The 116,785-nt window shown below is 56.0% G+C and overlaps 9 protein-coding genes across 11 annotated transcripts in view; 2 read left to right on the top strand and 7 right to left on the bottom strand.

Moving 5' to 3' along the window:
• Nucleotides 1-289: 289 nt before the first annotated feature.
• Nucleotides 290-4,428, bottom strand: EEF1AKMT4 (EEF1A lysine methyltransferase 4; the record flags this gene model as incomplete). The annotated part of the gene is made up of 3 exons (XM_084267636.1): nucleotides 290-586; nucleotides 3,030-3,313; nucleotides 4,257-4,428. 3 exons carry the CDS (start codon nucleotides 4,426-4,428, stop codon nucleotides 290-292), a joined length of 753 nt encoding a protein of 250 aa, XP_084123762.1.
• A 140-nt stretch (nucleotides 4,429-4,568) lies between these two features.
• On the top strand, nucleotides 4,569-7,716 carry ALG3 (ALG3 alpha-1,3- mannosyltransferase; the record flags this gene model as incomplete). The annotated part of the gene is made up of 9 exons (XM_084267740.1): nucleotides 4,569-4,719; nucleotides 5,133-5,232; nucleotides 5,335-5,482; nucleotides 5,666-5,826; nucleotides 5,964-6,084; nucleotides 6,399-6,604; nucleotides 6,788-6,865; nucleotides 7,073-7,216; nucleotides 7,334-7,716. 9 exons carry the CDS (start codon nucleotides 4,569-4,571, stop codon nucleotides 7,515-7,517), a joined length of 1,293 nt encoding a protein of 430 aa, XP_084123866.1. The 3' UTR covers nucleotides 7,518-7,716.
• Nucleotides 7,717-8,090: 374 nt separating this feature from the next.
• On the bottom strand, nucleotides 8,091-16,841 carry VWA5B2 (von Willebrand factor A domain containing 5B2; the record flags this gene model as incomplete). The annotated part of the gene is made up of 21 exons (XM_084267519.1): nucleotides 8,091-8,711; nucleotides 9,017-9,125; nucleotides 9,374-9,443; nucleotides 9,641-9,718; nucleotides 9,952-10,071; nucleotides 10,151-10,288; nucleotides 10,378-10,737; nucleotides 10,826-11,051; nucleotides 12,173-12,462; nucleotides 12,537-12,696; nucleotides 12,802-12,987; nucleotides 13,061-13,175; nucleotides 13,447-13,649; nucleotides 13,780-13,890; nucleotides 13,977-14,153; nucleotides 14,273-14,397; nucleotides 14,512-14,643; nucleotides 15,120-15,274; nucleotides 15,383-15,608; nucleotides 15,911-16,072; nucleotides 16,703-16,841. The coding sequence occupies 21 exons, from the start codon at nucleotides 16,839-16,841 to the stop codon at nucleotides 8,091-8,093; spliced, it is 3,903 nt and encodes a 1,300-aa protein (XP_084123645.1).
• Nucleotides 16,842-23,345: 6,504 nt separating this feature from the next.
• Nucleotides 23,346-26,228, top strand: LOC311194372 (uncharacterized protein). Its single transcript, XM_084267462.1, has 2 exons — nucleotides 23,346-23,400; nucleotides 24,438-26,228. Exon 2 carries the CDS (start codon nucleotides 24,459-24,461, stop codon nucleotides 25,590-25,592), a length of 1,134 nt encoding a protein of 377 aa, XP_084123588.1. The 5' UTR covers nucleotides 23,346-23,400; nucleotides 24,438-24,458; the 3' UTR covers nucleotides 25,593-26,228.
• Nucleotides 26,229-27,987: 1,759 nt separating this feature from the next.
• LOC311194368 (PHD finger protein 13-like) lies at nucleotides 27,988-31,589 on the bottom strand (the record flags this gene model as incomplete). Its single annotated transcript, XM_084267458.1, has 5 exons — nucleotides 27,988-28,425; nucleotides 28,538-28,576; nucleotides 28,838-29,468; nucleotides 29,646-29,738; nucleotides 31,458-31,589. 5 exons carry the CDS (start codon nucleotides 31,587-31,589, stop codon nucleotides 28,199-28,201), a joined length of 1,122 nt encoding a protein of 373 aa, XP_084123584.1. The 3' UTR covers nucleotides 27,988-28,198.
• A 667-nt stretch (nucleotides 31,590-32,256) lies between these two features.
• On the bottom strand, nucleotides 32,257-42,962 carry ABCF3 (ATP binding cassette subfamily F member 3). Of its 2 annotated transcripts, none has more exons than XM_084267507.1 (21): nucleotides 42,847-42,962; nucleotides 42,473-42,620; nucleotides 42,299-42,378; nucleotides 41,942-41,997; nucleotides 40,173-40,270; nucleotides 39,950-40,072; nucleotides 39,420-39,686; nucleotides 39,146-39,226; nucleotides 38,580-38,639; nucleotides 38,383-38,439; nucleotides 38,126-38,148; nucleotides 37,434-37,489; nucleotides 37,092-37,292; nucleotides 36,774-36,850; nucleotides 36,516-36,560; nucleotides 36,048-36,180; nucleotides 35,305-35,393; nucleotides 35,000-35,091; nucleotides 34,323-34,455; nucleotides 33,915-34,002; nucleotides 32,257-33,151 (listed from the first exon to the last, which is right to left on the bottom strand). In XM_084267507.1, the coding sequence occupies exons 1-21, from the start codon at nucleotides 42,917-42,919 to the stop codon at nucleotides 32,993-32,995; spliced, it is 2,139 nt and encodes a 712-aa protein (XP_084123633.1). In that variant the 5' UTR covers nucleotides 42,920-42,962; the 3' UTR covers nucleotides 32,257-32,992. The 2 variants fall into 2 exon arrangements, with proteins under 2 accessions (XP_084123633.1, XP_084123634.1); XM_084267508.1 differs by having other exon boundaries at nucleotides 41,942-41,994.
• Nucleotides 42,963-43,512: 550 nt separating this feature from the next.
• On the bottom strand, nucleotides 43,513-71,757 carry AP2M1 (adaptor related protein complex 2 subunit mu 1). 2 transcript variants are annotated; one of them, XM_084267312.1, is made up of 11 exons: nucleotides 71,708-71,757; nucleotides 60,126-60,238; nucleotides 54,561-54,826; nucleotides 53,082-53,164; nucleotides 49,231-49,366; nucleotides 48,992-49,133; nucleotides 46,560-46,679; nucleotides 45,931-46,066; nucleotides 45,157-45,254; nucleotides 44,906-45,017; nucleotides 43,513-44,619 (listed from the first exon to the last, which is right to left on the bottom strand). In XM_084267312.1, the coding sequence occupies exons 2-11, from the start codon at nucleotides 60,197-60,199 to the stop codon at nucleotides 44,485-44,487; spliced, it is 1,302 nt and encodes a 433-aa protein (XP_084123438.1). In that variant the 5' UTR covers nucleotides 60,200-60,238; nucleotides 71,708-71,757; the 3' UTR covers nucleotides 43,513-44,484. The 2 variants fall into 2 exon arrangements, with proteins under 2 accessions (XP_084123438.1, XP_084123439.1); XM_084267313.1 differs by lacking the exon at nucleotides 71,708-71,757 and having other exon boundaries at nucleotides 60,120-60,241.
• Nucleotides 71,758-74,084: 2,327 nt separating this feature from the next.
• On the bottom strand, nucleotides 74,085-105,616 carry DVL3 (dishevelled segment polarity protein 3). The gene is made up of 16 exons (XM_084267645.1): nucleotides 105,436-105,616; nucleotides 84,958-85,027; nucleotides 81,084-81,205; nucleotides 80,585-80,691; nucleotides 79,892-80,027; nucleotides 79,521-79,614; nucleotides 79,058-79,127; nucleotides 78,647-78,786; nucleotides 78,374-78,450; nucleotides 77,879-77,946; nucleotides 77,469-77,519; nucleotides 77,198-77,347; nucleotides 76,248-76,379; nucleotides 75,833-76,000; nucleotides 75,020-75,232; nucleotides 74,085-74,710 (listed from the first exon to the last, which is right to left on the bottom strand). Exons 1-16 carry the CDS (start codon nucleotides 105,600-105,602, stop codon nucleotides 74,286-74,288), a joined length of 2,190 nt encoding a protein of 729 aa, XP_084123771.1. The 5' UTR covers nucleotides 105,603-105,616; the 3' UTR covers nucleotides 74,085-74,285.
• A 5,033-nt stretch (nucleotides 105,617-110,649) lies between these two features.
• Nucleotides 110,650-116,785, bottom strand: part of EIF2B5 (eukaryotic translation initiation factor 2B subunit epsilon) — an 18,624-nt gene continuing 12,488 nt past the window's right edge. The window contains exons 14-16 of the mRNA XM_084267625.1: nucleotides 113,716-113,841; nucleotides 112,136-112,246; nucleotides 110,650-111,060 (exon numbers count right to left, since the gene is read on the bottom strand). Coding sequence (XP_084123751.1) covers nucleotides 110,995-111,060; nucleotides 112,136-112,246; nucleotides 113,716-113,841 — 303 coding nt within the window. The 3' untranslated portion in view covers nucleotides 110,650-110,994. The remainder of the gene's footprint in view (nucleotides 111,061-112,135; nucleotides 112,247-113,715; nucleotides 113,842-116,785) is intronic.

The raw sequence follows: 116,785 nt of genomic DNA, 5'->3' as shown, positions 1-116,785 counted from the left end.
AAACCCGATTTGGTTTCATTACTGGCTGCAAAGCCCGGAGCTCTGGCTGCTCTCCAGCCGTGCGAGGAAAGGACGGTGGGGGGTGTGGGGGGGGCAGCATCTCCTGCTCCCCAGAGCATCCCATTGCCCCTGGGAGGAGCCCAAGCCCCACCCCCATATTCCTCGCATCACTGGGCAGCCTCAGAGTGGAGGGAACATGCTGGTTCCCTGTCCCCCACCCACAAAGGTGGAGCAGCTTAAGGCTTTATGGGGTGGGAGACCAGGGAAACCCCCTCCCTCCCCCCCCACATCACAGCTCGATGGCAAGGAGATAGTCCTCGTCATTGTCCAGGGGTAGAGGGGGCGGTGGGGGGGCAGGGGGTGGGGGAGGCTGGTGCAGTCGGTGCCCCAGGGCCAGGTCAGAGGGGTCCAGGGGCTGCCCCTTACGCATGATGTAGAGGAAGTAGTGGAAGGCGCCGGCATCCCCGCAGGCAGCGTGGCGCAGGGACCAACCAAAGTCCTCCTGGGCGTAGTGGGGCTTCCGGAAGTGGGGCTGGGCGAAGGTGATGGAGATGAAGCAGCCCCCTGGGCGCAGCACCCGGCTCACCTGCGGCAGAACCCCCAGGACGGGGAGGGGGGACACACAATGAGGTTCTTCCTCCTCCGGCAATGATGGCCCCATCCCAAGGAACCCCCATCCCCATCTGCCAAAGATCAACCCCCCCCCAGCCTTTCCCACTGCACTCCCAAATCTCCTGTCCTAACCTTGCCACCACCCACCCAGTTCTCACATGTCCCCAGGCCACCCACAAACCCAGTGGCAATGGGGAACTGGGCTCCCCACGTACTGCCTCTCTCTGTGCTCCAAAACTCTGTGTCCCCACCTGCAGCTTCACACCCCCCCCAAACAGAGCAGCATGGGACCCCAATCCCACCCCCTTCCCCAGGGCACTCAGTGCTACCCGCCACAAACACCCAGCATCTGAGGTGCAGGGTGGGGGGTCAGATGGGAAAGGACTGACCCTTTTAATCACCATTTTCTCCCCGCTGGAACTAAGCCCCCGCTAACAGGATGGAAAAGAACATCAATTTTCTTGCTTGGCTTTATCCAATGTCAAAAGGCTTTTACGGCCAGCGCTCGCGTGCTCGGCATGCAAAGGCAGCGCCCAGGGCGGGCGGGCAGCCAGCCAGGCCCCCCCTCCCTGGCCAGCATCCTGCCCTGGGCAGGGACACCCCAGATTCCCTGCTCCCCCCCCCATCCCACCCCCCCTGCAAGGGTGGAGAGCCACTGCGGCAGGGGAGAGGGCTGGGGGCCAAGCAGGGGGTTTCCTGAGTTCTGGATTAATCCTGCTGGGAAGCTCCCTGGCTCAGCCCTGAGGTCAGGGATGGAGAGAGGAGCAAGCTGCCTGTATGTGTGTGTGTCCAGCCTGTGTGTGCCACCCCCCCTCCCTGCATCAGTGGGGGCTTTTCAATTAAACCTTAGTGGTTTTGGCCAAGAAAAGGGGAAGGTAGATCCCTCTACCCACCCAGCTCAGCACCCCTCCTGCATAGCGCCAGATGCATCTGTCCTGAAAAGACCCCACAGCTTCCCAATCGACAGGCACGGGGGTCCCCGGGGCTGGGGGCAGGCAGGGATCTCCAGCTGGAGCCGAGCGAGAGGCATCCCGCATCCCATCCCTCATTAACAGAGCACTGACGGCCGTTGCTTAGAGACGGGTGCAGGAAACCTTTCCATCCGCTGGCCGGCGCGGGGGGGTCAAGGGCGGCTGCTCCCCACTCTGGCACTGACCCACTGTCCCCCCCCCCCTCTGCCTCTATCATCCCTGGATCACCAGGACAGGGCTGTCCCTGGGGCATCCCCGCAGACAGGGTGGATTTTCAGGTCCCTACTTGCCCTTCCCCAAGAGGAGCAGGACAAAGGCTGCAAAAACATTGCTCCCCACACACACCACGAGGAGGGGGATAGGGATGAGAAGGGGGGTGCCAGCCACAGACAGACCCCTCTGGAAGGATTGGGAAGCGCTTGGGAATGCCCTGCGAAACCTCCTGGGGATGAGGAGAGAGGGGACCAGCCACAGGCTGGTGCCCAGGGATGCTGGGGGAGGGCAGGGATTGAGAGGGGATTAAAAAGGGAAAAGAGGAGAAAAAAAAAGGGAAAAAAAAAAAGCTAAATCCTCGCTGTTTGGCCAAATGACAAGGACAGGCAGCAGTGCTGGCAGGGCAAGGACAGCCCTGGGGTCCCGCTCCCTCCAGGGTGCAGGGAGGCAAAGCTCAGGGGGGTGAGAAAGGATGGGGGTGGGGGCAGTAGCCGTGAGCACCCTCCCGGCACCCCAACTGCGACAGCCCCCGAGTGCCGGGCAGGTGCAGTGGGTAATTATCCTTGCACTGGTTCCCCGGGGGCTGGGGGAGGCTGCCAGGACCCCCACCCCTGCGCCCGGGAAGGTTCAATCTGGTCCCTGCCTCCGCCAATTAATTGGGGCCCGGAGGCATCGCCTGTCCCCGTGGCAACGCCACGGCCCTGTCGATGCTGACGGGGGTTGTCATGGCAACCCCGGACCTGATGATGGGGACCCCGGCTAACGAGATCGAAGCTGGAGCGGGTGTGTGTGTGTGGGGGGGTGAGAGCCTGTCACAGCCCTGTGTTTGTCACCTTGCCCCAGGCGGGCAGGGCCACCTCGGTGTGTCCCCCCAGGGCCCCTCCGGGCACCCTTGCGTGCCCCTACAGCCACAAACACCAGGGTGGGACCCACTTTGCCTGCTACCCCTTCATACTCAGAATATGAATAAAGAGGGGGTACAGCCAGTGCCCCAGTGTCCCCAGGGATGCACCCTGCGCCATCCACCCCCCTGGAGAGCAGACAATGGGTCTGGAGAGCTGCCGGCAACCCCCCCCAAATACCCCTCTGCAGCATCTTGGGGAGCAAAGGGCACCATTTGGGGCACCCCCAAGGGAAACAGGGCAGCGAGGGGACATCCTGCATCCTCCCCCACCCCACCTGGGGATAGGGGCCTACCCTCCGCCACCCCACCCGGCTCTCCCCACCCCGTACCTCCGCCAGCACCCGGTGCATCGCCGCGGTCGCCTGGGGTGAGACGTCCCACGGGTCGGTCTCCTCCACCATCAGCACGTCGAGGGTGCCCTTCTCCAGCACCACGTCGAAGGAGGCGTCGGGGAAGGCGAGGGCGCGGATGTCCATGACGGCCCAGCGCAGGCCGGGGCAGTGGGCGTAGCGGGCGCGCATGGCGGCGATGCAGGCCGGGGAGAAGTCGATGCTGGTGACGTCGGTGTAGCCCAGCTCGTGCAGGTCGTGGCTCAGGGCGCTGTTGCCGCAGCCTGCGGGGGTCACAGTTCAGACAGGGCTTGGGGTGCACCTTGGGTAGGGGCTGCCTGCACCCTAACCCCACGACCCTGGGAAGGGCACGGATGGGTTGGGGCAGCTGGAGAGGGAGCGGGTCACCCCCCTGCTGCTAATTAGGGAGCGCTGGGCTGGTTCTTAATTACCCCCATCCTGCAAGGTGGGTGCTTTGGGCTCCCCAAAGAGAGCAGCCCCTGTATGCCCGGCCCCCACCCTGGGGTGGGGTGCACAGGTGGCCATGGAGGTGCTGGAGGCAGTGAGGGGGTGTGGGGACTCCTGCCCCTGGCTGTGCCCCCCAAGAGCCTGCAGCAGGGCAGGGGCCAGCACCAAATCAGGGCAGCGGGTGCAGCACCTGGGGGTATGGAACCGGGACGGATGGAGGGGTGGACAGAGAGAGGGACAGACGGAGGGATGGATGGTTATCCCAGGGGTCCAGAGCCCTACCCAGCCCAGCGAGACACGATCCCCCCCCGGTACCACAGCCACCCTCCCTTCCCCCCCTCCCCACCGGGGCTCAGCAGCTCCCCGGGAGGCAGGGGGATGCCGGGGATGGGGGGTGGGGGGGCGGATTTGGGGGCTATTAAGCGCAGCTGGCGGCGGCTGATCCGCTAACAGGATCGGTGATTACACCGCCCTAATCCCGCCTGCCCGGTGCGGGCGGGGGGCGGCGCGGGCGAACCTGCCGGGCCGGCGGCGGCTCCTCCCGCAGGCGGGGCTGAGGGGCGGTTATACCCACCCCGGGCAGCGGGACAGCCCCGCCAGGCGCGGCTCCCGGTACCGACTCGGTGCCGCCCCCATACCGCCCCCTCGCGGCCGGTACCGGCGCATCCACCGGCGGGACCCCGAGCTCCGCCCACCCTCCCGTTCTCGCCCCCCCTCCCTCCCTCCCTCCCTTCCCCCCGGTGCGCACCGGGCACGTACCGAGGACGAGGATGCGGTCACCGGGGCGCAGCTCGGCCTCCAGCTGCGGGAGGAACCGGGAGAGCCCCCCCAGCCACTCCCGGGGCTCGGCGCCCTCCCGCCCGTACAGCGCGTCCCAGAAGCGGCGCCGCCCGTAACGGCGGCTGGCGGCGGGCGCGCGCCGCCGCTCCATGCCGGGCGGGGCGGGGGGAGCAGCACCGGGCGCCACGTGCCGCCCGCGCCCCCACGTGCAGCTTCCGCTCTCGCCGGTTGCGCCTCCCTAAGCGCTCCGGCCGGAAACGCGGCGCGGAACGGGGGTGGCGCGGCACGGCCATGGCGGCGGGGCGGGGGGCGGCGGCGCTGCGGCGGGCCTGGCGGGAGCGGCGGGCGGCGCTGCTGGAGCCCAGCTACACCCCGCTGGTGGCCGCCTGCCTCTGCCTGGCCGAGGGCGGCGTCAACCTCTGGGTCATCCGCAGGGTCCCCTGTGAGTGCGGGGCCGGCCAGGCCCGGCGGGGGCGGGGGGCGATCCCTGCCCGGGGGTGGCGGGGGCGGCCCGGGACAGTGCGGGGCAGGGGAGGGGGTTGGGGATGGGGCCGTGCTCCGTCTGTGACAGCTCGTCCCCGGGCCGGGGAGCGCTGGGGCGGAGGAGTGGGGGGGGGGGGGAGTGTGATACCGCGACAGGGCTGCCCCCAGCCCGTGGGGTGACAGCATCCCCGCCCGGCCAGGGGGAGTGGGTGGGCTGGAGGTCGCGGGGGGCGCAGGGCCTCGGCTGCCAGCGGGGTTTGGAGTGTGCAGGGCAGCGCCGTGGGGGCTGGAGGTGGGGGAGCCCCCCCTGCAGCAGTGCCCTCCCCCCCCCCCCCCCCGCAGGCCCCCCTGACCCCCCGGCCATCCCCACAGACACCGAGATCGACTGGAAGGCCTACATGGATGAGGTGGAAGGGTTTGCCAATGGCACCCTCGACTACACCCAGCTGAAGGGCGACACTGGGCCCCTCGTGTGAGTGTCACTTGTGGCTGAGCGCCTCACGACCGGGGGACTCCCGGGGGAGGGTCCCTTAGGGGCAGCAGTGCCTGGCCTCTCACTCTTGTCTCTCCCCAGCTACCCCGCTGGCTTTGTCTACATCTTCCTGGGGCTGTACTACGCCACGGGCCGTGGCACTGACATCCGCCTGGCACAGTACCTCTTCGCCGGCCTCTACCTCCTTAACCTCCTCCTCGTCTTCCGCATCTACTGCCGAACCAACAAGGTATCCTGGAGCCGGGGGCCTTGCTGGCCGCCTCAGGGCCTCTCCCGCTCTGCTGAGTCCTCACCTGGGTTAAACAGGCTGGGTGGGGTGTCAGGGTTGGGGTCTGAGCTTTTGAGGGACCCTCTTGCAGCGGGAGGTCCGGGCCCGGCTGCTGATTGCCCTTGTGTCTCTGTCCTCTGCAAGGTCCCGCCCTATGTTTTCTTCTTCATGTGCTGTGCCTCCTACCGCATCCACTCCATCTTTGTCTTGCGGCTCTTTAACGACCCAGTCGCCATGGCCATCCTCTTCCTCGCCATCAACCTCTTCCTGGAGGAGCATTGGTCCTGGGGCTGCTTCTTCTTCAGGTGAGGGTCTGGAAGCAGGGTGGGGGCTGCTCCCCGTGGCGCTCAGTATGTGTGAGCCAGGAGAGGGCTGTGCTCAGCCCCGGGGTTCCTGGGCAGCGGTGCAGGGTGCCGCCGTGGTAATGCAGCTTCCCCCTCAGCCTGGCTGTGTCCGTGAAGATGAACATCCTCCTCTTCGCTCCTGGGCTTCTCTTCCTTCTCCTCCACCGGTTTGGGCTCCTGGGCTGTATCCCCAAGCTCTGCATCTGTGCCGTGCTCCAGGTGGGTCCCTGTTCACATCGGCTCCTGGAGCAGCCCTGTCAGTGGGGGTGAGCAGGCTGCCTCACCTGCATCGCAGCATCCTGCCTGGCTGTCCTGGAGGCTGGAGCCCTTTGGGATGATACACAGTGGCACCAGCATCTGGGTTGGCCCCACAAAGCAAGCTGGAAGGTGATAAATGATCTAATTTACGGGGTTTCCATCTTTGGCTGACTGCCCCTGTCACCCCCTGTGGTGCTGGGGTTCTTGAGGCATCGTGAGGGTGGCGGAGTCCTGGCTTAACGGCTGCTGCCAGGGTGCTGGTGTGTCTTCCACAGGTGATTCTGGGGCTGCCCTTCCTGCTGGTGAACCCTGTGGGGTACCTGACCCGTTCCTTTGACCTGGGACGCCAGTTCCAGTTCAAGTGGACGGTGAACTGGCGCTTCCTCCCAGAAGACGTTTTCCAGAATCGAGCTTTCCACGCCACACTGCTCCTGGCTCACCTGGCTGGCCTGGGGTTCTTTGCACTGCACCGGTGGCACAGGTGAGACCTGGGGTGCCCCACTGGTGCTGATTCCCATCAGCCAAGCCCCAGCAGCCCCCATGCTGTGGGATACAGTTCTGCAACCCCCCTGCCTCTGAAATGCTCCAATTCTGGGCTGCATGGGACACAGGGGAAGGTCAGGGAGTCACTAATTGAGATTGATGGTTTGTGTTTCCCCTGCAGGTCCAAAGAGAGCATCCTGGCTCTGCTGAAGGATCCAGCGGAAAGGAAACACCCATCCCCTCCCCTGACTGTCAACAATATCCTTTGGCAGGGTGGGCAGCAAGGAGTGGGGGAGAAGGCAGGGGTCAGTAAGGGTGGGGAGGAGAAGCCAGGGCCAGGCACACCTTGGGCTCTGCCTTTGCAAACTCCGTCCCTGCAGCGCTCAGGACCAGCCTGTGAGGCACAGCTGGGGAAGCTGTGGTGGGATCACAGACTCCTGTGTTTGTTCCCTTACCCCAGTGCACAGATTGTCTTTGTCCTCTTCTCCTCCAACTTCCTGGGTGTCTGCTGCAGCCGCTCGCTGCACTACCAGTTCTACGTCTGGTATTTCCACACGCTGCCCTACTTACTCTGGTGCACCCCTACTGCCAAGCTGGCCCACATGCCCAAGTACGTGCTGCCAGGGCAGGGGGCATCCTCTCCCCATCTTTTGGGGGGTCTGGGAGCAACGGGGGTGGTGGTGTGTGCCCCCTTCCCCATGCTGACCTCCGGCTTTCCTCCCTGCAGGGTGCTGTTGCTGGGTGTGATCGAGCTGTGCTGGAACACCTACCCCTCCACGGTCTACAGCTCCCTCTCCCTCCACATCTGCCACGGACTGGTCCTGCTCCAGCTCTGGTACGGCACGGCCCCGCCGCCACACACCCCCCCACCGAGCAGAAGACCCGCAGCCATCTCCAAGAAAGCCCAGTGAGAGGGTGGCTGGGCGAATGGTGTGAACTGGCCTCCAGGACTGTCTCTGCTGCCACCTCTCTCCTGACCTGGCTCCCAGGCTGCCCTCAGCCATCCCAGGAGGGCTGTGAGCCCTGGAACTGTGTGAAGTGAGCAGCATGGGGACCCCCAACTGGCAGGACTTCTTCAATAAAGGGGGGCTTTGTGTGCCCTTCCCCGGCCGCAGCGTCCTTGTGCTGTGACGGTGTCGGGATGGCCGTGGTGGCCTGGAAGGGAGGCAGAGCAGCTGCTGGGCCGTGGCAGCTCCTTGTGCTCCCCAGCACTGGGGAACATACTCGGGGGGTGAGGTTAAGATAGAGGAGCTGCAAAATGGCTTTGCTTCAAGGTTTGAGCCACCTTGATCTGGCCCGGGGATCCCTCTGGCACGGCTTTTCCCAGTCCCTGTCTACTCCCTCCCACAGGACATGTCTGGGAAGGTGGTAAACCCTCCCCAAAGGCCCTGGTGAGGGGTCAAGAACTGCTCCCTGCCCGTAACAGAGACGCCCGTGCAGGCAGCAGGGAGCCAGCCGTCTTTTATTGGCCCCTCGGGCGGCCGTCAGACGTTGTTGGGGTTGTAGCACAGCATGTTGAGCGTGATGTTCTCGTCCCAGTGACGCAGCAGCAGGAACAAGTGCCTGGCTGCCCCTTTGAGGCAGCCCACGTCCACCCCCTCGGGCAGCCGCTGCGCCTGCAGCCAGGCGTCCGCCTTGGCCGCCACCAGCTCCCACTCCTCAAAGAAGCCGGCGCAGCGATGCTCCAGCCACGCCAAGGCCACGGCTGTGGCCCAGCTGGCGCTCTCCAGGTCCTCCAGCCCCACATCTTGCCAGCTCCCACCTGCCTCAGAGGGGGCGGCTGAGTGGGGGCCGGTGTCGGACTCGGAGCCGTGCCCGCTGTCCGCCTGTGCCCACACGGCCGCGCTGGGCACCTCAGAGCAAGTGCTGCGGGACGGGGGCGAGCCCGGCTCGGGGGCTGCGGTGGGCTCCTTGCCCTCCTCCTCGCCCTCCTCACCGCCATGCCCTGCCTCGGGGCTGCTCCTGGCCCCTGGGGATGTGGGGCTGAGGCTGGCTCGGTGGGAGGCGTAGGGGGAGGCCCTGCGCAGGCGGTCCAGGGGGATCTGCACCACTTCGGAGAAGCTCTCGGTGAGCTGGAACGGGCCCCGGGCTTGCTGCAGCTGCACCTGCAAAAAGGGGCCAGTGACTTGGGGAGGGGGGGGCGGTGAGCAGGGGTGCAGACCCACCGTGGCCCCTACGACTGGGTGAGGGGCTGCAGGAGCGTCTCTAGAGGCACAGGGACTGTTCAACACCCTCTCTGCTCTCCAAAAGCCAGCAAAGCTCCCCCCGGGCTGTTCCGAGGTACCTCAGGGCACCCACCGTGTTTCATCCTCGGCTGGTGCCGTGGGCAGTGCCTGGGACATTGGGTGGGTGCCACCCAGCAGGGCAGGGGCCCGATTCCCACCCCCACGGGCCGGAGCCGGGGCCTTACCAGCGGGAGGTAGTCGTGGCTGGCAGGGTTGCTGGAGCACTCGCTCTCGGGGCTGAGGCACTGCGGGCGCAGCGCCAGGCTGGGCCCCCTGCGCCGGCTCAGGCTGAACCTGTGGGGGTACAGGTGAGTTACTGGGGGACACAGCAGACACAGGATTCCTTCAGGGCAGCTGCACCCCAGCTGGCTGCAGGGAAGGGGCTCCAGCACCAAACCCCCCTTTCACCGCAGGAGCCAGCAGGGCACATCCAACCCTCAGCACCCAAGGAGTGGCACTGTCCCCCTCTCCCTCCAAGGGGACACCTTTTGGGCTGTTGCACACCCCCCCCCCCCACACACATACACTCCCTGCAGCCTCACCTGGAGCCACCAATGCTCTCCACGGATTTCTGGGAGCCCACAGAGGTGGCAGAGGGGCTGGTTGGAAGCCCTGCAAGGGGAAGAGCTGAGCATGGTGGGGGCCACAATGCACCCACCGCTGCATCCCATGTCCCAGCCAGAGTGGTTCACAGCCCTTGTGCCCTGAGCAGGTGTGGGCACAGCTGTCACTCCAGCACTCAGCAACAGGGGGTGGGGGTGGGGGGGCATCTCCCCAGCCCCCATCCCCCTCCTCTGCCTTGGACGTACCATTTGAGCAGTTCTGCTTTTCCCAGCCGTAGGTAGGGGAGGAGACGCTGGCTGGAGACCCGGGGGTCTCATCTCGCTCTGCAAAAGAGCAAAGCACTGAGGGTCCCTCCTCCCAGCCCAGGGGCTGCCACACTGTCCCCTATGCCCCCCCACCCCAGCGTGGGGGAGATACCAGCATCTCTTCCCAGGCATCCACAGCACTCCAGCTGGGACCAGCCCCGTGCAGCCGCAAGCTGGGTGATCCCCAGGGACCCCAATGCTCAGGCAGATCCCTGGGGAGCATAAGCAGATGTCAGGGCCTGGAGCAGTACCTGCAGCAATGGGGACCTCATCCTGCTCCTCTGCATCCCGCTGCTGGCTCAGCCCCACCGAGGAGCTCCTGTGATGACGGCTCCCTGCTGCGGCGGCTGGTGGCCGGCTGGCCGAGCCGGCTGCAAGGGACAGTACCACCTCAGCCCCCCGTTCCCTCCTGACACCCTCCCCAGCATGCCACGTCCCCCCCAGCCATACCTGTGCCCCACACCTCAGGGGCTGCGGGCAGGGCAGCCTGTGTGGCACTGTCCACAGGCGCCAGGCGGGTGTAGAGTGAAGGCACATTACAGGCTTTGCTGGTCTGCACGGCTCTCAGGCGGAACCGCCGGGCGAAACCTGCCCAGGGCGAGGCGGTTAGAGGTGTGGGGGGGGTGTGCTGGGGTTGCATTGGGATGGGACACACGCACCCCCATCCCAGCACCCACCCTGCTCCAGCTCGGCTTCCCGCTGCGCCGCGTTCTCGTTGTCCCGGATGACGGAGCGCGCTGCCAGGCGGTGTAGCGGCTTGTCCCAGGCCTTGCTCGCCCGTCGCGGGGGGTCCTCTCTGCCCGGCCCCTCCCGGGGCTGCAGCAGTGACTCCAGCGAGACTGTCACTTCCCAGGACACCGGCTTGCCGGCTCGCAGAGCGTGGATCACCACCTGGCAGCGCAGCGGCAGGCTGGCATCACCGGGCCCGGCATCACCCAGGCTGGGTGCTCCTGGCTCGGGCGCCGGCGAGGTGCTGAAGAGGTAGGAAGGCTCCACCAGCATGTCCCAGTCCAGGTGGGTGGGCGAGAGGAGGTTATCTGGGCAGTGGGAAAATGTGGGCTCAGTGAAGCGGGGTGCACCCGGCTCCATCCCTGGTGCCCCGTTCCCCCAGGAGGCAGCACGCACTCGACTCCACCGCGCTGGGCTGCCGTCGCCGTGCCCGAGGTCCCAGCTCATCCAGCCGCCCTTCCAGAGACTGGTTCCTCTTCTGTGACACTTTCTCCAGCGCCCGGCACAGCCGGTGGGCATCCAGCTCCCCGTGCGGCGAGGAGAAGCTGCGGCCGGCCAGGGCAGCGCGTGCCAGCGCCTTCTTCCGCCGCGCCAGCTCCTCCGTGCTCAGGGCCACCGTCACCTGCAGCCGGAGGGGAGGCTGGCAGCGAGACCGGCCCAGGCACCGGCGCAGAGCCCAGGCTGCGCCGAGCTGCACCAGGGCACCTGCGTCCCCAGCCGGTTGTTGGCCGGAGCCGCTGGCTGAGGCCCAGCCCCACCACGCTGCAGACTGGCACCCGGCGGCCTCCCGAGCAGCGGGAGATGTTTGCCAGGCTCCTCGTACACGTGGGAAGGATGGGCAGACAGACAGCACCAAGATGGGAGTGTGCAAACATCCCCCGGGGCTGAGTCAGGCTGATGTGGGGCAGAGGGGCTTAGCTCAGCTGCTCAGCCTGGATGCTGCAAGGGTGGGATGTGGTCCCCAGCACAGGGTGATGTCCCCACGCTGAGATGCTGCGTCTAAAAGCTACGGTAGGGCAGCAGCACCCAATGCCACCTTGTGCTGGTGGCAGAGAGCCCGGGGAGGATCCTTTACACTGCAGGGACATCACTTAACGCTTGACATTTCAGCAGCAAAGGCCACCAGCTGTGCTGCTGTGCAGCAGGAGCTCTTACCTCACCCATGCCACGGGGAAGGAGCGTGTCCTGGAGCTGGGTGACAGCTGGCCTCGAGTCACCTCGGGGCCACCGTCACCCTGGGAGCTGCCTCTCCCCATCCCAGCAACCTGGCTGGGTTTTTCAGCCCAGGGAAGAAGCAGCAGGGACGTGGCTCATCGCTAATGGACCATCAGGCGATGTTGGCCGAGGGCTGAAGGAGACGGGCAGGAGCTCAGCCAGCCCAACCCTTCCTCTCCAGCTTGGCAGGTTCAGTACCTGATGCTGGCCCAGCTATTTCCACTTGATTTCTGCAGTGTCAGCGAGGATCTGAGCTGGCTGGGGGGTTTTGTTAGCCACCTAGCTGACTACTGGCCTGGGAAGCTGGGGGCTCAGCTGCTTGGTTCCCAGATGTCCCATTCATTCCAGTATGGCAAAACCACCCAAGGACTCTCCTCATGGTGGCTAATCCTTGCTTAAAATCCAGGCTACAGCGTTCCAGTTTCCAGCTCAGTGAATGTGTGTGTGGGTACAAGGGGGCAGCAAGACGGCAGCAAAGCCAGGAGCACCCCCCATGTGCGAGCCCTGGCACCCCATTGGCATCCTTACCTTGGTACCAGCCACGGCAGATGGCAGCGGGGCAGATTTGGTGGAGGACTCACAGAGGGACAGGCTTTTCTGGCCCTGCTGGGAGGTGACATCCGCCCCTGGGGCTGAGGAGCCGCCCTCGGGGGCCACGTCACGGGAGCCGGTGGACTCGCTGCTGGTGGAGCTGCAGGAGAGCAGCCCCCGGCTGCGGTCAGTGCTGACAGAGCAGTGTGTCAGGACGTACTGCTCCTGGATGTAGGAGGGCTGGTAAATCCGCTTCCAGATGTCTCCCCCCAAAATGGGATCCACACCTGCGCAGAGAGCGCACACCCTGTCAGCCCACAGCTCCCACACCTGCCCCCGCCCCAGCCTCAGCCCCACTCACTCCGCTCCGATGCCTCCGTGCCCCCTGCAAAGAGCTCCAGGGAAACATCCCCAGATCCTGATGCACTCCGGGGTGGCTGGTGGCTCTCCCCAGGACTGGGCACCTCCTCCTGGGAGGGGAAGGCTGAGCCTCGGGAGCCCTGGCGAGCCCCTTCCCGGCCCTGGCAGAGAGGAGACACTGCCATCAGCCCCCCCTGGCATGGGGAGAAGCCATTGGCACAGGGGACGTGTCATTGTCCCCGTGCCAGGGCAGTGCTGGGTCATACCGGCGGGCGCCTGTTGCGGAAGCGGGCGATGCTGTAGAGGACGCAGTAGCTGACGAGGCGGTCGCCGGGGTAGAGGGCTGGGAGCTCGGTGGGTGAGAGCAGAGCCTCCATGCTGTCAGGGACGTACCAGTCGATGGTGATGTCGCTGACAGCCGGCTCGATCGCCTTCTTCAGGGACTTGATCAACTGGGGTGGGGAGAGGAGCCGGCGTCAGACACTGCAGCGGTCCCCCTGCCCCCTGTCCCCAGCCGGGCATTACCTTGGGCTGCAGCCTCTCAGCCGGGCTCAGGAACTCGGCACGGCCCCGGCTCACCTTGGCCATGCCCTTCAGCAGCCGCCGGCACGCCCGCGGGCCCATGCCAAAGCTGAAGCACCTGCAGGAGAGAGAGCCAGGCGACGAAAAGCCATGGCTGGGCCGGTGCCAGGGGCTGGGCGAGCCGGTGGCAAGCCCTGCAGCAGGGATGCTGCCCCGACTGCATACCGGGCTGCAGCATCCCTGGGGAAACTGAGGCTGTGGGGCTGGGGGAAGTGATGGGTGAAGGACACCCCTGGGGTTGGCAGAGGAGCTGCAGAAGGAGAAACTGGTGGAGACAGCCCAGGGCACACTGACAGCACCACGACCCTGTTGCGATGCCAGTGCCGTACCTGATGGTGCTGGCCTGCCTGCGCACCAGCCGGAGGATCCTGCTGGCGTTGCCCACTGCCGCGTCGGTGAAGAGGAAGAGCTGCCGGGGGTAGCCATGGTGGAGGGGCTGTGCCAGTGCCCAGCCCAGGGCTGCCAGCAGGTTGGTGCCACCCATGTCCGCCCGCAGCCCGACGAGATGCTCGCAGGCCTGCCGCAGCGTCTCCTGCCCGCACGGAGAGCCGGTCTCACAGCGGTCCCCCTAGCTTGCCAGCCCTGATCCCACAGCAGGGAGCTGGAGAGGGGGACAGAGAGCTGAGGATGGGGGGCAGGTGGCTTTGCCTTGTGGCACTCACGTTGCTGCAGAGGCGGCTGGACAGGAAGAACGGCTTGACGTCGGTGCCGAAGCTGGCCACGTTGAGCAGTGTCCCTGATGGGAGGCTCTTCAGGGCCACCAGCAAAGCCTCCTGGGTGACAGCAGGGATCAGGGGGGGCTGCTAAGGACACCCACGGAGCATCCTCAGTCCCACAGTGCCCTATGGCCATGCCTCACCTTGACCTTGTCGAGGTTGGGGCTGCTCATGGTGCGGCTGCAGTCGACAAGGAAAAGGACCTCACGGGTGACGCTCTGCAGGTCCCCAGGGATGGTCTCTGCCGCCGGGCAGAAGTTGAGCATCAGCACGGGGTTGGGGAAGATGTCTTTGTGGAAACGCTTCTGCACGAAAACCACCTGCGAGCCAAGCAGGCAAGGGGCTCTCTCACACCTCCGGGCCCATGCTGAGGTCTTCCTTGATCCCCCCCTCCCACCACCTCCTTCTCGCTGGGCTGGTGGTGGCTGTGCCCCATCACCTGTCTCTCCCCACTGCCATCCTTCCTGGCAATCCGCACGTAATCCCGGCGGCTCCGAATGTGTGCCTCGTACTCAGGGTATGTCATGGTGCCATCCTCTATCACCAGGTGGGGGTGGTGAGGCTCTGGGGGGCACAGGGGGGTTCAGAGCCACCCCCTGCCGCAGCAGGCTGGGGGATGCTCTTGGAGTGATGCCCCATCTCCCCCCAATCCCCGCCAAGGTCACTGTCTCCCCTCACCGCAGGGGTAGAGGATGATCTCCAGGACTCTGTCATAGCAGTGGGGCTCGGCCAGGGTGACACGGGTGGTGGTGGCAGAGCTGGCCCAGGGGTCAGCATCGGCTCGTAAGGCGTGGGATGGGCTCTCCAGCCCTGCAGAGGAGGAGGAGGAGGAAGAGGAGGTGGTAGAGCATGCCCTTGCACCCCCCACCTCAGCCTCATGCCTGACGGGCTCCATGCGTGTGCCAGACCTGGTGCCATGACAGTGGCATGTCCCTGCCCTCTCTGATGGGATTCACTGAGCTGGCAGCCAGGAGAGTGTCCCCACCGCCCCGCATCCCCTCCTTGCTCAGCCTCTCCTCCATCCATTGTTTCTCCCTGAGGGAAGCAGGCTGCCGACCCAGAGCTGCCCAAAGCCACGTGTGGGGACACTGGGGAGGTCCCAGCCCCGGAGTGGGATGGTGAAAGGGCTCCTTCACAGGTAGGCAGTGCGAGAGGCTGCCTGGGAAAAGGGGCTTGTGTCTCCCTATAAACACGGAGGGACCAAGGGGACACCACCCAGGGGGACATCACCCACATTCCAGGAGGTTTTGCCCAACCAGCTGACAGCACCCAAACTGCCCCCGTACCTGCCAGCAAGCAGGGGCCCTTCACCAGCAGCTCAAAGGCAAACTCGTAAGGAAAGGGGTTGCAGGGCTGTCCCCGGAAGACATCCATGCTCTCCACAGGTGCCGTGTGGGATGGCTGGCTCCGGGTGCCCGGTCCCCCGAAACAGCTGGTGGGGCTGTGAGGGGAGAGGCAGTGATGGCTCCTGCCCCTCTCCCCGCTCACCCAGCGTCAGCATCCCACCCCTCTCCCTAGGACAGCGGACTGAGGAAGCCATGAAAATCACCATAGGGCCAACCTGTCGTCACACAAGCTTGCCGGCTCACTCTCGGGGACGGCGGGGACGCGGGGCATGAGGACGGGGGGCATGAGGAGGCGCAGGGCCCCGTCCGGCAGCGTGGCCAGCTCCTGTGCCGTGCTCAGGGTGATGGCCAGGCTCTCCGCCGGGCACAGCGCCCCCGTGACGATGATGAAGGTGGAGCGCTCCGTGTCTTCATCCAGGACGAGGTGGCCTGAGCAGGGAGGGATGGCAGAGGGGTCAGCGGGGTGTGAGGTTGAGGAGGTGTGTGTGTGTGGGGAATTAATTGCACTAATTACTCTCAAAAGGAACAAGAGAGCACAGGTGTAATAGGGGTCATGCAGAGGGGTGGATAAAGCCCTGGGAGATCTCCAGCCCCAGAGACCCCCCATGAGGCACCAGGGTGACCTGTGAGGGGCTCTCAGCGTGTTGTATCCCCATCACACTTCTTCCTTGCTTGCTCCGAGACTCCCAGCTGGGACACCCCATCAGGACAGCCCATGCCACGACACTTACCGCCGGCACAGCGGCGCGGCCGGCTGGGGCTGGGGCCGCACTGGAGGCAGCAGTCCTGCACCCGGTGCCGGTTCTGCACCTGGAACGTCACCCGCCGGCTGCCCACCGCTGCCTCGAAGCTGGCCACCACCTCCGACTCCTCCAGCGGGTAGATGAAGATGCCTGCGGGTTAGAGAGAGCCCCAAGGCAGATGCCAGCAGGGATGCCACCATCACACGGTGTCACAGAATCACAGAACCACAAGGTTGGAAGAGACCTTTGAAGATCATCAAGTCCAACCATTCCCATCCTAAACTAAACATATCCCTGAGTACCTCATCAACCCTTTTTTTGAACACATCCAGGGATGGTGACTCAACCCCCTCCCTGGGCAGCCTGTTCCAGGCCCTGACAACTCTTTCAGTAAAAAATCTTCTTCTAATGTCCACTCTAAACCTGCCCTGGCCCAGCTTCATGCCATTTCCCCTTGTCCTATCTCCTGTCACCAGGATATGGTGGGTATGGCCCACAGCAGCACCGCTTAAGGGCCTGTCTGACCCCCAGAGTGATTTAGATGCACGAGAGTGGGGCAACAGCAAGGACTCAGAGTCTCTCTAGCCTGAAGGAGGGCAGGGAGGATGAAATCCCCTCCTTCTTCAGTCCTCCATCACCGCTGCCTCTGCTTCCCAGCCTGAGCAAGGGGCTGGTGCTGGGACAGGGGTGGGCTGGAGGCAGGGTGCTCTCCAGCATGGGTGTTTTTAGGGAGCTGTGCAGGCAGCTGGGGTCCCTGCCAGCCCCAGGAGTTCCCCTTACCTTCCACAGGGTCCTCGTGGGGGTTGGTGTACACAAGGTGGGCGGTGATGCTCAGGGAGTAGCCATTGGCACAAGCCTTCACCTTGGAGCTCTTCAGGGGCAGGGCCTCCCAGGTGAAGAGTGCATACAAGCCTGGCATGGTCCCTCAGTGGACAGCTGTGGGCAGAAAGGAGGCAGGTTCTGGGTGCTCCAGGATGGGGTATGGCAGGAAAGGGCTCGTGTATGCAAGCTGCTCTCATCTGCCCAGCAGCATTGGCAATGTTCATGGAGCTGGGACCCAGGTCTCTGCTCAGACCCCAGCCCTCCTGCAAACCAGGTCTGGAGCCACAGAAGCCCCCTCTTGAAGGGGATGGGAGGTGGGGGTGTCTTCCACCCCACAGGTAAATAAACTTCCTGGCAGACAAAGAGGGACTCCTAGACAGGGCAGATAATGGCCAGCCCATCTCTCTGCTCCCCCAAAGCAGCCTGGTGGCTCCAGAGCCTCCCCAGACCATCTCCCACACTGGCTGGGAGAGAAGCATCTGCTGCTCCCATGTCCATCCACCCACAGAGGTTACCAGGGTAATTTAAAAAAAAAAAAAAGAAGAGAAAAGAAGAAAGGGTGAGAAGCCCACGGCGTAACTAGGACAGAACAGTGAGCAGTGTTTGCTGGGGGTTTAATAATTAACAACAAGGTCAGTGCTGCACTGAAGAGCAGCACAGAGGGGAAAGCACTGCAGTGGGGGAGCCTGGCTCAGGGCAGGATGCTCTCCACCTCCAGGCAAGTAACACTCTGCCCGGAGACAGGCGCATCCAGCATCCCACCCTTCGGCAGTGGCCATGGAAAAAGGTGACTGGGGATGCCTTCCAGCCAGGACACCAACCCAACTCCTCTCTTCCCCTCAGGAAAACAGCCTGGGAGCAGCATCACAAATGACTGCTCATAAAATATTGGGGGTCAGCCTTAGCCTTGCTTCTCCATGGAGAGAGTGGATAGATCCTGCTCCAGGTGTGGGACCTGAACCTCCACACCGTATCCCCTGCCTGCCCCAAGCGCCTGCTACCCGATGGCAGCGAGCTCCTCACGCCACAGCGTGTGCCAGCACTGCAGCGTGCACTGTGCCCGGGGCGAGGACAAGGCCAGGTACAAACCAACCACCTGGTCCCCCTGCTCCGGTGGCCTTCGCCTCGGAAGGGCTCGTACGAGCATCAGTAATGGGAAGCTCAGTGTACCACCTCCCAGAGCGTTCTTGAAAGCAGGCAGGGGAGGGCTGCGTCCTCAGAGGCAGTGCCAGGACGGAGCCCATGGCTGGTGCAAGGCAGAGAGCCCCCAAGAAGCACAGAAGTGCATTAGCAACGTGGCTGCATCCCAGGAAAGTCAGCCTGTTGTGCCAGAGGGGAGCTGTTTATCTGCTCGATTGGCATCGCCCAGTTATGCCGGCAGGTCCTGGCCACCCAACCACCTCCTGCCATCACCAGCCCTTCACCCTGCGTACAGGATGCTGCACACACCACTGAGCCCCCCCAAACTGCTCTCCCAGCACACAAGGCAGCACAGTGTCTCTGCACAGCCTGGTTTTCCTCCACACCAGCCATGCCATCACCAGGGACATCATCAGATGGGTCCTGCCCTGACTGCAGCACCCAGCCAGGCTCCAGGGACCAGGACTCCTGCAGCCGAGCCCTGCTGAACCATTAAAGACAGATTTCACCCCAAAGCCCTTCAATCTGTTCCCAAGGCACCCAGCTTAGTGCTCAGCAACGCACCTGCTCTTTGCGGTGCTGCCCGTTGGCCGGGGCACTGCCGCCTTGTTTACCAGGGGCTTACTGGAGAAGCTGTCCCGGCTGCTTTTTATCACTTCTCTTTACATTTACCCTCGCAGAGTAAACAGGGCCCATCTGGCCCTGCCGTGCAGTGAGCTGGCTGCTCTAAGCCCTGTGGTCATGAATAAAACCAGACCAGACCGTCCTCGCCCCAGCCTCTTTGTCCTCCTCCCCCGAGGCAGCAACTTGTCCTCAGGTGCCAGCGTGGCATCACCAACACGTCCCCACCCCCCCACCCCCCTCCCCGGTCCTCTTCCCATCCCCAGCATGGTCACCAGTACCTTCACAGCCCCCTCCTCTTCCTCCCTTTCCACCTGGTGCCTGCAGGAGCTGTTTTAACCAGCAGCATCCCTGACAGGGAGGGGGCTGTGGCAGGAGCAGGGCTGGAGGTGGCTCGCTGTGCCGACAGGCAGCAAAAAGCCCTCGGTGAAGGCAAGAAGCAGCTAACTCCTCTCTAGGTCAGAATAACTTAACGTTTCTCTCCTCACCCGTGGGCAGGCGGAGTTTCCCAGCGAGGCTGCTGCAGCAAGCCAGGTGCCTGAGCCCAGCAGACCCCATTTAGCTGCCTGGGAAGTTGTCAGAGTTTCATCTGCCACAGCGAGAGCCACCTGTGCTGGGGTGCAGCGTGGTCCTGGGGAAGGATGAGGCTGACTCCAGCACAGGCAAACCCAGCGGAAATTTCCACTGGTGACAGAAGCACAGGCCAGTAGGAGAGAAGGATGGAAGGAGAGGAGCCCAAGCTTCTGTGGCAGTGCCCAGGGCGAGGAGGCACCGCTGCCCATCCTGCTCGCCCATGGGACATCCCCACGTTGCTCTGCTGGGATGGGACACAAGGGCAGGAGGAAAAGATCTGTCCCAACTCCTGGAGCAGGGAGGAGGCCACGGGGGCAGGAGGTGACCTGCCCAGCACCCATGGGACGGAGCGGAGGGTGAAGGGATTTCCCCAACAGCTGCAAACAAAAGGGATGGGGCGAAGGGCTGTCCCTGGCCCAAAACCTCCAGCTGTGGTGCTGTCCCCAGGCTGGCACTGCTGCTTTCTTCTGCTGGGAAGTTGAAAGAGAGAGAAGAGTCTGCTGTGTGCACACACGCACGCACACACACACACACATATGCACACACACACACACACGCCCCATCACACACGCTGCACCCAGGAGCATCACATCCAGGACCCGTGCTGCTGCTCTTGCCACCCCAGAGCCAGCAAGACCCCCAGGAAAACCCCAGTGCCATACCAAAGGAGCAGGAGTTACTTGCCCAGGGTGCGCCCTAACACAGGCACACCCCAGAAAACATCACCCCAGCTCCACAGATTTCCCTCAGCACGGGCGCATCCCGGCAGGACAGCCTGGCAGGACAGTCCCACCGCTCCTCCAGCCTCGGGAGGGTGGTTGGTGGGACCCGTCCCTGCCACCCTGGGGCAGGTCCCCAGCAGCAAGTAGAGCCAGCGCTGCGGGGGCCCCGCCGGATGGGGATTTGGGCACTTTTGTGGCCCTGCTGCCTCATCTCGCTCCTCTCCTGCCACCCGGCACTGCCCCGACGGCCGGTGTGCGACCCTGGGGCACCCGAGAGGGCAGGATACCCGCGGGGTCCCGAGCCACCGCGGGCCCAGATCCCCCCACCCTGGCCCTTACCTGGAGGAGGAGGAGGATGAGGAGGAGGATGACACAGGGGCTGCAGGCTCGGCTCAGTTCCCGCTGGGTCCCTGCCCTCCACGGAGCCCTCTGCCCTTGGGGAAGGGGGGGTTTCCCTGCCCCTCCGGCTGGAGGGCTGCGGTACCCGAGGGGGATGAGCGGTCCTTCCCCGCCTCTCCCTGCTGCAGGCTCCCTCTCTGGCACTGGCTCCTTCACCGCCCTCGCTCCATCCCTCGCTCCCTGTGCCAGCAGCAGAGCTGCTCCAAGCCCAGCCTCATTAAAGAGACACACTCCCCGGTACCGCCGCCCCGGGAGCGGCTGGGGGATGCTCTCAGGGGTGACTCTGGGGATTTCGGGGGACAGCCAGCACCCCCCCAGAGGGTGACAGGTGCTGGCCAAGAGCAGAGCCCACCACTGTGGGCTGCTCTGCACCTGCAGCGTGGCAATATGCAGCCAAAGTTGGGTGCTGGTGAGACCCCAGGGTGATGCTGTGCACCCACAAACACACGGTTTGCCTGCCCAGGACATGTAGCTGCCCCCCACACGTCCCCCCCCGCCCCTCCCAACCGTGTCCCCCAAAACAAAGCATAGGACAAAACACAACCCCCCATCAGTCAGCTGAACTCTCTGGTACAAATACTGCAGGCCACAAGTGTCACAAACAGCTTTTCTAGGAAAGGTCTCAGCTGCCCCAGGACCACCATGAGAGGTCTGGGCACAGGAGGATGCTGAGTGTGTGTGTGTGTGTGTGTGTGTGTGTCCCCGAGACCCAGCTGCCCTGGGCTCCCACTGGGGTCACCCTTGTCAACCTCTGTATGCTGCAGTGAAGTCCCAGCCCTGAAGAGCAGGGAAGCGTGTGTGTGGGGAAGTGTGTGTGTGGGGGGGTGTTGGGGAGAGCTCTGCCTCTGGGTAGCAGGTGTGACACCAAGCCCCCTTTGGGGAGGGTGCATATGATTGGGAAATCCCAGCAAAGCCAGGACAGGGAGATCTCGCAGCCTGGGGCACACTGGGGATCCCTCAGCCACCACTTCTGGCCCAGTATTCCCAAAAGGGACTGGAGAAAACCGTCAGATTTGGGCTAATGCCTGCCCTGCCTCTCCCAGGCAGCTCCCTGCCTGTGCTATAGATAGAGCTGTGCTGCCGTGGCTCTTTTTATAGAGCACACAGAGGGGGGGTCCCCACGTGCTGCAAACCCCACATCACAGCCAAACCGATCCCAGAGCCCAGCCCAGCTGCACGGGCAGCGACTGGGACAGGCAGCAGCCATGGGGTGAGGGGTCCTGGTCTTCAGCAGGTGATTTTTGAGTGGCACTAGAGCAAGGATGCCTGGCAGAACAGCCTCTCCTCACTGGATCTCACCTCTCAGCTGACCCAGCTACGGTTTGGGCTCCTTGGCATGGATTTTAGCTGTGATGGCAGGAGCAAAGCGGGGGGAAATCATCTCAGGGGAAGACACCCTTCACTGCACGTGGTACCATGGGACATGCTCCTTCCTCCCAACCTCCTATCCTGCGCTTCAGCCAGCACAATTATCTGGCAGAGAGGCACTCTGTGTGTCCCCGGGGTGCTCACAAGAGCGTGCTGAGCCATCCCCTCTCCCAGTGCTGGATGCCCCACCGCATGGTGCTTCCCCTCCCTGTGCTGCATGGGGAGAGAGGAGAGCTAAAGCCTGCAGCCGCTGTCCTTCCCTGTCGCTTATGGCCGCACGAGGAGGACAACCCATATATTATCCCCCCCCCCCCACCACGACAGACACCAGATCAGTGAGCGGCTGGGGGCACAACCCGCGCTGCAGCACATCCGCCCAACCCACAGCGTGCACAGGGCTCCCACTCCCATCGTCACAGCGAGCACCACGGCTGCTCCAGCCCCAGAACCCACCCCCCCCCCCAACAACCTGCAAGCTTTGATTTTTCACTGAGATATTGTTTCTGGGCCAAGCTGAGGCGAAGAGAAGCTTCCAAATGCAAGTGCTGGGTCGGTGCCACCAGCCAAAGTGACAGGGCTCAGCCAGCCCACAGCGTCAGACGCTGTCTACGGCCCCGGCGTCACAGCAGGCAAATAACCACAGTGTGTGCAGCACCAGGGACACAGCCGAGCCTCCCCCAGCCCGCCTGGGATGCACAGCAGCCCTGGGGAGATGCAGATGGGCTGCACATGATGCTCAGCAGCATCAGACAGCAGGGATGCACGTCCCCGCTTGGCGCTGTCACAGCTTCCCTAGAGCAGCTCATCGCTGCCACAAATAAATCTGTGGAGAGCTCAGCGCTGCTTTTTGGCAGAGGAGGCATATGCTACACCCTGCAAACGCAGGCCTTGCCCATCCAACAGCTCCGTTAAGTGCCCTTAGACCCCCAACAACCCCAGGCAGCCCTCACCAGAGGCTGCCATACCACCTGAGGGACCAGTCACCATCTCGCTATTTATCCTCAAATCACCTGCACCTTGTCCTGGTTTTATTGAGCTGAATTATCACCCAGAGATAGGGCTGGCCAGAGGGAGGACAGGCCACAAAGTGCTTACAGATGGTCCCAGGTGCCCTGAGTCACCGATAAGCTCCTGTGAATTTAGTGTTGTGGGAGGAAATAGCCTGAAGCCCGAGGAGATACCAGCCGGTGTCAGGCTGGGAGCAACTGTGCTCGCTGCAGCCCCAGCTCCTCAGACCCAGCCCCGGCCAATATCTGCAGGGAGTGGGGCAGGGGTGCCCTGTCTGCTGCTCGTTAATCAGGGCAAATTAAACGAGATCCTGAAGACACTTAGCCACGGAGGAGGAGGGGAATGTCTGGTCAAAGTCAGGCACGCTTTGGGTTAACCTGTCCAGTGGAGAGTTATGGAGGGAGGGAAGGAGGGAGGGAGGGAGCATCAGGAAATGAAACATCAGCAGAGCTAGGGATGTCTCACGGAGGGAGGTGGCTCATCGGGGACCCCGGGGGAAGGGAGCCGGGAAAGCTGCCAGCGCTCATCCTGCCCAGGCTGAACCAAAGCCCTTCCAGGGTGCCGGCGTGGGCAAAGCCAGGCCGCAGCTGCCGCCGAAAATAGCAGGTGGGGGGGCCCACAACCCCCGGGTCCTCGCAGCACCCGCCCCGGGACAGCGAAGCTTTGCGGGCAGCTGGTAACGAAACCCCGGGGTTTTTCAGGAACCCGAAACTCCCCCGCCCCTGACGCCTGTCCTGCCGCGCAGGGTCTGTCGGTCGGTCCGGGGGGCATCGCCGAGGTCCGCATCGGGCAGCGCAGCGCCGGCAGCGATCGGGGCTCTGCCAGGTCAGCCCGTCCCTTCCGTGGGCGCATCTGGGGCGCTGGGTACGAGCGGGGTGGGGGGGGGAACAAGCGGCTGGGCCGGGCAGGGTCGCTCTTATATCGGGCTCGGAGCCCTGCCTGCGGGTGGGGATGGCTTCCCGGGGCCCGGCAGCCTCCTGGGAGGGGTGAGAAGGGACAGGGAGAAGAGGACCAGGAAGAGAAACCATCCCGAAAGGCCCGGGGCGGAGCGGGGGGGGAGAGGTGCAGGGGCTTGTCCCCAGCCCAGAGCAAAGCGTCGGTCGCGGGGTGGGCGCAGTGTCGGACCCGAGAAGGAATCGGGGGGCAGAAGGGAGGGGCGGCGGTGAAGGGCCCGGGCAGGTCCAGACACATCCCGCTGGCGCGTTTGACCGAGCCGCTGCTTCCCTCTAGCGGGGAGCAGCGGGGAGCGGCGGGCGGGGCAGGGCGGGGGGGGGGGGCCCGGGTGCACCCAGCCCCGCGCCCCGCTTCCCCACCGCGTCCCGGAGCCGCCCCCGGGGGCACGTGGTGCGGGCGGGGCGCGTTTCCGGCGCGGCGGCGGAGCGGTGAGAGCGGGCGGGGAGCCGGGGGAGCGCCGGACCCCCGCGCCCCAACCCCAGAGCGCGCGTGGGGCGCCGTGGGGGGGCCGGGCCGGGCGGTGGGGCTTCGGGGCGGCCGCTGGCACCGGTCTCCGGGGACGATCCCTCCTCCCCGCAGAGGTGGCTCCGGAGGGACCCCACAGTCCCCCCACCCTCTCCTCCGGGGTGGCTGAACGCCGCGGGGCAGGAGCACAGGCTGCCGTGGGCAGACCCGGCCCCACGCAGGACTAGTTTTAGCGGGGGGGGGGGGTTGCACAAGCACCCTGGCGCAGCTGAGCCAGGCGGCACAGCCGTGCGGTACCCTGGGGAAGGTGCGGGGACAGATGCGCTCTCAGCCTGTGCGGGCTGGGCAGTGCCAGCGCCCCGGGACAGGCGCTGGGAGGGGTAAAGAAAGGGAAGTTTGTGTTTTGCGGATGTGTGATCAGCTTTATTCCCTACCCCCAGCAGGAGACCTTCTGACACGCAGCTATGGGGAGACCCAGGAAGGAGCCCACAGGCACATCATCCCCGCGGCCAGCCACTGTTGCCTCCAAAACTGACCCTGCTGCGCCGCCACCTTCCACTTCAGCCACCAGGGCCAAGGCCACGGCTGCAGGCAGCCGGTCCAGGAGCACTCCGGCTGCTGGGGCTGCGGGCAGCAGCCGGGGGCGGGGGGCAAAGCCAGACTCCTCTCAGCCGAGACCTGCAGCACCCCGTGGAGCCCGAGGAGATGCTGGGGACCAGCACAGAGCATCTGCTGGGAGTTGCTCCGCAACCCAGAAGAAGTCATCTGTTGCTAAAGGAGGCGCTGGCCTGGCCAGATCTGACCCGCGTCCGCAGAAGCAGCAGGCTGAGGCTGACCCACATGGGGCCTGGGATCAGTTCCTGCCACCCCTGGAAAACAAGGACATCCCATTGGTGGAGAAGGAGACGCGGGGCCAGCGAAGCAACCCCAAGTGGTACGAGTGGCGGGAGAACCGCATCACTGCCTCCATGGCCTCCAGGATCGCCAACAGCAAGTTTGCCAACGGCAAGACGGACAAAGTGCCCCAGTCCTACCTGAAAGCCGTGGTGAGCTCCAGCCCCTCCGTGCAGACGCCGGCCATGTCCTGGGGAGTCCGCAACGAGAAGGCGGCCGTGCGGGCCTACGAGCAGCTCAAGTCGCAAGCGATGGGCAGGCCGGTGCAGGTGGAGGACTGCGGCCTCTTCATTCACGGGGAGAAGAAGTGGATTGCTGCCAGCCCGGATGGCATCATCACTGAGTCAGACACGGGGAAAGCCCTGGGGCTGCTGGAGGTGAAGTGTCCCTACAAGCACAGGAACAGGACCGTGCGCGAGGCCTGCAAGGACAAGGACTTCTGCCTGGAGGTGGATGGGGATTCCTATGCCCTGAAGAAGGATCACGCCTACTTCACCCAGGTCCAGTGCCAGCTGGCAGCTACTGGCTTCCAGCAAGCCGACTTTGTGGTACACACCACCAAGGAGACAGCTGTGGTCCCCGTGGAGTTCGATGCCAAATTCTGGGGGCAGACGGTGCCTAAACTGGAGAAGTTTTACACGCAGGCAGTGATTCCCCACCTGGAGGAGAAGGCAGGCAGCTCTGCCTGGGCCAACGAGGAGTAGATGCTCACCTCACTTACCTGGATGCTTGCTTGGCCACTCAAATGCAGCTTTGGCCTCTAGCATAGAAATTGCACCTGGCTTTGCTGCTGTTCTTAGACCAGTTGCTGCCCCAATGCAACCGCAGAGACTGAAAAGTTGTACCAGCAGGACTCAGCTTTGGTAAAGGTCCCCAAAACCAGTGCCTTCTTGTCCTGTCCCTCTCACTGCGTCCCCTGATGGAAGCTGGCACAGCTCCAGCTCTCCAGAGGAAGCTAGTGATGCCTCCATGCTGGAATAAGAGACTGACTTTATGGAGAAAACTGGATTCTTTGGCACCTCAAGTGCTGTCAGGGCTAAACTGTAACTCCACTCTGGAACAGAGCCAGAGCCAGGGAAGGCTTGTCAGAGCCCAAGTAAAACACAGTGCTGGGGCTGGATCGTGATGTGCCTTAGGAGTCACAGCAAGGGCACATGGATGTCCAGCTCCACCAGACCCGCTGCTGCCAGAACCCACGATGCTGCTGCCAAGGTGATTTCAGCCTGGAGAAGATGGTGCCAGTGAAAGAGGTTGTCCCCCAGCCTACAGCCTGTGGAGGACCTGCCCAGGGAGCATATCCGGGCACTGCAGCGGGATGGGGTGGTTGTGGCTCTATTAAACACAAGATGTGCTGGCCTGCTTGGTCCCTGTTGTTTGTCCAGCGCGGTGTTTACCTGGGGGGGGGTGGGGAGGCAAGAGGGGTAGCAGGGCCAAGTGTGTTCCCCACTTTGAGACCCTCAGAAGGGGGGGCCAGAAGGACACAAAGGAAGGTGCCAAAGCCACCACCATTATGGCAAAAGTACTTTATTTTATACATCAGACTCCAGCCACACTCCACAGGGCAAGGACCAGAATTTGCTATTTTACATCTCAATACAAAGTAACTATAAAAACATAAAGCACTTCAGGGGCCCAGGCTTTCCACAGGAGGAGAGAGGCACGGGGACGAGCCTGGGGACTGCTGGGTGAGGGGGCTGCCCTGCACCTTTCCCCAGCTGTGGTCCCACAGTAACCAGATGTGCAAGTAGGAAAGAACCCAGTTCAGAAATGTAGTCATGGGGACTGGGGTAAGCGGGGGCTGTCCCCGCTCCCTGCTGTGGAGCCGAGTGTCACCAGGACAGGAGTGGGGTCTGTGTCCCCCAGGGAAAGTGCAGAAGGCACGTGGGCCAGGCTCTTTGGAGGATATGTGAGGAGAAGGAGGTGGTGGTGGGATCCAACAGTTAGTGCACGTGGGGCCCCGGGAGATCACACACACCCTCACACCGCACACAGGGGACATGGGGAGGGGGGGGAAAAGCCTTCCACTTCCAAACTTAACCGGGTGCCTGGAGAGGGCACGTGCCGTGTCTCCGGAGCAGTAGTTGCATAGCAGAAGGGGCTCAGGGCCCACTCTTGACAAGTCATTAGGTTTCACTTTGTATGTCCAGGAAAAAAAAAAAAAAAACCCAAAACCAAACCACCCAACAAATTCTGTGATGGAGGGAGTGCTGGGAGGGATGGACACCCTCCCCCCCCAGCTCCTGGCTCCATCCGAGCTCAGGTCTCAGCATCCAGCTGGTGTTGAAGCAGATGCTCCACCAGACAGCCCAGCAGGCAGGAGCTGGCCCCAGGTTAGGGCCTTCAGTTGTTTTAAGCTAGAAGTGGAAAACATGGACAGCTAACCTGAGCACCCTCCTGTTCCACTTCCAAAGGGCTCCTGGAGCCGCCACTGTCGGCCCCGAGCTGAACTTCAGTCTCCTACCAGGAATCCCACCCCCCCTTCACACAGGAGACCTCAGTGCAACTGTAGAACATGAACCAAGGAGGGCTGCTCAGCAAGAACAGCCTTTGTAATCATCTACTAGAGGGTGGCTTTGCTGCTCCTGACCCAGCAGGACTATCCTGGGGCCACAGGCACAGCAAATGAAACCAGGAGCGCCAGGGGAAGGACCTCCCCTGTGCAGCCTGCAGAGCTGATGAGCTTGAGATGGACAGCTCCAGGAACACCCCCAAGATGCGGAGCCCCAGTGTGCTTCAGGTGTCAGCAGGACAACATCCCTTCCCTGCCCTCCCGCCCTGGAGAGCGGCACACTACATGGAGGGAGCTTGCCTGGGCTGCACCTACTTGTTGGAGGAAAACTGGAGTCACTGGGGCTTTGCCATTGCAACCCTCCCCAAGGTCCGAGGCAAGGAAACAGGAACAGTGACGAAGGAGGAGGATGGGGAGTCACATCTTGGGATAAGTGTAAGCTTCCACCACACCACAGAAAAACTACTAGGACTAGGTTCTCCTCAGCTGCCCCGGGGGGCGGGGAAAGGCACTGAGCCAGCTTTGTGCTAGGACAGAGATGTTTCAGGAGCGACCTAGCATGTGGCTGGACCACCCTCCTCTCCCCCCCACCTCTGGGGTAACTGAGCTCCGTGGCCAACGCGCTCCCCAAGGGAGGACGACGTGCGTGGCAGCTTCCAGGAGTCAGAAGTGCAGGGGGGACAGTCCAGCCCCACAGCCCGGCCCTCCCCTGCCAGTACTGTGCATTGATTGTCTAACCAAACCGAGCTACAGTCTTCGGTTTCCAAAGGGGACCCCCGGCCTCCCTGATCTGGAGGAGCTTCAGTCACAGAAGCGCTTGCGGGGCACCGTCCGAGCTCGGTTGGAGCGGCGAATCTCCTGCTTGGCATCGCGGCACCGCTGGCAGATGAAAACCTCAGGCACGTTGGATTTGCGGATCTTGGCACAAGAGAGGTGGATCCAGGTAGCACACTCGTTACATTCGATCATGGGCCTCCCTGCGAAGGGCTTCAGGCAGAAGCAGGTGATCAGATCCCAGGCGTCGTCGTCTGGTCAGGGAGAGACAGACACTGCTCAGAAACCACCTGACCAGCTGCTGGTCCGGCTGCAGCCAGACCAGCCAGTTCCACCAGCGTCAAACGGGAGAGTCCCCCCACTCACCTTCTGCTTTGGTGTTGGGAGCTGCTGCAAATTCGACTGCTAAAGTTGCGGGGAGAAGAAAAAATAAAACCAGGTGAGTAAGGTGACCCTACACCCCACTTCAGACACCTTTCAGGTCTCTGCAGGCCAGCTCCCTGCCCTCTGCTCTTCCATCCTCCCAGGTCCCAAAGGTACTCACTCCCCTTTGCTGGGAGAGGCTCAGGCCATTGACAAGCCCACCCTGCAGCCAGCTGAGAGGGGGACAGTATTTGTCACTGGCTGCAGCACTACAGGGCCCTCTGCACTCTCCCAGACACTCACCACTGAGCTGGGTGCTCCCTCTGCTCACATCTTCCCCTTCGCTTTGGTCCAAGGTACTGCAAGAACTGGGGCTCTTCCTCCCTCCAGAGCAGGGTTCGTGCTCCTGTAGCTGAGGATCATCTCCTGGTGGCTTCTCGGTCCCCTGCGCTCCATCTACCCAGTCCTTCTCCTCCTTCATCAGCTCCTCCAGGAGCGAGTTGGGCTGGGGGTTGGGCTGGGGGTCCCCGGCTGGGCTGAGGGAAGGCTCCAAGAGCTGCTCTTTCATGGGAGGTGCCTGTGCCTCCTGTGCAGCCAGCTCCTTCACCCCGTCCTGCTCTGCCCCGAAGCCTTTCCCAGAGCTCAGGGGCACACACTTCTCTGCCTCCTGCTCCAAAACCAGTTTCTTGGCTGGTGGTTTCTTCCGTTTGGTTTGCTGGGGCCGGACATCATAGAAGCCGGTGGGGAAGGCAGTAGGGCAGCTCAGGAGCAGGCTGTTGTCCCCAGCCCCCCTGGCCACAGCATTCCTGCTCCTCCCATCATCCATCAGGGCATGGCAGTCAGAGGAGTGGGATGAGGCCCAGCTATCGCTGTCCTGAGTGCTCCCTGTGCTGTTCTGGGGACTCATGCTGCCTCCATGGGTCCAGGGCTCATTCTGCAAGAGGGGAAGAGGCAGGACTAGTATGGGACACCACAGCACAGACCTTCAGAGTAAGGACAAAGGGGCTGGGGATGGAGAACGACTCCAGAAGTAGGAGCTGGGTCTGCGTGTGGCAGTGGGGGGCAGAGGAGCCAGCCTTTTTGTAGAGGAACACCTTACAAGCCCACTTACCTCCTCAGGATAGGGGATGTATCCTGCGTAAGCCAACACGAAGGTGCAGAACTGGTTGAAGTCCTCCACGGTTCTCTGTCGTTTCTGCAACGGCTGCAACAAACCCCCCGTGTTGGTTAAACTCCCCAGGATCGCAGGGTGTCACAGCTGACCCTGGCAGGCAGCCCCGGACCACTGGGCAATTATACCAGCACATAATATTTAGGTCACCCAAACATCCATCCATCCATCCATCCATCCATCCATCCATCCATCCATCCATCCATCCATCCCATAACCCATCCACATCATCTGCCTCGAGAGATGCAGCCCTTCCCTTTAAAACCCAGGATGGGGGTGGGGAGAAGGACAACGACAGCACACACACGGGACAGGGGACACAAAATGACGGCAGGATGGGACACCCGGGAGCCGAGCGGCCGCCGGCAGAGCGTGAGTCAGAGGCTCGGGAGCCCCGGTGCCGGGGATGCCCGCCCACAGCGGCTGACTCAGGGCCGGAGGGAGAAGGTGCCGGGGTGGAAGGGTGCTCGGCGATTTGGGCTTCCCCGGCCGATCCCGGCTCAGCCGGAGAGCCCAGCGCCGTTCGGGTTTAAGGTACCGCGGACGGAGCCCCGGGGAAGCGCCGGGAGACGGCGCCGGTGCCCCCTGCGCCAGGGGCGGAGGAGCAGACCCACCCCTCACCCCCCACTCCCCACCCCGGCTCCGGGGAAGCGAGAGCAGTCCCCGGGGCCGGGCTGCACGGCATCCCCCCGCGGGAAGGGCCCCACCGGGGAGGGGGCGGCCCCGCCGGACCTCCCCCGCCGCCGCCCGGCCCCGCGCCGGGCACCTGATGGCTCCCAAGATGGCGCCGCGCTCCCGGTCCTGCCCCGACCGGCCGCCGGGGGAGGGGGGATGGGGGGGGGGGCGGCAACCCCACCCCCGCACACCGACACCCCCTGCGCGAGCAACACCCGCACACACGCCGCCACGGGACTCCCCCCCAGCAACAGCCCCACAACAGCCGGTTCCCGCACATCCCCCCCCCCCCCGCCCCCCCCGCCGTTCCCGCACACGCCTGCACCCCCGCAGCCCCCGGCCCTCCCCGGCGCGCACACGCCGCAGCACAACCCGGCCACGCAGCTCCCCGGCCGCGCCGCCGCACCCCCCCGGACCCTGCGTGGCGCCGCCGCACCCCCCCCCCCCCCCCCAAACCCCGCACACACACGCGCGCGCTCTGGGTACCATCCCCCGCCCGCACCCACAGCCGCCCCCAAGGGCTCCTCGCACACACAGAGCACCCCCCCCCCCCCCTTCCGAGCGCACACACACACAGACACACACAGAGGGACACCCCCACCCCTCCGAGCCAGCTCCCCCCCCCCTCCCCGTGCAGCCCCCCCCCGGCAAGCGCCCTCCCCAGACCACAATCTCCTCCCTCAGGCACAAACGCCCCCGCACACAGCGCCCTCCCGCAACCCCCACTGGGCACACCGCCCCCCGCCCCACCGCACACACGGCTTCCGCGGCGGAAAACGCACCCGACCCTCTCCCCGTGCGCACACACTCGCGCCCGCACACACACACACACACACACACACACAGACGGGGGGGGATTGGGGGGGGGGGGGCTGGGGGGGAGAAGGGGATGAAGGGAGGGCGACCCCCCCCCCCCCTCGCACGCACACACAGAGAAGAGCCACCCCCCCACCCCGCGCACACACACACACACACACGGCCCCCACCCCGGGGTACATGCACAGCGAACCCCCTGGACACCCATACGCAGTCTCCACGCGCCCCCCCCTCCCCGTCCCCCTCCCCTTCCCCACTCACCTCCTCGGGCACGGGGGATCCGGGGCTGGGCACGGGGCTGCTCCCCGCCGAGCGCGGCCCGCCGCGGGGGAACGCGCCTCCGGGGACCGCGGCCCCTCGCCCCTCACCTGCCACCTCCCCGCCGGCGCTCATGCCGCCCGCCCGCCGGTCCCGCCCTGCCCTGCCCGGTGTGGTGGGTACCCGCCGCCGGTCGGACCCAGACTCGAACGCCGCCCCGGCCGCAGGGGCGGGACCACCTGGTGGCGGGGAAGGCGGGGGCGGGGCCTGACGCCGGCCGCCCCGGTGGGAGGGGAGGGGTGGGGAGGGGTCCAGCCTTTTACCGGCGTGGGGCGGGGACCGCGGAGAGGGCCCGCCCCGCGTCCTGTCCCGCACAGACCCGGGACACCACCGCGCAGCCGGTGCCGCCCCCCGCGGGGCACACCGATCCCCAACCCCCCACCTCCCCCCATGGGTCCCCGCCTCCCTCCTCCGGGCTGCCGGCCCCCCCTCCCTGTCCTACCCGCTCCTCCCGCCCACCCTCAGCCCCTGTGTCTCGCAGCCCCCAAACCACAAACGGATCCCGCCAGAGCTGACATCCCCCCACCTCACCCCTGCTCCATGCCTCCCCCCCCGCCCCGGAGCCACCGGCACCTCCCACCCGCTCCAAGAGGAGCCATTAAATTTGGCGAGACCCATGGGGAAAGCATCTCCGCCCCCCCCCCCCCCCCCCCCGCCATCCGCCGCAAGCAGCCTTGGGCTCAGGGCAGGAAAACTCCGCCCCCTCCCCGACATTCAAACCCCCAAGGAAAGGAGCGCTGCACCCACTGCATCCTGGGTTTATTTACACCGCACCCCCTGCGCGGCGGGGCGGGAGGGGTGCTGAGCAGCCCGCCCCGGGCCGGTTCGGAAGGAAAGGCAGGCAGCGAGGGGGGACCGGCGGCAGCGCGGGGAAAGGAGACGGGCTCTGGCCCCCTCGGCACTAGGAGCCCGTGGGCAGGGCAGGGCAGGGCAGGGTAAGCAGCCCCAGCTCCCCTGGGCTGGGGGAAGAGGCAAGGGGCACTTTTTAGCAGCAAAGGCTTCGTTTCCCTCCAGGGTGGTGGAGGGGATGGGGTGCAGGATGGAGCTGGACTAGTGTTCAGCCACTTAAAACCAGAACCAAAAAAAAACACAAAGAAAGAAAAAGGCAAAAGGGGAAGTGAAGAACCACGGGGAACAGCTCCTCCTGCCCTCCAGAGCACGGAGTGAAACCGGGGGGGGACAAGGGGCCACGACCCCCCTTCCCTCCTCTCAGCAGAGCAGCAGCTCTGGGCGCAGCCCACCCGGGGGCAGAGCCCGGGCCTGGGCCTGGGCGCACATGGCACTGAGCTCCGGCTCCCTCGCTGTCCTTCCGCCCGGCCCCGGGAGGGGAGAGCAGTTCAGGTGGCAGTTCGATGGCATGGCTGGCGGTCCAGGCGGGCAGCAGCGTCCTCGACGCTCTGCCAGGCACAGTTGGGATGGATGCCAAGGCGGCTGAGCTTCGCGCTCCAGCCCCCGACGCAGTCCGGCTCCCACCTCCCTTATAGGAAACCCTCCTTCCGGAACTGCTCCTTCAGGATGTCTCTGTACTGGTCGAAGCCGCCCTCGATGCGGGTCACGGTGGCGTTCTCGCACACCCACAGCTCCTGGCACACCAGGCGGATGAAGCGCTCGTCGTGGGACACCAGAATCACACCACCCTGCCGACACACAACGGGGGGAGAGGAATGGGAACATCAGTGGAGCACAGCCCAGTGACACGGAGCTCCTGCCCCCCAGGACTTTGGGTTTCCATCTGCTCCAGGGAAAGCCAATGATAGGTCACCCCAGGGACCTACTCCCAGCCTTTCCTTCCTTCACAGCCACACACAGGCCCCGTGTGGAGGAGAAACGGGTGGCAGTAACGTATTCACCCCTCTCAAAGGCAAGCATGGGGCTGGCAATGGCTCTCCAGGTCTCTGACAGCTTCAAGGATGGAGATTCCAGGCACAGCCAGACAGGCAGAAGGTGGCTGGGCAAAGGCCCGAGCAACCCCAGGTAAGTTTTTCCTTCACAGGAAAGCTGCCCCACCCTGAGCAACTGTGAATCAGCGAGAACCAGGTCGATCACAGCGATCTCCCGAGGCTGAGTCTTTGGAGATCATCGGCCACAAAACATGCCCAAGTGGCCCAAAGGTACCTCATGAGATGTCACAGGGTGTGGGTGACTGGTCAAGATGGGGGACAAGGTGCTCTCTGGTCTGCTGTTGCCCACCCCACCCCGCCCCAGCCAAAGCCAGCAAAAAACCCCAATCACCAGTAAAAGTGGCTAAGGCAGAGATGTGACCGACTTCCCAAATTCTGTCCTGCACTTGAAGCCACCACTGGTCTTAGACCATCCACCTCTGTCTGAGACACCAAGTAACTTAAGATGGAGGCTGCAGGAGTGTTAGAAGAACGGGAGATCTTGCTGAGGGAACCTTACCCGGAACTTATTCAGTGCCTTTGCCAGTGCCTCAATGGTCTCCATGTCCAGGTGATTTGTCGGCTCATCCAGGATGTAGAAGTTTGGACTGGAAGAGAAGACAGCTCTGAGCACGCACTGGAACAGGCCCAGGCTGGGTCTGCAGCTGCTTTGGCCACTTAGAGCCATTAGCATGTGCCTGGCCCCAAGACTGGTGTTGCCCAGCTCCCTGTGAGCCCGAAGCAGTAGGAGAAAGCCACCTGCCTCCTCCTACACTGTCCATCCCAGAGTAACAACCTCCCCCTGCCCAGAAGTTACAAGGATGAGGCTTCAGCAGGGCAGCGGGGAGTCCCCAGATGCCCACCTTCCCCAGGGGAAGCAGGCTCCAGGAATGGGGCCATGCAAAAAGGAACATCTCCAGAAGATTACCAGGACATGGTCATCTGGGCAAAGGCCACACGGCTCTTCTGACCTCCGGACAGGCTGGCCACGGGACGCACGGCCAGCTCCCCCGAGACGCCGTAGCTCCCCAGCTGATGCCGGTACTCCTCCTCTGTCTTCCCTGCAGGAGGGCATCAGGACACAGCTATGGCACACCTGGCATGGCACAGGGCCCCCAGTGCCATGAGCTTGGTGGGTGCCACAGCTGGGCAGCCTGAGCAGCGCAGCCAGGGAGGAACACAGCAGCTGCTTCCAGGGAATCCTCTCCCAAGCAGGGAGACCGACACAATGGGACAGGGGCTGCAGGGGTGGTGACTGACACCGGGTGATGCTGCTCCCAATTCCCTGTCACCACCTGGACATAGCATTAGGTGGAGAAGGGAGACAAGAGGTTTTGGCAGCTGGGAAATGGGAAGCTGGGGCTCGTCCTGTGCCCATCCGCCCCCAAAACCCGGCCATGGGTCTGCAGGCTGCCCCCACACAGCCAGCTCAGCTTCTCATGGCTGGCATCCTGAGCTTGTGCCAGACATGGGGAGTTAACCCGGAGCACGCGGTGTCCCTTGAGCACTAACATGTGCCACAGCCTGCTGCCCAAACCAGTGCTGCTCTGTGTGTGGCGAAGGAGACCTCAATGGCTCACATCTTCCAGGAGCTCCACAACCCACCTGGGAACTTTCTTGCCAGCAGCTCTACAGCGCTGATGTTCAAGTCCAGCTGATCCACGTGGTGCTGGCTGAAATAACCGATCTTTAGGTTCCTGCAGGATGAGAGGGGAGGTGGGGAGCTGGCACCAGGCCCTGCAACCAGAGCTCTTGCAGCTGCAGTCACAGGCAGGGGTTGGGGGGACAGGACATGTGTGGGTGTGCAGGACCCATCCCCATCACTCAGGCAGCTGGCACTCTGGAGCGTGGCCCAGAAGCCCTCCAACTGCACCATTCCTCTCAGTCCCGCAGCCCTTCCTGCCAGGTACCTGTGAGCATGTCTGATCCCTCTGACTGGTGTCAGCTCCCCCATTAAGATCTTCAGCATGGTCGACTTGCCAGCACCGTTTTCCCCAACCTAGAGAAGCAGCAGGAAGCAGCATGAAACCCATGAAGGAACTTAAGGTAGGGGGAGAGGGACGCAGTGATCAGGGAATTTCAGCTTGCTTGGATGATCATGCAGTGGAGGGGTCAGGATAAGAGCCTGACCAGAGGCTCCAGCTACCTGGAAGCTGAGTGTCTATCCCTGAGGAGCAGCAGAGGCAGCAGGAGATGTTCCCTTCCCAACCCCCAAGGATTATCTGGGCTCATTTGCAAGTAAATCACATCTCTCTGCTGCCCCAAACAGCATAGACTGAGCCAGCCCCCCCCTCCTCCCCCCAAAGCCCCCACTACTGGCTGCTGTGTCAGCTGCCCAGCAGGAAGTTATGAGAGGGGAGAGAAGGGGGGGGGGGGGCGGGAAATGACCCAATCTCTTCCCAGAAATGAAAGGATGAAAGGCACAAATCTCAAATCCTGACTCATATTAGGAAACACGCTCCTCGAAATCTGCAGCGGGACCCAGAGGGAATGGGAGAAATATCCCTCCCTGGAGGCAAAAATCAAAGAAGAGCAATTCCCACATTCCACTGGAGAAGTCTCTGAGTGACCTGCCCTAACACCAAAGCCAGCCCTGCTCTGAGCAGGGACCCCAGGCCCCTCGTAGCCAGCGCTGCTGCGGGACCACACGTACCATGCAGATGCGCGACTCCAGGTCGGCGGAGACGCAGAGGGAGCGGAAGATGTAGTGACTCGGCTCGTAGTAGAAGTCCACTTCATCCAGCTGCAGGATAGGGGGGGAGAACTTCTCAAAGCCATCAGGGAACCTGGGAAGGCAGGAAGCAGTGAGATGGACAGTGACTTCAGAGACCCTGTTCCCAGCCTCCCAGCATAACTGCTGTGACCCTCCGGGTGGCAAGGGGGGGGCCTCCTACTATGCAGGGCCTCTGGGAAGGATGGTCACAAAATGGGGACACAGGTCTGCAGCCTCAGCCCCAAAAAGGAACCCAACCTAAACATGGGGCCATGTCTGGGCTCCCTGTCGGGGTATGGCTGTCCCACAGGGAGGGGTGGCTGTCCCAGCCAAGACAGGGCATGGCATAAGCTCACGTCAGGAAGAGAGCCAGGCACCCTCCAAAGCAAGGGCTCAGGAGACACTTACTTCATGACCACCTCAGACTCCTTGTCCACAGGTTTCAGCTCTGGCCTGCAAGAAGAGGAGACAAGTAAGTGAGATGCCTTGCCCTGGGGGTCTGTTCCCAAACCAGAAGCCCACAGAGAATCTTCAGCCAAAGCCTCTGTACTGGAGACAGCAGCCAGAGCCCAAACCACCCTTGTATCACCCAGGTGCCCTGTGACCCTGCTTCATCCCATGAGTGCTGCCCTCTCCCCACCTCCAGAGAGTAGGACAGGCACTCACAGCTTCTCCAACAGCTTGAGCTTGCTCTGCACTTGGGATGCCCGGTTGGCATTGTAGCGAAAGCGGTCGATGAAAACCTGCAAGAGAGAAAACATCGTTGGGAGTATTCCAGGTCCCCTTCAGCCCCAGCCACCCCTGGGTCTGCTGCCAGACCTCCTGCAACAACAGAGCCACACCCGTGGGTCACTGCAAGACCAAAGAGCAGCAAAAAGTCCAAGAGCAAGGATTACTGGAAGCAGGGCAGCTTGGGAGGTTCACTAGAATCACGGAGAGAGGGACAAGGCTGGAAGAACAGTGCCCCAGCACTTCTCCCAGTACCTGGATGTGCTCCCGGTACTGCTGCTGCGCTTCGTACTCTCGCTGCTGGTTCTTCAGCCGCTCCTCCTTGATCTTCATGAAGTTCTCAAAGTCCCCACGGTACGTGTCCAGCCGCTGCGAGTGCAGGTGGATGATGTCCGTGGCCACCGCGTTCAGGAAGTTCCTGTCGTGGGACACCACGAGGATGGTCGACTGCCAGGTCTGGGGAAGACAGCGAGGGGGAGGCCTGAGCCACGCCGAGCCCCAGCATCGCCAAGCCAGAGCGCGGCGGGGCTCGGTCCCACCACTCAGTGAGGTGAGGCGCCAGCCCCTTTGCCGTGGGGCTCCTGCCACCCCACCTACCTGCAGGTAGGTCTCCAGCCACAAAATGGCCCTCACGTCCAGCATGTTGGTTGGCTCTGAGGAAGGGAAGAGGCACTGAGGTCAGGAGGGATGAGGATGCCTGGATTACGCTTTCTTATGCAGGAAAAGGTCATTGTGGAGGAAGAAAGCCTGCATGGGGACCTGTCCCCACAGCTCAGGGGATTTACACGTGTGGGGTGTGCTGTGGCGGGGGGCACAGGGAGGGGGGAGCACGCTGAAGCTCAGCCAGGGCTGCTCCCCCCACTCCACACTGGTACCCAAACCCTACTGCTCAGCAGCAGCGTCTCACCCACACCCCCCACCCAAGGTGGGCACCTCCCCAGGGAGCCCACCTAGCCCCAGGGTGACCCCTGTGGTGAAGGGACCCACCCCCCCCAGAGTGGGCTGGCAGCCAGGGCCCATCACAGTGCCTGGCGAGGGCATGGGATGGCTCTGGGCACGCTGATGGCCCAGCTGGGGCACAGGGCAGAGCTCTGCCCAGTGCAGCTGAAGCAGCCGCCCACCCAGGCTGCCCTGACCGCCCCACTCCGCACGCTGTGCCGGGGACACTGACAGGCCTGTCACCCAGGGCTATTTTGAGCAGGCAGCTAAAGGCCACGGTGCATTCCCAACCTAGCAAGGGCACTGGCAAGCCTGGCAGCAGTCAGAAGGGAGGTGTGGTATCGACTTACCATCCAGGAGAAGGAGATCTGGCCTAGGGAAAACAAGACAAAGGGGTCAGAAGCAAAATATAATAGTAACTAGATGGGCTGGGGTCAGTGCAGAGGACATTGTGTCACACACACAGAGCTGTGATGCCTCTGATGCCCCCACACCCCCCCCCCAACCGAGAGCCTGAGTCCTGAGGATCCCCAGGCAGCATCCCTGTACCTCGCAGCACGGACAGCAAGGAGGGCTGACCCCACAGCGTGAAGACCTGGACACCAACCTGGCAAAAAGGGCTCTGGCTAAGGCCAGTCTCATTCTCCAGCCTCCGGAAAACTCTCTGAGGAGAAAAGAGGTTGTGGAGAGGGGTTACTGCTTGAAAGAGGCTCTCGTCCCCTGCAGGACCCCCTCTCCTTTACAGCCACAGCAGTGCCTGGGGGCTGGCCAGCAGCACTGTCTCCCCAGAACCTGGAGACTTACTTGGTTGTCTGCTGTTGCATCTTTGCGTTAAAGCCCAGCCCAGCGAGAATGACGGACGCCCTGGGGAAAGAGGAGAGACCTGAGCCCTGCTGTGCAATTTGGGCACGACCCAAGGGGGGCCACAGGGACCCTGCTGCATGGTGTAAGATCACTCTGGCAGAGGAAAACTTCCCTGCAAGCCCGAGAGCATCACTTGGCTGAGAAATGGAGCCCAACAGAGCCCAGCGTCCCAGGAGGCTCTCAAGGAGCTTTGGGCTCTTTGGCCAGGGAGAGAATCACTACCACTGACATCCCAGAAAAGTTCCCCAGACCACTGGGAACCTGAGGAGGTCTGAGAGGAGCAGCAGCAACAATGCAAGCCTTCTGGGGCAAAAGCATGAAAATAAACCCCTCCAGCTTTGGGGGGAAGCTTGACCATTCCTACCCCAGCAGAGCTGTGATGGAAGGGACAAGAGTAGCATGGAGAGCCCCATGTCCCCATACGCTGGATCCCAGGGCTACAGCATCACCCTTCCATGTCCCGCTGCCCAAACCAACAAAGAACGGTGCCCACAGGGGCCTCTCACCTTGCTGGGGCCTTGTCTGCCTCAATCTCCTCCAGTTTGGCGTAGATCTCTGATAGCCTGGCACCTTCTGTCCCTTCTCCCCTGGGGCAGGACAAAGAAGAGTGTGTGGGACTGACAGGGGTCAGGGTTCGAGTGCTGATTTTGGCTGATCTCCTCAAGCAGGACTAAGGCGGGCAGGACACAGCCCAGTCCTGCCAGAGCCCTTCACTGGAAGGGACAGACCTCAGAGCAAGACCTCACGGCCGAGAGGCCACAGAAGGGCCAGACACCTCACCTGCCAGAGTTGATCTTAGCAGTCAGGCCCCTCTCCTCCCGCAGCAGGCTCTCACGCGCCGTGTCGCACTCCAGCACGCTCTGCAGCGCCGGCGTCTCGTCCCCCGCCACCTCCTGCTCCACGTGCAGGATGCTGATGTGTGAGGGGATGCGCAGGCTCCGGCTGGCGATCATCTTCAGCAGCGTGGTCTTCCCCAGCCCGTTCCTGCCCACCAGCCCGTAGCGCCGGCCAAACGCCAGGTTCAGGTCTGCTCCCGCCAGCAGCACGCTGAAGGGAGGGAATGGGTTGGGGGGGGGGACCTGGTCAGGCCGCCCCACGGAGAGGGAGACAACCAGCAGCCAACCTGCCCCAAGCATATTTCAGGCTGGGCTGGGGGCCAAGCAGCCACCACAGACTTCTCCTGCCCAAAGCCAAGGGGATCAGGTGCCCACCTTGCTTCCCGATCCTTCCCCTCCATCACTGCCCAACCACTCTCGGATCCGGACTCACAGCCCAGCCCAGGTCTGTCCCACCACCCTGCCTGCACTCACCGCTCACCGAAGGACACATCGAAGTTCTCGATGCGCACATCATACGACTTGTTCTTGCCTGATGACTCCATGCGAGTCTCCTTCTTGCTGGCAGCTTGGCTGGCAGATGCCTCCTCAAGGACCCTGTGGGTAGGCAGGAAGGAAGGGGTGCTCACAGGAAAGCTCTGGTACAGTCAGATCCCAGCCACTCTCTGGGCACGTTCGAGGTGCCCTTGGTACTCACAGAGGGCCAGATGACTTCAGGGAATCCCGCTCCATCCTCTTGTCCTGCTTGGCTTTCAGCCTGGCTTCCGCCTTCTCCAGTTTCTTGGCATTCACCATCTGGGGCACAAAGCAGAGAGTTCAGAGAAGAGAGAGCATCTTCAGCAAAAGCCCAGCTCCAGAAGAGAGATCCATTAACCCTTGCAACTGGAAGGCAGGGAAGGAGGGAGGGTGGGAGGACAGGGGAACTGCGACAGCCTCAGGCAGGTTTTGAGGAAGTTGATCAGGCCAGGAAATCACGTCAGGAATTAAATCCTCAATCAACTGCTCGTACACAACTGTGGTGCCTCATTTGACCCGTGTCAGCCAAGTCACTTCAGCAGCAGCAGCAGCCTGATACCTGCTCCTCCACTGCACCCTGCGCCCACCCTCATCCTAGACCACGAGGCCCGTTAAACTTTAGCCAGTTTGGAACAAACTCAGCTTATGCTGCGAATCAATCAAGACAGAGACAAAAAGCATTTAATTGAACCTGAAGGCGAGGAGGAGCCGAGCGTTTTAACCTCCCCTCTGGCCTTGGCCAGGCTCTCAGCCCATTCCAGCTTATTCCTGTGTCAAGTCGAATACTTGTGGCTGACCAAACCACTCCTAGACATTTCTAGGCAGCCCGGCAGCCCCCGGAGCACGCTGCCGAGCGGCACGCGAGACTGAAGAGCGTCTTGTTACTGGAGCCGTGACCCCACACCTACAGACTGAGTCACTCTGTAAACTACACCGCGCTCCCTGAATCTCCCAGTAAGAACCTGTCCTCCAAAACCCCAGAGGCCTCCCGAGACCTTCTCTGAAGCGCCTCCAACTTTTTTCTGAAGATCCCTTTTGAGCTGAGGACACGAGCGCCGGAGAGCGAACCCAGCAGCAACACCTCCGGCGCCAACCCCGGCAGCGGCTGCCAGCTTTGGCTTAGCACTCCCATTCAGCCAGGCGGGGAGCGCGTCAGGTCTCAGCCTCCACAGCGAGGGGTCCCCCTCCTCAACACTGAGCTCCACAAGAGACCAGCCTGGCAGAGAGACCGCCCACCCGGGACAGCACCCGCGGTCCTTGCTGTGGGGATGGCACAACTGCACCTCTCCCCGTGCTCGGACTTTGGCACCGCCAAGGCAGAGGGCAAGCCGGGTCGCTCCTGAGCGGCTACGTGTTTGATCAGCAGAGATTCCTGACTTCCTCCAGGTCACGGAGCGTAACCACTTCTAAACTGCTCTTATTTGTCAAACCACAACCCACCGCCGTCTCCAGCGCTGGGCTTACGACCTCCTGCTCCCTGCTAACTCCCTGCCAACTCCCTGCCTGTGCCAGCCCAGCACCTAACTGTAAGCCAGGACTTCGCTCTCACAGAACATGGCAAGATGTCATCCCAGCACATCCTATTTTCTCAAAGGCCTCGCTGGAGAAGTCCAAGGTCCCCATGAAAGCCAAGAGAAGCTGCGCTCTGAGCACCACCGCTCCATCAACTGCACCTTGACGCTCCCGGAGGAACCACAGCAAAACAGACCTTGTCAAAGGAAGAAGCCGCCAGCTCCTGGTGAGCCTCTCTACCAGACCAACGTCAAGAGCTTCCCAAATCACGCTGCCCCTGACAAGGGGGAGCGGTTCCCCCTGCAGCGCTGTCCCTAACCAGGAGGCTGCCTGTCCCACCTGCTCTCTGAGGCAGGGCAGGGCACCCGCAGCCCCACGCCTTGGCTGTTTCCTGCCGGCCTGCTGGCTTGTGAGGTTAAGTACGGCCCCCCAACTCACCGAGGTCTGGCCTCTCTTCAGCAACAGCCCCGGCAGCAGGTCCACGCTGGTGTCTGCTGCAACAAGACGGTTGGGTTGGTGAGCACCAGGGAGGTTCCGCCCCGCGCTGCTGTCAGGGCTGCCCACGCCTGTCCCCTCTGCCGCAGGGCGAGCGGACCGAGGGGTGGCTCCGGTCCCCCCACCCTCACCCTGCGGGCAGCCAGGCGGGAAGGGAAAGAGGGGTGCGCTGCGAGGGAGAGCCTGAGGGGTGCGAAGCACGGGGGGGAACTGTGCCCCAGGGTCGTGCACGCGCGATGCCCCGTCTCCATCCATCCTCACAGCTGGCACCCGGGTGGCAAGGAGCAGGGTGCCACTCACCGCATCCATAGGTGATCTGGGAGAGCTGGATGGGGGAGTCCAGCAGCACCTGGCTGCAGCGCTGGGCCCGGCCCTCGTCCCTGCCACAGAGGAGGAGGATGAGGGTGAGGACGAGGAGGGTGCGGAGGGTGAGGACGAGGAGGGTGAGGATGAGGAGGGTGAGGCGGCCCTTACAGCTGCAGGGTGTTGAAGAGGCGCTGGCAGATCTCCCGGATGGCGCCGTCGTCCTTGGCGTCCTGCGACACCTCCCGCAGCAGCTCCCCCACCGCCTCCACCAGCTCGTCCACCGACTCGAAGTCGGCGCCGCTGCCGTGCAGGATCCCTGCGGGCACACAGGGCGCCGGCGCTGCACGACCCTCCGCTGTCGCGACGGGACGGCCGCGCCTCGCGATGCGGCCGACAGGCGGCACCCGCCCGCTCCCCCTTCCCCGCCTCCGCCCGGCCGTCTATCGCGACACGGGGCGCGGCCGCCTGTCGCGACGGCGGAGCGCTGTCGCGACAGGCGGCGGGGCGGGAGGCCGAGGCCCGCGGAGGCGGGTCCCGCTCACCCGTCACGTAAGCGAAGACCTCGCCGTCCAGGTCCGGGAACTCGCTGCGGAGGATGTCGGCGCACGACGCCATGGCGGAGCCGGAGCGGGGCCCGGCGGCTGCCGCCGCACGGAGCCCGGCACCGCGGCGGAGGCGGAAGGGCCGGCGCGCGCGCGGGGGCTGCCGGGAAGGAGGCGGGCGGCCGCCATGCGCGCGGGGGGCGCCGGGAAGCGGAGGCCGGGGCGGGGCCGGGGCCACCGCCACGTGCGGGGCGGCCGGTGCCGCGGAGGGAGCGGCCGGCGACCGGCTCCGAGCGGGTCTGGGCCGCCGAGAGAGCGGGTTCTCAGCCTGACCCCGACCGTCAGCCGGGCTCGGGAGGGGGAAAGCGGCCGCCGCGGAGCTTCAGCCAGGAGCGGCAGTTGCGGCGCTCGGACCAGCCGGACACGGGCCGCAGGCAGCGGGTTTGAGCCGCGGGTCGGTTCCAACCCGCAGCTCCGACGGCCACGCCAAAAGGGAACGCCACGGGCGGCTTGAGCCGGGCTGGGGCAGGCCGTGCCCCGGCGCAGCCCTGAGCCCCCTCCGTAGCCAGGAGCCACAGGCTCAAAGGCAGCTCCTGTTCTAACCAGCGCCCCCCGCCCCAGCCCGGCCCCGCAGCCCCCAGAGCAGCACAGGCAGCCTTCTCCATTCTACGTACTTTATTAGATTCAGAGCTGGACAAACCACAAAGTGTACAAAATGGAGACCACACTACCAGAAGCGGGGTTGTGGGTAGCAGCAGCGTTCCTATGGCCCAGAAGCATGTGGTAGAAGGGGGAAGAGGACAAGCTGGGGTGGGGGAGGCTCTTGCTGCCACCCACACTTTAGCTTCCCCCAGAACAGACCCTGTTTGCAGCCTGACAGTGCTCAGCTGCCCCACACTCCTCAAGACCTTTGTCTGGAAAGGAGAGGCTGGTTGGAGCCAGCAGGTGGGGGAAGGGGGGTGGGTAAGTGCTCTAAGGGCCTGAAATGCTGTGCTACCCACATACGCACCAGCAAGAGTCTAAACCCTCATCCTTTTTGGTCACAAACCTTCCTACGGTAGGACTCTATACTGACAGCTTTGCAAGAAAAATAGGGTGGTGGGGAGATGAGGTGAGCCTGCCATCTCGTCTGGCGGAGGCCCCACAAGCTCACCACCCCAGGCATCTCAGACTGGCCAGCAACATCTACCACAACAGCAATAGCTAGTACAGAAGCCAGGGTAACTTCAACTCAGATTTGTCCAGTCTATGTTTAGGTCTATTCTACGAGTACATATGCACAAGAACTTCAAAAATACTAGGATATGATGCAAGTAGTGAGACACCAACAGAAGAGGAGTTTAATGGTGGACGTTCCCTAGAAAGATCACGAGAGGATGGGAGTTAGACTAGCCCTTCCCCACCCTGGGATGGGGGAGCAGGAGGCCGACTACTCTCCTGCATGCAACTGGGCTCTGAACTTCAGCTGCAGCCTGGGTGGTAACTGAGCACAGGCAGGTGAGTCTGCTCCCAAGGTGAGCCGCAGGGTCTTTTAATCTGCGTAGAGGGGCCAGGCAGACGTTTTCTCTGAATGTAGTTGAAGACTGAGGAGAGGCAGAGGATGGCTTGGAGAAGAGGGAGCCCGCCAGCCTGCTGGGGCTAGCATCTGGTCTCGTAGATCCCGCTCCTGCCGATGTACCTCACCCATTTTATCACATCGTGGTCACTGTAGTTCAGCTTTGGCTCAAAGACTTTCAGGTAGCGCACCTTCAGCCCGGAGGGCGCAAACGGGACCTGTGGAGAAAGGAGAGCGTTGGAACAGTGGGGAGAGATGCCCTCTGTGCACAGGAACCAGAGGACCCCTTGGCTGTGCATCTAGAAGCAGATACCAAGAGCCACCGTTCCCTTCCCAACACCCCATGTGGTGACAGACTAGGTTGGCTTGAAGGGCAATTTTCTTCTATGAGCCTTGCCACCTGGCTGGCCTCCTGTCACTAAGAGTCAGGCTTGGCATGGAGGGACCGGACTGACAAAGCTTCTCCAAGGTCAGCAGTGCCTTGAAAGGCAGGAAGGGACTCACCTCAAAGTTCATGGAGATCGGGGGCCGAGCCCACTTCTTCTTGTCATTGGTGGGCAGCAGCTCAATCTCTGCACTGATCTGGGATTCCTTCATTCCAGCCATACGTTTTATCCTAACAGAGACAGCCCAGAAGTGAGGAGGTGCCTGAGTCTGTTTGCCCTACAGGTGCTCAGGCAGACAGGAGCCCTGAGCAGATGCTGCCACCCCAAGCCCTGCCCTTGCAGCAGCCCAGACCCAACACACTCACTCACTTCCAGACAATGGCGTTCTCACTGGCCTTGTACTTTGCCTTCCCTTTCATACAGATGACTTGTACTCCGCTGGTATTGAGGGGTGTTGGGATCCGGACCTGGAAGGCAGAGTCTGGTGAGCTGGAGCCTGGGCAGTCTTTAAGACCACCTCCTCCCAGGAGAGCATAGCTGCTGTCCTGGGCCCCTTGGCCTCCCCTCTACATCTCAGGGCCCAAAGAACATCAGCTTCAAGGTATCCTAGGCTAACCCTCCAGGTTCTGCCCTTGGAATAAAGGCTCAAACATACTTTCTTAATCCATGGTCAGTGAGGAACAGGGCAGAGCTCTCCAGGCTGCAGAATACCTGGACCAATGTTGGGCAGATGAGCTCTGAGCTCTGGAGAGCCCAGCTTTGCAGCAATTCCCTTTTCCCAGAAAGGGACTAAGCTGCAAAGCCACCCCCAGCCTCTCTTGCACAGCTCAGAGCTTGCTGCCCAACACACTGTCACATCACACAGGGAAGAACGTGAACTTCTCACAGAGGCCCAGACAAAGCAAACAGTTGCTGCAGGAAGCAAGCACTCTACCAAGACAGCTGTGCACGTGAAAACGACTTCCACCTCCCAACCCTACAGCAGTTCCCTTTCACAACACAGCAGCACCACAAATCTGGGGAGCATTCAGTTCTCAAAGTCCTGTACAAGCCTGAGGACTCATCTGTGAGGATGCCATAGCAGGGGACAAGATAGAGGCACAGCTTCAAAGGATAAGAGACCACAGGTTCGTGTTCTCTTACCTCTATCTTCTGGGCCAGCAAGGAAGGTTTGAAGTTTGATTTGATCACCACCTTCACTTCCAGCTTGGTCCGACCCACCTCCCGCACCAGGGGAATCACACGGAAGGGAAGGATGATGTCCTTTGTGGTTCGGTATCTGCAGGGGTCAAAGCAACAGGAAAGTCTGAGGAAGAGTTAACTCCCTTTGGGGCTCAAGTTGTACCACTTTCCTAAAGAGACAGCCTCCCAACAGGGAGCAGCCTAGAAGCAGCCAGAAACTGAGCCATCCCAGGAGGAATCAGCAGCAAGACCTGTGCTGCCCAAGGGCTGTGATGGCTTATGAAGTCCCAGGCTTTATATCTGGTTCCCGCCAGTGGTCCTGTTCAAAGACACCAGTTGTAAGCACTAAAAAACAAGATACAGCAAGCTAACAGGTAAGGAAACCCACACCCAATGCTATGCTTCTGGCAGAGGAAACCATGCAGCTGGGCTTCTACCACATTTATAACAGGATTTGTGGGACACTCCTTACAGATTCCACTCTGAAAAGAAAGGAGGCGAGCGCGTATTTGTTAGGTGCTGAAGGGCCACGAGCCTGCCTGAGAGCAGCAACACGACTGGAGCAGCAAGCAGATCTCCCACCACCGTACCTCATGAGCTCAAACTCTCCATCTGGTGGAATGAAGCTGATGCTCCTCTCGGAATCAAACTTGCTGAGCCTCACGCACTGGTGGAACGTGCAGTCGTCGATGGCAATTGACTGTTTGCCGCTGGAAACACAAGACAGTTAAACCACCTGCAGCCCCGGTGCCTCGGTGCAGGCACTGCACAGGCAGAAACTACTCTACACAGCAAGTTGCCATGGCACATGTCCAGGAAATGGGGAGGCAGGGAGAGATTTAGGGGACAGCAGCCTCTTGGCTTGGACTTTCCTTGTTTCGCCGCCACGTGTTATTTCAGGAAGCTTGTTTGAAAGAATTCTCTCCCTCGTCTCCCCAGAGAGGAGATACTAGAAGAGCACCCTTCTGTCGCAGCCAGCAGCGTGATGCTTGGGTCTGCCTGCCAGCAGCACCTCATTATTGCAAAGGCCACTCTGCTAGCCCAAGTCTTCTCACAGCCCAGGTCAAAGGAGAGAAAACACTTTCCTGTCCACAAAGCTATCCCACTGCCACACAGCCAGGAGATGCCAGGTTCAGGGTCTTCCTGTTCAGAAATCTCTTCACAGCTGCTGACTGCCACACCGCTAGCAAGTGGTTTGATTCTAGAGCAGATTTGCCAAGGAGTATGATATAATGCCATAAAAATGTCTCTCTTCCTCACTTCGAAAAAAATCCAGAGCACTACCATCTGTCCATTGAGGGGCACCAGCCTAACCTGCTAGCAGGGAACGTGTGCTGGCTGCTGGTCTCTGAGAATACATCCCCCTGCTACAGGTCCTGAGGTTAGCCAAGAACTTGGCAGCTACTGAGAGGGAGCAGGAAATGAGAAGACAACAGCTACACAAGAGGCAGGGGATGGAGCTTTGTGATATCTGGGCTGCCTTAGCTGCTGGCAGCAACAAGACAGCCATCTGTGTGTGCTGAGATAGCGTAAGCACTACAGGCAGGTTCAGCTGCCCTGGGGACCACCACTGTAACCCACCCAAACAGGGAGCAGACTGACCCCAGGCTGGCAGGCTGTTTAGTTACATAATCCACAGGTATAGTCTGTGCTTCATAAGAGGGGGGTTGTCTTTCCTAATCTGCTGCTCATAAGACAGGCAGCATTAGCTGACTTGTTCCTTTGGAACACTGCTTACCACTGCTCCAAGGTCTCAAGCTGCACTGCTTGGGGCTTGGTGGTGCCACATGCTGGATGCCCTGAAGCAATGGCAGCAGCTGTCCCTTTTAGTTACCTCATAACTAAATGCTTCTGGACAGTGACATCTCCAAGGTCTTGCCCACCAGAGAACTACCCAGCAAGAGTCCCTGTCTATCCTGCTTCTGTAACTCAAGGAAACAGCACATTTACAGGCTAAGGCACTCACTACACAGAAGCTTCTGTAAAGTGCTACTGACTCTTCAGGGGCCTACCTAGATGACAATTCCACTAGAGTGTATCCCCAACTGAGCAGCCACCTGAGGCTCATCCATTTTACTAAACAGATTCAGGTACAGGAAAGATGGCTTAAAGGTGACAGTGAAGTGATAGCTCTTGGCTTGGTTCTGGGAAAAAAGGCAAGTAGCAGCTCAGCTCCATTTACAGGAACCATCATGGAAAGTGTCCGAGATCTGAGTTACATGCACAAGTCACACAAAGCAAGAGACAAGGGGAGAGCAGAGTGCACACATAGCTGAAGCAGATCATCTACCTTCCCAATTCACTGGGGTCAGCAAAAAAACAACAAAACAACCAAGAGAAACACAGTTGAGTCACAAGTGGTTAGTGAGGGGAAAATGGCAGTCCCTTTGCTTTTCTCTCTTCACCCCAACGGGGAAGCTGGAAGAGGCATAAGACCAGTTTTCAGCTTCAACACAGGTGCTGGCTGAGGTGCAGCTCAAAGGAAGGTAGCTGTGCTCCAGGAAGGGAGAAGTTTCCAATCCACATGGCCACTGACCACCCAAGTTTGTGGGAACAGTCTGGGTAGAGCAGCCTGTGGTCAAAAGACGTTCCTGCACTCTTCCTCGGGAGCACTACTACTAGATCCTACAAGTGCAAATCTCTGCACTGATGAGAGCTGTTAGAGACACAAGCTCTGGGAGAATTCATCTTGGGGAAATGTTTCTAGCTGTGAGATCTCCACACTTAACACTAAGGCTGGACCTTAATACTTGAAGAGGTCCTGGTACTCGCCCATGTACAGTGGTGAAGTCAGACACCAAAGATAACATTCCACCTGCTCCCATTAGCCCTGCTGCAGAGAAGCCCTCCGTATCGAAGGGCTTACAGCCTGCATGACAACTGACCTACCCAGAGGAAAATGAGCACTAATAGCTGAAGGGAAGAAGAGATGAGCTTTGCTTATCCGATCAGAAAAGCCACTAAGTGCCACCCTTTTATAAGAGTCCCTCCTGGACAGGGGCTTTACCCCACAGCCTCTTACCTTTTCCCCGTTTCATCCGCAGTCCCTTTGCCTTGTTTTTCAATGACAATCTTGTCATTCATGCCAAACTTGCACTCTGGCATCCCGCTCAGGTAACTCTTCATCACCACTCTGCCGGAGACGTGGGCACTCAAAACCTGACCTGATGTAGAGAAGGGGGCAGTTCAGAACTCTTACACAAGTCCCCTCTTGCAAACCTTGAAGGGGAGAAGGATGCCAGCTGTAGCCCTCCAACTTACCCTGGGGGGACATCAAGAGATTCACACTCTCCAGCACATCAAGAAAGAGTTCATTGCGACGATATTTGATCCCTTCACGTCTCCATCCAATCTGTCCAGTCACCTGGCTGGTGATCTGGGACTGCTCTTCCTTAGTCTGAAGGGAAGAAACAACATCTTAGATCTTCAGACAAACTCAAAGACTAAGAAAGCTTCCTCCAAAACTAAAAGCAAGTGTATCTTGTACAACTGTTTCTGACAGATACGAGCGCTGTCACACACTCCATGATTTAGTCATTCTCTCCTCAATGTAGCAAGTCCTACACCTAACTAAACATTGGTCATAAGAGCAAGAAAGGTTCTGGTTTTTAGCTAGTCCATTAAGGCTACATCTAGATTCAAAGACATTCAAATCATCTCTTTGATTGTCACATTGATCCATGGGAACCAGAGAAGCAACTGCCAGGCCAGTTCACACCCTTATCCAACATGAAACCCTCGGGCATAACGCAGCTGGTGCCCAAGGACTGCAGTCATTAGCTACACACCAGGAGTGAAGTAAGGCCCCTCTAACAGCATCCAGGCTCCAAGCCTCCTCAGCACACCCAGGACAGTGCTGAGAGGCAGAGGGAGGTTTCCTACCTGATGCTACAGGCGGGGTCCAGTCACACGCAGAAAGTCAAGAAGTAGATGTATAGCAGCAAGTGTGGTGCACACAGGGTTAACAGGCAAGCAGGTCAATAGCAAGAAGAGGGAGGAAGGGAGAAAGAGGCAGGTTAGGCTTAAGGCTACCTCAGGATAGGAACAAAGCAGGCTAGCTCGTCATTAATTAGGTAGCTGATTAGCACAAACAAGATGAGGGTCTTTGACCCTTAGCTCCCCTCAGGACACTCAGCACTCCTAGCAACGAAACGGCTTTTTAGATTTGGCCCATTATGCACCAAACACACACAAGGTCAAGCAGAGGGAGTGACAGATGGGCCAAGTACCACTCCCAGTAATGTTCCTGAGCAGACTCCTCATGTTGCCATTCCTAAAGCATGCCCTGAACATTTACCATGGCACAGATGCCCAGACTATGAGAAGTACAAAGCACCCAGGACTGCAGGCATCTTAAGTGTGGGTCCTGTATAAAGTTATGTCCTAGCTAATCCTGCACCAGGAGCACAGAAGTCAGAAATGGGTGTCACACCCCCCCCCACCCCAGCAGCCCTGCATCGGGCCCACAGGGTGGCAGCACGTGATCCCAGCTTCACACCAGCAGTGCCTTGGTTTCACACACTTGGTCACTCCTTGAGCATGCAGAGCCGTTAACTGTAACATCTAAGAGGCAGTTCCCAGGGGAGCTCAGCACAGCACAGACTACCTCCCTTGTCTGTCCCACAAAACAAAGCCTCCTTATCTGCCTTATTCCATGCTTTGTTTAGGCTAAGAGGAACCATAAGTACACATAGACATAACACACAGTTCTTGGGCCTCCAGTTTCCAGCCCACTAAGTTAAAGGCACAGCTATTGGCAGGTACCTGGACTCTGATATCTGGTGGCAGCCCTCTCCTCACTTTTTAGAGGCACTACTAACATTTTAGCACTACAGTATGTCTAAGGTTTGGGGTAACACTGTAACTGAGAGTTGACCAACACTCACTCCCAAAAAACACCTTGGGGGGGGGGAAATTACAATGTTCAGCTACTTAATGAAGAAGATATCTGAATCAAATAATCAGTGTTGATACAGGGCAGCAACAGGACCTGCAGTCCTGCTCTTTGAGCAAGTGAGCTACTTTGTGGGTAGGGACTAGAAATGAAGCCACGTTCCACACCAGCACCATTCAGAACCTGCATGCTACACCACACCATTCCCAGAGCATGGGGTTACTTCTCTTGGCAAGCAATGCAGCAATATTGGACCCACTTGATAAAAAAAAGGTCTTCCAAGATCTGATCACCAGCCCCAGAATCACTCAGCTGTACAGGGCAGGCATTCAGAGGGCAGCAGCTCAGTACACCTCAAGTCTTCCACTGAGAAGTTGAGTTTGGAAAATCTGCCATACCTGTGGATTTTGCTCCTTCAAATCAGCAGGACACAAGACCAAGGAAAGTACCATCAAGAACTAAGCAGGGATAAGGGAACACAGGTGACAGACCACTCAGCCCCAGATTCTGGCCCAACATACTGGCTGTAAGGAGAGGAGAGCACTGGATGTACAAGAATCAGCAGCAGACAAGGGAACATGGCATGTCCTGTTTCAACTGCTGCTCCTGCCACACTGCCTGGAAAGGCTTATTTCTGTGTTTTCTGGGCTGTGCAAGTTTTCAACAGAGCAGAATAGCTGCTTGCTTAAAGTCCAAACTTCTCTTTGTAAGGCAAGGCTTAACCTGCTGTTGGATGAAGCAAGATGCTGTGACAGTGGTTTGCACACAGACAGCAAAAAAATTTGTTAAAAGGCACAAAAGTTAAAAAAAAAAAAAAGAGCCAGGGAAGGAAGTGAGGGTGGTGGTTAGTTTTGAGTTTTCCTAGGAACAGGAGCTGACTCAGCTATCTTGAGTGCTGACTGCCCAAAATGCCAGACTGCAGAAGGCCAGAGGAATTTACACTAGGGCTCAGGATGGGGGACTGAGACCGGATGCGCTCACATCTGGCCACTGATAAATATGTGTCTCTTGCAAAACATTGCGCTCTGTTCTAGCAGGAAATATGTTGTTTGAGGGGAGCTTCTCTCTCACCTCCTTGACAGAGGCAGCTAGTCTTGCTACTAGTAGATTAAAAGTTTAAAGAGGAGTTCTTCAGAAGTCAGTGCTGATGAACAGAGCTGAAACAGAGCCTCCAAAGACTCTGATCTCTGCTTACTCTGAACAAGAACAATTGTCTGGCAGGCTCTCATTTAGCACTTTGCTTCTGCCTGTACCTTGGGGCTGAAGTTTCACCCAGATCTCTCCTGCAGACAGCTTCAGCAGAAGCTCTCAGCTTTCTTCCTGACTCACCCACTACACAGCCTAAAACTGAGTCCTCTCCCCTAAATCCTCATCAGGAATTGCACAGCTTTGTTAGAGAAAGTGAACAACATCGAGACAGGACAGGAGAAACAGTGATTATAACAGTCCTTTGGTTTCAGAGGTTGAACGTGAGCTGTCCAAGTTGGGAAGCCTAGTTTTGAAGACCACAGCCTAGAGTAGGATTAGAACTGGTTTACAGCACATCACCCAACACCCCAAAAAGTCCCACTGAAGTGTCTTTTTTTCCCCCCAGGTGCCCTTTATCTGCTACCTCCATGTAAACTTTGTTGTGAGGGTTAATGCTGTGCCAAAGGCAGCCTGGAGATTCATATCTCTAACATGAGAAAGCTCAGACTGTACTAATGCTGATCAGCAACGTTGTTACAGGCAGCGACAGCATAACATCAGCTTCCTGACTGACAGCCAGACTCCCAGGGCTGAGGAACACTTCATTACAGCCAGGCATGAAAGCCTGACACCTCAAAGCACTGAAGGTGGGTGGAACACAGACCTGCTCAGCCAGATTCACACAGGGAAGAGCTATTTCTGGTTCAGCAGGTAGATTTGTTTACCTTTGGTCAGAGGCTGACAGAGAACACAACCTGAAGCCAGCAATCATTTACATGCAAGGGACTGGCATTGTCCTAGCTCAGAGCCCTCCCTCCCACATCCAGCAAGGATGAGGTCACACAAGCACAGAGATGCCCAGAACGAGATGCCACTGAGCTATATCCCTGCCAGGGTGCCCTTAATCTACTCAGGCAGCTCCACTCAGCACAAGTCCAATGGTTAGTTAGTAATTAAGACTATATTTTCTTGAACAGGCTTGCAGAATATTAACTAGCAGAGCAATGCTGTACCCCAAATTCCTCGTTACCTGACTCTTGATGCCTTGCTGAGTGATGAAGGTCTTCAGGGCCCCTGTTTCAGAGTTCTGAGGATAGCCAAAGTCCAGGATTTCTACAGGGGGGTAAAAGAAGGTTAGTTCAGAGCTGTAAGGTATAAACATGCTAACCACTCCTATAGAGAGAGCACTGACTAGTTACATTTCTGGGTAGGTCGCTGGAGCATTCCCTACCAAGAGAAAAGAAACAGCCTTGCAACACTGACTTCTCAGGGCAGTATTTTGAGCAGGGGTGTGCCCGTGGAAAGCTGTCAAACTCATAGATTTGCAACTTTTAGTTTAAAACTGCACTTTGGGACTAGGTATCAACTAGTTAACTGGGGCACCCTGAGGAGTCTTTATAGAAACATCCAAGGGACAATAAAGAGGGTTTATCCAACAGCACAACAGTCTGTCCTTGCAGAATTTTCTTTAGGTTTTGATTTTTTTATGAAGATATGAAAAAATGAAAACCTAAAACAAAATAACAGCAGATTAGTGGCACCACAGGATGGCCAGTGTGGGAGATAAACAGATGTTAACTACAGACAGCGAGTGTACTCACCACCCACTGCCCTCAAAGAGGAAAGGAACAGCCCACAAGGGAAGAGAGGAGGGAAGACCACTAACATGAATACCGAGCAACACAATGCTGGCAAGTTTTAATCTCACTGTGCCTACTTGGAGAAAGCAGTGCCTAACCAAAGCAAAAACCCAGCTGTCTCTTAATCTGCCCAGAGGGAACAGTGAAACCATCAGTCACTGTGACCCTTGGGGCTAAGAATCCCAGGACACTCATGGTGCCTTGTCTGGAAAACAAACTGAACTATAACCAATACAAAGTACTCATGTTGTACAAAACAGGGACAGTTCAAGGGCAATCTCTGCAGGCAGGCTGATATCACAATCAGCTGAAAGGGACACTGTATTATTATTCTGTGGTGAAATCTGGAGCTGTATCACTGGGGGAGGTAGGGCTGGGACAGTGCAGGCTGAGTTCTAGTGATTTCCTTCAGTCTCAGAACTGCCCACAAGAGGCAACTGGTGAGTGGCAACTAGATGCAGCCTGCGGTGACTGCTGCCATACAAGTCTAGAGTCACCTGGGCACTAGATGGATGGGATGGCTGGCCTAAGAGGTGCTAATGATAGCCCTCTTATATGCCTCCATATAAAGACAGCCTTACATCTACACAGGATCCACTCAGAAGCTGAGGTTCAGCATCAGATGCCTCATTTACACAAGCACACAGCTCCAGTACTTGAACAAAGCGAGCCACCACCAACAGGAGGCTATGGACTCAAGATGCTAGCCACACTTCAAGTACACATGGTGGCAGAAAGCAGAACAAGCAATTCTGAATTCTGTCATATGTGTTAAAAATACTTCAGGGATTACTACAATATCAAACTAAGCCAAGGGTCTTTTAACAACCAAGTGCAGTATCTTGTAACAGGTAAGGGAAGTGTCTCACCGTCCAGCAGCTCATAGATCAGCACAAAGTTGTTCTTTATGTTCTCTTCACTGATCTTCCCAAAGTAGGCGGTCATCACGTCACACATCTTGTAGAGAAACTCAAACACCATGGCAGCGTTGACATTCTGCTTGGTGACAGCAGCCAGCCAGATGTTGGAACGCTTGACATGGAAGAAACTCGTGCGGGCGATGTTGGTGACAGGCGAGCGTACCTGCTGCCGTGCGTGGATGACATTGACGCGGAAGGCGTCGACGGCATTCCGCCTACAAGGTTATCAGAGGCGAGTTAGCACAGTGTGCCTGACAGCAAGCTGGCTGCACAGTTCTGCTTACGCGACTACAGTCAGACACCGAACTACACACACCAAGCTCGCTCAGGAAGGCTGCCTGGGGGTGTCTAAGAGGGACAAGCGAAGGCTCCGAGCAGAGTCAGACATTAAATTCTGCCCAACCCCAAGGACAGACAGAGCGCTACTGGTCTCTAAGGAGCGCAACCGTAGTCAAAGACAGCTAACTTCCATCTGGAGTCAGATGGCAAAGGAACATTCCCTTCAATTAATTTTGCTGGCACTCCCAATTGATGGCCATAGCTGGGAACACACACAGCATCAGCTTTATGATTCAAAGAGCCCAGTTCTGATCAAACGCTCAGTTACTGTCTACTCTGCATACCCAGGTCTTCACCCTCTTGTCCCAAAGCAAGGTGTAGTCTCACAAGGCACCTGGTGGTTCCTCCCAGACATACTGCTGAGGAAAAAGCACAGCAAAACCCACCCAGGTCTGACAGAAGCCAGTGCCCAGGTACACCAAAGGGAGCTTTAGTTCTCAGATCCACCTCATCTTCACACCAGGCACCACGGAGGGCAGGCCCAAAGCAACAAGCAGGATTAGGAGTATTTTTGGCTTTGCAGTTACACATCCTCTCAAGCCTGCTATCTCCAGAACAGGTCTCTTGCACATGGACTTAGGGTCCCCACAGTGCAACATGCCAGTAGCACTGCATTACATGCACTGGATGGCCCTATGGGGCCGCTGACCGTAAAGATGTTCTACACAGTGCTGAAAAGGTGCTGTGCAGGCTTCCCCTAGCTGCTGCTATCCTTAATCCAAATTGTCTATGTGCTAGTGACAAGGAACATAACCCTCCTAGGTAAACTGGGATGCCTGAATGGCATTCCAGGTGCCAGCTCTTCCATGCAAGAGTCTCCTTATCCTGTAGATATAATTTGGGGAGTTTATCCTGACTAAAGTCCACCAATGCTAAGAACACAGGAAGGAAGTCTGAGTGCTTCTATGACAAGACTGAGATATAAAGCAGTAGTCTACACACCAAGCCAAGTCTCACCCAGTTATGATTTATTATTTGTACTCTTTAAGACACTAAGTAAAACAGGGGGCCTGACTGCAGCATCAAGGCCATGGAACTGATAATGCAGAACCACGTTTGACAGCAGACAGCAGTAATATCCTTGCGAGCAAGGATGCAGGCATACAGACACTCACAAGCACTGAGGATTGTCAACAACCCAGCAGACAGTTCCAAGTTTGAAAACAAAGCATATTTAAAAGAACACGAGCTACCACAGCAGATGTTTGATCCTTGAAGGTCTGGGTACATAGGTAGAAGCTTCATCAGTAAACATGCCCCCACAAGCAAACTTCTGTCCTTCAAATAGTTCTCAGGTTTTACTACTCCAGAAGTTTGCGTTAATATTCCATTTCTACCTTAGATCTATTTCCCATAAGAAAATAATGTAACCTACTAAAATATAACAGTATCTAAAAGCCCCATTCCTCCCCTTCAGTAAGCCTTGCAAGGAAAGGCCAGCTTGTTCTGGAGTGTTAGCCCTCCCAGACTCAAGTTCTAACCCACTAGAACTAGTACCAGAACCAGCAACCAGACTGGTGCACACAAGAGAAGCCTCAGGTCAGTGAGGCTTTTCTAGCACACCACTTGCCCACTCTGCAGAGCCAGTCATGGGCTACCACGCGTCTCTTACCTATTGCTACAGCAGCCAATGAGATGGGATGGACAGAAATGGCGCCAGCGGAGAAAGGAGGAGTGACAGCAACAAGAGAAAGGGTTAGAAACACACACACAAGGCACAATGAATCCAAAGAGATAAGGAGAGACCAAACAGCACCCCCTCCCCCTGCTCCTGGGCACAAAAGGCCAAGGTGGTATTGGATGGACAGTAACAAGCTGTGGCAGCAATGGAGCCCTCACGAGGCACGACGCTGACATGCCGTGGTCAGACTGCCAGCGTGGACAGACTTGTGTTTGGCTGAATTTCAAGGCTAACTGGGCTTTTAGTCCAGATGAGCTGCATCCGTATCACAGTGACATCCAGTCTGCTCTAACATATGTAGCAGGCCTTGGAAGGGAAAAACACCAAAGCCTCAATCTGAGACATTGCCTGCAGACCTTGGAGCATCAGGTATCTTCTTCCCAGTCTGCCTTAGAACAGGACTGCAAGTCTGAGTGGGCATTTCTGTGACAGTATGTCTCACATGAAGCTGCTTGGGCTGATGCTTTCTGGCTTGGTCCAGCCAACAGGAAACACAGCAAGTCTGATAGAGCTGGAGCATATCTGGAGAGATACAGCACGTCCTGCAGATTCTGACACTGCTCTATCCAGCTTGCCCTTTTCCCTTAAGTATCAAGAGCCATAAAGCCAAAGTGATGTATTAGAAGCTCAGAAACCAAATGCCTATTAGAGTGCATGCAGTTTGTCATGTAAGCTGCTCAGTTTCAAATAGCTTATTTGTATTAAATAGCAACATCCTTAAATGCAGGTAGGTTCCTCCAACGACTACGTCACTGAAGAACAAGGCACTTTAAGATCACAGTGGAGCCCTCCACAGCACCCTCAGTTGAAGGCACAGCGCTTTGCTTTAAGACAGGGCACGCATGCAGCCAGCTGCTGGATGGACTGATGCACTACATGCACTAAAGCCATTCTACGCTGCAAGCAGAGTAAGTCCCTTTTGTGGTACTTGTAACAAAATCAAGAGAAGGGTTTCTTCACTGACCATCACTCTACTCATTAACATTTGAGCTAGGCTAGCATGTGTTTCTTTAGACCCTTAAACTGTACAAGGGGAGGGGTTCTCATAACCACAGATAACCTTTTATGTCTCTCAACACAGACCGTGGCTTCAGAATGCCAAAAGCAAGTGTCAAGACCAAGGAATCTTAAGGGTCAATCGCTCATTTTCCATTCAACCTACCTCCCAGCAAGCTGGCTGGGCTCAGTCCTCTGCATGGATGGATCATTTAGGAATTTACAACTGTCTGGTTCTCTACAAGTCTGTAACTGGGTTGTCTGGCTACAGACAGAACTCCTATAGAGTTAGGTACAAGCTGTAGTATCATGGATTTTCCTTTCCCTTCTTCCCTCTGAAGGTTAGGATACTAAAAACTCTTTAAGTAGGCCTGGCATTGATGCTAGAGTTCAGACTAAGAAATGGCAGATACCCAACTCCACTTGCTTGCTATATAGCTGAAGGTCCTCACCTACTTGAGTCCATAACAAGATGAGACATAGCCATTTTAAGACAAGTTCAAGGTTACACATTTAAAAACCTGCAAGCCAGGTTGCAAGGCCTATTACAGGAGGAATCCAACACCTTGGGAAGCAAGCTTGGTTTGCAGCCAGCACCAGCTCCACCTAAGTCAGAAGACTGACACTTCCACAGGAACTGAATGAAGGATTTCACTCAAAGGAACACCGACTCCTGAAATCCTAGAGAAAACCCTTGAGTGGTTTTGGCATCTTTTGACAAATGAAAAAGTTAAGATAAGATCAGGGAGGAAATCCCATTTTCTAGTTTTGCCTGTCCAGCTGGCAAGAAGTACTTCATCATGGACTGAACACAAGTCACTCGCTTCTCCAGTTTAAAGTGCATTCTAGCTGTGGAGATGTAAATTAAAAGGCCCTCTTGAATACACATCAGTTCAAGCACAATAGTAAGTGCTTTAAGTGTGCAAGCCACCAAAAAAGAACGTTGCAGAAACCGCAGTAACAGCGTTCCTAACCCTGCACACAACGTATGCTCAAAGATCTGACAGTAATCCAGCTTGGCTTGTTCCAGTTGCTGTAAAGTTCCCTAATTAACAAGTATTACAAAGTCAGATCTGGCTCACGAATCGCTCCGAAGAGCTTCAGCTAACAGACACCCATGAGGGAAATGAGGTAGCAGCACTGGACAGTTAAAACTTTGTAGCCAGCAGTTTCCTGCTTCAGAAATAGAAAGCTTCCTTGGCTCAGCTCTGTGTGGAAGACCTGGAGGAACAGAGCCAACCTTAGAACAGCTACTTTACTCTGCCTTAGGTGACTTAGAGCAGATCAGGAGACATTTAAAGCTCATTAGGTGAAACCTTATTACAGACATTGTGTTGATTATGACTCCATCAGTGAAACAGTGCAAGCCTTGACTGGCTATGAGTTCTACCTCAATTTTTAACCTCCACTAGACAACACATAACGAGAAGGGACACGCTCAGAGAAGGGCAGCCTGAAGGTAGACACAGATTGACAGTTTTGGTTTTGGAATTCACAGCATCAAATTATTTCACAGCACATCCTACCACTGCTCACTGGGGAGTCCTGATACAAGCTATTCTTTCCTAGGCCAGCCAAAGGATCCCTCTTGTTGGACTCTGAATTAACACCTACCACAGCCCTGCTACCACTAGCTATGTTTTGACTCTGTTAAGTTCAATTACTGACTTTCATCTAACGCTGAACACTAATGAAAACTCACTAGCACTAGTTTTGTGCAAGAAAGCCACTTAAGGTTTTCTGCCCAAGCAGCAGCATCACTTGATATCAGGTTTACTGCCTACAACACCACAGTTTTAGTGAGGTCTCTCCTGGGAACTAGCAGCCTCAGGACTGTACAGAACGCACCTGAGTGAGCAGCATTACACTTGAGTGAAGTGCAATGAGACACCTACAATCCACTGAAGGCTTTCAGCACTTCCCACAACTTTAATTACCCAATGAATGCAAGCTTTTTTTACAAACAAGGCTGCCATACAAAGTTGGGGGACAGAACGTCAGCTTTAAGCATACAACTGTGGTTCCTAAGAGACTGCTTGCAGACACAACTTTCCAAGTGCCAAAGACCATAGACTGACTTCTGCATGCCTGTTCTTGATGCTAGCCATCTGCATTTGAAACTAATTCAAAGCCCTGGTTATAGTGGGTGGCAGACAGTTCCCACACTATCGATACCAGAAAGTTCTGATGACTATAGTGAGGCTGGTAGACTCCTGCAGTAGCAGTCCACGTTGCTGAAGCATTTGGAGTTACAGCCAGACCTCTACCATACAAAAGAAAGTCCTAGGTTTGCCTGCATGCCATCCTTCATTATCATCTGTAGATGACCAGAGCTTAAACTCTTTTGTTTTTTCCCCCTGAACTAAGCCTAGAGCAGCAAGTTGAATTGCAGTCTTACATGCATGCACAGCTAATGCATAACAAAGCAGCTCCAGGTTGTTGTCTGCACCAAAATGAGACAGAAATGCAAAGACCAGGGATGCAACAGAAACACTTACCCAATGTCATCCCGGTAGACTCGAGAGATTAAAACCTCTCCTTTGTGATTATAGATGAATAAGCCTCCGATCATGATGGAACTTTAGTCTTCTCTTCCCATGTTGCTTAAGACCTGAAGTGAGAGAGGACACACATGAGCAGGCTGCATGGCAACAGGCAGTACTGCAGGCACAGACTTTAACACCTGCTGGCTATTAGCCAGGGCACAGACACCTTCTGTCACGTCCTCAACCACAACATGGTTCTTACAGGACCTGTGGTGGTGAGGACATGGTAGCACACACCTTAGTACCACAGGAGTACTGAACTACAGCAGCTCACAGGGAGGGATGAGCAGAGGACATGCTCAGAGATACACTGACAGTCTGATGGTGTGGGCTACTCCACTCAATCATCCTGTTACATCTGGCACATGGCTGAGACTCAGTAGGGCAGCTAGTGACTCAGGAGTGGCTTGGACACTGAAAATACCATGCTTACACCCTGGAAAGGACAGCACAGAGCTCCATACCTACCAAGGACTAAAAACCACAGTGTTTTACTCTGGAGAGGAGGGAAGTAGCCTTATCACTGCAGTTACAGATTCCACTCGTTGATCCGCTGGGATTTTATGTGGGAAAGAGTGAGCACTCAGTGCACAGTATAGACTGTGTGTACCACAGACCCAAGCCCTAGCTATGTGCCAGTCCCTCCAGATCAGCATTCCTTCATGTCTGCTGCACAACTGTCCTCTGGGACACACAGTAACAAGGACTCGGTGAGGAAGACCACCAGGAACCAATAGCCCTGCTCCAGACCCAAGGAGCCACCGCAGGAATCCTGACAGAGGCTCAGCTGAGTGACTTTCCAAACTTGCCTGAAGCTACTTCAGAACTTTGAATGTTACTGCAGTTTGCAGCCATGACTGAAGATTAATGCTAACACTGAAATAGGTGAATGCTTACTTCTCATTCTATTAATCAGCATAGATGGATCAAGCCTCAAGGATCAGTAGTATCTGGCCTATTTCCCAAATGTGAGACAAACCATAGGCCTGGGACTACAGGAAATCAACCCCCCTTTATTTCTACTATAAAGCACCTGCCTCCCCAGTGACCAAGATGCAAATCAGACTCAATTCTTAGTTAAGCATTTGCACACAGTTCATCCAAACATTTGAGATGTCACCTCACCTACCACTGTACAGCAAGGGGCTCCTAGCAGCAGGTACACCTTGGTTTATTACCACTGTCACGGGAGCCTAGGAAGACTGCTGAACTTACAACGACTCCTCAGTAGCAACCACTGTTCAATTTGGTCCAGTAATCAAACCTTTCTAGCCATTACATTTGCAGATAAAGATTAAAGCAGCATCTTAAAATTCAACACAGATCTACCTAGAATTGTAGCTGCCTAGTAGTACAGGCTGTGTTAATAACTAGATACAGACAGCTAGCAGGCAAGCTTTTTAAACAGGTCATTTAGAGTACTTGTTATCCACATACCAGCAACAGTGCAGCTGTGAGAAAAAAAAAAAAGTAACTCACTGGTTTAAGGCAGCGAAGGGTGATGGAGAATCACAGAATCGCAGGGGTTGGAAGGGACCTCAAAAGATCATTGAGTCCATGTGGAATCTATATATTGTCATGTTTAACTGCTTCCACAGCCTGGAATTAACCTCTTCAGTGAGTGTGCTCAGACCTAATTTCTAGCACCTTGCACTCAAGACATATGGATACAGCCTAAAAGGTGATCAGAGGAAGGGGCTCATCCTAGTTAAAGCAGCATGGCTTAAATGTCTTGGGCATCTGGAGTGTTTGTTCAAAGAATAACTTTTTTAATGTAGCAATGTTACAGCCTTTGCTGATCCTTAGCAGCAGGACTGAGTAGCACCTCAGAGCCCAACCTGGCTGCAAGGTGCCATCACATTCTGGAACAGGAGTGGGAGATCTCGACCATGAGCCACTTCAAATGGCATCTAACTCCTCAGAAGTTACCTTCTCAAGCTGCTATTCTTTTTCTTCAAAGGAAGATTGTTTTAAAGAGAACTATAAAGCTGGCAGACATTACTGAGGCAGAGGACAGTTTGGATTTTTTTTTTTTAATGCAGAGGTACTTTACCAGATCTCATCCCTAGCAAATGTTTGGCTGGCTTAGCCCAGAGAGCACTACTACAAATACAACAGGGCAAGCCTCATGCCTAGGTTTTGGCAAGGTCACATTGGTATTTCTCAGCTTTGGCACTGCAGAGTACTAGATAACCAGCCATCTCCACACTGCTGTTAGGGTGGGTTAGCCTACACCCATTTCTCTGGGGTGAGTGGAAACGATAGGGAGATGCCAGTGACAGTGAATTGATAGGTGTTTGTTCAGGAACACAGCAAAAAATAAGTTAAAGTGACCTGGTCTCAGATAATCTCAAGTGTCAGGGAATTAAAATAAAAAAAGCAGTACACACTTCTGAGAGACAAAAGGGTAGAAGCCTGGAGTATCATGAGCAATGTATCCCCTAAATGCTACATTCAAGAAACTAAGTCAGCTGTCTGTTTGAAGGAACTACTGCAGACTGAGCTCTGTGCTAAAACAGGATCTATAGTTCAGGCACCACTTTTAATTTCAGAAAGACAAGAAAGAAACTTTAAATTTCTCAAGCCTTTACACCAACATTTTTAGCTACACATTCTAATGAGTCCTCAGAGTGTAACATTACACATACTTCTCTGCTATGGGTCTTCAGTTACCAGATGGCTGCTTCTGCTCATTAAAAAGAGAAAGAAGAAAGAACCAAAAAGTCAGTTAACTGAAAACAGTGAGAAACAGGCAGACAAGCGGTTTTCCCAAAGCTCAGCAGCGAGCTTCCTGGCTTCTGCTCCCACATTCTGCTGGCTGAATGTCTGGCTACTAACAGTCAGTGGCTTTGTGTGGCATGGCCATCAACATGTTTTCATGTCCAAGACTCAACTGAGCACAGAAAAGGTTTTCAAATATGTTTTTCTTCCATTCCCACTTTATAACTTTGGGATACAAGTATCTCATTTATTTCCAAGATGTCTCTGTAACCAAAGCTATTAAGGCAGCAGCAGTGCACAGTGCGATTCCCATGTAGTTAGAGTGGGAAAAGCCTCCTGTAGCTGTTCCCCGTCCCATGTAGGGGGGTGAAAGCTACCCAGGGTAGCTGGCAGCAAGGCCAGCATCTCCACACTAGAAGACAGAGACAATCCCATTAATCAACAGAACAAAACCAGGTTCTCAAATTTAAGAAAGTGGCTTTGCCCATGGCTAGTTGTGAGCCGCACCCAGCCCTACTGGGCACGCAGGGGGCATCTGAAAGGTAACGTGCAGGGCTGGAGCCCAAAAGATGGAGAACATCAGTCTGAATAGAGTTGCCCAAGAAGCCAGGCAGATGCTGATGCTGTAATTCAGCAAGCATTTTAAAGGTCACTCACACAGGAAAAGAGAACCATTACAACAATGAAACCAACTTACTAATTGGGAAATAAATTTTCTAGAGCAGGCAGCATTTTTTCATTCCAGATAAGAGACAAGGATGTCTTTTCAGACTGCTACAGTGCTGGCTTCCACCTTCAAGTATGGACTATTGCTGCCAAAGGTGAAGAAGAGTTCCTGCATCCTCCTTAAGACTGCAACGTACAGAATAGTTTCCTGGAAGCTTATGCAACTGGTCAAAGCTGGATCATATGAATCCCACAAACCCTTTCCAGAAGATTCCTAGAAAGCACATCCTAGTCTTAATAAATCTCCCTCTTGGGTTTTAATGCAGCTTAAGTTATTTGTTTCACTATTTTTAGCATAAAGGAAACATCTACTTTGATGAGCAGCAGATTCAGACACACAGCATATACAAGACAAAACATCTTGCTAGCATGACAAGCAGATCACTTGCTGAAAAAAGCCTTGATTTGAACATTTATCACATCACAGTAAGACATGTAGAAGTCTACTGATGAAGTTTCCTAATGAAAATTAAAAGCCTTCTCTTGAAGATCTAGAAGTTTTAAGTGTTCATTGAGATAGTGAGGCTAAGTTCCCATGTGTTAGGTTAGAACACCTTCTGCAACAGGGTTGCTTAAGTTACAGGCAAAAATATCCACATTTTTAATTGCATCACTGCACACTAGGCAGTCAAGTGTTTGCTTATCTTAGTGAAAATACACTGGATGGAGATTAAATACAGCACAACTCAAGTGCTTCTAGTCTTTAAAAAATAATCCTTGTCAACGCAAAGTAATGTTCTTCCTCATACAAACATACTGGGAGCTGAGGACAGGCTTCAAACTTCCCATGTTCAGTCAGCTCCTAATCTAACTAACTGTGCAAATGAAGCTTAAGGACCACACAGGTTCACACTGCACATCTGTTCACTCAATGTCAATGCTGGCAATAAAGGTACAGTCGGGTAACAGTGAGGACAGGTTAAAAAACCTCAAACTACTCCCCAGGAGATCTCTCTGTAGTGGCTTGTTTATTTAAGAACTCTCAAAGGATCTCCAAAGTACTTGCCCAGTTTCCTCTTGAGTCTCTGCAGCAATACAGATGATAGTGTAGATAAATCTACAGTTTTATAAACACTGTATAAACCCCCCTTCATTTTGTTTCAAGCCTGCTTTTTCTTCCTTTCCCCAGTTTTGTTCAATGGCCTCAAGTTCATGTACAGGAAGCAGCAATGAAGAACTAGTCCCCATACTCTATCTTCTCATCACCTTCATTGCCCCTTTCCCAGAATGAGATGTTCTCACCTTACTCAGCTGCTCTATACAAGGAGATTGTTTAGAGGCAGGCACTCAGACTGACCAAAGCATCAAACATTTCCCTTCTGAAGCAAGCACAAAGCTGCACAGGTTATTCAAGATGTAATCAAACCACAGTAGAAGCCATATTACCATGCATACCCTCCTTTGGTCTTTTCCTAGTGGTTCTTGGTGTTTGAAATCATCAGGCCTCTGTGGCAGTTGAAGGACATACGCAGTATAAACCTCTGGCTGCTCTCCCACCTAATGACATCAGGAACCAAAGAGCTCTCAGGCACATGAGGTATTAACACAATTTTCAGCAGATATTCCTTGCTCTGTTTGACTTGTGCAGTCCAGCACCTTGAAGAGTTCCAGCATCACAAACAGAGATGGCCCAATGGCAGTAACACAGCTCACATCAAGCTCAGCGTGGCACGGTGCCCTTCCCTCAGCCACCCCTCCCTGGGTCTGCCCACAGCAGACCTTCAGGGATTGCTGACAACATGCCAGTCCTCCGCTCAAGCCCTGCATCACACCCCTCCTGGACACAAGATGAGTGTGACCACACTTCCTCCCCACTACAGTGACTCCCATCAGCTAATAGGAACATGCCCACACAGCTGGAAACTCAAGAGGTGGAATGACTACCCCAAAGCTATATGAACAGATGAGAGGAGAGCTATACAAAGGGCAGCATGCAAGGGAAAGTTGCTTAAAGCTTAGCAAGAAGAATGGCTCTTTAAGATGACAATGGCTCTCCTTGAAGTGTCTGCAGTGAAAATAAGCTTGCTTTGTTTTGAGCCTCATTTGTGTTTCAGTACAACTTTCACAGACACTGGTTTCAACGGTTTCAAGGTTAGACTGCAACTGGAATGAGGTTTTTAGTGGCACTGTTCAGACTGTATGATCTGCCACACGTTTTTAAGTGATGAATAGTTTTCTTCTCAGATCATCATCTTTGAAAACGAAAGGTCCTGGTGTTTGCAGTGGTTCAGAACGCAGGGAACACGGCTCCGATTAATCCGAGAGTGACATTCAGTGACTCATGGCTGCTGGAATCAGAAGGCCTCAGAATAAGAAATCCACCACAGGAGATGGGTTCATCTGTTTGCTGTGCACAAGCAACATGACTCAGAAAGCTTCCCAGTAACAGCATTGCTCAATCAGCCTTCAGTGACTCATTCTGCTCCTCTCCACAGTCAGCCTTTTCTAGGGAGCTTGCCCTACACAGTTTTTAAGTTTCCCCAGGCTAATAGCTCCTTGCAAGATGCAGTTTAAGACCAAAGCCCATCACTTTTTCAACTGTGTAGCACTAAGTGCCTAGAAACCAAGATAAGTCTAGCTGAAGCCTTTAGGTTAATGGTCCATCAACTGCATTTTCAGAGTTCTGTGGCTCTGCTCCTTCTGTTTCACTAGCTTGAACATATGGCGACCCACCTCAGACTGCTAGCTACAGCCCCCTTTTCTAGTTATAGTATGGATGGATTTATTCTAGTTCAGGTACAGAGATCTACACGAATTCACACCAGTTGGTGAATAACCACCTTAATTTAGGAACAACATCCCTCTCCCAATACACTCTGCATTCTTCAAGCAGCTTACCTCACAGGGGTAGGAGTGAGATTAATGACTGAACACTGCTCCTACAAACACCCAAGGCCAGTATACTTCCTACTCCACTGCCAACTACTTGCATTCCCATAGACTTCTATTTCAACCCATAAATAGAAAGGAAAAGGATCGTGAAAAGCATCACAGACAGACCACATACTTACACACCCACTAGGAGTTAATGCCACATGGAAATGCCTTTTCAGGCTGCCTTTCCACTCAAGTGACAGCATTAAGATACACCTTTATAGCAACCAGGGCAAAGTTACAGCATTAAAAGTCAGCTACAAAAAAGAATAGGTGTAAAATGAAATGCTGGGATGAGGATTTGAATGTATTTCTGTAGTTACGTAACTGAAAAGCAGCAGGATTAGCTAGACCTGTGGTGATTGACATGGTAACGTGCACCTTCTAGAAAGAATCAAGCACACTCATCTCAAATCATGCCATGCAGGAGATGTGCATTAGGGAGCAGCCCTCTCTCAAACCATCACGACATGTCAGACCAAGCCCCAGAAGCTGGTCTGCAGCAGGTCAGCTGCAGGTGATAACCATGAGAGTCCAGAGAAAAGCAAGGTGCAATACAGCACAGTACCTCAAAGCCCCCTTTGCCCACTGATTCTATCACAGAGGGACAACGCTGTATTTATTAAGGTCTGACCTAAAGACGAGTGGTTCTCCAAGTGCCTTTGCCTTTTCAGGCCTGCATTGTGCCACAGGCTTAGAACACATGGGTGCAGTCGAAAGCACAGATCCTGCTGCTGGGCTGTCAGCTTCACACATTCTGGAATGCAACAAGCAGCTGAACTGGGAGCTACCTGGCAAGATAATGCAACAAACCTGCTCTCGGCAAGCAGGGTTTCAGCAATTCCCTCCAGCCCAGCCTTCCACCTCTACTGCCTCTTCACAGATTCTGACCTAAAATAGCTAAGGAAAAATGAATAACATGGAACAAGCAGCTTGCTTAGACTGAGGCAGGCGTAAGGAAGGGACTAACAAGCATGGTTTGTTCCCTGGGTAGTGGTTGGCTTGTATTGCAACACCACAGCAAACAGTAGCAAGTCTCCAGTCTTTGTCCTGTGCATCAGCCTCCTACCCTCTCTCTGCTTGGGAAGCCAAAGCATCACACCAGCAACAAAGTACCACTTCAGTCCTGTGGGCATCTGTTCACTGGGGTACGAACAACAGTTGAATTGTAGCCTAAATCCCAGATACACATTCAAACCAGTGACTTCCAACAAAACATTTGTCCCATAACCTCAAATCTTTCAGGTGACACCACACAGACCATTTAATGCTTGCCCGTATCAGCAGCAATACCTACACCACAAACTTCAGAACAGTTGTCTGTGCCTTTTGTAACTGTATCTGCACAAATAGAACAAACAAAAACCCCTGATCTGCTCAAATTCATTGCTGAGGAAAAACAGTGATTGTTAGTCAGCTTTCTGCAGTGGCACGAGGCACCATGGCTGTGGTAACTGTAGCTTCACATCCAGGCAAGAGATGCTTGTTCTACCCTAAAAGAATGAGGTACTGTCTAGAAGGAAACATGTCATTAGCAATGTGCCTCTAACAACCTAACAGTACTGGAACCACCAGAAACTTCCAGCATATATTGATATTTTTGCTTCAGGAAAGAACAAATACAGCTGTCTGTAATCCTCCCACACCAGCTTCTCCAAGTTCAGCGCAGGCAGAAGCAGCTGAACCCAAGCACCAACAGCCTCAGGTTTGGCCAGCGCTGGTAGCATCCTGACAGCACCAGGTGCATCTGTCCATTGTAAAGCATTCCTCTAGGATCAGCTGTATTTTACCCAGCAGCTGTGTGGGTGCTGTGCTCACTACAAAGACCCCCTCCAGAAGAGCCTATCATTACAGGTCCTGAAAATAAGCGTGCGAAACAGTCTGCCCATTACCTTCAACTCAGCCCCTGAGGCTGGGTCAGCAGAGCTGAGGGGTCTTCTGCTCACCTGCAACGTGGTTTTGGCCACAGCCCCACTGAGAGACTCGCTGTCAGCTTCATCCAAGTCCTGCACCATCAAATGCAGAATACAGACACACACGAGATGATCAGCAGCAAGCCCAAGACCCAGATGATCTGGACTCTGTCACCCTCATTAAGGGGCTGGAAGTTTCCTGCAGCACAGCCATCACTTCCTGAGTGAAATCAGGAATGCTCATTTCTAATCTACAGAGCACATCTAGGAAACAGCGATCACAAGTCAGATACTAAGCTGGTGTAAAGCAACCAACCCATTTAGTAGTCTATTAAAAGAAAGTTTGGGTTCTGACTTAACAGTAAGTAAGACTTCTGTGCATTAATGAGCTTATCTAACTAAGCAGTTCAAGGTACATTAGCTGCTGGAGCTCTCATCCAGGAAGAAACTGGGAGAGGTACGGCAGCTCTCAGCCAGGGGGCTGAGGGTAAGTCACCAACTGCAACAATCTCTGCATTCCAGAAATCAGTACGATCTTGGACAAGCGACAGCAGTTGAAGCAGGAGGGGGATTAGTCAGGCTGCTCTGGCAAACTGGATCTATTCAGAAAACCAGTCCTTGCAGGCTAGGGCCAGCCATTATCAAGCCAACAGGCTTAAGGTTTACAGCGATGTCATCACCCCACCAGCTAATCCAGGAATCTAAGCTTTGCTTAGAGGGCCGCATTAGCCACTTTCCAGGAGGCCAGGGGCTGCACTTGGTTTTAAGCAAAAGTAGCTGCAATCACTTCATCCTGGGAAAGACAGGCTGCATAATTTAATTAAGAGGCACACCGTGAGCTAAAGAGCTACCAAGATAAACCCATCAGGTTCAGAGAAACCATTCCTATTTTAAACCCAATCCCATAAATCCCCATAACCAGTGGGCAGGAGGAGAAGCACGTTCAACTCTTACCAGGCTCTCCTCCTACAGCCTACTTCTGCATGCCACACTGCACATAGCCAGTCTAAAGAGTAACAGGGATAAATAGTGACAGGGAAACGCAAGATGCTCCCAAACTCTGGTAAAACATCACAGGAACAGTGTTTTACACACATCTCCACCTTAAACCCAATACTACCTGAACAGCACCGATGTCTTCTTCCATTTCTACCAGTTCTTCCAATGCAGTTACAAAATCAGCCTGAAGCTGCTTTTTTGCCTTTCACTCTTGAGCTAGAAACCTGAACTTGTATTTTCCTAATTTTCTGACCAAAGAGGTAAGAGACACAGACTGTGGTTTGAGTAGGAGCTTACATTCTGCAGACCAGTAATGGTCTAGGTGCCCCAACTTGGCAGTTTTTGTGCTATTACTGTGGAGCATATAACTGCATTTCACAGCCTGTGCCTCAGCCTGCAAGCTTTTAGCTGAGCTGCCAACCTCCTGCTGGGATCAAAATAATAGATGGCTTGCTAGTAACTTTTGACTCTGTAGGTCGTTCACTAAAGGAGAGGAGCTGACTCTGCCATACAGACCGGTTATATTTTAGCACCCCAGGCTGTACTTCGGCCCATCCTCCAGTTAACCCCAAGAACGGCCTTTAAATACTCTAATGGTCTTTAGCAGCATAAGCTTAGCAAAAACAGGGCAAGACATTGTGCTGCAGAAGACAGCAGGGATAGGACAAGAAAAGTTTAACTAGGGTGACTGGAAGCTTCCATACAAAGCTCATTTTGTTTAGGGATTGCTCCCATGCCATTAAAGAGTAGATACAATCAAACCAGAGCACATTTCCAGACATCCGTGCTTCAAAGAACTGGAGATATAACCCTTCACAGCCTCGAGACTCAACGCTTCAAAGGCCGGAATCATGCTCTCAGGAAGAGGAGGAAGCCGGCCATGATGCCCTTCAAGAACATTTCAAATGCTCTCCCTGAAAGAAAACAGGGCCAGTTTGCAGCCTAAGGAACTCCAGGTATCTTTGTCACTAGATGTCAGTAACATGGCACTTCCCACAGAAAAGAAATGATGCCTCCCTTCTGACAGGAAAAATATGGAAGGAGGCAGTTTGGCATCAGCTTGTCAGATTAGAGATTGTCCCTGCAAGCAAAACTCACAGGGACAAGCACAGCTTTTACTACGGGAAAAAAACCAGCAGCCATAGTTCTGACAGCATTCAGGCAAACGTTGCTCAACAGCACATGAGCCTGTATGCGGTTCACAACCTGCAATACCCAGGCTCCGGAGCCGCAGAAGCCATCCAGACTCACCTATCTGGGAAGGTTCCAGGCTCAGATTTTGGCAGCCTGAGGCTAAAACTTGATAGCAGTTTTGTCATACTACAGCAAGCAGAAAACAGACCATGGATTCATGCTGCTTGTGGGGAGAAGACTAGATCAAAAGCGAGTCATTTCCTAGTGGGGAGAGAAGTCAACTGCACTGGATGATAAACACAGGCTGTGCTTCCTGCAGCTTTACCGAATCCAAAAGCCTAGCCCAGGGAAGAATGGAAGTGGAAACGCATTTATCTAGAAGAGTTCTTGGATAAGAGCCCATTTTAAGCCTCAGAACAAGCACAGTTTAGCATCAGCAGCACTACGTTCTGCCTCAGCAGGTTTTCCAGGGAGGAAGCTAGAGGGTGCAAGCCATGACCTAGCTAATTCATGTTCGTATCAGTAGTACAGGCAAGTAATTTTAGGGGAAGTTCCTGCCCGATTCGGCTACAAGACCTTTGCTCAGGCTGACCTAGCACACCGGTGCGGGCCCTGCCCGGGCGTCCTGTGCCACACAGAGCTTGGCTCTGTCCCCACCATCACCCGGTTCAGCACCACAGGGCTGCCACCGCAGGTATCCCAGATATACAGCTAATTAACAGAAGCAATTAATAACTTCCCTCACCCCTAAGCAACGTGCGAGAGAATGAGCCAGCTCCGAGGGGGCTGGGGTCGCCCAGCACCCCCTCCCCGGGGGCTGAGGGAAAGCCCTCTGGAGGAGCCCCGCTTCCCTCCCACACGGCTCCACAAGGCGCAGCCCGGCTCCGGGGGACACCCCCGCGCCCCTCCTGAAGGGCGGCTGGCGGGGGACACCGCCCCGCAGGAGAACCCCCGTCCCCCCGAGCCTGTCAGGGCGGCGCCGCGCCCCGCGGGATAGGCCCGGGGACCCCCCAGCCCCAGCGAGCGTCGAGGGAGCCACCACCCGTGCGCCTCAGCCACCGCCCCGGCGCGGTCGCGGAGGGCGCCCCGCCGGAGGAAGCCACCCAGAGAAGGGATGCGGGCCGCGCAACCCGCCAAGGAGCCAGGCGACGGCCCGGGGCATCTCACCTGCCGCTGCCCGCCGCCGCTCGCTGCCCAGCGCCCAAGATGGCGGCCACCGGCCCCCCTTCCCTCCGCGCCCCCCCTATCACTGCAGAGCCGCCGCCGCGCATGCCCCGCCCGCGCCCCGCCGCCGCCGCGCATGCGCCACTGCGGGGAGGCGGAGCTGGGCGCCCGGCGGGGGCGGGAAGGACGGTGCCGCGCGGTGCCTGTCGGGAGCCGCAGTCCTGCGGCGCGGGGCACGCTGGGAGTTGTAGTCCGCGGGGGCGGGCGGGCGACAAGCAGCGCCGCCTGAGCTTTGGGCGTGGGGACCGTGCGAAGGGCGCAGGCGCGCCGCGGGCAGCGAGGCCGCTCTCAGCCCCTCGGAGCGGCCGGCGCCCCCACGCCGGCCCCGCGCACGGCGCCCTCGCGGCTCGCCCGCTCCCTGTGCCCGCGGGGCCGCGCCCAGCGCCGAGGCGCTGCTCTCGCTGTCAGACCCGCCCCCGGTTCAACCCCCGCGGGCGCCGGCGGGGAGCATCCCCGGGGAGCAGCGAGCGTCCGCGGCCAGGCCCCGCACCGGGCAGCGGCTGGAGAACGGCCCTGGCACAGGTCCGGGCCGCGGCGGCTCTCGGCAGCCCGGGGGGAGGGAGCTGGGCAGCAGGCGCAGGGTGCCCTCGTCCCGCTGGGCTGTCGCTGCAGAGCGAAAGGCAGGAGGCTGGGAAAAAAAACCCAAGACAAGGCAGGAGTCCAATAAAACTATGTTTATAAATAAAAACGAGGAGACCGGTTCTGTTTTTATAAAACCCAGCGGGCAGGGCGAGGGTGGGAGCAGCGGGGGCGGCGGAGAGCGGGCACTGGGCGGGCAGAGGGGAAGGAGAGGCCTTCAGGGGTCACGGGGAGATGGATTGACGGCACGGGGAGAGCGGGCAGAGGGGTCGCAGGGCCAAGGCGGACCCCAGAGGAGCAAAATACATTTAATCTCCGAAGTATAAAACCCGCCAGGACAAGACAGACAAACGGAGGCGGCGCAGAGAAAGCCAGGGCGCGGCGGCAGGAGAGGGTGCGGGAGCACCAGCACCAATGGGAGGGGGGTCAGTCGTGTCTGTACCGTGCTTGGCCCTGGGAAGGGGGCTGCCCCCAGCCCGAGGCACGTCTCTGAGCACCCAGAAGAGGAAGGAAAAGGACAGGGAGCAAGGGAGCTATCAGCTATCTCAGCACATCAGCAGGCACCGAGCCCTGAGGCCGCGGCTCTGGCTGCAGCATCTCTCCCTCCCCGCAGAGCTCATGTCACCACCAAGCATCATTAGTGGCCCTGAGCGAGCCAAATTGTCCCAGCTCCATCCCAGAGCCTCATCCCTCCTGGAAGCACTGGTGGTGATGGGCAGAGAGGGAAGCGGACCCAGGACCCTCCCAGCCCAAGTACAGGGGACATCCGTGTTTCCACAAAGTATGTCATGTCCCTCCCTCACTTTCCAGCTCTGTCCAGGCCCCTGAAGATGTCACATCACTGAGCAGCAGCATGACAGCAGGAGGGAGAAAGACACACTGCCACCACCAGCCCCAGGCATGGGGCAGCTCCTACAAAATCAGGCAGCAGTGTGGTGCAGGCAGGAGGGCAAAAAGCAGGAGGGAGGGAGCAGAACTCCACTCTTACCCCCCACCCCAAGCACCCAAGGACAGGTGCAGGGTCCCAAGTCACACGAGGCTCTGCGCAGGCACCCACCGCTGCTCCGGGCTGAATGCAGAGGTACAGCCCCAGCCCCAAACCTTGCAGCCTGGGCAGGGTGAAGGAGGATCTCGCCATAGGGCAGTGCCAGGCTCAGACCTGGCCCAAGGCATGGGCAAGAGGAGGGAGGTGAGAGGGAAGTGGCAGCATCTCTCCACTCCTTGGAGGCACTGAAGCCCTGGAACATTCATGCATTAGCCAAAAGGCAACTACAACGGGATTTAAAGCACAAATGTAAGGCTGGTCCCTGCTCCCCTCTCAGGGCTGTGGGAAGGGCAGGGCGTCTTCCACAAGGGGGAGGAAAGAAGCCATCTTCAGCGCCACGCGCGCCCAGCGCCCTTGGAGCTCCGTGTCCTCCTGTCGGGCCACGCCACGCTCCAGCTCTCCCCCCCACGGGCGGCAGGCTCAGAGAAAGTCAAACACCCCGTAATTCTTTGCTGCTTGATAGAAGAAACACAAAAGGGTGAAAAGAAAGAAGAGATGTTTAGGGCGAAAGGACCGAGGCAGCAGCGACACACGGGCAAGCAGCACAGGGCGCCAGGACGGATGCAGATTAATGGGGTTAGAGAGGATGGCAGGAGGGAATTACCATCAGCAATACAAAAGTCTGGTGGCAGGACGGGCTGGCAGCGCCCTGCAAGCCTGCCAGGCCCGTCCACCCCGCTCGAGGAGGGATTAGAATCAAGGTTTAGTTCCATTTATTATTTTTTTTTCCCTTTTTTTTTCTTTTCGTTATCAAGACCCAAAAAAAAAAAAAAAAAAAGAAACAAACCAAAAACAAAACCCAAAAAACAAGGGGTGAAGCCAGGGCTGGTCCTAGGAGACAAACGACGGGAATGGAGGGGGGCAGGAGGGGCAGCAGACAGACAAGGGGTGGGCGCTTCACATTACATCCACAAAGAACTCACTGGGGTTGCCCATGGCCATTCGGAAGGACTGTCTACTGGCTGTCAGTTCAGGGGGCACAGAGGCCAGGTCACGGCCCGGCGGTGCCCCGGGGGGCCCCATGGCTGAAGGCGGTGGAGGCATCAGCAACAAGGGGGGGCTGAAGAGAGGGGGGAGGCCGGGCGGCCCGTAGGACTGCTGGCTGTGGTGGCTGCGGATGCTGTGAGCCAGAGAGTGCTGGCTACGCTGGCTGTGCTGGCTGGCCGGCACCGAGCGCTCGCTGGCCGCGCGCTCACGCCTCATGCTGCTCCTCGTGGTGTGGTCCGACTCGCTCCCGCTGCCGCCTGACTTGGACTCCCCGGTCTTCTCTCTCTCCTTCCTTCTCTCACTGCCACTGCGATTGGAACCGCTGCTCCGGCTCCCTGCGAAGCGCAGGAGGCAAGGTTAGGTGATCGCTCCCGACAAGCCAGGAAGAAAGGATCCTCCTCTAGCCACGAGAGGACTACAGCACGCTGCAGCACAAGCATCCACCTGCAGAGTCCCTGCTCAAAGTCTTCTTTCAACTCTTGAGTCCCACCACCCTTCTGGGATGCCCCTAACTCACTGGGAAGATTTTCATCCTGGCTGCCCCCATGTGTAGGGCCCTGCCCGAACAGCCTTTCCCTGCTCCCTCCCTGTACCGAACGGGGCATCTGCCCACCTGCAGGCACACGCTAGTCCTCTTCACTCACCTTCACTGTGCTGACTGCCTGCACTGCCCCCTCCGTAGCTGTAGCCTGGGTCAGGGAAGCCGGGGTGGGGGTTGTATGGATGAGGCGGCGGATACTGATACGGGAAAGCCATAGGCCAGGGTGCGGCTCCTGGATGGGGGAGCGGAGCCAAAGTGTCCTGATCGGAGGCACCGCTGGAGCCATCGTGGTCATGAAGAGACAGATTAGCCATGTCTGCAAGAAAGCAGAAAAGAGGGGTTAATCAAAGCAGAGATACAACCATGTGTGATGAAGAAACTCCACATCTGCCCTTGCTAGTGGACAAGGATGGGGCAGGCAAAGAGACAGAGAAAATGGCACTCCCCTGGTACTCAATACAACCATATGTGCTTCTGGTGTGGGTCTCTACAATAGCCCCAGGCTGCATGAGTCAGAGCTGTCACTCTAACACAGAGACCATCAAGGTGTGGGAAGGACCATACCAGAGCTACAGCTCACTCTGCCAATTACTTCCCCTATCCCTCTTATTTGAGCAGAACCCTGTTGTTGTCTGAGCACCACCTCTGTGCCAGCACTGGAAGTTCAGAGCCTGGAGACAAAGTAAAGACCAAGACTCTGCTATGGCTGCCCAGGAGCAAAGATCACATAGTAGGAGACAGCATCATTTCCCAACTTCACCATCCCAGCAGCATGACAAGGGAGCTTCCTCACTCTCTAACTGGGTCTTCAGAACAAGAGGCCCAGCCCAATGGCCATGGTGGCAGCTGTGTCCCCATGGTGTTAGCAGGGCTCCGCCCCTCCATCCTCTCCCTCCCACCCATCCAAGTTCCTTACTTCCACAGAGGTCGCCAAAGATGTAATAGCACTGCTCTGAGAAGGTGATCTTGTTCACGGTGTGTCGGATGTAGCCAGCCTTCAGCAGGTTGCTGGCGTATTTGCGAGATTCACGGCGGTCTGTGAAGCCTTCCACGTGGTGATAGAGCCAATCCACCACGTCCGAACCTGCCACCAAACACCAGAGTCACATACAGCAACAGCGATGAGGATCACGTCCCTTGAGGCAGTGGGGCCACACTGGAGCCAAGACAGAGTGGGCCAGAAGGTGAAGAGGGCCTGGACAGCCAAATGTGTTCAGCCCTGGCCTGGGCAACAGTTTACAGTGACAGAGATGCTCCCTTGGGCATCTGCTTGGAAGGAAAAATGGCCACCCACACTGTTCCCTACTCCCAGCCCCAGCTGCAGCTCTTACCAATGAAGGCATTGGGGATGGTGATCTTCAGCCACATGCGGTCACGCACCTCCAGGCCTGACTCTGGTGAGGCCATGGCTTTGACAATGGTGGCCATGTCGCTGTGGATGGACAGGTGAAAGTCATCGAGGCCTGCGGTGTGGACGAAGGGGAGGGAGACAGATGAGAGGGGACAGAAGAGACAACAGGGCTATATGGAAGCATCACACACAGGAGGAATGGGCCAGGGAACAATACATCGCAGGCAGCCTTGGGGCGCATGCTGTGGAACCCCCCCTTCCAATGTTATCCTGCCCATGTCAGCCATTTCACCCCGTGTAGAACACAGACTGGAGTCTCCTTCCTTCCAACCAGTCCCAGGCAGCTCAGATCCAAAAGCTGCCAAGTGTGCCCACAGCCCAGCGAGGAAATTTGCTGCTCCTCACAAACTTAGAACAAACTCCTCAATTTTCATCCTGCTGAGGCCTCTCTAGACCCCTGCTTCAGGGCTCTGTATACTCAAATCACCCAAAATCTTCACAAAGCAACCAGAAGTACTCTGTGCTCAGCAGGACCCTGCCCCGCTGCAACGCTCTTTGCTCCCAGCTGCCACTATCTCTGTTGGGAGGGCAATTGCTCCAGGCACAAGCTGGATCCCTCTGGCCCCGCACCCTCAGCTGGTAACCCCTGACTGCTCTGAGCCTGTCCTCTACGCCTGCCACAGCTCCTGAACTGCATCCAGGCTCTTTGACTCTCCTTAGGTAGAAAAAGGGTGGCATTAACTCACCCAGCCAGAACAGCTCCCACTGATCCAAGCACCAGCTTGGTGAGAGCTGCTTCCCTCTCAGTTCCCTGGCAGGACAGACCTCGCCCCCCCCAGCTGTCCCCAAGCAGATGTATTGCTCCCTTTACAGCACAGCGAAGGCGAGGAAGCCGTGCAGCGGGTGGAGCGCGGAGGCACAAGGACTTACGTTCGGTCTCTGGGATGGAGCTGGTGATGGAGGAGCTGGTGGAAGTGATTGTGCTCATGGATGGACTCATACCGTACGCTGGGTAGGTGCCAGTCATCGCTGCCGTGTGAGACACCCAGGCTGCCGGGTCGATGGGCCGGATGGGCTCACCTGCAGTGAAGAAAGAATCAGTCAGTAGCTATAAGAAATTATCCCCTTATCAAATCAACCTCTGGGGAGGGACAGGGACTCAGCACAGCCCGTTCCATCCCCAGCGTCTGCCGGGACTCACCCGGATCGGAGCATGGAGAGTCTGGCCCAGCCCAGATCCGCTGGGGAGCAACTGGGAGAGAAAGAAGAGAGGGAGGGTCAGCAGGAGAGGTGCAGAGGGAGAGATCCCCCTATGGCTCAAGGGGGGGTTTCTCTTTCCTCTGGCGCCCCGAGCAAGTGACCCCCCTGCCCCAGTGAAACGCGTCCCCAGCGTGATGTGGGAAGGAGGGCTGGGCTTATGGGCATTTTGGCCTGGGAATAGGACATAGCAGCCTCCTAACAGGAGAGCTGAAACCCCATCAAACCCCAATTCAGTGTCACGTGGAGTCAAACACATGGGGAGGAACAAGACAACAACCAAGCAAGTGCTTAAGGCAAGGCTCTCACATGAGCTGGGCACCAGTGTTAGGGGTGGGTCAGCTATCCACTTACTCCTGGGTAACGAGAAGCAGCCCCGGGGGCTGGGGTCCCAGCACTTGGCCACTGTCAGGGTGATGGGCCTGCAACAAAAAGACAAGTTAGAACAAGAGGCCAGTGGCACAAATCCCTGTGTGATGGGTGGATGCTGTCCCCTGGCTCTCTCCTGTGAGACAGGAAGAAGCTGCCAGTAAAGTGCCCATGTCCCATTCCAGCTGTGGATTTCCTCAGTGGCATGGACAAAATGATGTGACCCTCCTGAGGGTCGCTGATGACCTTGATGGCATAGCATCCCCACAAAAAAAGGGACACAGACCCCAATTCACCCCCATTCTGTTGGTTGCAATTCTTGCTTTGGGTATAAAACCCCAGGAATCGAAGCAATCCCAAAAACCTAAGTTCTGAGCTTCTGCAGAGCCACCAGCAGAGGTGGCCAGAAGACACGGCCCCACCCCCCAGGCACACAGGGTTCAGCTGCCCATGGAGGTAAGGAACTACCCAAATACTCACCCCGGCTTGTGCACAATCTCCCTCAGCACCCGCACAGCATCATCGTTGCTCATGTTCTCAAAGTTGATGTCATTTACCTGCAAAGAACGTGAACAGGTGAGTCCCGGAGATGTGACCAGCAGCCGAGCTCCCCACTCAGCTCAGCAGTGACTCAGCTCCCCTTTCCAAGCCCAGCTTCCTGGGTTTAGGCTGCCAAAGTGCGTAGGGAGGATTCTGGGTTTTTTCTTACTGCTCTCCCAGGCCCAAAGATGGAGATATGTGGGTGTGAAGTACCTGCAAGAGCATGTCTCCTGGCTCAATCCTGCCATCAGCTGCCACAGCGCCGCCCTTCATGATAGAGCCAATATAAATGCCTCCATCCCCACGCTCATTGCTCTGTCCCACAATGGAAATGCCCAGGAAGTTGTATTTCTCTGCAGGGGGAGAAGAGAAAGAAGTAAGATATCATAAAGCAGCAGGCAGAAGCAGCCCTAACCTCAGGCAAACCACATCCTAGTGATGGCCACTTGTGCCCTGATCCCAGAGAGATGTCCTGGGATGCAGAGAAACTTGAGAGCAGTGCTTCAAAACAAGCCAGCCTACTACAGAATCCATCTCCTCACCCCTGCCCATATGTGTTCCCTCTGCCCCCTCCCAGTTCCCTCTCCACCATCCAATCTCGCTCCGTGCACACCTCCCACTCACCCATGTTGAGCGTGACTGTGATGATGTTCAGGGACATGGTGGAGTCTGTGATGCTGCTGAAGGACGACGACTGCAACGAAAGTGAAACATGAGATGTCCTCCTGTGCCTCAGTTAACATTCCCAGTCCCAGCTCCCTGCCACTCCCTGTGGTACCACAGCCACCACCCACAACTCCAGCCTTATGCCAGGGGTTTTGCAGAGCCAGAGGGCATCAGCCACAGTCCTTATGACATCTCAAGAGCCAGCACAAGGCCTGTGGTCCCCACTCTTGAGACTACACTGGCTTAGGAAGGGATTATAGCACTTTACAGAGTCTCAGCACTTGGATACCACCCGTTTCCTGCTGCACCCACAGCAAACACAGATGAATCTGATTGGCCCTGGTCCACTAATGGGAAGGATCCACCACACAGTCCTCTCTGCTCTGAATCACCCTCCCCTGGACACCCAGCCCCTGAGTACCCGCTCAATGCGTGGAGCCTTCTGTTTCCGCCGTCGCCGCTTGTGCCTCCTCATTAGACGGGAAGCACTGCTCTGCTCTGTCGAACTGCTAAACCTAGAGGAAAAAGTGACAGTCAGCTCTTCTCCTGCCAGGGTGGTGGCTCTGGCTGTAAGAGGGCCACAGAAAGGGCATAGGAATCACAGGAGGGGGCAGAGGGGCAGAACATGTACATGGGAGACAGACAACAGCAGAGGGGCTGCTGGGTGAGACTTGAGACAAGGGAGGTGTGAGCAAGGACCCTGCAGCCCAGGATTACTGTGCCCTGCAAAGGCATCTCTGTACTGAGAGACCGAGAGAAGCTAGTGTTGCTCCAGGTCCTAAGCTCTCCTACCTGCTGGTGGAGTCATCTTCATCTGAATCAAAGAAGCTGGTGGTCTCCAGCTCACTGCTCATGAGCGTGGAGGAGCTCTCGTACCCGCCCAGGTCTCGGCGCCGCTCTCCCTTCACGGTCCCGTTCACCCTGGGTGCTGTGAGAAGACAAGACTCAGTGTGCTTGGGACAGGCCACAAGGACACAACCCCTTCCCCTCTGCAGGGCTCACAACCACGTTCTCAGAAGAAATCTGTCCATCAGACAATGCCATCTAATGCTATCTGGTTCTGAGTCCACCCTGGGATCAGATCCATCCTCTGCGGGATACCTCTTCTATCACCATAGGATGGGCCGCTAGGAACAATACTGCTAAAGTCATGGAAGACTTGCAGCTGGTTCCTTGGCAGAGCAGGGAGCAGCACGGAGTGGCAAAGGTATGGCACACTCTGCTTTTTGCCTAAGGACTGAGGCACTGCTGTCTCCTGCTCTTGAGGTTTCACAGAAGACACCTCCTTTGCTCCCAAAGGTTTCAACACCAAGCTCTGGCACAACAGAGGTGCCCAGTCCTGCCTCCTACATGAGGCTATGGTCTCAGATCACCATGACACCTTTCCAAGCTGAGCTGTTTTGGCAGAACAGAGAGCTGTCTCATGCCTAGAGCTGGTGCCCCAGCCATACCCTGCCAAGCTCTTGCCATGTTACCAACACTCACCATGCTCAGGACCATCTTTCCGACGAGGTCGTTCCCTTTGCGACGACACCACTGAGTCTGTCTCTGTCTCATTGTCCAAGTTTTCCCGACTCCCTCCAGTGTTAGGGCTGTGACAAGATAAAAGGAACAAATATGACCAAGAGGGAACAACTTAAGCAGGCTGTCTCTACCTCTGTGTGGCCAGCATGAGCCTCCAGCCATCAGCTGTCTCCTCCTTGGAGGATGGGAGCAAGGGCAGTGGGGAACAACCACAGCACATCTATGCATGCAGGGCAAGGGACTGGGGGAAGCTATGCCAGCTCTTTGCCAACTCCCCTGCACTATTTCAGCATGCCCTTGCTTGTTGAATAATGAAGCTCCACTTCAAATCTGCTCCCAGCCCATCCTCCTCCTGCAATCCCTGCCGATTTGGGCAGGAGTGTCCCAGCCTCTGGTCTGGATTTACAGCAAAATCACTGCGAGTCCCTCAGAAACCAGGGCAGGAGTCCCAGCAACTTACTGGAAAGAGGGGGGCCTGGAGTCTCCAATTCCTCCTGTGCGCTCCATGGAAGGTGGCAGCTCTGTTTGGTTGTCGGCACAGACCGAGCCAGCATCTGAGTGGGAACCCTCTGCAGACACCAGCTGGAGGGACGAGAGGCAGAACGAAAGGGTTCAGGCACTGGCAAAGCATTTACAAGAGCGGCCAAACGAGCTGGCCAAAAGCCTGTCTGGCCCTGGACCTCATCTCTGACGGTGGGCAGCAGCAGATGCACAGGAGTGGACATGGAACAGGCCAAGCATACAGCAACATTCCCCTTCGACGCCTTCCCAGACACCGGCTATTTATGGCTCGGTAATTCCTGACCCAGCAGTGAAGTCAGGGTGGCTGATGGCCCTGCTTGGAGGCTCTGACATCACCTGCACACCCACACCACATGATTTTTACACTCAGGTAACCTTTAGCAAGAAGTGGATTCCCCTGGTTGTTCTTACATCAGAAGAGGCAGCCGCCAGTCATTCATCTCTTGATTTTACCAGTCCCTACACCTCTGCCTTCGAGCTGTGGGACTAGCAGGACTTTCACCCTCCAGCTCCCATGGGCAGGGAGGTAGCAGAGCTCAGGGCTGATGTTGGCTTTGAAATAAGACTCCAACATTGCTCCTTTCCTGGCTTCCGTAGGTACTTTGCAAACTTTGGGGCTGTACCCAGATAATCAGCTCGGGCACAACTTCCAGCCAACCCCTGGGAGGCTCAACTGTTTCCTCAGCACAGAAATTCAGGAAAAGGGCAAACCCCAGGAACTCTTTATACCAGCCCTGCTCAGGGCAGCCCAGGCACACTGACATCTGTGCCTCCGGCTCCAAGATAAACCACCAGTTTCGGGCTCAGGGAATGAGGTGGAGCCTCTCTTGGGAGGAACAGGCTCACCAGTGGCATGAAACAGAAGACAGCTCCAATGAGCTCAATGGAAAGTGGTTTCCCCAGTGTCACTCCCTATCCAGGTTTGTGCTCCCTCCACTTTCAAGCTGCACTGAGCAGGGCTAATCCCAATGGGGCCTGGAAGGAAAGCAAGGAAAAGCCTCTTGGTGGGAAGAGACATTCAGGGATCCCCAGAGCAGAGTTCAGAGAGCAAATGCCCAGGGACAGGCTAGAGCTGTTGAGCAAGGAAAGGTCAGATTCCATGTTTAAGGACTTTCCAGTGTGCTTTTCACATCTGACCCATGCCTGTCCCCTGCACAGCATGGGCAAGCAGGGGGGGTGGCTCTCTCCCAGTGTCAGGGGGCGACCTCAGGGCCCAGCACCTCAATCAGCCAAAACAAGCTGGGGGTAGCCTGGAGCCAGCCCAGGGAGCTGAAGGAGACCAGGACAGGAGTCAGGCCTCAGCCCGTGTATTTGAAGCCATCAGCCATCACAGAAGAGGCTTGATCTGAGGTGAGGGATGTCCTGCTGTGTGTCAGGACACAAGGATCATGAAACACAGGCTGGAAAGGAGCTGGCAGCTGCTGCCCATACTGTAACACCCTGTGTAAACACAGAGGAAACTCTGCTGCCTGCTGGTTAGGAGATCACATCTGCATGGAAGCAGGAGCAGATGCCAACCCAGGTGCTGGAGGCACAGCCCCTTTACAGAGGTCCTGAGCACTTTCCAGCTTCGCTGATGAAACACAGAGCTGTGGCCTACCTGCCTTTGAGAACCAGGGAAACCATGCTAAAGGGTGGGATGGACTCCACAGATCATCATTAGGGCAGAGGCAAAAGATGTCTGCTGCCAGGGAGGCACTGGGAACAGAGGCAGGGATGCAGCTGGCACAAGGAAGACATGGCAACCCTGAAAAAGCTGCAGCAGACAGGGCAGAGAAGCACCCTGGGGTGCTAAAAGCTGCAGAGCCCGTCCCACAAGCCCCAGGACAAGCCCAACGGCTCCTGCTTTTGCAACTGTCTAACCAGCTCTTGTCTCACACTCTGTTCAGCTTCCCTCCCTCCAGCAAGCCTCAGGCACATGCCTGGCTTTGCCCCTGGCACCTTTCCAGTGGTTTGTCTTCCCAGGACACATCCCACTCCTTGAGGGCCACATCCCAGCTCTGGAAGCCACTGCCAGGGAGCAGAGGGGAGAAGAGATGCTGGAAGAGGCCAGCACAGCCTAGGGAAAAGTCATATAATGCTCTATGCTTGAAGATCTCAAGGCAAGACCAGGCAAATAGATCTGGACAGAGGGAACTAGCCACAGGCAGCTGTTAAACAGCAGTGAGAAAAGGAGAGGGGGTGTTCCCGAGCAGAGGGACTGATGCTGCCTTCCTCTTCCCCTCAGGGGCCTGGGATTTTCTTCAGGGGAGGTTTTGATAACCACCCCGCAGTTTTCCTGCCTCTTGTACTGTCAGGAAATATTGACTTGGATCCAAGACCCTGTCTTTCCCTCTAGCTAAAATTAGTACTGAGCTCCTAAAATACCCTCATCCCAGCCTGTCTGGCAGAAGCAGCAAAGCAAGCACCCTCATTCCCCCCCACCACCCCCCCAGCCTCCAAATCACCCATGGACAAGGAGACTCTGAGCAGAGACAAAAGAAAAAGGGATGATCAGCTGTGTGTAAAGGTCTCTGGGGTTGCTGTCACCCTCCATGCACAAGAGCTGGTAGGATGCTAACTCCAGGCACAAGCTCCCCAGGAGGAGCCAGCGCTCCAGAGCAGCAGCACGGTGCCCTGGGCAGACCAGCTGGAGCTGCACCGGATCTGTGCTGCTCACCCTGGGCAACCAGAAAGCCCTGACAAGGAAAACAAGGCTGCACAGCTCCCAGAGAGAAGCACACCAGGTACAAGCAGCGCAGTGGGAAGGGCTCAGAGCCTCCGGGATTCCCCATGGGGTGGCTGAAAACAAAAGGCAGCTGGGAAGGGATTCAGGGGGGAGATGTCTGGGGGCTGATGCAGCAGGATGGTGGCCGAGAGCCGGTCAGGCTGTTTTCCAGGGGCCCGCTAACCGCTAGAGGGAGGATGGCGGCGTCCGGCCGCCGGCTCTTTGTGTGGGAGCCCAGCGCACCCCCTCCTCCCGGCGCGGGGCGTGGGCAGCACCCCACCCTGCACACCGCTCCCCTGGCCAGCACCCCAGCGGGAGCCAGGCTGGCAGCGGGGTGCCTGCCTGCCCGCCCGCCCCCATCACCCCCGCGCTCCCCTCCCGAAATGCAGTCCCCCCACCGCCCCCCAGCCGTGGGCTGGCTGCTTGGTGCAGGGGCAGAAGCGGCGTTAGGCCCAAGCTGGTCTGAGTTGCTGGGGATTTTTGGTGTTTAGGGGCCTTTAGAGAAAGGCACTGGGTCTTGGCTCTGCTCCTGGCATAAATCCACACACCCTCATCAGCCCAAACTGCATCTCGAGGGATTAGGGGCTATGGGGACTGAATACCACCCCCCCAAAAAAAGGTGTCCTCTTAGGGCCAGAGGGCGGCATGCAGGCAGGGGACAGAGCATGTGCATGGCATGGTATGGCACAGGGGGAGAAGCTCATCCTGCAGCTGCCCAGGCAGTACCTTTAGTCTTCAGGGCAGTCAAATCCTGTCCACTTCACCAGCACTAAAGTCACTTAAGCCCTTTGCACCGGTCACCAGAGCAGGACTTTCCTTGGAAAGCTGACCCTGCCATAGGGGCACATGGGTTACGCTGCGGACGGGCTGGGACCGTCACCTCTGCCAGGCATCAGTGATCACAAGCTCTCCACAGAGGCATCCCACATCTTCCTGGGCACAGGGGACCCAGCACCATGCAGCCACCTCTCCAGCTGAGGGACTGGGGCACAGTAATCCAGCTCCATCAGGTTCGTTAGCAGTTCCCATGCCTTACTGGGCACTATGCTGGCTTTCAGAGAGAGCAGGAGCTGTCAGTGAGATACAGAAGCAAGGTCTTGCTTACCCACGACACCACCCGGCCGTTGAAGCAGGGAAGCTTGGCATTATCATCTGAGATTTCTTCTTTCACCACCCTGCAGAGGGGAGAGGATGCAGTCAGAGCTGGGTCCTGGACTTCAGAGGAAAAGGAGACTTTCCCAGGAGTGTGTTTGTACCCAACACCACACAGCAGCCCAGGCTTGGGGTTGAGGCAGGAGAGGACCAGCAGCTCCCTCCTGCTGCCAGGCTACAGCTTCCTATGTTGACAGCCAGGACTGGAAAGCTGGAGAGGAGAAGGCAAGGGCAGAACAGGCTCTCCTGTGTGCATCCAGCTGTTTTAACCCCCGATTCACATTTTAATCAGTCAAAAAAACCCTCCAAACCGATGCACATTTCCACCAGTTTGCTTATTTCTAAAGAAATCTAGCAGTTTGCTTATTTCCAAAGAAATACATAATTTAAACCTCTTTATAATGATCTGAAAGAATCACAACCTCTGCCAGAGACTTCTAATAGATGAAAGTGAAATACATTAAACATGCTGCCTCCCAAATGTTACTGTTGCTTTTTAATTACATACATAATATTTCAACATCACTTCAAGCTTTATAGTTGTGCCACAATGTCATGTTCCCACATTACACAAACAGCTACATTATTATCAGCCCTCACAGCTGAAGGAGCACTGATAATCCCCCCCCCCCCCCCCAGTAAAAACATCAGTTTTCTTTGGAGAGAAAATGTCTTCTTTCTGTTTTCAGCATCACCAGGCACCTAAATATTTTTTCCACAGTGAGTCTGCAATCAAAACAACTTGTCAATTCACCAGGGTCAATTCACAGCATCTTTGATAAATCAAATTGAATGGCAAAACATGCTTGAAGTAGTTCATTTTCCTTTCTACTCAATGACAACGTTTCAAGCAGTTTTATAGAACACAAGAACATCTTACAGGTAGTTTGTGATATTAATTTCCCCTTCCAAACTATATCTAAGGTAGCTCGATGCAGAGGTGTTTAAAAATACAATCTAGTAACTAAACAGGGAATCAGTTATGTTTGGGGGAAAAAGAATCCCAACAGAAAGAGAACTAAAGCACCAATGTGAAATCAAGGGAAATTAGGCATTAAAGAAGTAGCTTGTAAGTAAAACCGAGTGCACAGAGGTGGGATGCCCTCGGCAGCTCTGAAGGGTCCCCAAGCCAGTCCCCAACTCACACAGAATCGAAGAGGACGCAAGCGTGGGCCGCAGCGCTGTGCCCCATTGCCCCAGACGTCCCCAGCCCAGGCAGTGCCGCTGCGAGGCAGAGCACACCAGGGCCTGGAGAAACAGGTACTGCCTGGTGTGCCGACAGCCGTCCCCAAAAACAGGGCAGCAAGGCTCAGCCAGGCTCCCAAGGCATCAGCAAAAGGCAAATGAAGAGCACTGGAAGACCCAAACCCGGGGAGCAGGCTCGCTCCACCCTGCCAGCCGTGCTGGTTGCGCCGGTGTCACGCACGCTCAAAGGGCTGTCTCACAGGCTGAAAGGCAGCACGTTGCCACGGCTTTGCTGGTAGCTGGCATTCAGGATCTCTGCCCAAACTGGAGAGCCAGCAACGGGACTGGACAAGTGCTACCCACCCCCTGAAGGCACAGATGCGGAGGGCATGGTTTGAGCAGTCTAATTCAGGATGTGTGCTAATTCCTCTTGCACAGATGGAGAAGGAGGAAAAAGCAGGCAAGGAGCAATGAGGATGGATTAAAACCCCTTGCTGGCTTAATGCTTCTTCAGCATGCTGTGTGCCAGCCTCTGCCCAAAGCCCCTGCAGCCCAGGACAAGTATCAAACACACACAGTCTTCCCCAGGACCCATCCCCTTCGGCAACCACACCAACCCCTTCCAACGCAGGCAAGTTGCTGTCTCCTCACTTCCAAGCACACACACACACACGCACCCTGGCCTGGCTGCACTAGCATCCATTCATACTGTCGCCAGCAGCCTGGCCTTCATCCAATTCCTAGAGAGAAGTTCAGGCAGAGCCAATTTTCAGTGCTGCGTGCTGCCTGCTCAGGGACACAGAGCCCTGCCTGTGGGTGACGGGACAGGGTGATATATTTGCAGGGTCAAGGTGACCAACCACTAAGCACAAATGGGCTATTCCACTTTCAGCTGGGACAGAGGAAACCAGCCCCCAAGACTCCTCCGCCCACCCTCAACTGCAAATACCGGATGGAGAACAAACTCCCTCTGTCCTGAGAGCTGGTCCCTCGTTGCTCCTATTACCCTGGTGCTGCCCCAGACATCCCAGGGGTCAGCTCCACCCCGGAGCAGTTTTCTCCCTCGTTCCCCAGCCACTACTTTATTTATCTCTATTTATCACCCAGATGCCAGAGCACAATGGGTTATATATTTAGACTCTACAGAGCAAAAGCTGATAGCGCTGGAGTCAGGCACATGCCAAGCAGGAATATCTCTGCAGTCTTGCTCACGTCTGTCACCCCTCACACCGTCCCAGGCCCAGCTATTTGTGCCCTGCATTCCTCCCCAGCCTCAACTCTAAGCTGCAGCCTTCCTCCCCCCCACCTCTCACCCCTCTCTCCAAGTCACACTTCTCACACCAACAAGCGGTCAGGAGCCACCAAGGGAGCAGCCTCTGGGGGAGCTGTGCGCAGTGCCACGTTTCTCCTCGGCGGCTGCATGGGGAGGCGGCCATGAGATGCAGCCATCCTGTGGATGTGCTGGGAGGGGAAAAAGGGAAAACCATCCCGTGGGTGTGCTAGAAAGAGCCCCCAGCTGATGGGGTCTGAGCCTGGGAATCCTGAACGAGTGGACACAGAAGCAGCTCAGGCTCTCTGGATTCTCTACCAGCCTTTCCTTTTGGCAGGAGCCACCACAGTCCAGGGAAAACATCTGCCTAAGATGGATTTCAGAGGGAATTCTTTCAGTTTGCCACCCATCAGGGCAACCCAGTTTCCGATTTTCCCGTGCTTAAAGTTGTTCCAGAGGCTGGGCACACCACACTTGAGAATGGTGGCCAGGGAAGCCCCTCTGCTCCGGGAAGGCAGCCTGAGCCTTGCCCAGTTGAGCACAGGTCCAGCTCCTCAGCACCACTGTGCTGTACAGAGAATCACCCAGCAGAAGGGGTGCTTGCCTGTCCCTAGGGCCAGCTGCCGTGCTGCGGCCGAGCTGCGTGCTCATCGCCTGGCCTGCGGGCCCAGCGCTCCCCGGCACTCATCTGCCTTGAATTTTCCAACAAAGAGACCTGCGGGAGGGAGGAAGGAGGGAGGAAGGAGAGAGGGAGGGTTACAGGGGAGGCAGGCCGAGTGGGCGGATGATTCAACCACCATCCCCAGCGACACGGGGCCAAGCCAGGGAGGGGAGGGGGAGGAAGGAGGGGACGAGGCTCTGGCTGCCGCAGGAGCCGAGCTGGGGTGTGCAGAGGGGGCCTGCCAGGGCTGACACAAGCAGCACATCTGCTCCCATACAGCTGGGGGAGGGGAAGGGGCAGCCCCGGCAGCAGGGAGCGAAAGCTGAGGAAACCCAGCTCCAGCCCTTGCTCCAGCACGATCCTCCCTCCGGCTTCTCGGGAAGAGCCGGCAGCCCCTCTCCCCACAGCCTGGGAAGATGCCACGCTCCCAGCTTCCCTCCCGCTCCCTGCTGGCAGGAGCGGCCGGCAGCCCGCAACAAGGATGCAGAGGCGGTGGAGGGACAGGCAGGCAGACACTGCCTTCTCCAGGGAGCCCCAGCCCGGCTCAGGAAATTAAGAGGGTATTTTATATCATGGACTCATGTCCTAGGAATGAGGGGAAAGCAGGGAACAAGGGAGCATGCAGAGGGGAGAAAGGAGGCCATAAAACCCAAGCCTCGGAGCCGGCTGTGCCGTGTCAGAGACCCCGGGCTGCGCAGACGTTCCCAGCGCAGCTGCTGCGCTCCCAGCCTCCCCGTTTCCCCTCAGCGGCCTCCAGCCCGGGCAAGGCTGCAGATACAAGGCAGTTCTAGCTTCAGCCAGCTCTGGTCTCTCCCGAGTGGGACCCACTAACCACAGTGGGCTCCCAGGGAAGAACTCAGACGGCGTAATGCGAGCCCAGGGAAAGGAGAAATCCAAGAGGCACGGACAAAGGCTGCTGCAGGATGATTAGAACCTCAGACGTGGATGCAGGCTGGAGTTCAGCAGCAATCACTGCTCGTCTCTGGCAGTCCTGTCCCCCAAAATCCAATGGGATGGGGTGTGGGAGCCACCAGAAAAACTGAATCAGGAGCTGGGGAAGGTCAGTGCCAAGAAGGAAGGTGAAGGAAGGGGACCCCTCAAGCGTGTTAGCTGGATGGCCAGGATGAAAAGGAGTTTTATCAGGGGAGGTGCAAAGATTGAGAAGACAATAGAGCAGTGACAATTTCACGCTAAAAAGATGAGAGCTAGTAGAGCAGATAAAAACCCATCTTTTCCTCCATTTAGTTCAACTGCTGACAGGAAAGACCATCACAGAACAGAAACACTTTTCCAACACCGCAGAGCCCAGAAATTTCATGGTGAACTTAATCATCTATGATAACCCCCCCCAAAAAAAGTGTAAAGATTAGTAGGTCACTCCGCTGTCTTTAACCTCTGGCAGCCCACAGAACCATCAAAACACTCCCACAAAAACATCAGGAGAGATTTCTACCCAAGAACAGAAACTTCAGGGATTTACACACCAGAAATGTGACCTCATTTGCAAGACACACAGCCCTTAGGGCAGGGCTGTCTTGTCTCCAACCGATTCTATCGATTAGTAACACTGCATAGCAAAAGGAAGCACCTTCATGTGCTACTATCCAAAAGCCAGCATCTCCCAGCTCTGAAAGCAAAGTCCTCCTCCCTTCTGCAAGACCAAATGCTGGGGCCACAGGGACAAGTTTTGCAGCCATTTCAGCAGAAAATTGGACCGGGCAATTCTCCAACAGTTGTGATTTTTGGATGGGAAATATTTGCCTGTTAGACTAAGCCTAGGCCTGACACGTGTGCTTCCCGTGGGGATACAATCCCTCCCACACCCCCCAAGGGCTACAGGCCCAACCAGAGTACACATGTGCACTGACAAGACCTTGGGCTTCCCAGGCAAACGGCACACATCAAACAGGATTAGAGGATTTGAGCTGTCTGTCTCTGTAAGCCAGGGCATTCTTGGGGTCTTCCTCACTGTATTTTTACCTCCTGTGTGAGGAGGAGGAGGACAGAGGGCACAGACTGCATGGTGTGCTGGGGTGAGAAGGGCTCTCTGAGTGCAAACAGAGCTCACTGCTCTCCCTTCTCATTTCCCTCCCATGCCCCCAACAGGGAATTCTCTGCTGCTCCTCCATGCCGTGGCACAGGGTAGAAAGGGGAGCACAGATTTGAGGGTGGTTTAGCTCTACCAGACTCTCCTCTCCAAAGGAGCTACTGCCCACTGCCTGTCCCTGCACGCTGGGTGAATGCGAGCTCCCTTCCAGGGCTGTCTTCACCTGGGCTCTTTTTTAAGAGTTGAGAAGCAGGAACCAGCTGTCCTGCTAAGACAACAGTACCACAGCTCTGCATTCGAGCAGGAGAGGCCACCTCTGGTCTCATGACAAACCAAGGGAGCTTTAGAAGGATTCCCTAGGGAGCAGGTCACCCCATTTCAACTTATTACCTGCTCTCCTCCAGAGCAGCAACATCCATGTCCATGACTGAAAGCACAGCAACAGGTTCTTTCTTTTTCAGGCTGTACTCTCTACAGCCTCTCCATGCACCCCACAGCCCCTCCATGCACCCCACAGCCCCTCCATGCACCCCACAGCTTGCTGTGCTTTCCTACCAGAGTCATCCAGGCAGCAGTTGAACAGACATCAAGATGAGGGGTTCTTGAGGAAAACAGTTGTCATCAACACATTTGCAATCACTCCACTGGACATACACCAGGACAACCACAGCCTCCCTGCGCAGGAGATGCTTGGCCCCGGTTGGACCCACTTTTCAGTCTAACTGAAGCCTCAAAAAGCCAAAATCAAAACTCAGTAGCCTTGGTGACTATTAAGCAGTCATCACTGGGTGGGAGATGACAAGAGGGCAGAGCTTCTGTTCATCTAGTCCAAAGACTGGAGAAGGAATGGCATTTAGGAATGAGCCACCAGACCTCACAGGCCTGCCCAGGAGCAGCACTTACCAAAGCAAAGCTACAGACTGATTTTGCAGTGAGCCCAAGAGCCCTGGTGGCCCTTCCCACCTTGGTCTCAGAGTGACCATCTGGCTGCAGCACTGCTCTGCAAACAAGCCCCACAGGCCTGTTCTGCAACCAAGGGGAAGCTGCATGGGGACTGTAGGAGGTGCAGGAGGCACCTCCACACTAATTAGTCCCGCCCTGCCCAAGCCATGCTTCCAACCCCCAGAAGGACATTTAGAGACATCATCAAAGGAAGCATTCTCCAGGCCCCAGTGACACTCTTGGTCTCTTTGAATTGGAAATCAGAACAAACGGGAACTCCCAGCAGAAGCCCAGCCAGGATCTTCACCCTGGTCGCTCAGTTTCGTCTCCTCAACAACCCTGAGAGCTTGCACAGCCCAACACAAGGATACAAGTGCAAGGGCTCATCGTGAGAAAAGAAAGACCTGAGGTTAAGCACCTGTAGAAATGACCCTCAGGGAACCCAAGACATCCACAGACAGGGGCAATGATCAAAACTGGCCTCAGCTGGAGACATGCACATGAGACAAGGTCAAATCCTAACACAACCGCTGTGGTTCATGGATATGGTTCAGGTATACGTTGAGAGGTGGCAAGCAGACTGGAGGAGACTTGGACTGCTGTGCCCCCTAGCTCTGCTGGGCACAGGTGGTGGGAAGAGCCCACAATGCAACATCTTATCAAGAAGCTCATGGAAAAGGTGCCTGGGCCCCACAAGGAATTCCTTGCAGTTCTCCACAGAAGCCACACAGCCTTTTCCAGCCAGGCTAGAAGAGCAACACCCATGGACTTCACACGGGTTAAGATGACAGGGAGGAGCTGCAAAGGTCTCTAAGACCTGCTGGGAGGATGTCAGCACATAGGCAACAAGCAAGGAAGATGGGCAGGATGTCTGGGAAGGCTCTGCACGCACTGTGAGGAAGGTAGGACCAGGCCTCTTCCTTTTCTGGCCCTCAGCTGAGGGACGCCAAGTCAGCCCTGCTTTTTCTTAACAGCAGGCGAGGCTCCTGCCAAGAAAGCGCTGCTGCTGTGGAATGTGCTGGGCCAGCAGTACAGCTCATTCCTGGAAAAGCATCAACTCAGCGGGAGAGCGAGGAGAGGAGAAGAGGGGGAAAACGGGAAGAGGGGGAGGGTGGGAAACAAAGTCTGAAAGTTTGGGCTTCCACACCTGGGGAAGCAGGGAGCTGCCGCAGAGCCGTCTGCTCGCCAGCACCCCCTTGTCCCGGGCTGCCAGCACAGCAGCCCTGCCGAGCACCAGCACTGGGCTCTTGGAGAACCTCTCTCCTGGCCAGTCACCTCCAGAGCAGGTCTGGGAAGGCACAGGAGGGGGCAGATGTCTGTGGGGAGGAGAAGCGAGGGTTGCTTACCTCATCGTGTTAACAATTACTTTGTATATACTGACAAATCACCAGGTGATGACAGTGCAGCCTCCGCACGTGTCCTGCCCTCAGGATGCTGACCAGCTCAGCTCACTCTCTCCTGGCACAAATTTTGCCAGAATCTCTCACAGAAACCAGCCCGAGCTCCTACTTGGTAGGAAGGGGCTTGAAGGGTAACAGGCTCTAGATGACTGCACCTACTCTTTGCATCCAGTTGGGCTACCATCAGCCACATCCCTGCTGTCTGGGTCTACAGGACATAAAGATGACCTCTGTAAAACCATCAGGGAGTTAAAGCAGCCCAAAACTAAGTTCCACCACAAAACATTTGGCAAAGACAATGAGAAGTCATGAAAGAAGAGCCTTTCAGTCTACAACAGCTGCACAGTGGCAAAGAGCAAACTTTGTCCCCGATCCCAGGCTATTGCAGCACTCAGAAAAAAAGGGCAAACAGTGATATTGCATCTGTCTGGTCCTCCTGGTCCTAAAATGCAGGAGGCAGCAGATAGCACGAGGGGTCCGAATGCTCTTAAGAACCATTTCTGACCAGTGCTAGGACAAGGACACATGTTCTTTTTCCTCCTCACCTTTGGGCCCTGGATAATTTTTGGTGCAGCCTGAACTATTCACTTCACTCTTCAGAAATTGTCAGGGAGAACTTGGAGAAAACCAAAGGTTTAGAAGATCAGGTCCTACGCAGGTCTGCTAACAGAGACAACCAGTGAAAGGTGGCCAGCCGTTTCACCCGGTCTCCTGCTTTTGAAGGTGTCAGTGCAGGGGATGGTACAAGAAATTCCCTGCATAGAGACAGCAAATTGACCACAGTTTAGCAGTCTCTTTACATAGTTAATTAATTTCCACTAATATCAGTTATCTCAAACTCCTTTCAAGACACAAGGCCAAGCCCTTGAATGATACAAGGAGCAACCTCCTACCAGGCATCCTTTACCAGGCCAGCCAAGCTTGCCCACCAGCCATCACCCAGCAAACAAGCAAGTTCTGTCCAACTGCTGGAGGAGCAAACAGAGAAAGATGCTCCAGTGCTTACCAAAACAAGCAGGGGCCAGTACACAACTCAACTGGAGTTCCAGAAAGCAGATGAGAGCCATAAAGATGGAGACAATCGATTACTGTAAATTAAAAGGAATCTGATTTGCCACGACACAGGGATAACGTGAGCTGTCTCCACTGTGCTGCTGGTTTACTCTCACCAAGGAAAATACTCACTTCTTTTTCCTCCCTTTGTGAAAGCCCAGGCCCACAGGACTCCTTCTGAAACTTGATGGATGTTCCACTGAACAAAGCAACATCTGGGCACTCAGGAGACCATCACCTGCCTAGGTACATCACTCCTCCAAAGGGGAGTCAAGAGATTTACTGACAGGGGGTGTGGTGCAGGCCACTATCTCAATCTGGAAGGAAGGCATTTCTGTTTCAGAACAGAAGAAGCAGTGACCAACATTACTCCAGGCTGTATGAGGTGCCATATACACAACTCAGTCCAGATCCTGCCAGGATGTGCCTCTACACCAGGCATCAGCAGCCTTTTCAAAAAGAGGGCAATCTTCCCCACAATTCAGAAGAGGATGATGCTTTGGATTACTACAGCACCATACCTCACCTCTGCAGCACTGAGTCCAGCTCAGAGCTGCTGCTTTTCTTTGACTCTGAATTCCTGGGCCTGATCCTCTCACGTACCATTCAAAACCTTTTCACCTGCTGTCTGTGACAACTGCACCCAAGTCTGACCTCCAGGAGTCACCCTCACAGGTGACACGACATGCTGCTCTTCTGGAGGGTCTCAGAGCCACAGCTGCTATCTCCCAGGTCCTTCATGGAAGGAGGACAGCACAACCAGTCTGCAGGCTGTAAATATCCCCTGAGCTCGCTAACTGTGTGGAACTGTTCACTCTGTACATTACCTATTTCCACTGGCAGCCCAGAAAGGCTCATCACATGTTATTACTGCAATAGGGCCATTTCCCACCTCTGTGGATCTGGTGAGTTAAGTTACAATGAGACCCTGATTCTGAGCTTCTGAATTACCTGTGGCACCGACATCAAATTCCCAGGCAGAGTCTCTCCTCTAGACACACAGAAAGTCACCACCAACACTTGGTACCAGCACCATGTGCTGACTGACTAGGAGCTCACCTGGTGCCTGCAGATAACACGGCCAGTCTCCACATCTCACTACACAGGAGAGCACCTATGTCACAGTTTACTATTACCAGAGCACAGGTACCAGCTGCACCAGAGGTAACATCGTATGAAGGCACCAGGAGATTTTTAAAGCGTCCCACACTGGCAGCATTTAAAAACCCACTGCTGCAGCAGGGTCCTGTGTTTTGGAATCAGAAGCACGGACACATCCTCGCTAAGTCTGACCCAGCTCAGACACACCAGACTCAATGCACACACCCTGTATAGATGTTACATACCTCTGCAGCAAGTTGGGACTGCCCCAAGGAAACCTAAACAGAGCATACCCTAAGCTGAAGCAGATGTTGCCACCACAAAACTCCTCTGCTGCTTCCAGAATGCCTGGGCAGGGAAAAATCTTAAGAGTTTTCCCAAACCATCCCACCTTTTGGCCCCAGCTGACATGAAACATTTTCACTGTGGAAGGAAAATCCATCTGATTTAGCAGCTACAGGTCTGAGACAACTGGGATGTCTCCTGTAAGGGACTCAGCCATGGAGCTAGAACCACAAAAATCACCCTTCTCAGAGCTTCAAAAGCCAGTAAGAGACAACTCACATGAACACAGTGCGACGGCAAGAGCTCCTGCAGTAACCCCTGCACAGGCTCCCAGTACAGCCCAGCCCTAGCTGGGCCCACAGGCAAGTCTCTCTGCGGATGGCACTAAAATACTGGTTGAGCTAGGCAGGGCTGAATGAACTGGGACAGCTCGTTAGCCATATGCAAACAGAAGCACAGAGTTTGCATACCCATCACAGCTTCTGGAAAAAAAAAAAAGCTTCAATTTGAGATGCTGCTGTGCCCTGGGGCCAACCCAGCTGAGAGCCACCAGCAGCCTTCTCCCTGCCCTGCCCATCAGGTCAGGCCACAAAGCCAGGTCTGTCACTGCTGACACTGCTCTGGCTGGCAGCAATGGCAGCAGCACAGTGCAGCGTACAGGGGACAAGCCTACGTGCAGATGGTGAGACACAAAAGGACCATGCATCATCTCAAGCTGGTCAGAGCGATGGAAAGGGGGGAAAGGCTGAAGCTCAGTGAGCGGGCAGGGTAATGTGCTAGCACTAGCTTTCCCAGTACAATCATCCACACAGACCCAGAGCTCCCAAAACACAGACCCTCTCTTGCCAACTCCCTGTGCCCTCAGACCCAGTGTGTACATGGCAGGAGCTGCTGCCCGTCAGAAAAGAAGGAAAAGCCTGCAGCCTGTCACACAGACCCTGAATTCCCAGCCCATGGCAGACAGCTGCCAGCGATCAGAGGGGCCACGTAGCAAATAAATTCCTCACCAAACCCTAGGGGCAGGTCAAAAAACAGCAGAGGAAAGACCTTCCCACACAGCGGCTGGTGCCAGCTCTCCCAGAAACGGATCTCTGCTCCAAGCCATGGGAGGAAGCCTCCCCCCCTCCAGCCAGGCCCAGAAGGATGGACTCCCTCTGCAGCAATTCAGTCACTGCTCCTTGTTACCTTCTTTTGCCCCGGTTCTCACAAGATAGAAAATCTGAGACAGCCAGACAGATGCCCCAGTGGGGGATAACCAACACAGAGGACTTCGTGGAGCAGGGTACCCAAATGCTGCTTCTGCTGCCTTCAGTAGCTACCCACGGCTGGAAAAACAATGCTTCTGGCACATCTCCTTTAATAAATGACTGATACAACCACCACAACAGTCCCAACCCTCCGCTGTGATACAGGATTACATGGCACAGGAAGGTCAGCACCAGGCATCTCTGCCTGCCAAAGCCTCCAGAGAATTCCAGCCCATTCCTGGATGGGTTCAATATTAGTGCTACAGCAGCAACAACTCAGCAGTGGAAACAAGCGAAACCAAGAGCTTCAGAGCACAGGGTCAGGGAGTTGTTCGTACTTCAGCTTTGCAAGCTAATGCAGTCCTTGGAGACAGTGATATTCACGGCCCAAGAGCTCACATACTCTCCTGAGGCCACCATGGCACTGCACAGATAAGCACATGGACAAAGCAGACAAAGTCACAGAGATTAGACTAATTCCCAGACCTGTACCTTACTTCAACACTTTCCAATAAGCCTTCACAAAAGGATTCTGTCCAAAAATTTCCAAGCCACTGGCAGTCACTGGTAGGATTAAGTTTTACTTAGCTTGCCAGCTGCTGCCTAACAAGCCAGCACCACCGGGACAAACAGAAACAGAGCCACGTGGTGCCACATCCCCTCCTGGAAAACCACCATCCATCCGGCACAGGTCAGAAGGGCAGGCTCTGAATAACAAACAAGGGATGGAGAGAGGAGGAAATCAATGGGAAACACCAAAAACAGACAGCCCTGACTGCTGCAGCATCAGATGTGCAGCACGATGCAAAGCTGGTGTGACAACATGAAGGCAATTTCCTGCAGGCTCCGGCTCCGCTGCCTTCCGCAAGCCCAGCTCTCCTTCGTGGAGTTTTACACAGATCAAATATCCTAAACCACAGCATTGTTCTATCTATTTGGATGCAGTAGAGGGTGGAGGAGCAGCACTTACATTACTGCAGATACCCTCAGCTCAGAACTCAGCAACTGCCGTGCAGACAGGCAAGAGGCTTCCCACCGCTTTTAAGTACCACGAGCTCAGAAAGGCCTCGAGGAATTTTAACTATGCTCCATACACCTCTGTATATACAGCCTGCAAGTCTAGATGGAGGGCCTGATGCCCACCCTGAGAGAGGACCGAAGCCAAACACATCTGTGCAGCAGAAAATCTGTGGGGGAAACCAGATTTTCTTTGCTTATACTCATAGCACCCTCCTTCCCTCAGCATCCCCAAACGCACGGCGGTGGGTAACTACCTTCACCTTCAAGAGCTCAGGCCACAAGGCTGCAGGCCCAGACGTCTCTGCCTGCTGGGAGACCAGATCAGGAACTCACAGGTGAAGGAGGCCAGCAGCATGCTGGAGAAAAGCATCTTACTGAGGGCTTGGTGCTCTGGGCCTTAGGCTCACTGGCCACGTACCTCAACCCCTACAAGCCAATACTTTCCCTCTCAGAGTCTGTTACGAATCTCTGCATTCCCAGCTGCTGTCCTGCCCTCACCATAGCCACACGGGAAGGAACATCACTCCTCATACCACCACCCAGAAGACCCAGTACCCAGCTCTGTGGGTGAGCCAAGGTCTGGGATTTCTTCTAGATGAAACTCTCCAAAGCTGTATTTCAGCAGGAACCAGAACCTCCCATCCCACAACAACGAACGTCACTTAGGTCATGACCCAAATTATGGAGGTTTATGAGCCATTTTTAAGGATGTTTGGCCCTGACCTCAGAGGCTGAACCACGTTAGAGCCCTGCTGCACCACAGGCAGTCAGGGCACACAGGTTTACTTCACAGCAATTTTTGAGACGTCAAGGTAGGTTTTTGCTCTGTGCTGGAATGGGGAGGGACCAGCATCCTCCTGATGATTTCAAAACACAGAACTGAATCAAAACAGCTGCATTGTCATGGATGGGCAAAGGTTTCTTGACCCTTCTTTCTCTTTTTTTCAGAGATGACAAGAGACACTTAAAATTAAGAAACATTCCCATCGAAAACATAATTGAAAACAATACCTCTCCAAGAAAAATGCTGGCTTCAACACAGCACCATATTTTGGGAGAAAATACATTCAGTTAAAAAATATTTCTGACCAGCTCGAGCTGCAAACAAATTCAATAGCTGCTGTAAAGCTTCATTGTTTGTGTAGTACAGACAAGACCTTAGGGAAATTGGTCTGCAGCCCGATTTGGCTAACTTGGCTTTCCGAACACCACCCCTGGGCAAAGAAACCAGGGTAGGACTGCCATCCAACGTGGCCTTCAGAGTGCAGCTCCAACCACAACAGACAAAGCTGGACACCTACAGAGTCAGTAATAGCTGGGTCTGAGCAGCAGGACACACACTGCCAGGCACAGACAATACAACCCAGGGAAGAGGCGAATATCATCAACTAACCCTCTCCATCTGCACCCCATCCCTGGCACCGCTGAGGCCGCTCCCCCTGCTCCCCCCCCCCGCCCCAAACACTTGGAAACAGCCTCCAGCAGCAGCTACAGCCAGGATGGGCTCCAGTGTCGACGGGCCACCCCCCATCACGGGCAGCATTACAGAAACTTCCCACCACAAGCGCAGACAGTGGTTAGCAGCTCTCTGCCAAACCCTCGGCAGCCCAGGAGACAGAGGCACAGGCTGCAGGAACCTTCACACACCATGTCCAGAAATTCACTTCTGGAGGACGCCAGCACACCAGGGCAGCACATCTCACGTGAGCAGGCAGAGAAACATGTATCCTGCTGGAGAGGGGAGCACAGGAGATAGGGTGCTGTGGCCACTCACACAGTTAAGGGCTGCCCTCTGCACTGAAAGGACAGGGAATCCCCAGAAGGTGAAGAAAAGCAACGTTCACCTCCTGGCCAGGCCAATGCACTCGCTGAGAAGCACCACAAAGGACGTGCACATGAGCCAGTTTCAGAGGCCCTTTTGCCAACCTCTTCCTGCACGAGATCCACACGCCCTCCACAAGGGACATGGGACAGGCAGAGGTCTGCTGCAGATGGCAGAGCTTCCCATTCAAAACTTGAAAACTAAAGTTCCAAAACTCAAACTGAAACAACCGGCGCTACAAAGCTGGCAGGGAAGGCAGAGGCGCCGTGCCAGCGGCTCACCACTGCTTAGGGACTGACACCGCTTATTAAGTTTAGGATCCCTTCCTCGACTCCAAACGCTTCCAGCCAGAGGGACAGTCACTGCTGGCATCCATTTCAAAAAGACCCTGCAATAAAAATAAATCACTCAGCCTTTCAGTGAGCACCACTGCGTTTCCCCACGCACATGTGCAGGAGATGAGGTCGCCAAATACCAACGGCATCTGACCCCTGCGCTGGGAATTCCAGCAGCGCCCGCTTTGTTCTGCTTCCAGAGCGTTGCCCTAATCACTGCCTTGTACCCAGCTTTGGAGAGCAGGTGATAATTAAGCAGGTCTGGATTAGATACCAGGCTAGTGATTAGCTGGATACCAATTTTCACTCGAGGGTTGAGACCTAAGCATCGCTCACCCCAGCGCTGAAGTGAGAACTGGAATCGAGACCTGCAAGAGGGAGAAACCAGCAGCGGTGTGAGGAGCAGCACGGACCCACCAGTGCACCTCGAATCGCTGGCATCCTCCCAGCAGTGCAGAGCAAGAAGGTGAGATGGGGAGTGAGGGATGGTCCTCTCGAAGGAGGAAAGTGCCTTTCTGCCCTCCAGCCTGGGAGAGGAGAGGTAGCCAAGTGCAGTGGAGAGAAGCAAAATGATCTCCCAAGCGCTTTCTCCACACACAGAAGAAATTTAAACTTTCAGGCACTCCAGAATTTATGGAAAGATGAGATGGAACCTCAAGCGAGGTGCTAAGGACTTACCTGGACGCACAAGCTGCCCTCATTTAACTGAAACTGCTTTGGAAAGTTTAATTCAGACCTTAGCATGCCCCTGTGGGAACACCTTTTGATTGACAGAAGAAGAATATCAATTACAAGCAAAAAATTAGTCAAAAGAAACCACATTTCATTTGATACAAGAACATCCTCAGAGTTGTACCTGTCACCTGGCCAGATGAAAAGGCAAACCTGTAGTTCAGCTGGGGCAAACATGCACACAACCTGGCTGGTGAGAAGGTTCCTTCTGCCCAGGGACGGGTACGCTTCTCACTATGGACCTGGGCAGGAGGCAACACTTCACACATCACCAAAGCCCACCTTCCCACAACCTATAAACTGCCACAACTCCTCAGCATGGTTGGTCCCCTCCCAACTGCTCGGGTCCCCAGAAGAATTTACAGTACTGGTTTTGCAGCACCTCTATGGAACTGGGAACTGTGTGACACTGAGATCCACACAAACATCTGCCCAAGAAACCCGGATCATCAAAGGGACCAGACAAGGCACAGGGACACTGTTAGAATTTCTGTTTTACAGGTTAGAAACAAAAAATGGCAGAAATTAAAAGTCTGTTAAACACACTGCCAAAACCCCAGGGGTACCTTGACAGAGAACATGGATCTCACAAGCGGTCATAGCTCTACACTGATCTAAGGTGCTCTCCTGCTGATCTTACCTGTAAAACGTTGAATAAAAAAACTTGAGCTGTAGGAAAACAGCCCCCTCCTCTAATGAGGGCACAATCAGGGTAGTTCCCCACTTCACAGCAAGGCACATCCACACCAACAATCTTGGGTCCAAGAAGAGCGGACTTCATCTGTGCATTGTCACACCCACCATCAGCCCACTTAGCTCCTCTGCATGTCTCCAGTTCTGGGACTGGCAACACACAAAGCCAACAACAGCACCAATACCTGCACCCCATGCCACTGCTCTGCACCCCCAGGCTCAGGCTGGATTCTCTATGTGTGGCTGTTGCCCACTGTGTACTGAGCAGCCCAGGTAACGAAACTCTGCAGCCTTCTGCTGCTCACAGCTCCTCTCCATAGGATCGGGTGCATGAAATCTCCTTGTTCCTCCTTCCCACCTACAGGTGACACCATTTTGGGGTCTTCCTAATTTGGGGTGGCCGAGCGCTTTGACTAGGATTAGCTCCTGGCAGAGCCTGACAGCTCCACAGCTACCCAGGGGAGCCTCAGTTCACATTTCCAAGGAGATGTAAACACTGACGCTGCTCCATCACCGCCCCGATTCTCAGAGCAAACAAATATTAACAAGATAAACAAAAGAATGAGAAATCCCACACACCAAGACTGTGGCTGCAATACTGCCCTGGGGATGGGGTGAGCTGAAGGGAATGCCAAGCTGGAGATCCACAGCCTGGAAAGAGGAGGAAGAGTGAGAAAGAGATTCAGTCTGGGCAACAGACAAGAGGAAATGCTGGCACACATCTTGCTCCAGCTGACTCTGGAAGGTGAGTTGCCTCCAATCCCAACCAGAGAACTTAGCCTTATGCCACATGGATCCTGCAAAATGTCCAATTGCTGACAAAAACCTGAGCCATCAGATCTGCAGGTCTCCTCTGCGTTGATCAGCTGCCACTCACTGTTAATAGCTCTCTTGGCTCTTTCACAAAGGGGGTTGGCTCTGGGTACTACTTCTAGACACTGCCCAACTGCGAAGGACCAGCCTGGCTCAGACACCATCAGCACATGTGTGCTGGCTTTGGCTGGGGCAGAGCTCCTTCTCTCCACAGCAGCTGGTATGGGGCTGGGCTTTGGGTTTGTGCTGAGAGCAGCGTTGGTGACACAGAGATGTTTTTGTTCCTGCTGAGCAGCGCTCACACAGAGCCAAGGCCTCTGCTGCTCCTCACCCCACCCCACCAGCAGCAGGCTGGGGGTGCACAAGGAGTTGGAAGGGACACAGCCAGGACAGCTGACCCCAATGTCCAAAGGGATATTCCATACTGTATGGCATCACGCTCAGTGCATAAAGCTGGGGAAGGAGGAAGAGGGGGATGTTGGGAGTGATGGCGTTTGTCTTTCCGAGTCACTGTCAGCGTGACGGAGCCCTGCTTTGCTGGACACGGCTGAACCCGCCCTGCCCATGGGAAGCAGGGAAGGAATTCCTTGTCTTTGCTGGCATGTGCAGCTTTTGCTTTACCTATTAAACTGCCTTTATCTCAACCCAGGAGTTCTCTCACTTTTCCTCTCCCAGTTCTCCCCCATCTCCCCAGGATGGAGCACGCGAGCGGCTGCGCGGGGCTGAGGGTTGAACCACGACGAGAGGCCCGGCCGTGCCCCGCGCTGGGCAGAGGGCAGCACCTGGAGGGAAATGGCCAAGGGATACACGTGTGAGAGTGCAACGCCCTTCCCTGGCATGCAGCTCCTGAGCACAGCCATCATTAACCTCATCCTGGTTTTCACTAATTGCCCCTGCATCTTCAGTCAGGCAGCTGTGGTGCCTCCTGCCCTTCATCCCTGTCTCTCCCTGCAGAATGGCTTGTCCTCATGGCATGTTCTCCCAATCACAAAACGCTTCAGTTGGACTTGATGATCTCAAAGGTCTTTTCCAACCTAAATGGTTCCACGATTCTATTTCAAGTGGTGCCTGGGGCTCCGGGGCTTCTCGGAGACAAAGCTGCAGCTGGACTGCTCTGGCTGTTCCTCACTGTGCTCCAGCCAACCACCAGCACCTTCTTCAGCTCTCTGGAAAGGAGCAATGACACCTTCCTGATAGGGCAACTGTGGTGGCACCGTGAGTGGCTCTCTCCCCTCTGTTCCACACAAGGCCATGCTACGTGCTGCTCCAACCGTGCAACTCCTCACGCAGGACTTCCCCAAGGAACAACACTACCCACACAAAGCCTCCAACCCTCAGCTGCACCTTCCCTTCCAGAGAGGTCCACTCTTCCCAAAAGAATTAGCTGAATTGGTCCCAACAAAAACCTCATCGCCGTGCATTTCTGAACTCGCTGCATCTCCCCGAGTGATTTCCTCCTCTCCCTGCTAGCATCCACAACTCCCCGTGCTGCTCTATGATCTACCATCTGCCTCCTGTCTCTCGTGGAGCCTTAAAGAAACAGAGGAGGATGAAAAGGCGCAGCACAGAGCTTTGCTGCTACCAGACCCCTCTCCCCAACGCGAGACGCTGCTATTTATTACTAAACTTTGTTTATAGTTACGCAGACACTCTCCCACCCACATGGCAATGTTTCATTCAAGACAAGTTTGAATTCACTTCAAGAACAACATTTCAAAGGATCCCGATGCATTTGTTTACAAACAGCATGCATGGAGAATTCGATTCTCCCACCAATGAACAGGGTCCCCTCCGAGATGGGGAGAAGCAGCTGTTTTGTAGCACCCAACGCTACTCAACAGCTGAGGGACAGGAAACGAGGCACAGACAACTGATATTGCTGAGGAACTTCATGGAAAATGAGGGCTGGAGATTTATATTTGCCTGGACAGAATGGGGAAGCTTCTGAGCACTCAAGCTCTCCGCTGGGTCAGGAGGAATTTAGGGAGGCAAAGCGTCCCAGACTGTGGTCAAAGGAGCAACTCCAAATTTCAAGCCTCATCTGAAAGCTGGCACCTCCCAGGCTAACGGGAACCTGGGCACTGGGATAATTTGGCTGCAGAGGGAAGAGCATCCCCTGCTGAGGCAGCCACACCGATCTCCATCCAAGCCCCGAACAGGCCCAGCCCTGTTCAACGTAGGGTACGAGCCAAGATCACAGCTAGGGAGGCATTTGGCGCAATAAGAAGACACTAGGAAGACTGTAAAACTGAAAGCCTTTTGCAGATCCAGATACAAAACCTACTGTAAACACTGCATCTTCAGAGGGAGGGTAAAAAACCCAGAGGAAGGAGGATCACGCAACTCTTTCAAATACCCAAGTGCCAGGAATGGTCCAGGGTCATGCACTGGAGAAGCCAAGAGAAGCTACGTTCCCAGGATGGAAACGGAGGGCCTCAAAAAGGCTAGAGGAGAGCCAGGCTCCTGACAAAATAGAGTGGGGACAAAGGGTCTTAGAGAGAGTTGGCTTCACGTGATACTTCCTCACCAAAACAGCCACCATCTTTACAAAGGTAGGAGACAACAGGGGCTCCCCAGATTAGTCGGTACGACCATCCAGATGAGGGACAAAATATACCTCCTCACCTCCCAATGGCCACACGTGATGGAAGGAACCAAAGGGCATTGCAAAGCAGTAATGGAAATACTGGTGTTGGAAGAGAGCTGTTCCCATTTCATATGGGATGTGAGGCAGGACTGTACCCCTCTTCCATACAGACGCACCCCAGAGATTGGGTACGGGACATCTTATGCTGAGGATGGTACACGCACGTGGGTACAGCAGAGCTGGTACACACCCCTTGCTCAGAGACAGACAGCATATAGAGAGCTCTCCATCCGCCTCCATGGAGGCAGGGGAGGAGAAAGCCAGACACCTTTATCCACTCTTCCCAAAGATGAGATACAGAGGACAAAGCTGCCAAAATGGACGACCCTCCCCAAAATGGATGGTGGGAGAAAGAAACTACCCTCACATCCATTCACTGGGAAGGGCTGATGGAGGGGGCACAGACCCCACACTGTCTTGGCAGAGGGAACAAGGGACACCCTCCCCTGGCAGGCACAGCAGAAGATGTCCAGGCCCTTTAAATGGTGAACGATGTTCCCCAGGATACGCAGGGGGGTGCCACTCCTGTACAGCCCCAAGGTGGGCTGCACTAGGAGATACCCTCTCGGGTAAAATGCTGCCCAAACATCTCGAGCATGGGGAGAGGGTGATCGTCAGATGGGACAATGGTCTCCCCTGAGGCACCTCTCGCAGACACAGGGGAGCCACCCTATGAAACATGCATGGAGAGTACCACCAGCTCCCACACAAATGGGTTAGTGGGGCAGCTTCTCCCGGGGCTAAAGGGGAGGGAGAACGGGGGCTGTCCCTAGAGGCAGCGCACTGGGACATCACCACCAGCCCCCCCCAGCGAGGTAACTGGGGTGCACACGGGTGTCCCCCCGCAGACAGAGCACAAGGGGGTGCCCGACCCCGCCCCCCTCCCCTCCAAGGCAGAGGATGGGTGTAGGACCCCCTCCCCAGAGGAGACCTCCCCACGGAAGGGGCCACCGGTCCCACAGGGCACCACCCCACCCCCGGGGGTCCCAGCCCCGCTGCACCGGAGGGACCCTCCCCGGGCGGCGGGGGAGCCAGCCTCAGCCCCCAGCCGTGTGCGGGGCGGGTGTCCCCGGGCAGGCCCACGCAGCCCGCCCCCCCCACCCCCCGCGCCCCAGGGAGGCCCACGGGACCCCCCCCCCCTCTTTCCCCGGCGGTTGGCGGGCCGGGCCCGGGCTCACCCGAAGTCATCGTCCATGGACTTGAAGTAGAACTTGTAGTTGGGGCGGTTGAGGAGGCCCTTGAAGTCGCCGAGGGTGACGCGCTCGGCCGGGATCGGCAGCTTCACCAGGTACGGCGTCTCCTGCTCGTCCAGGTGGTAAATGATCTTCGTCTCGGCCGCCGCCATGGCGCCCCTGCCCGGCCGCCAGGCCTCCGCCTCCGCCGCCGCTCCTCCGCCGCCTCCGCCCCCGGCCCGGCGCGGCCCGCGACCCCCGGCGGCCGCCTCGGCCTCGGCCCCCGCCCGGCCCGGCCCCCGCCCGCGCCCCGGCCCGGCTGCGGCCTCCGCGCGCCCGGTCCCCCCGCGCCCCTTGTTCTCCGGGTCCCAGCGCCGCCCGGCTCCAGAGCGCAAGCTCGGGCTCCGGCGGCTCCTCCCCCGCCCTCCGTCCCGCCCGCCGCCCCGGCTCCGCCGGAACCGGAACCGGCGCCCCGCAGAGGCCGCGCCGCGGACCCAGCCTCAGCCGGCGGGCCTGAGCCCGGAGCCCGAACCCCGCGACGGAGCGGGGCTCATCGGGCACCCCTGGGGGTGCCCCGACCCAGCCCCTGCCCAGCCCGCACCCTGGCGCCAGGCTCGGCCCCGCACTGATATGAGCCCCTCCATCAGCCCCTGGTCCCCCACCCAGCCCCCTCTCCGCAGGGCCGTGCCTCCACCACTGCTCCTGCTGCGCCCATCTGGGGCTGCACCCCTCATCAGCATCCCGGCCCTGCACGGCCCCAGCGCCTGGGGATGCTGCTTTACATCCACAGCCCCTTACACACAGCCCAGCACTCCCCATATACCCACAGGCCCTGTCCTTGCTGGCCCACGCACCCCTCCAAAGCCCCCACCCCAGGTCAGCTTTCACCCCCTCTTACACCCGCAGATGCTGCCTCACACACATAGTCCTGCCTGTGCCACATGTGCTCCTGCAACCCACGACCTCCTCTGCTTCTCACATACACACCCCCAGTCTCCCTTTTCATCTCTGCTGCCCTTGACTCCACACACATCCCAGCCTTCCCCAGGCTTCTCATACCACTACACGCCCCTCGAGTGCAGCCTGCAGAACACTGGGTGTACCCTGCTCTACCCTGTCCTTCCATGTCCAAACCCCTTTCAATTCCCCATCTCTGATGGCCACCCCACACAGGGACTCTGCTGCACAAGAAGAGCACAGTACCTCCCACCCGTTTCTCTGCAACTGTGGCTTCCCTCCAAACCTCTAGTCACCATCCAGCAGCCATCCCTGAAGATCAGACGCTGGGCACTGCAGAGTGTCTTCAAGCTCCCCAGCTCATCTCCTCTGCTCCTCCCAGATTCTCTCCTCTGCTCTTCATAAGCATCCTCCTTTCCCTGTTATGTGGCCTCTTCAACTATGCACGTACCAGCTCCAAACACCTCTTGGCTCTGTGGTTTCTTCCCCACCCTTTCCCCAGACCTTATCACACTCTTACTTACAGTCTGTGACACCAGCCCCTAGGACGTGCCTCTGTGCCACAGCAGTCCTGGGCTGGCTGGCTTCCCCTTTGGACACCTCACCAGCACCCAAGGGGCACTGAGGAACCGTCTCCGTCAGCAGTTTCCTGGAGCTGTGGCCAAGAGCAAAGCTGGGGTGGACAGAGCTTGGGGAACACCCAGCATTAGGAAGGGAAGAACCGCCTTGCACTGTCCTGGATTAAAAGGAACAAATGCAGAGATAGAACCACACCATGGGCCCCCACAGGGTGCAAGACTGGATCACCAGCCTTCAGTGCCAGGCTCACCTGCTGCAGGAAGAAGAGCAAGAGAGATCTTGCAGGGAACAGGGCCAGCTCCTCTTGCTGGCAGGCAAGTGTGAGCTAAATAGCTTCCTCACGTATGAAAGAGTCCTATAGGTGTTGCTGGCAATTACCTGGGCAGCACTGCTAGGCTGGGTGAAGAATCCAACATTCAATTAAAAAAACCCCAACCAAACAGAAAACGATACCAAAACCCAAACCCCTCAAGGGAAGACCTCAGGTAAGCAGAAGTTGTGAGGCACAAGGCTCTCCCATGTTTCTGCATCAGCACTTGGAAGATTGTTAACTCCTCCTGCTCAGACCTCTGGGGTAAAACCAGGTCTACCTGGAAAGAATCCAGGTTGGGAACAGAAAAGTTTAGTTTAAGCTGCTTCTTACTGTGCCAAAAGTCCTTCTGCAACACCTCCCTGCCCCAAAAGCCAGGCCCACGTGAAAGAATTAGTCTTCTGCTGGCAGGGCTACTCCATTGCCCATCTCCCAGCACAGCTGTGGCTGCACCCTGGAGCCTCAATTGTACACATCCCACACCTTTGCTACCAAAAGTGCCATTTTCTGAAGCACTGAGCTCCCAGCACTCACAGGCAGAAGACAGGTGTCACACCCAAAGGGGGAAGCAGATGAAGTCTCCCTTTTACAGCTGCCTTTCCATTTAGAACGGGCCAAGCGCCTGGATAGACTCAGCCTGTTGGGAAGCACGACTCGCTCCTAAGGGATGGAGGTTAAGAGCAAAGAAATGAGGAGCAGAGGATTGTGCTGAGCACTCAGGGTCTGCAAGGAAGAGTTTCTGAACAGCCTGTTGGCTTAGGTCTGCATTTAAAAGCTGCAGCAGCAATAGCATTGCTTCTCCTCACAAACAGGCTCTGGGCATTGCAGCGCATCTGGAACGGCCCAAAGCAGAGCTGGGTGTACTCAAGTTCCACTCCTTGCACCTATGAGCAGCATAAAATTATTACCTTTTCCTAAAAGCTGCACTATTGTCAACTGAAGCCATGGGTTTGATATGGGAACACCAGGTGACATTCATCCATCCATATCAGCTGGGAAGCCAGACATGTTGGCTACTAGGATCTTAGAAAAAAAAAAACCCCAAAAGAACAACAAACTCCACCAAAAGTTACTACTCACATTGCTAAAAAAGATGGATAGCAACCATTGTGCAATGAAGGTTGCTCTCAGAGGCATTTCTAGTCTTCCAACCAAACACAGATCTTGATTGGAAACGATACACAGCACCAAGCTCACCCTATACACAAGCAACACGATTTTGCTCCTTTAAGCAGCACACCCTTGCCTGCCTGCAAGGATGCTGCACCATGCCAGCACCCCAGCTTGTGGAGCATCAAGTGTCCTACTTTGTCTCCTTTTTGCTACTCCCTTCTCAGCACCTGTAAAACCACCCCAGCCCTGAGGCCTGATGGGTGTGTGGCCTCAGAGCGACATTGGCCCCGTGGATCTTAACCTGTGTCAGACAGCAGCTCTCACCAAATTGGCTGCTACAGAGCAAAGGAGGGAAATGGGGGGAAAACAAGTGAAATTGGTACTCATCACATATCAAGGGCCTCTGGCAAAACACAGAGCTACACCTTAAACCTATTTTTAAAACCATCTTTACATTGTAACAGGAAAAAAACCCACCTAAGATACACAAGATTTTAAAATTACCAAGTCTTGCAGCGGGTCTATTAGAGGTTTAATTCAGAGCTCTGTATCTCTATCCCCCCTCTGCCAGCTCTTACTCCCCAACATCAGGAAGACATGATGCAGTACCTGACAGCCAGCATTCCCAGTCATTCATCATGGCAAAGGGTGACAGATTCTGTTGGATTTAAGGTTCATCTTTGCAACCAAACCTCACCTGTTTCAGGATTCTAAATTCCAAAGTTTTAACAAAGTGTTCCCTACTGGCAAACAGTGAGGCCATGAGTTATCACTGAGCATTTACACCAATTCGGAGCTGTGCTGATCTCCTACCTGCCTGTTAACGTGCTGAAAATCTCCCAAGGAAAAAGTAGCTGATGAGTTATTTCACTTACCTGTTAACCCCTGCTTAGATGTGCACCACAGCTAGAGACATACCACTCAAAGTCAAACAAAGCCAACAAGCTGCTAACACCAGGATAGTTTTTATTTGCTCCCTGAATTAAATATTGGCAGATACAGAAAATTCAGATACCAGCTAATTCCCTGACACTTACAAGACTGAGCTTGTGGTGTCAGGAAACAAGCACACTTATGTACAACCCTGGCAACTGATAGTGTGAGTGCACAAGATCGCTCTGCCTGACCATCGGTTTTTAAGAGGCAGTATCCCTGGTCTCCAGCATCCAACACTGTCCCCTCACTGACAATCACGGCACCATGGAACAGCCAAGTAAATATCCTGAGTGGGCAGCTCCAGTGCATTTCCCCTCGGCAAAGGATTTATTCCATGCTCCTCCTGAAGGGGCAGAGGCAAGGTCAGCACATCCAACAAGTAACCTATGAACACCAGCTGATTCTCACCGTGCCTGTTTCGCTCTGTTCTGTGAGAGCGGGGAAGAACACAGCACAGTGACACTTCCAAGGGAGCTGTTCTTACGGGCCTTACTGCTGCCATGCATCACCCGTGCTGGCAACAGAGTGCCAGAGGCACGCTCGTTCCCTGCTGCGTGCCGTGCTGCTCTGCGGCTGCTCAGCTTTCCAGTGGGTTTGCAGCACTTTCCCTGCTGTTTGAGGGAGGTTTTCAAATAAATAAAAGGACATAAAGTAAACAAGTTTGTGTAATGAATCACGTGGAAAGGCAAAGCATGTGCTGCTGAAGGAAATGCCGTTTGCTCTTTTCCACACTGGAGCAAAACTTAGGAACTTGCATCCTCCTTAAAGCAGCCCCCAGAAGAAAACACAAGAGCTGGTGTGGCAGGAGGAGCCAAGCACCTTTTTATCAAAAAAAAAATAAAAAAAGAAAAAGACACTTTTTTATGTGTCTGCTAAGGTGGGGACACACAGACCACAGATCCCATCTAAGGCTTTCACTGGGCAGCACACACTCACCCTCAGCCGGCCCCACCGGGAGCTGAGCTGAGCACGCGTCGCGCCCCGGTCTGTGGGAGGGGAAAACACATGGCTTTACCAGCTCTACCCTGCAACCTCGTGTTAGATCCTAGCACAGCAGATGGCTAAAGATTTTCCCTTTTGGAAAGATCACAGAAGCACCTTCTAGGCTGCAAAACGCCTTGTGCATCCTCAGACAACCGCATCTTCTCCAGGCACAGGGACCCCTGGATCCCAGTCCTGTACTCCAGATCCTACATGCTCCTCCTCACCAACCTTGCCAGTGTCTCTTCAGCAGAAGTTCTCTTAGCTCCAGAAGCAACAGTGACTCCAAATAACTTAGCTGTATGACCATTCTTCCACAACCCCAATGGTTAGTGGTGCATGCATTTGCATCTATTTGCTCCCTTTTATTAGTAACAACGACCTCCCAAAAGATAGCTCACAGTACATCATATCCATGCTCCAGAGGGACTCTGGGTATCACCACCTCCTGCTTTTCCCTTATGGATTTTACACTGGGCTGCAACTATCCAACATAAGGTGCCACTGGGCAAGGGAGGGAGGGAGGGAAGTGGCAAAGTTGGGAACACACAACTTAATTAACGATGGGATTGTCAGTCACTTCGATGTCAGGCCCCACATCCACACACCATGCACCAGCATTGATCTTGCCCTGCCCACTCGGCCCAGAAAGGCAGTGAGAGTGCCTCTTCTCATGCCAAACCACCGTGTCAGTCTTGGTCGCCGTCAGACGACTCTTCTTCTGCCTCTTCCAGCCACTGGATAAACTTCTGGAGCTGCAGAGGGAATGAAAAGTAACTGGGTAACAAGTGGCGCCAAACAGATGATGGGAACACTCGACAACTACGCTGTATCAATGAGCACCACCACCCCACATGAGGAAAGAGTGTTTGTAGGAGAAGAGGAAACAGAGACACACTGAGGGAGACAAAGGTTTAGATGAAAAACAACTGGGACTCCACAGACAAACCCAGACTCATTAGATTCCTGAGGGAGATCCCTCCAGTCAGACAATCCCCACAACACTCAACAGAAAGACAAAAGTTTGAGGGTTTTCCGGAGCTTGAGAGGAAAGAGATGAGCTGCACCTTGGCTCAGATGCGTTAGGAAAACTCTGCTGGGGAAAAAACTACTGTCTGAGAAACTGCAATGAAGGCAGCAGCTCATTTTACCTTTTAACTGGAGTCAAATAAGCAGCTGAAAGCACTGCTGACCTATACTAAAAGCTCACTTTGCAAAGGTTTTAAACAAAGTTGGAGTTCTTCAGAGATGGCTTTTTAACCCTGCTCCTCTTCCAGATCCAGAGGACTGGCACGGGGCTCAGCCAAACTGCAGCACAAAGTTCTGCCTGATGGAGGGGGGAAGTTTATACACTCCTTCCAACACGAGCCAAATGAAACCACTCAGTACAGCAAAGGTTTAGAAATACATGTGAGGGGACTGGTGAGCCAGGAGCAAAAACTTCAAAGGAATTGCATGGGGCCAGCGCACAGGGCATTGGCCTCGCGCCCATTTCAAATGGGTGTTGGCTTAGAGAAGCCGTGCTGCCACTCCAAAAAGTGCTGGCCTCGTGCTCCAAAGAGCCCACTAAAACCAACCTCCCTCTCCTACTACCTCCATTCCTCATCCAAACAGGACAACTATGGCAGCACACACAGAAACGTTCTCTGTTCTGGAGAGCAAAGTTGTGCCGCTGAGAGTTCAACGCGCTGGTGCGTTACTGGCCCAACAGCTGCTCCACAGAAGGGGCAGTGGCATCGAACTCCACTCACAGTTTCTTTCAGCAGCTGCTGCCTCTCTCTTTCTCTCAGCCCTCCCAACACACCCTCTGTAGACATCCCTGAGACTTACCCGCTGGTTTTTCCGAAGCTGCTTTCCCTTGTCAGATGTGTCCCGCAAAGAGAACCAATTGAGAATTACATCTTCTTCCAGAATTTCCAGCTGGTAAAATGTCATCAACACCTGCATCGATGAGAAAAGAGCAACAGGGCTCTCTGTGAGCTCCTCTGGGGCTAGCTCACATCCAAGCATTAAGTTCGCACAAGATCTGTGTCTCCCAGCTCCAACAGAAGGCACTCAGTCTGCTTCATTTGGCTGTTACTGTTAAAAATAACTGTGCTTCTCCTACCAAGCCTTCTGCTCCTGACAGTTAGATGCTATGACACATAACGAGTCAAAGTTCAATCCCCATCAGCTTCAGCTCTGTGGATGAAGCCTGAGAGCTGCGGGCAACAAAGGGCCACAGAGGATGACAGGTCAAGACATCACTGAAGTTCTCTTTTTCAAGCATCCCAAAACCCATCCCCAAAGCAGACCTAACTGTGACATGTGCAGAGAAGAGCACAGATCTATCCAGCCCTGCCCCAGGCTCCCTCCTCCTGCCAGTTCTCTCTTACAAGTGCCTTATGGCAGGTGTCAGAGCAATTGGTCATTCATCAGCTCAAAGTCCTGCCCAGCGCAGCGAGGGTAAGACGCCGTCGTGCTCTCTCAGGGTGCCTTTGTGCGCAGGCAGAGCCCACACTCTGCGGTCGGTCTCCCTGTGGCAGAGCACTGACAAAGCTGGCTGCCAACTCCAAATATAAAGTGTCACTTCAATTCCCAGCCTCCAGGGAAACCCAGGCCCCTAGAACAATGGACACATGCCAAACAATTGCTGTAATTCAAGGACATTTTGGCTCACCAAAGTGAAAGCTTTTGGCTCCAGCACTAAGTGTTTTGCCATTAGCCAGAAGCACTGATAGCAGAAGTTAGGATTACTCTTTCTTGAGGAACCAAGAGTTAAGCTGGCTCTAGCTCAGCTCTTCCAAAAGAGATGGGGCTTTCCTGAGACACTGCTGAAGGAAAGACTTGTGCTTCAAGTCAAAAGCTCTAAGTGTGATAGGGCAGAAAGGATGGAGGGACAAAATACTGGTGAAGGAGGGTGAGGAGGAACACACTGACAAATCTCAAGAAACGGAGAGATAGGCAATAAGCCACACATCAGCTCCCCTTTACTCCCAGTTTCATAACGAGCTCAGTTGGAATAAGAAATCCCAGCTTTACTTGTTTGCTCTCTTAAATCGGATCAACCTTTTGGCAGTTGGATCCCGGGGACCAGAGAGAGATAAATGAAATGAAGCTCTTCCTACAGCAAGCCTCTGGCCTCCCCTCTTCCAGTGTCACACAACACGGGCATCCTGGTTAGGAGCTGCAAAATGATAGCTCCCTCAGGCCATGTGCTAGTAACTAATACTCACCCTTAGCTGGTAACTAATACTCACCCTCAGAGGCACAGGCAGACCCAGAAGTGGCTTTTTAAAAGCAATTATTACAGATGTATTTTCTATACCCCTTCTCCACCGAGACCCCAAAATTCTCTCCTCTAAAACAGACAAGCACTTCACCATGAACCTAGCAAAAACAGGTCCTCTGAGCTGGGAGCAGATACTCACTTTAGCTATTGAGGTGCAGAGACTGTCGTGTTCCAGGAAGAATTCCTCAATGGCAAATAAGGCGTTCAAGTGATCCGATGCCCGTTTTATGTAGTTCTTAAACAATGGGGTCCAGTTCTTCAACAGCTGCAGGGAAAAGCACACAGAGAGTTTCTGAGCTGAGATGTGTGTGGTCAGCCCTGCTTCTCAGCTGTCTTACACTACAAGTGACCCAGGGAAGCATTTTAAGAAACCATTCAGCTCACCACTTAATACATTCACCCCTCTCTGCCCATGAAACAGATACTATTAAGTCTCATGTGTGCAGACAGGACCTGGCTTTGCTAAGCACCTCTGAGGATATCTATTAGCTTTCTTGGGTTTGTCTCTCTGGATAGAATACTAAATTATCACAATAAACATGCTTAGTGGAGTCTGGCACTCAAAGAAAATTACTTCACAGCACCTTGATAAGGAGAAGACACATGCTACTCAAACCTCCCCCCACAGAGCAGCTGACATTTCAGTGGAACTTTCCTTCAAAGCAGAAAAGCAAATAACTAAAAAAAAGTGAAAAAAAAAAAAAGGATAGTGCCAGGATGATTATCAGCTGAGTACAACTGGACAGTGCAAAACAGTGACCCCTAAAACAGGAATGCAGTGGAGCTGCCCCTAAGCGCAAGGCACACATTTGCTGTGGGTTTACAGGCTTCTTTGGATCCTGGAGTCTGCTGCAAGGAACGAGGGGTGGGAAGGATGAAAGGCAAGAGGTTGTTATGCTATTACCTGATCTCAGTTTTCTCCACCAAGGCTTATTTTTTCTGAAGTCATTAAACTGAAGATTTTGGTGGTGCCTCTCTAAACAGTCTTTCTGTCTGAGCCCCCTCCACCCCAGCTCTTTCACTTGTGAAAGCAAACACCAGGGAAACCTCTGCCAAGCAGCACACGGTGACCTGAACCTGGGGCAGGAGGTACTGATGACTCTTACACTCCTGCCCACAACAATTTTAAAAGGTACTGGAACTAGAAGAAGATACAAAAAGTTCTCATTGGCCCATCCTACAAAAACATTGGAGGAAATTAAATCAAGAGTTCTACATCTTTTTAAATGGATTCATTCAACAGCAGGCACTCCTGAAACTACAAGCCTGGCAAGCCTGTCCAGATAGGCTGTTTCACTGTGCTTCCCACTGTGTCTCCTTACAGAACAGATATGATCCATTTCAAAGCAAAACAGGTAATCCACCGGGGTTTGGGTGTGATGAAGAAGCTCTGAGTCACCTACAGAGTTAATCACCATTATTCTGTGCTGGACAACTGTTAACAGGCAGAAGCTGGGTCACACAGCAGAGCTAGAACCCAGGCCAGTGTGCACTACCAAAGTTCGCCTGTACTAGGAAACAGTGCTCCACCGCTCAGGGTGGGTAGTACCCTGCAGCACCTCTCCAGATGCATTTGCTATGCAACGGCGCTGGAATCTGCCTGTCTGAGCAGAAACAAAGGGGATTAGTACAAGCAAACTGATCTGTATAGTAGTACATCGACTGGCTCAAGGAACAGCAGTAACAGCACAGAATGATCCCCACCATCCTGGTGCCACAACAAAAAGCTGAGGATTGCCTTAAGGAAAGCGTGTTTCCAGGCAGTATTTTAGCCTTTAGTAAAAGGCTTAACTCTAAATACTCTCACCTCCTCTTTTACAACCATCTCCTGCGTTTTTGTTATCCTTTGAACTTCTTCACTTCAAATGTAGTAAAGCTACTTGTAAGTTCCTTCCAGGCTACACAGTATTTTGTAATACCCATCTGTTAATGCCTTTAAGTCATACGTGGACACAGCTCTAACCAGAAGCTATTGAGTTTCTGAAAGCAAGTAATTTAAACAAAGAAAGCAGAGCTATAAACACTCACAACCCTGGGACTCCATCCAGTACGCCTATTGCTGGGAAAGAAGAACAATCAACCATCCCAGATTGGGAACATGCACTGTGCTGGAACTGGTGCTTGGGGGAAAGTAGGGCTTAGCCCCACAGACCCCCAAAACCAAAAAACAGGCCTATGAGCCTGCATGACCAGAGAGGCTGTTTGGGGAGCCTGAACTGGGGAATTAGAAGCTTGCAATTACTTTAGATTTGAGAAGAGACAGAAAACTGTGAAAAGATACCTGACAAAGAGACCTATGGACAACATCGTAACTTCCCAGGCTCTGAGTAACTCCTCTAAACAGTCTGCAGTCTGGAGAAAGCAATCAAATTCCTCTGACAGGGATTTCTCACTGGATGAGGCCACTGAAGTGGTTATCAGCTTCAGAGATCTGCTCTTCTTTTGCCAGAGGGACAGTCGTAACACCAGGCCTATCTTAACCCTACCTCCAGCACAGAACACCATCACTAAGTATCCACAAAGCACAAGGCCCTAATTCCAACCTGTTACACCATAATCTGTGCTGATCACTGTTAAATTGCTCCAGTGAAAGCAGAGATCCATTTGGCCCCTGAATAAGCAATCCCCTATGTGTTTGCTTGCATGATGTTACAAAGAGTAAGGCTCACTAGCAGAAACCCAGGCGCTGGCCAGCTCAGCAATCTGTACTGCTACCTTGTCTCCCCCAGGTCCCTTCAGACATCCTCACCTACCTAACCTTGTTTGGTGCTGCTTCAGTGACAGCAGCAGCACAGCCTTCAGCTTATCAGCAGCTTCACCCATGTTTGCTTAGTTCATGGTTGCAGTCAGGTTTTCTCTACCATCTCTGCTTTACAACTCGTACAGGAGCCAAACAAGATCCCTGGCACACATCAAACTGGGTAATTATTTCTCAAGCCTCCACATTTCACCTAGAAACGTGGGCATATCCTTTCCTGGATGCTTGGTTCCCAAAATTGCTGCAGTGCTTCAGAGCTTGGTGCTCAGGGGCCAGCACTTCAGAGCACATACTGTGGTTTCAAGTCAAACCACACATCATAACTATGGCATTTCCACAATTCCCCCTCCTGGGCTGTCCAGGACTGCTCTACCATCACTCTTACACAAGCAACCCATCTTCCTCCTGCTTCTCCCAGTCAGATTTGAGCTACAAAGGCAGCAAGAGACAT

The sequence above is a fragment of the Gallinula chloropus genome (genome assembly GCF_964237585.1).
Source record: "Gallinula chloropus genome assembly, chromosome: 8".
In the NCBI taxonomy this organism is placed as follows: Eukaryota; Metazoa; Chordata; class Aves; order Gruiformes; family Rallidae; genus Gallinula; species Gallinula chloropus.
Note: the sequence above shows the minus strand (reverse complement) of the source record. Positions and strands in the feature narration are given on the sequence as shown.

What these genes read in the sequence shown, in the direction of transcription:
- LOC311194372 (XM_084267462.1), top strand. Translation starts at nt 24,459, where the DNA reads ATGGGGAGACCCAGGAAGGAGCCCACAGGCACATCATCCCCGCGGCCA.
- ABCF3 (XM_084267507.1), bottom strand. Translation starts at nt 42,919, where the DNA reads ATGGCGTCGTGCGCCGACATCCTCCGCAGCGAGTTCCCGGACCTGGAC. An exon ending in ATGCAACAGCAGACAACCAA is followed by an intron (nt 38,440 to 38,579) that starts GTAAGTCTCCAG and finishes TTTTCTCCTCAG; the next exon opens with AGAGTTTTCCGGAGGCTGGA. An exon ending in AGATCTCCTTCTCCTGGATG is followed by an intron (nt 37,490 to 38,125) that starts GTAAGTCGATAC and finishes TCCCTTCCTCAG; the next exon opens with AGCCAACCAACATGCTGGAC.
- AP2M1 (XM_084267312.1), bottom strand. Translation starts at nt 60,199, where the DNA reads ATGATCGGAGGCTTATTCATCTATAATCACAAAGGAGAGGTTTTAATC. An exon ending in AGCAAGGCATCAAGAGTCAG is followed by an intron (nt 49,367 to 53,081) that starts GTAACGAGGAAT and finishes TCTTCCCTTCAG; the next exon opens with ACTAAGGAAGAGCAGTCCCA. An exon ending in GGAGAGTTTGAGCTCATGAG is followed by an intron (nt 46,067 to 46,559) that starts GTACGGTGGTGG and finishes TGACCCCTGCAG; the next exon opens with ATACCGAACCACAAAGGACA.
- DVL3 (XM_084267645.1), bottom strand. Translation starts at nt 105,602, where the DNA reads ATGGCGGCGGCCGAGACGAAGATCATTTACCACCTGGACGAGCAGGAG. An exon ending in CAGGAGACATGCTCTTGCAG is followed by an intron (nt 78,451 to 78,646) that starts GTACTTCACACC and finishes CGTTCTTTGCAG; the next exon opens with GTAAATGACATCAACTTTGA. An exon ending in CTCTCCATGCTCCGATCCGG is followed by an intron (nt 77,348 to 77,468) that starts GTGAGTCCCGGC and finishes TCTTCACTGCAG; the next exon opens with GTGAGCCCATCCGGCCCATC.